The following is a 144,179-nucleotide window of genomic DNA, read 5'->3' on the forward strand; positions in this document are numbered from 1 at the left end:
TATTCCCTCAGGTTTAGGCCTGGGCCTGATCAACCCATGTCTCGGATCCGAGAGGTATCATAGTTGGTATCAGAGCACTCCAGGTTCAAGTGTTTCTAGGATGTTTCGTATTAAGACTTCCGGTAGCGTTTTTTCTTGATTAGAGCTTAAGTTTAGGATTCATTGTATTCTTTTACGGTTCATTTAAACTCGTACTGATATCTGTCTTTCTTTGTTAACAGCATGGTTAACGCTAGAAGGGGACAGATGAATAGTCGATAGAGGAGAATGGCACGTAGGCAACAGGAACACTTACGGCGTCAGGAGGAGCAGCATTTGCCAGAGTTTTAGGACGATGGTTAGTTCCATGCAGAGCACGAGGAAGTTCAGTAGGCTTAGGATCAGGTCAGAGATCCAGAGTATCCTCCTCACATCAATGACCTCATTGCTCGGGCTATAGAAGTAAGGGTAACAACTGCACTTCTGAATCAGCCTCAGGTACAGCCGGCACCATTACCAGCATTAATTGTTCAGACTAATACTTGGGAGAAGGCCGGGAGTTCTTTCACAAAGGGGAGCCCACTTGAGTTCACCGACTCCACCGATGCGAAAGCAGCTCACCAGTGGAAACAGGACATTGAGCGACATCTTCGCTTGGTTCATTGCACGAAGGTTCAAAAGTAGATGCTTGCTACCTTCAAGCTGGTTGGAGATGCATTACAGTGGTGGGAGTCAGTTACCACCATAGAGGAGATGATGGCATTGACTTATGATGACTTCAGTGCACGCTTTGATGAAAAGTATTTCCCTTATGCAGTCAGGGCAGCCATGAAGACTGAGTTTCTTAATTTGCAGTAGGGAAATATGACAGTGGCGGAGTATGAGCAGCAGTTCACGCGCTTATCTCTTTTTTGCACCGGAGGAGGTGGATACAGAGGAGAAGAAGCGCAACAGTTTTGTTAAGGGACTAATGTGGGTTATCAGGAGAGCTATTACAGGTAGTCCAGCCTATACTACATATGCTCAGGTGGTAGACGCCGCTCTACAACAGTATCAGTTGACCGTGGACTTCAGACAGGCCAAGGGTGAGAAGCGGGGTGACAGAGACTCTGCTAATCAGTCAGTTTAGAAAGGGAATGGGAATGGACACCGACATAATGACAAGGATAAATTCCAGGGACAGCAGCCTTGGAAGAAGCACAAGGGTGGTTCAGATGCTCACAGGGATGTGGCACCTATTCAGCCACAGCAGAATGGGGGACCACAGGTAAGACACGGTTAGCCACAGGTTCACCGACAGAGGAGGCCATTTGGTACTTTCCAGGGTAGTTACTACACTTGTGGAGAGTATGGACATGCTTTCAGGCAGTGTCCTAGAGCAAGACAGGGATAGGGACAGGAATAACATGTGCAGCAGGGACAGAGGGCACCAGTGCCTCTATCGGCTCCACAGGTTCCACTGATTCAGGGACAAACATATCTGGCTTTACCGGCGCCGGCGCAGTATCAGGGACAGGCACCGCAACAGTTACATTATGGCAGGGTATACAACCCTATGCCACAGGATATGCAGACACCTCAGGCTGTTGAGGGTAAGTTTCCTATTCATGATTTACTTGGACATGTTTTATTTGATACGGGTACTACACACTCATTTGTAGTTAGATCATTTGTTGCTTTGTCTAGGATGATGACTCGGGTATGCAGTAGACCACAAGGTATTTCTACACCGTTAGGCGATACAGCCATTCTTCATGAGAGTGATAGGCCTGTGACACTAGATATTGGCAGACTCAGATTTTTAGCTAATCTATTGGTCCTGGACATGCACACTTATGATGTGATACTTGGGATGGATTGGTTATCTCACTACCATGCCCAAGTTAATTATTTTGATAGGTCTATTGTGTTTACTATACCTGGTCAGGACATGTATGTCGTCGTTATGCCACGTTCTAGCGGGGTCATTAGCACCTATTTGTTCCATGTGGAGGAGAAAACAGAGGAGGGGACTACTGTATCATTGGATAACATACTGATTATACAGGATTTCCCGGATGTATTTTAGGAGATTCCAGGGTTGCCACCTAGTCGCGAGATTGACTTTGTGATTGATTTAGCTCCAAGCACTACGCCTATTGCTAGGGCACCGTATAGGATGGCACCAGTGGAGATGTGAGAGCTGATGGATCAGATTCAGCAGCTACTCAGCCAGTGTTTTATTCGCAGGAGTACTTCATCCTGGGGAGCACCGGTTTTCATGTGAAAAAGAAGGACGGTTCACTTTGGTTGTGTATAGATTATAGGGAGTTGAACAAGGTTACTATTCATAACAAGTATCCTTTACCCAGGATTGATGATCTTTTTGATCAGTTGAAGGGAGCTACGTACTTCTCTAAAATTGATCTATGGTCTGGATATCATTAACTTCGAGTTCGGGAGCAGGATGTTCCGAGGACAGCGTTTCTCACAAGATACGGATCTTATGAGTTTCGAGTGATGCCGTTTGGGTTGACTAATGCACTAGCGGTTTTCATGGATTTAATGAACAGAGTCTTCAGGACTTACTTGGATCAATTTGTCATTGTCTTCATAGATGACATTTTGATTTACTCAAGGTCAGCGGACGATCATGCTAAACATCTTCGGATAGTTTTACAGACACTTCGTGAGCACTAGTTGTATGCCAAGTTCAAGAAATGTGAATTTTGGCAACGGGAGGTGAAATTTCTGGGTCACGTGGTATCAGAAAAGGGAATAGCGGTGGATCCGGCCAAAGTTTCAGCAGTGGTTGAGTGGGGATAGCCTACTTCACCTACCGAGATTCGAAGTTTCCTCGGTTTGGTGGGATACTATCGTTGGTTTATCCAATGGTTCTCCAAGATAGCGGGACCACTCACTTATTTGACTAAGAAGGGTGTACGGTTCGTGTGGGACGAACATTGTCAGAAAGCTTTTGATGAGTTAAAGACTAAGTTGATTTCTGCACCAGTTTTGTCTACCCCACAGAGCGGGATAGAGTATCTTGTGTACACAGATGCTTTGTTGCACGGTCTTGGATGTGTTTTGATGCAGGATGAGCGATCGATTACGTATGGATCTCGGAAGCTTAAGCCTCACGAGCTTAATTATCCAACACATGATTTGGAGTTGGCAGCTGTGGTCTTTGCCTTATGTATTTGGAGGCATTATCTGTTGGGTGAGTCCTTCAGATTATTCAGCGATCACAAGAGTCTGCAATATTTGTTCACTCAGAGGGAGCTGAATATGAGACAGCGCAGATGGTTGGAGTTCGTGAAAGACTATCACTTTTCTACACAGTACCATCTAGGGAAAGCGAATGTGGTGGCGGATGCACTCAGTCGCCGACCTATTGGTAGTCTTTCTGCTCTATTCACTACTGAGTGGAATGCATTGAAGAAGGTTGATAAATTGTCATATGCTTTCATGACTTGCATGGTAGTTACACCTTCTATCATTCACAAGGTTTTAAAGGCACAACTAACGGATCAGCAGTGCATTGACAAGGTTGCAGAGATAGCTTCCGGAGAGGTTCCATTCTACCATGTTAGGGCTGATGGAGGTTTGCGGTACAAGGGACGGTTAGTGGTACCTTCTGCTGATGATTTGAGGAAGGATGTGATGACTGAGACTCATCACTTTGAGTTCTCTGTTCATCCAGGAGGGGACAAGATGTATCAGGTTATTAAACGGCAGTTTTGGTGGGCAGGTATGAAGAGGGACATTGCTCTTTTTGTTTCGCAGTGTAGTACCTGTCAAATGTTAAGATTGATCATCAGAGGCCGCTAAGAGCTCTACAGCCACTGCCGATATCGGAGTGGAAATGGGAGAGCATTTCTATGGATTTTGTGGGGGGATTGCCTAATTCCTTTAAGGATCATAATTCCATTTGGGTCATTGTGGACAGATTGACGAAATCAGCACATTTCTTGCCTATTCGCATTGACTTCACTTCAGAGCAGTTGGTGAGACTTTACATTTCAGAGATTGTGAAGTTGCATGGAATTCCATTGTTTATTATTTCGGATAGGGATTTGAGCTTTGTGTCAGGATTTTGGAAGAGTTTTCAGCAGGCTTTGGGTACAGAATTACACCTTAGTACTGCTTATCATCCTCAGACTGACGGACAGACTGAGAGGGTTAATCAGATTATAGAGGATATGTTTTGGTCGTGTGTGCTTGATTTCAAGGGCCACTGGGAGGATTATTTGCCACTTATGGAGTTTGCTTATAATAATAGTTTCCAGAAGACTATTGGGATGGCACCATTTGAGGCGTTACACGGCCGACCGTGTCAATCGCCTGTTTGTTGGATGGAGGTTGGTGAGAGCAGATTCTTGGGTCTTGAGTTCTTCAAGGATAGTTCTGAGAAGATAGCTCTTATTAGGGATCGCATGCGCACTGCCCAGAGTAGGCAAAAGAGTTATGCGGATCGTCGTACTAGTGCTTTGGAGTTTCAGGTTGGGGATCAGGTTCTCCTCAAAGTGTCTCCTATGAAGGGTGTAATGCGTTTTGGGAAGAAAGGGAAGTTGTCTCCGCGGTTTGTCGGTCCATTTATGATTACGGATCGAGTTAGAGCTGTCGCTTATCGGTTGACACTTTCGGATAATTTGGATCGCGTACACAACGTTTTCCATGTTTCCATTTTGTAGAAATTTCTGCGAGATGAGGATCGTTATCAGCATATCGATGTTGGGGAGATTGAGTTGTAGCTGGATACAACTTATTTGGAGCCACCATGTCGTATTGTTGACCGTCGGGAACAAATCCTTCATAATAAGGTTATTCCTTTGGTGCGTGTTCAGTGGAGTTTCCTGAAATATTGGAAAAAGGTAAAAGCGAATTCCGAGGACGAAATTCCTTTTATTAGGGAGTAAGAATGTAATACCCCTAATTTTAAAAGGATAGTCCTAGTATTTTAATTAATTGTTTTGTTTGCATTTTTTAAGTATTTAATTGTTTTGTTGCTTGGTTAATTAACTTGTTGGATTATTTGATTTAATGTTTGATTTAATTGCAGTATTTGTTTTACTTGTATTACTTAGTTTAATTAAATTGTCTGGATTGTTTTTATTATTTATGTGTCCTTAATTAATTAGTATAAAGGTTTAATTATGTAATTAGGTTAAATGAGTATTTATATTACATTAATAACTTCTTTAGGGTTTCTGTTAAAAGTTCCGTAGGTGGATGCCGACAAAGTTTATAACGAGGGTTGTTCAAGGCTCTGTCTCTAATATTACAAGGATTAGGGTTTTAGAGTTATGCCTATAAATACAACCATTATGTCGTAGCCTAGGGTTTTACGATCATAACTCATAGCACGTGAAGTTAGTTCTGTAAAAACAGAAAGATACAGAGTGAGGTTTTGAGAGAACAGATCACGTTCGGTGTAGGATTTGACTGAGGCTTCAAGGTCGGACCTAGGAGAAGGGAAAAACAGAAGTAAAAGGAGGATAGACAGTAGTTCAGTGTTGCCGGAACAGTGGACACGACGCCGAGATTTAAAAATTGAAATCACAGGCAAGTTCTTTTATTCCTCCTTCCCTCTAGCTTGTGTTCTGTGCACCTAGATAGTCTCTAGGGTGTAATTAATGATTAACTGAGTTTTACATGTATATTACATGCCATATTGATGATTTATATGTGTTGAAATCTGTTAAATTGTGGTTCGTGCATGTCTGATTTCAGTTGTATTCTTAAAGCATGCTTAGTCTGTAGAACTTGTAGTTTTGTATTTGACTTCAACTGCTGTAAACACTCCATGGAGCGACCGGAGACGAAATAGAAGGTCGCAGAAGTTGCAGCAGTTGAAGACGGCTCTCAGAGGAGGTGAAAGCCGGCTCCATAGAAGTGGGAGCCGGCTCTAGGCTGATTGGAGCCTCCTCCCAAAGTTTTGGAGCAGGCTTTCTCTCAAACTTGCTTCCTGGTGTTTGTTTTGACGCATTGTTTTGAATTGTGCGAGAATGGAAACTGTTCTGAAAATTTTGGGACTTCACAGAGGGATTAAATGGTTTATTTTGGGTGTTATTAAGACCTTAGATTGATCAAATTTTGCCTCTGAGTCAGTGGGACAAACTGTATTAAATTAGTAAACTTTTTATACTGTTAACGGATAAAAGACGGATTAATTGCTTAACTAAATTTTAGCAATTTAATGGGATTTAGGATGTTTTTAAAACTTATTTTAAATGTATGATAGGGTCATCTATGTATTTGTTTTGATCTATACATGATTTGGGATGCTAATTGTCGAAATATTAAACTTTTTCTGCAATTACTTGGATTACTGTTGGATTGCAATTGCTAAAATAATGAAACATTTTCTGCAACTACTTGGATAATGGTTTGGACTGTAAATTACTAAATTATGATATATATATTGTAATTTACATGGATATGAAGGATTGTATGCACTGGTATGGGACGGTGGTATACTAGGGACGGTTTAGCTTCAAAACGCTAAAACCTAACTTAACGGATTAACGGAATGGATTGTAAACTATTGAATCCTAAATTGCGTTTATGTCAGATCAACTGACTAAGTTGAGTGACTTCCTGGTTTAGTTGGTTGTAGTTAAGTCATATCAGTTGAATAAGTTGAATGACTAACTAGACTGTGTTACGTATGCCACCTCAATGAACAATTGAATGACATACTCTGGATTTGGACGGATTTTAGATATATGATTGTGGTACCACGAGATAAGCTTGAGTCTCAGGCTCGTTGGTTAGAGTGCGTATATGTAGTAGATGTGTAGCTGGATATAGTAGGTTGAGGTGTACCCTGTTAGGTCTAGGTACTCATGCCCACCTTTGGGTACGTTTTCGCATGTTGCCTTCTATTCAGGTTGAGACCTCTATTATAGTCCAGTGAATGTCCTTTAGTGTGGATATATATATATATGTATGGACTACATAGATATTGTGAGGTATCTAGGGTGTATCTGCATATGGGGTCACTGTATGGATTGCAGTTAGATTAGAACTTGTTCGTGGGCCTGACCTACTCTTTTATTCTTTTCAGGTACGGGACGGTTCCAGCCTTAGAGCTTGATCATGCTGTTCGATGATAGTTTTCCATTCGTCAGATTACGTAGGACTTTTCTCGATGTTTCAGTTTTATTTACTTTCAGTTATTTCAGTTTAGTTGGGATTTTATTTAGGGGTCCACTAGATGGATTCCTGAGTTGTACTCATGGAGGTTTTGAAAGTTGGATTTTATTAAGTTTTATCAGTTGAGGATTTTAAATTAGTATTCTTTTCAGCTTTTAATATTTATTCTTATTTCATTTTGTCATCTGTGTTCGTTTTTAAAATATTAATTGTTTGATATTCCCTCGGGTTTGGGCCTGAGCCTGATCAACCTGTGTCTCGGATCCGAGGGGTATCACATGTTTCCTCCAGGCGTCGACCGGTTCATGCAAACCGGTCGACGTGAATCACCCAGGTGTCGACCGGTTTGCACAAACCGATCGACGTGAAACCTTAGGCGTCGACTTGTTCATACAAACCAGTTGACTGGTTCTCAAACCGGTCAACGTGACCTTACGGCCTTTCATTTTCTATGGCTCCGGCAACTCCATCTTCCTCCGTTAAGGGTCCTAAAGCTACTGTTTTAAGTCCCAACCAGCCCTAAACATAATTTTCATCCCTTATGCATAATTTAAACAAGTTGAAATAAAGAATCATGCAATAAAGTTTCCAAATTAATCAACAAATACACATACAATTAAAACACTGTAATTCATCTTTTAGTATGCATACATGGTTGATTTTAATGATTTAAAGTTCCTGGAATTTTTCTAGGCCTATACAGAACATAGATCAAAGGGAGAAAGATAGAGGTAAAACTTGCCTTAAGATTTCAGTATGAAATCTCAACTTCTTCTTCTAGCTTTGCTGGCGAACCCTTGGCTGCTGTCAACCTTCTACTTTTCTGGTCCTTCAACTAACAGCCTTGTTCCTTCACTCCTAAGGTTCGGCCTTCAGTCTCCTTTGGCCAAGCCTCTCTTCATTCTCTCTTTTTCGTCCCTCTCTATTGTTTACGTAATGGGTTTTGTGAAAAACCCTTGGCAGACACAACCTTATATATATATACTATAAGCTAACCCTAATCCCAATGAAATACTAATTAAGTCAACTATCTTAAGGGAAAAGAAAAGAATTAAAACTATAAAATATATATAAGATATATTCATATTATGCTACTTCTAACGTGATATAGATATGCATATAAAAACATTATAAATATATATATACACACCAAATTACTGACTTTAGTTAAAATAATATTAACTATTAGTAATAATTAATAAATATTATAACTATATATATATATATATATATATATATATATATATATATACACATATATACCCATATATATGTATAACAATCCATGGGTTATATTTGTATCCACTAAGCCTCCTATTCAAGTGGTCCATAAGACTCAAGTGGATGGTCCATTTACTAATATCCATATCTATTAAAATAAAAATAAAAGCAACTATTTAATTCATAATAAATAATTACAAGTAAGCACCTAACATTCAACAATTTAATAAACATCATTTAACACTCAATTTAATTTAAACAAATATTGCAAATAAGCATGTAAATAATTTAAATCAATTAAACAAATAAACAATTAGCCATATAAACAATTAAATCAAATAAAGTGCAATAAAAAGAATTAAATAAATACCGAGACTATCCTTTTAAAATTAGGAGTATTAAATTAGGTCATTTACTCCTCATAACACAATAATGTCATAAAAGAGGATACCAAATAGGCACAAAGAACACCTAACAACAAAAAGGACCAAACCCTTGATATATATATATTGACCTCTGTATACCGTGTTAGGCATTCAAAATTTTAGTGACTTCTCAAATATATATATATTTTCTTTGATAAATAAAAGGTTTGTAAATTCCACTGCCGGATTACCTAACTTGATACCTGATGGATGTATAATTTAAATATCCACAATTAAGGGAAGATTGCTAAATTAACGCACTATTGAGATAGGCTCTGCAGATTACGACAAGGATTACAGATTGAGATAGGCTTTACAGATTACGATAAGGATTAAAGATTGTGATAAGGATTAAAGATTACGATGAGGATTAAGTCTACAGATTACAATAAGGTAATTCTACATGACATCTTAACCTAAGCCCTATAAAAAAGGCAGGGTAATCAACGTTTGGAGGTACGCAATAAACCCTAACTCAATTTCTTGATTTCTTTGAAGAGATTACTCCGTCCACTGACTTGTTCGTCGGAGCCTACTCCACTGGTAACACACCGGTGTTTGTAGGATCACTTTTTCTTCTCTCTGTTCAGGAAGTCGGATTGGATCAGATCAGATCTGGGTTGCGCAGAATCCATCCTCAACAATACCAATGTAAGGAGAGAAAAAAAAAAGTGCAACAGACCTCGATAGAAGTAAAGGAAACAATGTAATTTCAAAGAAGATCCCTTCTGCTTGAGTTGTCGAAATTGTTCATACTTTCAAAGAAGATTGTCGGTGCTTAAGTTGTCAAAATCTTTGTTTGAGTCATTGTTAAGGTTTAGGAAGAAGACATCTTTTATAATGGCATAGGTTGTAAATTTATTTTCTCACTACCTAGATAGAAGGGTACTAACTTGATACCAATGTAAGGAGAATAAAAAAAAAAGTGTAGCAGACCTGAATAAAAGTAAAGGAAACAATGTAATTTCAAAGAAGATCCCCTCTGCTTGAGTTGTCGAAATCGTTCGTCTTTCAAAGAAGATTGCTTGTGCTTGAGTTATCAAAATCATCGTTTGAGTTCTCGTTGGGGTTTAGGAAAAAGACGTATTTTATAATGGCATAGGTTGTAAATTTATTTTCTCACTACCTAAATAGAAGGGTACACTTGGTATATTGAAAACTTCATTAAACTCGTAAACAAGTTCCCATTTCCGTAAAAGAAGATCATTTTAGAGCCCCAACTTCTCTAAAATGTTTTTCTAAGGCCCAAAAGCTCTTTTAAAAAAATAGCCAAACACCACTCAAAACAACTTCTAAGTCCAAAAAGTCAAAAACAACGTTTGAAAACCAATCCAAACAGATCCTAAATTTTGTGTTTAATCAAGGTAAAAAAACATAGAGAGCTTGTCCAAAAAGCCAAAAACAACGTTTGAAAAACCAATCCAAACAGACTCTAAATTTTGTGTTTAATCAAGGTAAAAAAAAAATAGAGAGCTTGTCCCTCCCCTCTTTATTAAACTCATAAACAACTTCCTATTTCTGTAAAAGATCATTTTAGAGCCCCAACTTCTCTAAAATGTTTTTCTAAGGCCCAAAAGCTATTTTAAAAAAATAGCCAAACACCACTCAAAACAACTTCGAAATTCAAAAAGTCAAAAACAACGTTTGAAAAACCAATTTCCAACATACCCTAAATTTTGTGTTTAATCAAGGTAAACCCCCGGATCTAGTTATGAGTGCTAATGGAAGAAGGATATCCAGACCAATTCGGCAGCCCAATCATTTTGGGCCTTGATTGGACTAGGTAGCAGCTCATGAATAAAATCGTTTAATACAATACACATATTTCAAAAGATCAATACCACAAGGCAAATATACAACAATAAAATAATTATATAATACATTTTGTAAACACAAAAAATTAATTTAATTCGCAAATCATGAATCATATAGATATGGTCACTAATTTGAAAAATCAAATGTGAACTTTATAAAATGTATAGCGTGTTAGTATTTGTAAAACCATTGCAGAGATAAATGTTTTTGTTTGGTTGGGTGTAAAGATGGAAGAGAGGAATTATGGATAAAAGAAAAAAAAAAAAAAGAATTTCTATGTTTAGTTAGAAGAAAAGAACAAAAAAAGTTGGGATGAAAGCAAGAATTTTTTTCATAGGGCCTGTTTGGTTTGTAATTCTGAGTAGAAAACTGTACAAAAAATTTTACTTAGAATTAATTTTTCAAAAATTATTTTTAAAAAATTCAATTATAAGTCTCTTTTCAGTGAATTGTCTTTTTCTAAAAATTATTTTTAATTCTCGAATTAGAAACCAAGCATGCCGCCCGGAGTAAGTCTAATTTAAATCTTTGATTTCGTATTTTCGTGATACACCCTCAAGTCCGTCACGTGCGATTATGTCCCACACCAGGAGTGTCCAAGTTTAGGAGGTATCTCGATAGACCCACCGAACCTATGATCATCGTATCATCAACCTTTTTTTTCTATCTCTAACCATGTCGACCGTATCATCGACCGCCGCCGGTGGCTCCTCCTCGTCGGCCTCTTCTACTTCCGCAACTGACGCCGAAGCTCTCCGGCGAAATCGAGTTCTATCGAGCAAGATCTACTTCGACGTGTCTCCGTCTAAGGTAATTGCTCCAGTCCACATTTTCTAGAAATTCGATTCGTCTCATTTGAACTGTGTGATTAATTTTCTTCTATTAGGTTCCTCTAATCTACTCGCCTTCCTACGATATCGCGTTTCTTGGCATTGAGAAACTGTAAGAAATCTAAGCCCCCCCTCTCTCAATATATATACGTTCGTGTATATATATATATATATATGCCATCAATTGGCTTTGAAATTGAATGCAGCTCTTTACTATTATGGATGTGTGTATATATATGTATGTTGGTGATTAAATTCAAAATTGAATATGGCCGTTTACTGCTTTATGTGTATATTAGTGTGTATGCCAGTAATTAACTTTGAAATTAAATGTGACCCTTTACTAATTTTATTTTGTGTGCAGATATTTATTTATGTAAGTAATTACTTTGAAATTGAATTCAGTCCTTTATTAATTGTGGTAGATAATAGATTTTTTGAAGAGATCTGAATAAATGTAAGTTAGTTCTGTATTACTTATATAATTGATTAGATATAAAGGGGAAATGCTTGGGTGTAAGTTTGACGTCAAATTTCAAGTTGATAGGAACATTGAGAAAATTCGTTAAGGCAAAATTCAACATTTTCAGGAATTTCAAATGAGTTGAAAGTTCTAAAGTTGACACATTTGAAAACTTGAAACTCTTTTTGGAATTTAAATTAGTGTGATATCATTCTAACTCGTTACCTCATTTATCCCGCGGGGAGTGAACTAAGCATTTTAAAATTTTTTTTTTTATAAGTATAGCATTTGTTAAAAATATATAGTATATAGTTTACTTTATTATGAAGGATGGCAGATGTAGAATTTGAGAGAAACTAATAGAGATGTATGGTTATGCTCATGGAAGACCAACAAAAGTGATGCTCATGGAAGACCAACAAAAGTGATGTGTACTACATTTTTGGAAATGATAGAAGTGGAATGCCATAATTAACTTGGATAAAGATACTAAAGAAATATATGCTAAAGTGTATTTTAAATTTTAATTGAAGTTGTTGCCCCAAGCATAGAGGAATGGAAAAATATGCTCAATGTAACTGATCCCAAATACACAAAGAAGGCTTTGTTGAGTTGAGTTTTGTTAAGTCATGTTGAAAACTATAAGGACTTGACTATTTCATTCTCTGACATGCATCATTTTGAAAAGTAATTTAACTCTTCAATAAAGATGTGACATTTTTAAGAATGTAACAATCGAAATCATATGGTATGTTGGTTCATGGGTTCACTATTATGACTTGTTTTCACCCATTGTGCAATGTGCATATATTATTTGCTGCAGTGGGACGTCATAAATTTTCTTTCTCTTATGTTAGTAGTCTATCTTTACTTTCTTTGTTGATGTAATTGTGAAATGACAAATTTGGTGAAGACATTTGGTGATCGTGCTATATAAACTGGAGTTGATTTTTGGTCTCAAGTTTGTATAGTTTATATGAGTTGGTTATTAATTCTTTTGTTTACTTGCTATTTGATTTTAATAAATGTAGGCATCCGTTTGATTCTTCTAAATGGGGTCGCATATGCCGGTTCCTCATTGTGGAGGGTGTTTTGGACAAAAAGCAAATAGTTGAGCCTCTAGAAGCTACAAAGGATGATCTCCTAGTGGTACCCATTAAGCTTATAATAACTAATTTTTCGTATTTTTAAATTTCAAGTACTTGAAGAATGCTGTATTTTTTCATTTGATTTTTATGAGCTTAAGCCTTTTCATGTGTTTTCATTTAATACTAACTACCTAATAATCAATCCTTTCTCTGTGTGTGTGTGCGCATCTCTCTCTCTCTCCTTTTTATTTATTTATTTATTTTGCGCATGCATAAGTGCACAACCACATGTGATGATGGTAACAGACAACTATGAGACTCAAAATGTATATAATGCCTGTGTTAGTTGATCTACAATTTTCTTATTACATTATTTAGTAGTACAACTTACAGAGGCACTTCAGTTTTTGATGGCTTCACTTAGTCTTGTTTGTTCCGTCCAATTGCGCCTATATTGTGTTTCATAGAACACCCAACTGGTTGCCTGCATGTTAAGTATTGAAATTCTGTTTTTTTGGTTGTCCCTTATAGATTATGTTCTTTGTTGTCAGTGTGTGTGTGTGTGTATATATATATATATATTTCTTCCCCAGTTGCTGGTGGGGTACTTGAGTAGATAACCCCTTCATGGTTTACTTCTCAATATTGGATGAGCACTGAAGATAAACTTCTAATATTGGATGAGCACTGAAGGTTATATTCAATATGCTAACAATTTCCTTGTGCCTAAGTAATTTTTGTTGTTCGTGTGCAGGTGCATTCAGAGACATACTTGAGTAGTCTAAAAAGCAGTTTAAACGTCTCCATTATTATTGAGGTAGCCGTAAATTATTTTCCTCTGTAAATGAATTATCGAATCATTATTTACTTTGGGATTGTTTTTTTAACCTAATTTATGGAGGTAACCATCATTGTAATTTGTTGAAGATTTCTTTAGTTATGTATGGCAAGAAATTTGATAGTTGTTTGAAGGGTGCATTTGTATGTCCATAATCTTCTGCAAACTCATTTCAATTGTCATGACCTGCCCCGCACCATGTAGATATTGTCCGCTTTGCACACTTGCGGTTTTGTTCAAAACGCGTCCACATGTTTTAGGGGTGCCCGCACATATAAGTCTCAAACAATTTTTTACCCCATGCGATATGGGATGTCACAATCAGCCCCTCTTGGGACCTAGCATCCTTGTTTTGCATGTGCCCATTTTCGGCTGAGGATTGCTTCTGATAACATCTCCCAAAATTTGAACACAAGAAACCTTGTCTAGTGCTAAAATGAGGTGCTTACTCACGCATATCATTCGCCGCAATCATCCACAATTAATTTTAAAAAAATTCAATTGTTTCAAAAGTTCCATCATTCCAAAACAAATTTAGGATATCAACACCAATGAAAAAGAATTTGACCAACTAAGGTGAACCCTTATTACAAAAATTCTCATTAAGGAACAAAATAAACTAACTAAAAAAGTAAAAAACATCTCGGAAATCTTCATCTCTCCATTGAGCCTCCTTCCCATGCTTAATCAACAGGCACTTGAAAGTTGTTACAAATGTGAGCTCACAAGCTCTTTCTTGCTAAGCACAATTATCGTCCAATAAGTCAACCTTACCTTATATTCCCATAGATAAATGCAACCCATGAACGGTACATTAATCACATTCATATAATCAATAATTAGGTACTCTCATTGTCGGATTACATAATTATTAAAATTTATTAATTATTATTGGGTACAACCACAATTGGGGCAAACAACACATTCTTACTATAATCTCATTTCATACAATAATTGTTTTCTCATAATTATTATAGCTCATTCTAACACCAGATAATTAGTATCTTAATTACACACAAGTGGCTTGCTCAGCCAACAAGGTGGTGTGCATTGCATAGCCCCGGCCTACCAAAAACAAACTTGTGGCTAGGTTTGTATGCCTACTTACCCAAATGGTCACCCATATGGTCCTAGACCATGTCCACATAATAAAGGCACGTTTAGTCCAATAGCTGCAACAAAAGGGTAGTGCACTCCTTAGGTAGGTCCCAGACCATGCCTAACAAAGTTATCATGGGGTTAGCCCCGGAGTATCCCTTCGACTAATCAAATAATCTCCACGGATAACTTACACTAATTTATTTAATAGTTATTAAACCATCACTAATGTGCTTTTACACTTGAATTATTATTCAAGTATTCAAATCGACCTAAAATTGGGCTCAATATCTTGGACTAGGCAAGTGGAGTCTAGTGGACTCAATCTGTTGCTCAACAACCAACGCAATAGCCAGCATGCGCTCTTGGCTTGCACGTTCTGGGACCTCATCAGTCACTAACCTTAATTCCTTTTCCCAGGTCTTCAACCGGCTATCAACCCAGGAAGCTTTTCAAATCAAATTTTGACGACAAAACCAAGTCCTCCAAGCCATAAATCATACCAAATCATTAATCATGAGTTATAACTCATGAATCATTAACACATAAATATAGATTCAAATATATTAATGATCAAAGACTAACCCAATGGTTTAAGAAAGCAAATTAGTGATGGTTTAAGAACTATTAAATAGATCAGTGTATTTAGTTATTCATGGAGATTATTTGATTACTCGAGGGATACTTCAGGATTAACCCAATGATGGCCTTGTTAGGTATGGTTCGAGACCTGTTTATGGGAGTGCACTACCCTTCTGTTGTGGCCATTGGGTTGAAAGTGTCCTTATTATATGAACGTGGTCTGGGACCATCTAAGTGAGTAGATGTACAAACACAGCCACGTGTGTTTTTCGGTAGTTCGGGACTATGCGATGCACATCACCTTGTTGGCTAAGGAAGTCATCTGTTTGAGGGGAGCCTGGGGCTCTTGTGAGGATATGACTTTGAAAGTGGGTCACCTGTTTGAGGGGAGCCGGGGGCTCATGTGAGATAAGTGGAAATTTACTAAAATGTTAATCAAGATGGTTAACAAGTTTATGGTGTATAATTGAGGTACTAATTATTTGGTGTTAGAATGTATTGAAGATTTAATGGAGGAATCAGTAGAGGAAAATCTTTCAGTAATTGATGTTGTTTCCTATTATTGAAGATTTGGTGTTTGTTAGCATATATAATACCACGATTTATGGTATGACTTACCATAATAGCAGAGATTTAACTATACATATGTTAGCATATATGATACCACAATTTATGGTATGACTTACCATAATAACAGAGATTTGACTATGCTATAGAATATGCCATAGAATATGCTTTAGAATAATGATTTGATTTTGATTTTATTTAGTTTCCTTTCTTGTAATATGAGCTTGTGTTCATTTTAACTATAAATACTAGAGCTGTGAATGAGTAATTCATATCATTCAAGCCTTTACGCAATTCTCTCCCTTCTCTTCTTTTTATATATTTCTACTTGGTATCAGAGCCAACACCTTTCCACATCTTTCAGCAGCCTTGCTACTTGTGCGACAGCTACCTTAGGCCGTTTGTGACATCGTGTGACGTTGCCTACACATGTTTTTCTGTGCTGCTGTTTTGTGATAGAAAACAGGTATTTTTTAAGTTTTACGATTTCTTTTTCACTCTTCTAGGGTTGGGTAAATTGGGAGAATTGGTTTCCAACACCTAGAAGGGCTTGCGTAAAAAAAAAATTTAGTCTACAAAGAGCTTCCGGATATTAAGGAGGTTGTCTGGCTATATGTAAGCGGGCAACGCTCCTTAAAAAAGGTATGTATTTGGATTTTTCGGGAATGGTCTGAGGAGACATTGTTATTGTTTATGGTCTGAGGAGACCTTTTGATTTATTAATAGAATTTGTGATATTTTTGGAGTTTTTTTTATTGTCGTGTGACAGATTATGGCAGATTTAGGGTCCTTGACTGTTAATTCTCTTGGCTCAAGTTCTGTGGGTGGTGGTGCTATTTTTCCTACTAACTCATCAGAAAATCCAGGACTTCAAATCACGAGAGTGAAGTTGGATGGTTCCAACTGTTTGATTTGGGCACAGTCTGCCAAGATGTTCATTGGTGGCAAAGGCAGGATTCGCTATTGTTGTAAATAAGAGCAAGAAAATAGAAGAGAAGATTTCTTGTATATGACTTAGATGTGAGTACATGTGGGTTTATATAGGAACCCAAGACATACACTCAATACATTAATTTAGCCAATACCATAAATTAAGCTAATCAAAATCCTATAATCAAGTTAGCAGATTTTATGCATCAGAATATTCCTATAATCAAGCTAGCAGATTACGTGTAGCAGAATAGTCAACTTTCCTAATTAATTACAAGCTGTAAACAGCCTATATTCATGACACTCCCCCTCAAGCTGGAGAGTAGATATCAACAACTCACAGCTTGCTGCAAATAGAGTCGAATGCATTCTTTGGAAGAGCTTTAGTGAAGATATCAGCTAGCTGATTGCGAGAGGGCACAAAAGGAGTCACAATCTCATTTGAAGCCACCTTAGAACGAATGAAATGACAATCCACTTCAATGTGTTTTGTCCGTTCATGAAAAACTGGATTGCTAGCAATATGAATGGCGGCTTGGTTATCACAGTAGAGAGGAGTTGGATCTTACATTGAGATTACAAACTCTTGTAGAAGGCTTCTCAACCAAGTTAGCTCACAAGTTGTGTGAGCCATTGCACAATATTCAGCCTCAGCACTAGATCGAGCAACAACTGATTGCTTCTTACTTCTCCAAGTCACAAGATTACCCCCAATAAAAGTACAATAACCCGTAGTTGATCTTCTATCTGAGGGAGAACCTGCCCAGTCTGCATCAGTATACCCTTCAATGCGAAGATGTCCTGAAGATTGGTAAAGAAGACCACGGCTTGGAGCACCTTTGAGGTACTTTAGAATGTTTATAACTGCATTCATGTGAGGGACATGAATTGACTTACCACACTAACTGCATATGAAATATCTGGTCGAGTGATAGTCAGGTAAATTAGCTTACCAACTAGTCTTCTGTACATCTTAGGATCATCAACTAAGTCACCAACATCAGACATCAATTTCTGATTAGCCTCCATGGTTTAGCTCCAAGATGACCCGTATCTCTTAAAATATCAAGAACATATTTCCGTTGAGACAAATAAATGCCTTTCATTGATCTCGCAACCTCAATACCAAGAAAATAACGAAGCTTGCCCAAATCTTTAGTAAGAAAGTTTGAACGAAGATGGCTAATCAAAGTCTGAATGCCCTTACTGTCACTTCCAGTAATTACAATGTCATCCACATAGACGACCAATATCACAATACCATGTTTTGTCTTCTTAAAGAACACCGAGTGATCAACCTGACTTCTAGTCATTCCATGAGTAACCACAACTTTGCTGAATTTGTCAACCCATGCTCGAGGAGACTGTTTGAGTCCATAAATAGATTTATGGAGATGACAAACACACTCCCCCTTGGACTCAGACCCAAGTGGTTGAGCCATGTACGTTGTCTCACTCAAATCTCCGTGCAAGAAGGCATTCTTAACATCAAGTTGATGAAGGGGCCAATCAAGATTTGCAGCAAGAGAGATAATAATACGAACTGAGTTTAGCATGGCCACAGGAGAAAAAGTTTCAGTGTAATCAAGACCATAGGTTTGAGTAAAGCCCTTAGCAACAATACGAGCTTTTAACCTGTCAACAGTACCATCTAGATTTTGCTTCGCTGTGAAAATCCATCGGCAACCAACAATGTGTGCACCTGCGGGCTTAGGAACAAGTGTCCAAGTATTATTCAAGTGCAAAGCATGCATTTCATCCTCCATTGCTTTTTGCCAACTAGGATGGGAAAGAGCCTCCTTATATGTCTTAGGAACAGAGACAGAAGATAAGGATATTGTGGAAGCCTTAAATGAAGGAGATAAATGATCATAAGATACAAAATTAGAGATAGGGTGCTTAGTACAAGACCTTTTACCTTTACGAATGGCAATGGGAATGTCAAGACTAGATGGAGGAGTAGGATTTGCAGTTGCCGAGGAAAGCAATGGAGGATTTGAGGATGGTGCTATTGGTGCTGTAATTGGTTCAGATGGGCAATGAGAAGACCGCGGACGTTTACGAATATAGACCTTAGGATATGAAGGGATGAGCCTAGTAGGATATAAAGGCACAGAAAGAACAGGTAGGGGCTGAACAGACTCTTGGAGTAAAGGCTCTCGCAATTGACAACCCTCCGTAGAGTAATACGGAACATTTTCAAAGAAAGTCACATCAGCACATACAAAATGTTTTCTTAATGTAGGACTATAGCATCGGTACCCTTTTTGAGTACGAGAATAACCAAGAAATATATATCTATGTGCACGAGGGTCAAGTTTATCACGTTTAGGATTTAAATTATGGACAAAGCAAATACATCCAAATACCTTTGGAGGGAGACAGAAAAGATCTTTATCAGGGAAGAACATTTTAAAAGGTGATTTCCCTTTAAGAACCCGAGATGGCATTCTATTTAAAAGGTATACTACTGTGAGAACAGCATCACCCCAAAAGTGTTTAGGCACATTCATTTGAAGCATGAGTGCACGGGCAACAACAAGGATTGGACCACATTCTTTCGTTCAACAACTCTATTTTGTTGAGGTGTATCAACACATGAGGTTTGATGAGTGATAATACCCCTCGACTCAAAGAAGTGCTGAAAGCTATGAACTTTATACTCAAGAGCATTATCAGTACGAAGAATGTGTAACTTGGCATTAAATTGATTAGTGATTTCAGCATAAAATGATTTAAATGCATCACACACTTGAGAGCGATCTTTAAGAACATATAACCAAGTCAAACAAGAATGGTCATCAATAAAAGAAATGAAATAATGTGCACCAGACAAACCAGTTGTTCTCGCTGGACCCTAAACATCGGAGCGAACCAACTCAAAAGGATGTAAACAAGGACCATCAGGTCGACATCTAAAAGTGGCTCGATGATGTTTACTGAGCTCACACGTTTCACAATTAAAAGTAGAAAACGAAGGTAAAGAAGGGACTAAAAGACGCAGATTGGCAGTTGATGGATGTCCAAGTCTATAGTGCCACTTATATGGAGAAGTCGTGGTATGAAAGGCAGAGGAAGTTAATATGGGAGAGGGTTGGAAGTAGTAGAGACCATCCTTTTCATATTCCCCACCAATCGTCCTCTTCGTCTTTAGATCCTGAAAAACACAATGAGAAGGATAAAAGGTGACGGAACAATATAAAGTAGAGGTAATTCTATGAACAGATAATAAATTAAAAGGAAATTGAGGTAGGTATAAAACAGAAGAGAAAGTTAGACAAGGGGTAGTAACTGTGCCAACCCCTTGAATTCTAGCAAAATAAAATAAAAAATAAAAAACTAAATAGAACTCTAGTAGAGTAAAAAAATTAATAATAATAACAAACTAGAATTCTTAGAAGGCACCAGACTTTTGATGTGAGAACAATAGAGAGAAATGGTGGAGCTTAGGTGAAGAAGAGGAAGATGGGAGTTGGGTCTCAGAAGCATTTTTGCTCTGATACCATGTTGTAAATAAGAGCAAGAAAATAGAAGAGAAGATTTCTTGTATATGACTTAGATGTGAGTACATGTGGGTTTATATAGGAACCCAAGACATACACTCAGTACATTAATTTAGCCAATTACCAGAAATTAAGCTAATCAAAATCCTATAATCAAGCTAGCAGATTTTATGCTACAGAATATTCCTATAATCAAGCTAGCAGATTACATGTAGCAAAATAGTCAACTTTCCTAATTAATTACAGGATGTAAACAACCTATATTCATGATAGCTATATTACTGGTTCTGAGAAAGAGCCAGCTGAGTCAGAGAAGGCATATCTACAGTGGTTTGCAGAAAACGCTATGGTTATGTCTTGGCTAGTCAATTCGATACAACCAAACATAGCTGTTGGCTATATGTTTATGAAGACTGCTAAGCAAATTTGGGATTCAGTTCAACACACTTATTCTCAGAGGCAGAATAATGCACGAATTTTCCAGTTGGGGCGAGATATCAACAAGATTTCTCAGGGTGACTTGACAATTTTAGGTTACATCGCCAAACTTCGTGCTATTTGGGAGGAGATGTCATATTATGATTCATTCCACTCTTGGAAGGATCCAGATGATGCAGTTTTATATGCAGGAATTGTGGAGAAGAATCGAGTGTTTCAGTTTCTTGCAGGGTTGAACGACGAGTTTGAGTATGCTCGTGTTCATTTATTAGGCTTATCTTCATTCCCTACTCTTGAGGATGCATAATGTGTTGTCAAATGAGAGCCGCCGGACTCATCCATTAGGTGTTGCTTCTATTGATTGTTCTGCTATGGCAGTTCGGTTTCCCAACCTTTCAGGAACTTCACCATCCCAGTCAATTCAGAGCACTACCACCGGTCCTCCTCTGGGACGACAACGTGGACAGTGTGACTATTGCGAAAAAATTGATCACATCAAATCTCATTGTTATGCTCTACATGGACATCCACCGCAACAGAAACAACAACCTCGATCCTCTGCACATTTTATTACACAACCAGTCTCGTTGTCAACTCCTGACAACCCTGCCTCTACATCTTCTGCCACAGTTACCTTGACTCAAGTTGCTTTGGACAAGTTCAAGAAATTCTTCAACCAAATGGAGGCATCATCTCAGCCAACCTCCACTTATGCCCACTCAAGTACTATTGCATCTGCACATAGCGTATCTACATCTTCAACACCATGGATCATTGATTCTGGTGCTTCAGACAATATGACTGGTATATCCTCACTCTTCCAATCTTATAGTATCTGCTCTGGCCAATGCAAGGTCCGCCTTGCAGATGGCTCTCCATCTTCCATTACTGGGAAGGGTCACATATCAGTTACTCCTTCATTAACTTTGTCAAATACACTTCATGTTCCAAAGTTGACTACAAATCTTATTTCTTTTAGTAGCTTTACCAACAATTAAATTGTAGTGTAACGTTCTTTCCCTCTCATTGAGGATCTGGTGTCGAAACAGACGATTGGCAGTGGGCGTGAAGTGGACGGTTTATAACTGTTGGATGCTCCTTTGTCACCTCAAGCACATTCAGCTTCATTTTCTAATATTGTTTCATCTAATAAAGCCCAGCTTATGCGTTGGCACATGCGTTTAGGACATATTTCTTTTGGTTATTTGAAACATTTATTTCCTTCCTTATTTTGTAACGTGGCAGTGTCAGATTTATCCTGTGAAACATGTCATATGGCTAAACATGTTCGTTCCAATTATCCTGCTAGTAATAAATCTGCTTTAACACCTTTTGATCTTGTTCATTCAGATGTGTGGGGTCCTTGCCCAGTTACTTCTAGTCTTAGATTTCGATATTTCGTGTTGTTCATTGATGATCATAGTCGTGTTACTTGGGTTTATCTTATGAAAACCAAAAATGAGGTATACACCATTTTTAAAAAATTTATGACAATGGTTCAGACTCAATATGGTCGTACCATTAAAAAATTCAGATCTGACGAGGGTACAGAGTACACTTAAAGGGAGGTACAACGGTTATGTATAGAATTTGGGATTGAGCATCAGATGGCTAATGTTAAAACTCCTCGACAGAATGGTCATTCTAAGAGAAAGAATTGCCACATCCTTGACTTAGCCAGAGCAATCTGCATTGGCATGAATGTTCCCCAGTCATTTTGGGGAGATGCAGTTCTTACCGCTGTTTACATCATTAATAGGACTCCTTTTAGGATTCTTAACTTTGCAACCCCACTCTCAATCTTACATCCCAATTCATCTCTTTTTTTGATTCCTCTGCGAGTCTTCGGATGTGTGCGCTTTGTTCAGCAGTCGGGGCAAACTCGTACAAAGCTTGACCCCAAGGCTTTGAAGTGTGTGTTTTTGGGCTATTCACACTCTAAAAAAGGTTATAGGTGTTACCGTCCTCCCAGTCTTCGGCGGTTTATATCCATGGATGTTTCCTTCTTTAAGCATACACCATACTATAGTGGTTCAGGTGGTTCTCAGAGTGAATGGTTCCGATTGAATATAATGGATGATCACCTTCTTCCGTCTTCAAATCCTCTAACATTACTTGTTTATTCTTCTATGATTCCTCCTCGTGATACCCCTCCAGCAGGGGGAATCGTCCTTTTTCACAGGTTTATAGTCGGAGACAATAGGTACAAGCTTCTACTCCCACGATCGATTGCCCTGTTCCTTCGGCACCAGCTCCGCCTTCTCAAGCTATTGTTTCGCTTGATGATCGCCCCATTGCTCTTCGAAAGGGTAAACGTTCTTGTACATACCCTATTTCTAATTATGCTCTCACCCTCCTATCGGAGTCTTCTTGTTTCTGTTGCCTCGGTTTCTGTTCCTTCTACTGTTGCTGATTGTAACGACCCACTCCACCACATGGTATGATATTGTCCGTTTTGGGCCTGAGCCCGCACGGTTTTGCTCTTGGGCTTCACCCCAAAAGGCCTCATACCAATTGGAGGTGACACACTTACATATAAGCACTTCACCTTTCCTCTACCCAGGCGATGTGGGACTGTGCACCCGTAGCTCGCCAGTGTGGTAGCCTGACAGTGTCTCTCGCACCCGCCCACGGCACACCCGCCCACAGGGTCATCACAATCCACCCCCCTTGGAGGCCCGACGTCCCCGTCGGCACACTTCCGGCTGGGTCAGGCTCTGATACCATTTGTAACGACCCACTCCACCACATGGTATGATATTGTCCGCTTTGGGCCTGAGCCCGCACGGTTTTGCTCTTGGGCTTCACCCCAAAAGGCCTCATACCAATTGGAGGTGACACACTTACATATAAGCACTTCACCTTTCCTCTACCCAGGCGATGTGGGACTGTGCACCCGTAGCTCGCCAGTGTGGTAGCCTGACAGTGTCTCTCGCACCCGCCCACGGCACACCCGCCCACGGCACACCCGCCCACAGGGTCATCACAATAATGTAATACCCCGATAATTTTAAAAGATTTATTAATTAGGATTAATTATTTTATTTTATTTTTCAATGCTTTATTTTATTTTATTGAGTGCTAGATTAATTATCTTATTTTAATTAAGTTATATTTCGTGATTATGTATGATGATTGATTGTTTGTGTGGTTGATTATTGATTGAATTATTGGTGTGTTGATTTTATTGGTATTATATGACTTAGTTGTAAATTCTTGTTTGTTTATGTGCTTCATGTAATTAGTTATTTTAATTTCTGTATTTAATTAATTATCTTATTTATTTAAATTAATTGGATTGGGCTTAAGGAAAGTTGGACCAAAAGATGTGGTCTTGGGCTTGTATGAAACCTTATTGGGTTAATTAATGAAGGTCCGTGGTTATTTAATTATTTAAATGATCACTTTTGTATCAATTATATATATATATATATATATATATATAATTATATATAAATATAATTAATTAATAATTGTTATGGAAAGATATATATATAGATATATATTTATTGATATTTATAAGTATATATGATTTAATTAACTAATGAGTTAATTATGGAAGGAATATATATTTATATATAATATATGTTTATAGATATAAATTATTTAAAGGTTATTATTTTAATTCATAATACTAGTTGGAATAGGATTTGGAATTTAAGGTGTATAAAAATACACATAAAGCTTTAGGGTTAAAGGTTTTACACGTTAGAAAAATAAAACAGACAGAGAGAGAGGAAGAAGAAGGGCTGACAAGGAGGAGGTCGGATCTGAAAAGGAGGACGTCGAAATTGGAAGAGATAATTAAAGCTTAAAGCGTCGGTTTCGTTTCGAAACCTTCAGGCGAGTTTTCTCTAACTTTCCTCTTAGAACTCATAAGGATTTCACCTTGAGTATCAAGGCTTTAATTAAATTTATTTGTTTAAAAATTATGGTTAGATCGGAATAATTAAAAAGTATAAACTATTATATTTGATTTTTAGATTATTGGATTTTAATTGATATATATAGGTGTTATGTATATTTTAAAATCAATCTATAGGTGGATTTGTGACCCAAGAGAGTTAATTATGGTTTCTTTATTTTCTAGAATTGTTCTGTAATTTTCTGGAATTTTTCTGATATTTTTAGGAATTTATTAGGATTTATTTTCCTATTATTTGTTAGGATATATATATATATATATATATATATATATATATATATATATATATATACTAGGTAACTGGCGCATGTGGAGCGGCGGCACAATAAAGAAGAATTGATCCAGTGCGGCGCGGTGTAGGATAATAGGGTGTATACGCCAATTAGGGCCATTTGATTTATTAAACTTATGTGAATTGATATGGTGCATCGCGGCGCATAAAACTTTGGTGCGCATGTGTATCTGGACCATAGAAGTGGTCTGGTCAACTATGGGATTATTTGGTGTATTGCAGACCATGAGAAGATGGTGCACTCGCTGATCTGGACCTTAGATCTATTATAGTTAATAGAAAATAATCTAGTGTGAGCGTGTTCATTTGCGCACTCATTTATGACCATTGGATGCGGCATAAAGGAAGTGATGGATTCAGTGTGGTGAGCTCACGGTAGCTGAAAGAGCTTAGCCAATACCAGCACACAAGGAGGCTTGAATCCAGCGCGTGCAAGTGCATAGTAAGCACGTGGGCGCGCGTGGGAAACTATGTTGGCCTAATTCGACACTAGAAATTAAAACGGTCATAACTTAGTCATTTTAAATCGAAATTGGGTCATTCTTGAGCTCAAATTCAAGGATTTTTCGTCTTCTTTCCAATGGTACCAATTTCATTATCAGATTCCCATCCTACTAGGAGATATTTATGTTTTAGTGAGAAAGTGTCGGAAAACTATTTAAACCAATATGGAGTATTTAAAGGAAACTATTTCTGACATATTTAGTTGCACTAATTTGTGTAAATATAATAAATTAATAATTTGTTATTGAAGGAAGTGTATATATATATATATATATATATATAAAATTATTTATATATGTGTATATATAGTTTAATTTGTCTATGAGTTGTATGGAAGGATGAATATATATATATATGTATGTATGTATGTATATTGATTTTAAATAATCAAGGATTATTAAAGAAGGTGTTAAACACATAAATACATTAAATAACATATGTGTAGGTATATATATATATAAATCATTTAAGATGATTAATATTATCATTCTTATTTGGCATATCTTAATAGGCTGGTTGTTAAATTAATGATATGCGTATAATATGCATGTGATGGCTATGTATGATTTAGCGTATTGTTAATTTTAAAGTTAATTCATGGTTAAAGTGTGGGCATGGATGAATTGTCAAATGATTAAATATATTACCTAAATATTTGTATGAATAGAATACATATATGGAAAGCATGGATGAATTGCTAATTAAATGTATGAATAAATATACCTGTGGAGGCATGGTTGAATTGCCAATGTATAAATATACATACACGGAGGCATGGTTGAATTGCCAATGTATAAATAAATATACTTATGGAGGCATGGTTGAATTGCCAATATATAAATAAAAATATTTACAATGGCATGGTTGATTTGCCAAAGCATAATTACGTTGTTATGTGTTAGATGATTAAAATATCATCTATGGTTGTTGTATGTATGGATTGGATTAGAGTTAGATATTCTTAAATGAGAATAGTTTAGTACTTACTGGTTAGTGTATTATTTTCCATTAATAAAATAATATTGGGGAAGACGTGGATGATTTGTCAAAACTTGGATTTTGGATATGTGATTTAAACAATTAAAATCATTATCGGGTTGGGATTAAATAGAGTATTTCTTTTATTATAATTTGTTGTTTAAATGATTAGACAACTGACTAGGATGGGATTAAGGTCAAAGGAGTTTTTATAAAATGAAATGGTAGATTGGTCTAGGTATGAATATTATTTTAATAATTATTTAATAGGTATGGAAATTTAATAAACCTATTAATGGATGTGATTAGTATAGTATATATAATTATATATAGACATGTATATCGTGCTTTATTAAAGTTAAAACTTTATTAGGTTTGGTTTTGATCAGAGATGATCTGCTTATTGGTTTTCAGAGGCCTGGTAGAGTGAACTTGCTCGTAGGGTTTAACCCACGATTTATTTTTCAGGTTCCAGTCTCGAGGTTGAGGATCCGCAGCTGGGAGACTGTCATTCGTCTATTCATCTTGTGTACTTTTAAATAGTATTGGATTATTGGATAATGTTTTAAGGGGTCCTTGAGTTATGGGATTTCCGAATTGTAATTGTTGGAGAATCATTAAGTAATATTTATTTATTAGTTTTCTTCAGCGGTTTATTTATTCTTTATTATTCATCTTTGTATTCTGTGCTTGTTAAATACTTAAATTGTTTTGATATCCCTTGATTTTGTGCGCGGACTTGATCAATCCGTGTTCCAAAATTAGGGGGTATCACACTGATGCACTAGCACAACCTCAATGGCGTGATGCTATGACAGAAGAACTACAAGCACTTGAGAAAAATCAGACTTGGGACATGGTTCCGCTTCCTATTGGACGAAAGGTTGTGGGTTGTCGTTGGGTGTTTACAGTTAAGCATAATCCAGATGGGTCAGTTGCTCGTTACAAGGCCCGATTGGTTGCCAAGGGTTATGCTCAAACTTATGGCATAGATTATCAGGAGACTTTTGCCCCTATTGCCAAGATGAATACCATGCATGTATTATTTTCCGTTGCTGCAATTCGATCTTGGCCTCTATTTTAGTTAGATGTAAAGAATGCATTTCTCAATGGTGATTTGCAGGAGGAGGTGTACATGGTTCCTCCTCCGGGCTTTCGCTCTCCTTCTCATTCTGGTATGGTACGTCATCTTCGTTGTTCTCTGTGTGGCCTCAAGCAGTCTCCTCGAGCTTGGTCTAATCGCTTTGGCACTGCTATGCTCAAGTTTGGTTTCCATCAAAGTGCAGCTGATCATACCTGGTTTTTACGTCATTTAGGCGGTAAGACAGTTGCTCTCATTGTGTATGTCGATGATATTGTTCTTACCGGCGATGATACTACCGGAATTGATGAGGTTAAGAGCTATCTTGGCCGTCAGTTTGAGATTAAGGATCTTGGTCCCCTATGGTACTTCTTGGGCATTGAGGTGGCTCGCTCCAAGACTAGCATATTCATCTCTCAACGCAAGTATGTTCTTGACTTGCTTTCTGCTTCTGGTCAGCTTGGCGCTCGTCCTGTTGATGCTCTGATTGAGCAGAATCATCGGTTAGTTGATTCTGAGAGGAAGTTGTTGTCAGATATTGGTCAGTATCAACGACTTGTGGGGAAGCTCATTTATTTATCTATGACTCGACCTGACATTGCTTATGCCGTGAGTGTCGTGAGTCGATTCATGCACTCTCCTCATGCCCCTTACCTTGATGCAGTTATTCGGATCCTTCGCTACTTAAAAGGGTGTCCAGGCCGTGGTATTTTGTTTGCCAATCACGGTCACTTACGTGTTGAGGCTTGGACAGATGCTGATTATGCGAGATCAATTTCAAATAGGAGGTCTACTTCAGGTTATTGTACCACTATTGGTGGTAACTTGGTTACTTGGCGCAGTAAGAAGCAGGATGTTGTTTCTCGATCTAGTGCAGAGGTAGAGTATAGGGCTATGGCTCTTGGGGTAGGTGAGTTGCTTTGGCTGAAAACCTTGATGACAGACTTGTGCCTTCCAGTGTCGCTTCCATTCTCACTCTACTGCGACAACAAGTCTGCCATTAGCATAGCAGCAAATCCCGTTCTGCATGACAGTATTAAGCATATAGAGGTGGACCGTCACTTCATTCGAGAGAAGATCATCTCTGGTCAAATTTGCACTCCATTTGTCACAAGCTCTCAGCAGCTTGCAGACATTTTTACAAAGGGCGTTAGCAAGATTGTGCTTGAGAATGCATTGTCCAAGTCGGACGTTTCAGATATCCAAGCACCAACTTGAAGGGGAGTGTTAGCATATATAATACCACGATTTAGTATGACTTACTATGCTATAGAATATGCCATAGAATATACTTTAGAATAAGTTTTGATTTGATTTTGATTTTTTTTAGTTTCCTTTCTTGTAATATGAGCATGTGCTCATTTTATCTATAAATATTAAAGCTGTGAATGAATAATTCATATCATTCAAGCCTTTACGCAATTCTCTCCTTTCTCTTCTTTTTATATATTTCTACTGTGTTACTAGAGGAATCAGTGGAGAAAAATCCTCCTTGTTTCCTATTTTCTAATTCTTTCCATTCTCATAATTTCTTCTTCTATATAGAGGAGCCTCCATCATTGTATTGTGTATGAATTAAGAGAGAAATTTTTTATTTTTTTTTCTTAGTTGGTACTCACACAAACATGCCTCCACCGAGGCTCGAGCCCTTAACCTTCCTTTGGAAAGTAAGAGCTTGATACCGCTAGGCCACTGGCCTGTTGGTAATTATTAAGAGATAATTTAATGAAAGTGATGTAACCCTTTGGGCTCTGTCGTTGATGTAGGCCCTAGTGATTGAACCACGTAATATCCGTGTGTTCTACTTGTTTTATTTATCTCTTCTCTCCCGTTTTATGCTTTCCAACATGATATCAGAGCCTAATTTCTTTTCCCAGGTTCGGAACCCTATTTTGGGGTATTCCCTTAGCATCTGAAATGTTGCTAAGGGTTTTTCGATGCTATTTGTGACTTGTTTGGGCTACCGGTTTGTTCAGCACTAATGTTCTTCGCCTTTGTCGTGCCTCCGACAGTTTTTATTAACTTGTTTGGCTGCCGGTGTGTTCGGTAGCATTGTCCTCGCCTTTGCCGTGTTTCTGGCAATTTTTTGTTGACTTGTTTGGGTTATTGGTGTGTTCAGTAGCATTGTTCTTCGTCTTCGCTCTTCTTTCTTCATCATTGACACTTGTTACTCGTCATCTCAATGGCAAGTTGGACATTTATGCTCCAACTTAAGGGGGAGTATTGAAGATTTAATGGAGCAATTAGTGGAGAAAAATCTTTCAGTAATTGATGTTGTTCTCTATTATTGAAGATTTGGTGTTACTAGAGGAATTAGTGGAGAAAAATCCTCCTTATTTCCTATTTTCTAATTTTTCTCCATTCTCATAATTTTTTCTCCTATATAAAGGAGCCTCCATTGTATTGTGTGTGAATTAAGAGAGAATGTAATGAAAGTGATTTAGCCCTTTGGGCTCATTGTGCCGTGGATGTAGGCCCTAGTGGCTAAACAACGTAATATCTGTGTGTTCTACTTGTTTTATTTATCTCTTCTCTTTCGTTTTATGCTTTCCAACAAAATAAGATATAATAATTATGAGAGAACAATTATTGTATTAAATGAGGTTATGGTAAGAATTTGTAGTTTGCCCCAAATGTGCTGGTATCTATAATAATTAATAGATTTTAATAATTATGTAATTTGACAATGATAATACCTAATAATTAATAAGATGACACATTTCATAATTTAGCATAAGTGGTAAATATAGGATGTGATTTGATTGGTCGGATGGTGGGTAGTCTGGGACCGACCCTATGATGACTTGTTAGGATTTGTCTCGACCTGCCTATTTGGGAGTGTTTTACCCATTTGTTGTGGCCATTGGGTTGAGCGTGCCCTTATTATGTGGACATGGTCCGGGACCATCTGGGTGAGTAGACGTACAAACCCAGCCACGTGTTCGGTAGTCCAGGACTGCAACTCAAACCACTTTGTTGGAGGGGAACCCGAGGCTCATGTGAGCTAAAGTGGCTTTTAGTAAATGTTAAGTAATGGTTGACCAATTTGTGTCACTTAATCGAGAACATAGTGATATGTGAATTGACTTGAGATAACTCTATGAGATTAATGTACCTTATTTGAGTTGCCTTTATATATGGAATACAAGGTAAGGTTGACTTGCTGAAAAATGATTGCGTTTGACATTTTTTGCTGAGCTTGTGAGCTCACTCCTTTATCATAATAAACTTAGTCGTTGATTGGACACGTGATGGAGGCATGCAATGGAGATGGACACTAGCTTATTTATTGTTTGTTCAGTATTCATTTATACAGAACGTTTGTAATAAGAATGATGTTAATTGGTGGATTCTATTTAGTTGGTCTTCATGTCATGGACTCATGTTGAACTAATGTAATTGTTAGATGGAGATTGATTTCTTTTCAATGTTATTGTGGATGGTTGTGGTGATTTGGTGTACTGGAGAAGGGTTTCTTTTCTTGTATTAAAATTTGGGAGCGTGACAGCGGGTCGTGACATTTATACTATGCATTTAGAATAACTAACAATCTATAGTAGTTTCTTAAGGTTTATGTATTTCCAGATCATGTTTTTCAGTTTTTGACCATTCAATTTGCTATGATTTTTAGGTTCCTCCTGTTGCATTATTGCCCAATTGTCTTGTGCAGCAGAAAGTTCTTTACCCATTCCGCAAGCAGGTGAAATTATCATACTTGGATAAATATTCTCTTTGCATTTTAAGGTTCAAAACAAACAGACCACACTCTGCCGTAGGTAGGAGGAACAATTTTGGCAGCAAAGCTTGCAAAGGAGCGAGGTTGGGCTATCAATGTTGGTGGTGGGTTTCATCACTGTTGTGGAGACAAGGGAGGTGGTTTTTGTGCTTATGCAGATATCTCTCTTTGCATTCACTATGCCTTCATCCGGTTAAATATTTCAAGGTACTGAGACTTGCAACTCATGTTAAATAGATACAGCTCTGTGCAGTTATTAGTTCAACTAATGATATCTCAGTCAAGTTCATCAACTGTAAGCACCTCCACATGTCCTAATTAAGTGCAAATAATATTCAGGGTGATGATAATTGATCTTGATGCACATCAAGGAAATGGCCATGAAAAAGATTTTTCTAATGACGGTATGATTCTTACCTTTCCTTGTGGTGGCATTATGTGACTTTTAATGCTATTAAGTGATTGTGCCTGGATCTTAACAGGTAGAGTTTATATTCTGGATATGTACAATCCTGAAATCTATCCATTTGTAAGTTGCATCCTTATTTCTCTTCCTCTCTGTCTCTCTCATGCACGGGCTTCTCTTTGTAATCTGAGTGTTAGAATGCTATTGTCATGAAGAAATCATAGGTAATAGTACTCTTTTTACTCCTGCACAGTTTAACGTATGGGATTTCTTTTATTTAGGATTATGAGGCTAGGAGATACATTGATCAGAAGGTTGAAGTAGTGGTGAGCCGTATTACCTCTTGGTAAAGTTAGCTTCAAAGTGTTCTGTTCTTCATCTGCCATACCTTTTTTATTGCATATATTTCAACAGAGTGGCACCACAACAAATGAATACTTGAGGAGACTAGATGAAGCACTCAAGGTAATAATTTATTACCATATTCTAGCTGCTTTACCTTTTATTATTAATTTATTTATTTTTGCTGCATTGATGCAATTGGAAGTTTTGCTTTTGAGATCCATGGAGAACTTATAGGACTGAATTAATTTGATCTTTTAACTTTTTGTCTGGTAGAAATTTAGAACCAGGAAAGGGATTGTTCAGTTTCTACGTGATTACATGCGACACTTCACCCGGTGCGCCGTCTGATACCATGTAGGCATGCATGTTCAAGCTTTCTACCCATAAGCACACCCAATCAGTGGCTATTGGAAATTTGAAGCATTACAAGTAGCGAGAGACATGAAATTATGCATACTGAGCTCAGTTAAAAAATCTTAAATTTTTGGAACTAGTGGCCTGCAAGAAATAATATGTTAAGCTTCCTTTGTCTTGTTGATACATTTTTCGTAGATGCATTGTAATATGAATGGTACTTGAAGACACTCGATGCAAATGAGTGACAAATGTACTATATACATGATACATGCAACTTTTTATTTTCCTGAAAATAGTGTTTATGTTGCAAGTTTTCCTATCAATTTCTACTGATTTGGTAATTTTTTCTAAATCAAATTATTTATTTGTTTTTACTCCTGAAGAACTCCATCATGTTATTTCAAGGCACCACATACCTTAAGCAAAGGTTAATGTCATATTATATATCACATCTACATCTGTCACTTAATTAAATCAGTATGATATACAGTTTGACAATAATGCCATAGTGAGCGTGTGAGGGGGAGGGACTCACTATTTCACCTAACATGTGACCTTGGGGCTGGCAAGGAGCTTAGCGCCAGATCTTGAAGGAGAAACAATTCTGGTTTAATCTATAATCTCCGGCAGATATTTAGAGTAATATTGGATAGATGATATAAATTTGTGTCTATTTGGTTCTGACATGGTTTACTCAGGCTAGTGTGTAAGAAGACAATGGACTATTGCACTGACAATATAATTTTCTTTTCGATTGACTTATTTATTTATTTATTAGAGAGCAGCACCATGTCCTTCACTATGTCCTCACTTCAATAAATGGCTACCTTCAGCTCGTGTCTCCTGCACTATGTACATCTGTGAAGTGGTTCAAGAGTGCTGATGTTCTCATACTAATTCGTTTCTTGTTAAATATGTGCTCTTCATTCTTTCTCTAATAACAAATTCATTTTAGATTTAGGTGTCGTGTTCATTGGTTAATTTTACTTCTTTTTGTATAGACTGCATCACTAGGATGATGTTGTTAGCTTATCGTGGCCAAAAAGGAAATAAAATTACATAATCAGAATTAAGAAAAAAAAAATGTGTGAATATATGATGTGTGCTTGGATTGAGTGTATGATAAGAACTATCATTTACCAATATTGTTACTCAGTCTGGAATGTGAACATCATATACGGTTTTCTATCTGATAGTAAGAATTATTCATATATTGTAGTATTTCCTGTTAAAAGTACTACTCTTTAAGGAAATTGTGATTGTTTGAATTCGAATTGTAGGTCGCTGGGCGTGTGTTTGATCCTGAGTTGGTGATTTACAACGCTGGTACTGATATTTTGGAGGGAGATCCACTGGGCCGGTTAAAGGTAATTTTATTTTTGGATTGTATAATCAATAAACCCCTGCTTTCTTTGTGTTGCACATCTGTGTAAAATATTAAAGATGCAATAGTATATATAAAGATGTAAAAGTCAACTAAATGAATTACTTAAGTTAAATATTCAACATAAAGATTGCAAAACCAAGTAAATCAAGTACTTGAGTTCAACAGTGAATAATCAAACATATTAAAACTAAAACAAACAAACATAAACATCATATATGGAGTGCATAACATGTTCATAACATGTTTTGTCTTTTTCTTCATCTGTATATTTGGCTGATGCAAGAGAAAATGTGATAGTTATGATAATTGTGAAGGTCAAGTTATTTATTTTAATTGCAAGATTTACACGAGGGAGATAATAATCTTAGAATTTGCAATGGCATATGACATTGTTTCTAGACCATAGTTGTTAAAGGCTCAAGGTGCACAAAAGCGCAAATGCCTCTTGGAGCCTGAGGCGCAAGGCGAGGCGCGCGCCCGACTGAAGTAAGGCGCACATTGAAAAAAAAAAAAAAAACAAAACCCACCCAATAAAATATTAAAGATGCAATAGTATATATAAAGATGTAAAAGTCAACTAAATGAATTACTTAAGTTAAATATTCAACATAAAGATTGCAAAACCAAGTAAATCAAGTACTTGAGTTCAACAGTGAATAATCAAACATATTAAAACTAAAACAAACAAACATAAACATCATATATGGACTGCATAACATGTTCATACATTTATATACATTCACTTATTACTTGCATATACTATATGAGATTTATCTACTATATGAGATGTAATATATATGCATATATGGACTGCATGATACCATATACCAACTGATATGTATACTACAATTTATTCCAGCAGCATAGAATTGTATACTACAATTTATTCCAGCAGCACAGATTATAAAAAAATAAAATAAATAAATAAAAGAAGAGGCTGAACTCTGAAGAGCAGAAGCACAGAGAGCCGAGAAGAAGAATAGAAAAAAAAAAAATACCATTGAAAGACACCATTACGTTGGACAAAGATGTTTGGACTGACACTAAGGGGATCCATTACGTCGGACTAACCCAAGGATCCATTACTGATTTTTAATTAATTGTGTCCCAGAATCAAATTTTAATATAAGAAAATATTGTTGAAATTTGCGCGAGCCTTTGAGATTTTATAGAGAAGAAGAAGAAAAGAAGAAAAAAAAAAAAAAAAAAAAAAAAAAAAAGACGAAAAAAACTGGAGAAAGAAAAAATAAAAAGAAGAAGACAAAAAAAAAAAAAAACAAATCTGCCAGGACTCGAGAGAGAGCCGAGACTCGAGAGAAGAAGAAGAAAAGAAGAAAAAAAGAAAAAGAAAAAGAAGAATAAAACTAGAGGAAAAAAAATAAATAAAAAGAAGAAGAAAAATAAAAATAAATGATATAAATTTGGCAAGAAAGAGCCGAGAGTCGAGAGAAGAAAAGAAGAAGAAAAGAAGAAAAAAAAAAAATTTGACAGATCCGACAGATCTGAGAAGAGAAGGAGGAGAGAAGAAGAAGAGAAGAAGGAGAACTTACCTGTTGAGTGTTTGCCGACGGCGCGACGCAGATCCGAGAGTCCGAGTGAGCACTGTATTGCCTTCGCTGCCTGTCTTCTTCTTTCCTTTGCTTCTTTTTTTTATTTTTATTTTTATTTTGCAAGGCTTTCATCTTTGAGCTTTCTACTGTATCAAGTAATAAAATAATAGAATACAATAATATAACAATACACACTTACACAGAGTCACAGACAATAAACAAACAAAAAAAAAATAGCGAAAAAAAGTTAAAAAACCACAGTTTCATGCAGGCGCGCCTTTATAGCGCCTGTAGCCTGGAGCCTTGGTCGGAAAGGCTCACGCCTCTCTTAACACAGACGCCTTAAGTGTACCCAAGGCGCAAACATGGCGCCTGGAGGCGCCTTGCGCCTCAGGTGCGCGCCTCTGGCGCCTTTGACAACTATGTTCTAGACCCATGTTTAAGAAAGGCTAATGATAATGTGGCATTTGAGAGTTGTAACTCGTATTTTGAGAGTGCCTTATCACAGCCTGCAGTGTAGTCCAATTAGATGTGCATCTATTAAGGGATGGAAAAAAGAGACGAGTAACTGTTTACAGATAATTTAATTTAAGAATGAACTGGAAGAAGACAAATATATATTATCTTGGTAGATCCCATGCTTGTATGACAAATCTGGCCAAGCCCAGAAACTTGCACATCTTGGAATACTCATTTGTTTTTGTGTCATAAAGTAGATGGCATACAACTGATTTTAATGGTTTAAGGAATGATAGACATTCATTTTAGTAGTATGAGTTGTACCGATTGACGTGATGTATCTTTTTTAATTTATAAGATCTGTTTTTTGTATAAAGTTTGGCTACTAAATGTTGGATTGGATATTCTGGGAGTTTCTATGTGATGGATGTTTCTGGAGAGCCTACAATACGGGCTTATAGTGCAATGCTGGTATTATGCCTAAGATGTGTTTTTTTTGAAGTAAATTGTTGAATTTCTGTGAGTTCGTGAGTGCTGATGCTGGGGCGTAGTAGTTTTGATCTCCGTGTATATGCAGTACGGCTTTAAACAATGTCAAGAATGGGCTACCCTTGTTTGTCTCAATGATGCCTTGGAACAGAAACTGTTGAGGCTACGCTGCATTTTGTATGATACTACATGGTTGCCTAGAGTGAATGGAAGAAATTAGGATCAATGCATGACTAAAGATGGTTTATTCTTAGTTCATCAAGACAAAACCAGGTGGATCACATGATAATTAAAGAGAGTTCCTAATTTTATATGTATCTGGGGGAGAGAATAGCATGGTTTTTAACCTTGCTGAAACTCCCAGTGGTAATCGAATCAAGAACATTAGGAGAAATAGCAATGACCGAACAAACGATAGATTTCATTTTCCATGTATGTTTTATTTATTCATAGGCCTTTGTAATTAAGAAGTGCATTGCGGAGTTTTTTTCTGTAAAAATTGTCTTACATTCACAGTTAAATAGTGTTTACACTTATTCTCGTCTGTGCAGATCAGTCCTGATGGTATAACTAGCAGAGATGAGAAGGTTTTCAGGTTTGCTCGCGAGAAAAATGTCCCTCTTGTCATGCTCACATCAGGTCCGATAAACTGCAGCCTTTAAGATTCTGGTCATCTTTTCGTACTGTTTTAGCAATAGAATCTCATCTAACCTTTTTAATTCCAGGTGGTTATATGAAGTCCAGTGCTAGAGTAATAGCAGATTCGATCGTAAACCTCTCAAAGAAATGCTTGATAGATATGGAAAGTTCTTCAGGAAAAATGTAACTGCTGTATGAATTTTATTTTACACGGGTCTTGTGAGGTGTATGCGTGTGATATTGTAGTTACTTGTATTCAGCCAACTGAAGAAATAAATGTATAGTTAGAAGATCAATGTAATAGAGGATGTATATTTGTGTTGTACGTTCAAAATTTATTTACTGGAAGTGAAATGTAATGTTAAATAAGCAGTTGCCAAATTTAAGTTTTTGTGATTCAACCAAACAATGATTCAATTTATATACTAATAGGCCAGTGGCCTAGCGGTACCAGATTTTTACTTTTTAAAAGGAAGTTAGGTGTTCGAGTCTCGGTGGAGGCAAGTGTGTGTGAATACCGATTAAAAAAAATATATATTGATTCAGTTTATATCTTGAATGAAAAACGTTAAAAATAAACATCAATAACAACATTGTTTACTTGACCTAGTCTAAAGAGGAAGAAAAACAAGGTCAGCTGTTGATTAAACATTATTAAATCATTATATTTTGCCCAATTGACACTTTGGGTCAAAATTTAAATGTTGAAATTGACTTCTCCCCAGGAATATTTTGGAAATCTGAGTTATAATAAGCTTAGGTTTGATTCCAGTGGTGATTATTATTTGTAAATATGTGGTATGAGTCTTCGTCTCTCTAATGGGTATAGTTTCACATTGAGCATATATGTAATATTATCGTCAAGTCAATTGTTTGGAGAAAAAGACATGTTTATACCTACAAAAACTCAAAGAGAGATATTGATGTACTAGACATACTTTGATCTGGTTTCATTTAGTGTGGCTTTTGATCATCTGATCAGCAGACAAGCACTTGTTTGACTTGGAAAAGATGGGCCATAATTTTGGGGTATTTTAAAATTTAGTACTAGTGTAATGGAAGGAAACATGTTGGTAGAAAAATGATTAGTACACTACTGTTCATGTTTAGAGTGGTTAAAGAGTTTAAAGAGCGATTCGTAATCTTGGACGTCCTGAGTTCAACTCTTACTACGCACAAAATACTCGAGTTTAAATGATATCTATGATTTGCATGTGATTATACATGTACAAGGTTTAGCTTACATACCTAACATAAATTCAAAGAGTCGGTTTCAATTTTATTTTTTTTAAAAAAAGGACAAAAAAAAATTATGTTTAGATTTATTGTTTAAGACTAGGTAGATGACTGCATGGAATAAAGTATTATCTGTTTGGTTGTTGATATGTCACAATTTCTTGTCAGTGATTATTGAAAATGACAAGTCTCTCTCACAATCTACTGCGGGGAGGGATTGATTTTAGCAATGAATTATTTAGGCATATGTTCACTGTACTAGTTGTGAAAACCAGGTCAGCTCTCAACTCACATTCATGGAAGAAATAATCCAACACCCAACTATTCTAATTTCTAAAATATTACATATAGTCATAGTCCATCAATAGGACAGCCATTTATTGGGTCAAACATGCGTATGTATTGTAATTATTAGTTAAGCAATGAGAAACATACCTAGGTACTTTGGTACTACATTAATTGATCCATTGAGTGACTTGACTTATTTCAGTTATTTTTCCAAGATAGCAATGGAATGAATGAAAACAAAATGCCAAGCTTTGTATATGTATAGTTATATTAGTTTTTATATATGTATATCATATATTCAAATATTTCTGTACCTACCTTGGAATTGTGTGACTCTTGTAGTCATACATTTCACATTCTCCTACCAAACTGGAGTGGACTTCTTTTAAGTCTTCCCAGATTGCTTTAGCAATGTTCTAAGTATGGAAGTTGACCCCCTCTTTGTTTTTTTTTTTTTGGAACTTGGATGTCCGGTCACTTAAGGAATTCCATAATTTACTATCGAAATCATGTTTTATCCCACATGCACTGAACAATTACTTAGAAATTTTTCTGAGGGTGGCCCTAATGGGATTCGCACTCCCAATCCAAGTTGTGAGGTGAGCCTCCAATTTGAAAGCTTTAATTCTGTGCTCAATCACCCTTTTTTTTTTTTCTTTTTTCTTCCTTTGTATACATGTTCGCACATCTTTCAGCTCTTGAGTCATCTTCTTGGTTGATTTTAATTGATTGGTCCTTAATCATATTTATTCATTTTGGTTCAATCTTATATTCGAACTTGTTTAAAAATGTATTAAAGTTATGTTTGTGATCACCAAAAATGTGTCATCAAATGCGACATAAGTATTTACCAATTTCAAACCTTGATCAATTGATCAATTTTGGTCATTTTTGTTTCCTTCCTTCATCTGCAAGTTAATTGCTCAAGTATTTAAGATGAAATTTTCAAATCAGTCTCACTAAATATTCATATGGTATACTTTCATTGGTCATAACAGACCTAATTTGTTATAGTGGTCTAATCGTGACAGATTTAATATATTGTTTGTCATGAGAATCCATTTCAATGATGCTCAATTGCCTTACTGGTATTCCATGTACACAAACGAATTTGACTGAGAATTTCATCCGCACCAACAACTTGTCAATTATGCCATATTCTACCAAACTAAGTCATACAAAGATCCCATCTCTAAATTTATAAATCATATAAAATGTTAAATATAAAAAATTATGTAATATTTAAATATTAATTTAATCTAAATATCACTTTTTAAATTTTCATAATTTGATAAAATTAAAAATAAAAGACTTAATTACATAATTTGCTCAATACAAGTAGTTTTAACCGTTTTCATGGGGAATCATGTTAGCATTTACATTCGGGAATTCGTGGATTGCATTGAGTAGATCGTGTTGGTCCTGGAGAAAGAGGTATATGATTTCTTTGACTTCTTCATTACAATTGAGGTCCCTATTTGAACCTAATATATTAATGGTAAGAATTAATGCAATCTGATCAGCAAGAAAATTTACACAACCATAGTCAAAATGTAGACTCCTCAATTTATTCATGAACCTCAAATACCACGGAAAAGAAGGTGTGAGGTACCCTTTACAACTCTTGGTTGCTTGTTGAGAGCAAATGAACTCCCAACTTATATATATACACGGAGTGGCTTTACAATGAATGACTATAATTTATACACATGTAGTCTGATTGGGGAAAATTCTAGAAGTTGGTTCTAAGATATTCCAAAACAATATCAAGAATATATATTACAATGCTACTTGGTACTTGCGACTCTAGAGTGTTAAAATAGATAAGCCTTTACGCTCAATTTATCAATTTTATTATTTACTGTCAAATATTATTTGTGTTCGAGCTAATTAACACATACCCACAATATTACTCCTATCAAAATAAATGAATGATACTAAAAATATCAATCAAGTATAGTAAAAATAATTTAAAATTCTTCTTGACAATAAGGTGAACATAATCTCGATTGATAGAATATGAAGAAATGCATTGAAAATATGATTGTATACACGGGCGGAGCTAGGAATTTGGTTTCAGGAGGTATGTTAACACTGACAAAATAATTTTTTTTCCAAACACGCAGAAAATATAATAGCGTAACAACATTACATTAGAATAAGTGAATAAAAAATGAATAAGAAGAGAGAGAAAAAAAAAAGAAAGAATTTATTGCACATAAATTATGCATGAGTGCATGAAAAAAGAAATTTTTAAGAACAAAAATGAAATTTTAAAGAAGAAAATGAAATAAAAAGAAAAAATATGAGAGAATTTTGAAGGAAAAAAATAGGTTTTAATTGTAAAAAAAAGAATACAAAAGTTTTTGAAGATAACAAAAAGAAATTTGAAGAATAACAAAGAAAATGAATAAAGAATTAAAGGCGTTTTTAGAAATATATAATTTTATAGAGGATAATTTATAAAGTTTATCGGAGTATTTTATAAATAATTACAAATTATATACATAAAATATAGTGGATTCAGGAGTAGATGGGCCAGCTGCCCCTGAGCACATGCTGGCTCCGCCCGTGTGTATACATACATATAGCCGTATCTTCATTGTTTTCAATGATATTATTTTCTGATTACTTTATCTGGTTCACGTCGTCTTGTTCATAATATTATTTTCAAATCATGCTATCTGGTCCTACCAGAAGGCGACCTCTTGAAGACATATTTGGCCCTTTGGGCTGCCAGGGTAAGCTCCGGATCAAGTTCTCCACTTTGAAATGCTAGACTGTGATTCAAATGATCCATATTGCCAACCAGACATTAATAGTTGGTTTGATTTTGAATGCTGCTTTAAGGAATGACAACTTAACGTAGAAGAAAAACAAGATATTAAAGCATTATATTTGCCCAATTGACAATTTGGTTCGAAATTCGAAATTTAAATTCTAAAATTGACTTTGATGTTGTCTACTTTACCTAGTCTATTGAGGACGAAAAAATATATATGTTTCTATATATACCCAAAACAGCAAAAAAATTATTTGACGTGGTTTCAGAGACTCTGGCTTTTTTGGACTTTTGATCAACTAATAGCAGACAAGCACCTCTTTAACTTGGAAAACATGGGCCATAATTTTGTGATATTTTAAAATTTTGTTTTATTTATATTTTTTAACTTGAGACGAGAGATATTTTAGTATGATTTTTAAATTAAATATATTTTATTTCAAATTCAAATTATCAATTCAATATCTTTAAATTTGACGTTAATGTAATTGACGACAACATGTATAAAAATCCTATATGTTGGTGATGATTGTATGAAATAAAGTATAAATATCTGTTTGGTTGTTGATATGTTATTATTTCTTGTAAATGATTATAAAATGACGAATCTTTCAAAATCAAAATTGAGGGGAGGGATTGTTTTGATAAATATAAGGATGGTTTAATTAATTAGAAGCTAGCAATGAATTATTTAGCCATACATATGTCGACACTAGTTGTGAAGCCAGGTCAGCTCTCAACTCATGTTGGTAACATCAATTTATTTTATAAGATTAAACCATCATTGTTAATCAACATATAAGACATCCCATTTAGTGGGTCAAACATGTGTATGTCTTATAATTATTAGTTTCCATCGAATGACTTGACTTATTTCATTTCTTTGTCCAAGATAAAGATTAAATGGTATAAATGAATTTAAAATGCCAAGAATAGGAGTTCTGTATCTATATATATATCTATTTATATATGTATGTGTATTCTAATTTTTATTTATTTATTTATTTTTTATTACAAGAACTCATGGATAGGAATTCTGTGACTAATTTTACTCATCCATGTCACGTTCTCCTACCAAACTGAAGTGGACTTTATTGGGTCTTCCAGATGGTTTTAGCATTTGAAAAGCTTCAATTTTGTGCTTAATTACCCTCCACTTGTTCTTTTCTTTTTCCTCCTCTCTTCCCTTTGTATACGTGTTCATACATGTTTCGGCTATTGGGTATGTGACTGGTAAATCTAATCACTTGAGTTGACTATGATTTAGAGACAAATTATTTTATGATTTCGAAATTATATTGACATGCAAATAAATGTATTAACTTATTTTTTGTGTCGACTTTGGTTTAGGATCATGTGTAATAATTATTATGACTTAGAACTATGCATAAAAATGGTGTTGCAGGTGATAAGCCGATGTGTATGGACTTGCTTTTGACTAGTGTCCGTCCAAATTTGTGAATTATAGAATTTCTATTTATTTATTTTTGGATCAATACTTTTAAAAGTAGCATAGTTGCCATTTAGAAGGCACCTAGGTGCCATGGTAGTGTCTGATATTCGAACACACAAACGCATCTCAAATACTTGTCGGTCACAGTTGAAAGTGTTCTGAAATATTTATATATATATATATATACACATATATTTTGTACACACATAAATTTTCAAAAAGGCTCGGTGTAGAAGTGAATGATTGCAGTGAGCCTGTAAATTGCCTATGTAAATTTACTTGGTCATAATAGTAATCAAAATAATCATCTTTCCAAACAAAAGTTTACTAAAGTAGAAGGTAGACTCCTAAAATTAACCATAAATTTTAAATTTGATTGTGTTGGTGTTTTTCAAGTAATGAACAACCTATAATATTGTACTATAGAATGTTTTACAACTTTTTCTTCTTTGGTGTGTGGGGCAAATGATCTGCCAACCTATTTATAGGCCAGCTCGGTTTTGTACAATGACAATAATTTGTACACATGGTCTATCCAACGACGAAGAATACTACAAAAGAATATCTAAGATATTTACAAGGTTACTATACAATTCTATATTATTTTAGAGAATATTATCTATAGAAGTGGAGAATTCTAAATATCCCAGCATGCAAATTATTCATATCAATCATCTGTAATGCCACTTGCGTGGTAGTATAACCTTGTCAGACAACATGATAAATGAATCTCATTTCAAGTTCCGCAAACCAAGCTTGAACAAACAAATAGATAAGCCCTCGAAGCTCAACCCAATCTATTACTTTTATTACTTCATTGTCAAAAATTGTGTCCCATAACGAAAGCAATATATATATATATATATCTTATAGTAGTTCGAACGCACAACCTTTGGAGGCTTTGGAGAGGAGAGCAAAAGCCTCTCTATCAAATGTATAATACAATTATCATAAGTCTACAATTAATACCATTATCATAAGTCTACATATTGTAGTGAAAATAAGTATAAATTCCTGAAGACAATAAGGTGAACATTCTGGTTCTATTGATAGAACATGAATTAATGCATGGACAATTTGCAGGTGTACATAAACATAGTTGTATCTTCATTGATCTGCATGAAACACTTTGTGATGTTGTTTTCATATCACACTAATTGGTCCTACTAAAACGCGTCGTCTTGAGGATGATTCACTTTGACTTTTGGGCTTCGGGGCTGCCAGGGTAAGCTCCAAATCAGGCGCTCCACTTTGAACAGAGGCGTTAGCTAAATTTGAAGTGGTAGACTGTGATTCAAGTGGTCCATATAGCCAACTAGCCATTGATAGATGGTTTGATTTCGAATCCTGTTCTAAGGAATGATAACTTAACATTGAAGCATTTGTCTTTGGTGACAACCCATGTGGAATTGACATAGAAATTTTAGTATTGAGTGATTGGATGGCGAATTTGTCCCTTTCCACCTGCAAGAAGAAGGCCATTGGAAAAATGAGAATTTAATTAGAAAATAAAAAACTATTCTTAGAGTTACAAATCAAACAGGTCGTAATTTACTGGTAAATATATACCACGTCGAAGAGGCTAGGGCGGCGTTTCTTCTTGTTGAGACAGTTATGTCGAAGAAAGTACTTCTGTGCATGACTGGCCACTTGGGTTGGAGTTCTTGTGGTCACAAAGTTCTTGGAGATGCCTCTCCAATCACCCTTGCCCAGCTTTTCAAGGCCGACTAGAAATATCCGGTGCTCCTCTTCGGTCCATGGCACACCTGCGCAGTAGTCCGGAACATTAGCCACGCCATGGAAATAATTGAACTAGCATCCATTCTTTTTTATTTTTTTATTAAAAAAAATTATCAATATATTGAAAGAATCAGAATTTTGCAACAAATCCATAGTTCTCAGACAAATTACTAAATAAATGTGACTACAAGATTATGCCTTTTTTTTCATTTTTTATTTTTAATTTATATATATATATATAATTTTGGGAGCTGGCAGAGGGGTGAGGATAAAGAATGGATATCTTGAAGTTTTGAAAAGCTATAGTACCAAAAAGGATAGAAGATGGATATCTTGAAAATATTTAAAAAACTAAAAGAAGTACCTGAAGATTGATATAGGAAAAAAACCACAGAGACACAAACATATATAAATATATCTTCCTTAGAGATGAGAAACAATAAGAAATTAATAATGAAAATTGCCATGTTTTTTAGTTGCATGGGAATTAACTGTAAGTTGAAGTAAAGACCATAAACAAGGTCATTAAACTTCTTACCATAGATCTTTTGGCAAGTACTTGTAGAAACAACAAACTAAACTAATTTACCGAAAAAAATAAATAAATAAACTAGACTAACAATCAAACAACTCATGAATTAAATCAAATCTTTTAACAGAATATATATAAAGAAAGACAACTTGTAGATAGAGTGGACTTGGATCACCATGACATAGATCCAACAATAATTAGAAGAAGAAGAAAAAAAAAAAAAAAAAAAAAAAATGAAGAAGAGAACTACTAACTAAAGCAATAAACAGAGAGATTAATATGAAATTCAATATTGAAACTGACCTTTCTTCCTCTCTTGAGCTCGTTTAATTAGGCCATCAGAGACATAACCATTATTGGACATTTTGTCAAAATTTTCATCTATGGAGAGAGCAAGAGAGGATGTTGAAGAAGAGGGTGTTGATGAAGAGACAAACGACGATGAAGCTGGCATTAAGCAATCCATGCTGAAGCTCTTTTTCAAGGCATCAGGAAATGATGAAGACGAAGAAATATTAGATATGTCAAGTTGCACCCCAAAGAGCTTTAGACCACCATTAATAAGACCTCCTCTGTGATTCATGCATGTCCTTGAATTGTGACCCATGTTGCCACAATGTGAACATTTCCTGCCCATTTTCAACCTGACAAATCTCCAAACCAGCACCCAGCTACCAGCACTCACACAATACACACACAGTGTGTGTGTGTGTGTGAGAGAGAGAGAGAGAGAGAGAGAGAGAGAGGGAGGGAGGGGAGAGAGAGAGAGATAGAGGACACTATGATAACTAATACTAATATGAGTGGTGGTATATATATAATGATTTGCTAGGTGGGGTACGTAAGATTAATATAATGCAGGCTTAGAAGGAAAGAGAATTGGATGAACCCTCTTTTTAATTGGATATTTTCCACCAAAGGTTTACTTTGAAAATAAACACACTCTCTCTCTGTCTCTGTGTGAATGGTTGAGAAAAAGCTTATCTTATAATGATATCCTTGTAGGTAAGACGTAGGGACCTCTTGTGGTTTATCATTTGTTTTTGGGAAACTACCTCGTGTATATTCCTCTTTTATATATATACAGCTTATTAGATATACAGGCATGAGTAGTAGATTAGATACCTTTGTATAGCATCAATTTGGAGTATCTATGTACCAATAAAGATCTTTTTCAGTGTCGTTTTTACTTGTGTCTGTTACGTTAATTTACTAACCCAATAATTTTAAATTTTAAATAGTTAACGCAATAATTTTAAATTGAAAATATAATAATTACATTTTCGATATAAATATGTTACATAAGTGTTACAACACGATGTAATATGTCACATGGGAGTTGCATTTTTGATGTAAATGTGTTGCATAAGTTTTAGTTATATTATTGTTGCATGAATATTATATCTCGTGATGCAATATGTTGTATTGTGACGTAATATATTGCAAAACTAGTTTACTACAATACAGAATAGAGTAAAGGAGGTCAATCTAGGTATTGTTAAGTCTTACGTAGCCCTTATGATTAACAAGGTGAGATGGGCTCGCAACAAATTTTTGTGAAAATTATCATGAAAATGATGTCTAGGGGGGGTTACTCTAGTTCCCAATTTAAATACTCCTATTAGCTAGTGTGTGTGTTGTTTCCATGGCGTAAATATAAAGAAAATTGAGAGGTGAAAGGTGGTTTGGGAGAGGGGAAGTTCCACCAATATTTTGGAAAGTGGGTGGTTGATTAAGCTATGGATCTGAGGAAGGGAATCACATTTAAAATGTGCTCACTGCTGTGTGTGTGTGTGTGAGAGAGAGAGAGAGAGAGAGAGAGAGAGAGAGTTGATATTGATCAACCAACACCATTTTAGTTGGAAATTTGGCTAAAGTGTAACATTACTTGCAAGAATAAAGGCTTAAGAAATCAACTTTCAAACTAAACTTGTACAATTTCTGAAGGAATTGAAGAGACAACTTGCCGTCCTCCAATTAAAGGAAAACATCATATACATATTACTATTACACACCTAACTGCTTTTAATTGATAGAAAATTGGACTTCTATATGGCAAGGACGAATGGTCTACAAGTCAATTAATTGGCTAGGCTGTCCACAAGAATGACTATCATTAACTTCCACAAGCTATCCTCTTTAATAAAGGCCAATTAACCTAGAAACTTTATGTGATAATGTAGTAAACCTAACCATCATTAGATCAATCAATTTCTTCTTTGATAAATTGTTCTATTTACATCATTACTTGCAATGCCCATCTAATAAATGTCATTAATCACAAAAGATTAATGATTGAAATTGTACACAAGATTAGCAAGGATAGGATTGAATTGGTTAGACTTTAAAGAAAATGTGAACCACATATACCTACAGGCATGTTTGGTTCAAGGGAAAATGATTCTAGTAGGACTATTGTCCACCGTTGATGCATTCACGTAAATCTCATAAATGCATCGATCAGTCCATAATCGTTCTATCTACTATTTTCATTAACGTAAATTTCATAAATGCATCCATAGTCATTCAGTCTAGTACTGTTTTCACGTTAAATTGGTTCACTTTATCTAGCACTTTTTTTTTTTAAGATTTCCATTAGCAAAAATTTGTAAATTTGGGTGGTTAATAGCCACCAATGCTGTGTACTCAATGACAGTAGCTTCATCTGATCATCCCCTTTTTGTAACCCTACAAGAAAAAAAATATATATCTATTTTGAAATATCAGTTCCTGTTTGTGTCTCATGTGATTCAATGACTTTGGTTTACCTGTCATGGTCCCATGGTGTGTAAAACATGGGATGAGATGGAGGTTAAAAAAAGAAAAACATATCTTTTAAAAATTATTATTTTCGCAACCGAACTGTACATGTACACGACGAATCATTAATTCTGATAACATGATCTCTTTTTTTAAGAAAAAGTTAGCGATTTAAGCTTCACTTGGTGCAGTGTGTGAAAATCAGAAAAATGCATTCATGTAGAGTTGGCTTTTCGATATATGTGCGACTTATGTATAAAGTCATCCGGGAGAGAATTGAATATATAACGTATTTGACAGTTAAAATAGTTTGTTATTATTTTCTTGAATAAAAAGTAAGTTTTCATATTAATAATTAATCATATCTAGATGGAGATTTTAGTATGAAAGATAGACCCTAGTTTTGCTATTCCCTGTTTGGATGTGTTTGTCTTATTAAGTAGCATGACTAAATGGACCAGCTTGTTATATGCCTTTAATTTACTTAAATCGTTTTCTTGATCCAAACTCCAATGTCTCAGAATCCCAACTTGAGTTCATATTCTAAGTGCTTTTTCCACTATTTGACATAGAAAATGACTTTCATTGCCATCTTATATTTGTACTTATTTGGCATTATCATAATGGGGAATCTAGAAACAAATTTTAAATTAATTAGAACAGCTTTCCATCTATTGGATGAACTCATTTTAAACAAGTTTTTTGTATTATTATATAGGTGTTTAATTTGATTAGTTCTTAATTAATTAAATAATTCCTCTAATCTTAGTCATACCATCCTTTAGAATATAATTAGTGTGAAACATCTTCTTGTTTTGAGTTATTATAAAACTGTGTTAAAATCAACTAACAACCATTCTACTGAATAAATCAAGAAAGCAGTTTGGCATTAGGTTTAATATAAACCAATGATCTGATTGATTCCAAAATAATTGAAAGTCTTACATGCACATTGGGTGTAAAAGACATATTAGTTGAGGATTATATATATAATGCTCATTAGGGTGAAGAGAGCAATAGGATTTTTTTTTTTTTTTTTTTTTGGTAGGTGATACTGTCAAAGTAGAAAAAATCACACCAATCATGTGGTTGCTTTGTGCCTAGCACAAATCTTGAAAAAAACTAATATAGCAAATAATAATGATGGTTAGGTAAACTACTCTAGCTTAGTATGAGTGTTTATGTTTTAATCTTTTGCCTTATGATTGAATTAGGGATGATGAGATCATTAGGCCATTAACTTAAGCTGTATTTGATTCGGAGTAAAATATTTTTTTCAGGTTTTATTTTTTATTTTTTGACAAATATCTATATTGAGGTTAAGGTCGAGCCCATCAGGCCGGACTTATAAAATAACTTATAGAGAATTGACGAGTAAGTTATTTTTATTAGGTTTTAATATTTTTTTTTCTTTGTAAATATTTTACGACAACCAAATATTAAAAAAATTTAAAATATTTTATATCCAAACGAATGGAGCCTTAATAAAAAACGAATGTTGTGCAGGTAAATGTCTCTCTTAATTACTAGTCTATCTTTATATTAGTAGGATTTGGATCTTAATTATAAAATTTTAGGTCAAGGTTTCGAGATGCATGGGTAGATAGAAGATAAAGAAAATAAAATGTCTCCTATAATTGGTTTGCTTCGCATATTTGCCTTTTACTCAAATCATCATAGGTTAATGCCAAACCAAAAATTATGATCCAATGCATCTTTATAATTTTTTTTAAAGTAAAAAATTGAAAGTTCAAATCTTATAAGTAAAAATGGGTGAAAAGAAGAAAGTAATAGTAACCTAGTGGAAAATGCTACCAAAGTCTTAAATGGCACAAAATTATAATGAATTTAGCCCTGAAAGGACAAAAACCATGTTTCTACGTGTTTGTTATTGCCACAAAATTAGGGCTAAAAAGTTTATTATCAAATTAGTAGTGCTGAAATTTTGAGAAGTTGACTTTTTTTTTTTTTTTTTTTGCATTTGAAAAATTAATTGTAAATTTGTTGATAAATTAAAGAGCTGAAATAACCCTTTTAAAGTGAATTTCGTTATTATTTGAGAGCTATCTATACCAAACGCACTTAAAAGAGAAATCATTTGAACCTTTTTTTTAGTTCTCACCACTTACGAAATGGTCTTGTTGGGTTATTAACCTACAAATGTGTGTGTGTGTGTGTATAACAGAGAAACAGGGCATTCATTTCTATGAACTCAGAAGGATTAGTTAAACATCTTATAAAGAGTTGGATTGATTAAAGAACACAACATCATTAGCATTTAAAGTAAGTGAGACTAAACAATGTTCAATCCAATATCAATCTCACTTTATGTCAACACCCTTTTAAAACTACAAAATAATTATTTTCAAAAAACAAAGAAATTAAATATGATCTACTCCTTAGACTATCCAATGGAGACAATTTCCATGTCAATGCAGTTGGTTTAAGCAATCTAACAAACCCTTCTTCTTTTTTTCTTTTTCTTTTTTTAACTCCCAACTTTTTCATCCTTTTGTCAAGGAGAGCACTAATTGAGGAATTCGCGCAATCTAGACCACCTGTTAGGCAGAATCACAATTTAATTTTATGATTTGACTTATACTTTGTCTTTATAGGGACTTGAACCCAGCGACCAAAAAATGGTGTGAAGGGGTAAAAGTGATATATATATATATATATATATATATATATATATAATTTCGGAGGGCAACGCTGAAATTTCAAAGGTATAAAACTAAAAATGAGACAAATTACTAGTATTTAATGCTAAAAAAATCATGCTTGCTTGAACGTTCAACTTTTTACGTTAGAAGGTAAGGAAGTATCATTAAATTACAACCTTTGATTAATCTGACTTATTTGATAGTGCTTTCCATCGTTCATCTGAATTTTTTTGACATTTCATCTACCAATTTTGAAAATATATAATTGGCAGTTAAATTTACATGAAAGTTCTTGTATTGATTTGTTTATGGGATATGAGTAGTCCTGCAAAATGCGATGTGTGAAACACCATCATTCTTGATGGGGTCCAATTCAATCTAGATTATGTTAGTTCTTTACTTTATGACTTTTGATTACTTCCATTAGGTACAAAACCATATCTTTATATATTCTTTTTCCATATAATATACAACTGTAGTTCATAGAGTACATATCTATCTTCTTTCAGAAAGAAGCAACAGGAAAATAATTGAAATGATTGAAAACTAAGGCAGCAATATCATTGTCAACTTTGAAAGGAATTGTGGTTATAGCCAAAAGGAACAACATGGGTCACATATATTAAATTCAAAGTGAGGATAGAACACAACTAACATAGGATGCATGCATATGTCTCTTTCATTTGAATTTGAAATTATATATATATAATTATTATACCATGTTATATATATCTGATAAAAACCTTATCTTATTATAATGATAATGCAGTATGATATCATATAACATAGCTTCTGATCCCCACAAACATGAGATTACATCACAAACCATTTCCTCAATATTTTACGACTAGGTTGTTGTAGTGTGTCTATTATATGAGCACATCTCATCCACTTTTATTTAATTTATTTTGAAATATCCTTTTTTGGAACAGAAGCAAGATCTTCTATCCTGAATATAAAAGTCATATTTCACTACACCAAGTGGATTTCTAAAAGAATTTTTTTAAAAATGATTTATGCTAGTAGTTGAAAGGGTGAAATAAACACAAACTTGTCACTTTACATGATAAAGTATACAATATCTGAGGGATATTTACACATAATACCCTTCCCCAATGCACAGGTATAGAACCTCTCAGTTTGCCTTTGCCTTTGCCTTGATACACGAGAGATTAGGAGTTTTTTTTTTAAAATATGATTGTGCATAGGACGAGGTACCACATGTAAAATATCCTGAAGTATTGTAAACTTTTTCGCCTTACACAATTTTAAGATTGATATTTTTTAAAGCGTAGCTACATATTGTAAGTAGGAAGCATCCCCTAAAAGTGTTAACAACTTCTCTCCGAGACAAACGTCACATTTATGGTTTTCAAACAACCCCCAAACGGTGAAGTGAATGCTAACACTACAAGAAACAAAACTGGAAGCAACCTTAAAAGTTTCACATAAATCAACAAAGGAAGTGACCATGTATCAATATTATTTTCCACATGTTTGTTGAATGGTCATGTGTGGGTTCAATTTTCCATTCAATCTAAGAATCCAGCGGTATATAGATTCATATTTAAGTTCCTATGATTAAGAAACCTAATCAAACAGTAGCAATTTTCTCATCAATCAATCACCCTAGTAGAGAAATTAGGAAACATATATACAGTGATATGGTATATAGACATATAGTGGAAAAAAATTCCCTACATAAAGAATTGAGTCCAGAACCATTTGACCCAAAGAGCTGAATTATGACTATACTTCCACTTCTTTACCAGGTTCAATAATTTGAAAAATCTAGTTCAAATTTAGATAAATTAATTTACATTTAATTTAACTTGTAACAACATGCAAGAATTGATTTGAGAGGATTATATCTATGGATTCCAAATTAAAAAAAGTTGTTGTACAAGGAGGAATTTGAAATCTATATTGAAAAGAATTATAATTACATAAGAGTTGTAATAAAATATGTCATTCAAATCATCATCTTGAATTTCTGAATACAAACTTTTAAGGGACAATCTTTTATTTAATATATGAAACATTCATTTATTCAAATGAACCATAAAGCTCATGAGACAGAGCATATAGGTTGATGTCATGAAGGTCTTGCTACATTAGCACCAACACCTTTGGCAGTAGCCCAATAATTGGCCCAATAGGCTCTGGAATCTGCATAGGTTTGAAAATTAAGGATCACAAAGCCCAAAATTACAGCTCTGTATAGAATTTGTTCAGTCTACAAAATGACATATATACCATTGAAGCTTTTGAAGACACCCATCCATGTAAGCATTGTAGTCTACTCAATAATTGGGCAATGAGGTCATAGCATCATAGATCATCATGGGCTACACGCCTAGATGGCATATAGGGGATGGCCCACTCCATCTAATAGTGAAGATTGTAAAAATCTGATCATAAAGAATTTTCACCCCTATCTAGGTTAACCTATGGGGCTAGCTATTCAGATCCTCTATACTGCACAGTGTCTCCAGTTTCATATAAACCACAGTTACCTAAACTTTTAGATTACAAATTTAACCATTTACTTAATTATCTAGTGCATACAACACAATATCACGTGTAATTTATATGTAATCATCAACGTATCTAGTGTAATAACATCATATTGTGTTGGGCAATGAGGTCCTGGAGGTCATAGCATCATAGATCATCACGTGTAATTGGGCAATGAGGTCATACCATCATAGATAATCATCATGGTTTAATTATTATATGTTATTGAATTATATGTAAACAGTACATTAGGGTCTTTTTTTACATTTTTTATTTTATAATTACGATTTATGTGTGCATTTGTTTAATTAAACCATATCAACGTAGGTTAAGATTATCTATTTACCTAAGTAAGTAGATATTGCCCAGAAAGATAATTATATATATATATTGTATGCTGAACCCTTTATCATGTTATCAACTACCACCCATGATCAAGGGCATTAAAGGACATAGATTAGATCTGGAAATTCCTCTATTCAATTCTTTTCTGATTGTTGCTAGGTATCTCTGGTTAGTGCACATGTATTAAGAAAATGGTGCAATGGTGATCATACACATAGAAGGAGTTCAAATGAATTGATTTTATTAATTTAAAAAATATAGTTCTAATTTAAATTTAGGATTAAATACTCCAACTACTCTCTTAGACTTGTTTTTATTACTCACAAATTAAATTAGTGATAAAGAAAACTCAAACCTCCCCATTAGGTTTGGATGACTTTTCTCATACCCCTTTATGTTAGTTGATAAGTAGAGTCATGTCAAAAGGTTTTAAAAAATAAAATGTCAAAACCATCCTTCCTTATTGCAAAATGTCCAAATAAACCTTATTCATTTTTTTAAAATACCATTTTAGCCTTAGACTTTTATACCTCACATGTATTGCTCCAATTATTGAGTTTACGGACTCTCTCTCACCTGAAGTCCTTATACAGTTATACCCATTTGATTATATGATGATTTCCTTAATATACCAAAAAGATTCAAATTCAGAGAAAAAACATATAAAGAGAGGAAGAATGAAGAAGAAGATGAGAAAATTTTGATTTGGGATCCTGCTAGATTGGCAATTCTCAATCTCAAAACTGATTTGGGATCCTGCTAGATCTAACTTTGATGAAGATGGAAGCATATATTGTGTATATACACAATATAATATATATATATATATATATATATATAATGATTTGAAGAATATGGATAGAGAAAGAGAGAATACATTGGATTGGGTGAGATCGTATCGGAGTAATCAAATGAAGGGTAAAATTGATATTTCGCAGTTTAAGTGCATACGTTTCAATGACACATGCATCCACTTAAATAAAGAAAAGGGTACAACGGTAAAATCACTTTTTCTGTTAATAAATAAACTGCCGTTATTTTGGTAAGGGGTGTGAGAGTAACTTTCTCACAAATTTAATTTGGGCAATAAAGAAAAACCTAGGGAGTGAGAACATTTAACCCTTATATTTATTAATTGACAATTTTTTTTGGTAGGTATTAATTTACATTTAAAGTCTAACAACATGCATGAACTGATTTGAGCAGGTCATCTGTGAAGATTTTTAATGGCCAATCTTTTATTTAATCTCAAATACATTCATTTAGTTAGTTGACCCCATAAAGCTCATTAATTTACCAAAGGAAAAAATAAAAACTCATTAGCTATAGAACAGATAGGTTGATATCATGGTCTTCCTACATAAGCCCAAATGATCCATTAGACTAGAAATAACCCTAGCCCAATAATTGGCCCAATAGGCTCTTGAATCTGCAGATGTCTGGAAATTAAGAATCAGCGAGCCCAAAATTAAAACTCTGTATAGAATTCGTTGAGTCTAAAATCATTTTTATATGAATGGTAGTTTTCAAAAGCTTTGAAATATTAAACTTTTATTTTTTATTTCATTTTCTTGTGATTAGATATATGTCAGAACTACTCAATAATTGGCCAATCAGCTCATAGCCTCATCATGGTCTACACCACCTAGGTGTGCAATTGCAACACAAAAGATGAGGCCCCTCCCTCTATTTATCCATTTTGGTGAGGTGAAGATTATAAATGGTTGATAAGGATTTTAGTTGCAATATAACAAGAGGAGGACCCCCTCTTTATCCATCTTCTATTGAATTGACTTTCACCCCATTTCTTTTAGGTTTGGCCAACCTAGTATAGTATACATTATTTTAAGTTATTCAATTATATTGATGATTGACCTAAATCACATAAAATAAGAATGAGAGCGAATTTGAAAACGAGAGCATGAGAGCGGCATATTTAAGTTATAAGTAGTAAGAATTTGATTAAGAGCACGAACAGAATACGAGAGTGAGAACGTGTTCGAAGTGTGAGAATGATATATATTAAGATAAATTATGTGACTTAGTGATTGACATAACGTTTTTATAACACATTTAGTTTGAGAGTAAAACACTCTCAAAAGTGACATTTTTTCTTTGAAATTATGTTCTCCATACGAGAACGTTCCATTCTCAATGTAGCGGTATTGGGTCCTCAATCTAATAATATTTTACATACATCAAAAAAAGGTGGGGTACAAACATTTGTATTATTTGGTAACATAATAAATTTGAATCCGTGCAAATATGAGCGAATAGTACCGAAAAAGCTTGACACATCGAGTGATTGGGATGGAGGCAGAGGGGGGCAGGGGCCATAAGCCCCCAGCCCCCCAAAAAAAAAAATCTGTTTACCTTAAAATTGTTTTTCTTTTTTTTTTTTTTTTTTTTTTTTTTTTTTTTTTTTTAATTCAAACTCCAATTGTGGTCTCAAAATTAATAGAATAATTTAGTTGGCCCCCTCAAATCCTTTTCACAAAACTTATTTATTAGCCTCAGTTATAGTTATTCCGGAAAAAGAAATCGGGAGGGAGGGAGGGATGTGTCCCCCTCAACTTTTAAAAAATTATATTGTTGTATGTATAATTTATTAAAATTATAAATTTACCCCCTGAACTTTAAATAAAAAAAAAATCAATTTTGTATGTGTTGATTCTTTAAAATTACCCTGCCTCAAATTTTTTTATTATATTATAGCCCCGGAACATAATTTTTGGCTCTATCCCTACATTTATGTATACATACATATGTATAATATTAATTATATGATGTTTAATAAAGAATACATAAACTTATTTTGTCTGACATTTTTGCTAGATGATGTTTTGAAAAACCGGGAAGAAGAAAAAACTAAGATGTTGTGATATCAAGATAGCAAAAAATGGCAATAACAAAAATGATATTATATATGCTGATATTTTTTAGTTATCATTTGTTAAATGAATTTTTCTTATAATTATTCTTTGTATAAGTTACTAAAGTACTTTTCTATTTTGTTCATAATGATTTCAAAACTTTCAAGATTTTGTTTTGTTTAAATAGTTCATTTTTGTTATCAATCTTTCATCAAAATAATAGTGATATATATTTTTTTCCAATGTAGTCTGTAGAATCAAAGTACACAAAAAATAAATAAATAAATAATTGAAACATTTTTAAAATTTTGTAATTTTTAATTATATAATATTAGTTTGGCCCTCCAAATCAAGATTTTTGACTCCACCAATGGGTGGTGAGGTACTAACCTCTAGTTAAACATTTACACAAAAAGTGCTGATAAGTGTCCAATCTCATTCCATCTAATACCTGTTTAAAATTAATTTTTAATAAAAAAAAAAGATATTAAAATAAGTTTAGGTAAAATGCTAAGATGACAAGTTTTAAAGATAAAATTAGTGAAAGCCTGGATAAATTAGTATAGTTTATATCTTAATTATTATTATCTGTATATCGATAATATTCCCTACAGCTTCTTTTTCATTTATATATATATATATATATATACACACACACACACAGATACACACACATTGCCTTCAGCCTTGAAAATGCAAAACTTTGTGGGCGCCATTAGTTTCTAATTGCTTAGGAGGAAAGGGAAGGGAAGGGAAGGGAAGGGAAGGGAAACATACAAAGGGATGAGGCACAAAGTGTCGAAAAGAAAGGGGTTGTTCTCTTTTGATGGGGTGAGAGAAGACAAAGGAAATGAGTCCAAGAAAGCTTTTCCTTTGTTTGGAGTGTCAGAGTCAAACGACCAAGCATTCTGGTCATCCTCTTGGGTTTTTTTACTGTTCCCATGCACTGCCCATCAGACAACAGCTCTTCCCTTGGCTGGCAAGAGGACATAACTGTGTCAGTCTCTGTGATTCCTTCCAAAATTCTGTGTTATATAGCATGTAAATTAAATTTTAAATTATTTATTATGCTTTTTTCATGTATTCACATATGAGTAAATCACGTGGACATCTCTTATAATTTTTATTTTTTTTTATAATTATAGGACTTTCCGTATAGTTTGTCATAATTACAAACTACAAAGACCTCTCATATGCTTTGAAAAATTACTCGAACTTTCTCTAAAAATAAAATCAACTTACACAGACCTCCTTTCCTAGTGACGGCCGTGCGGATTGTCAAATGCACTAACAGATTTGTCCAATTTATTAAAATGCACTCAAGTTGTTATAGTAAATGAGTATAGTACTATCTGAATGTGTGAGAGAGAGGAGATGGGCGAAGGGTAATATGGAAATTTCAATTTATTCAGTACATGACATCAGCAAAATCCATTATTAACTTGCGTTGACAGCAACTTAAGGGAGATCCGTGTAAGTTAATTTCATTTTTAGGAGAGGTCCGAATAATTTATCAAACTGGAGAAATCGTTGTAATTCGCCCTTCATATATTAACAACAATTATTAAAAGATAATAATTTGAAATATGAAAGTCTTTTAATTTTGACTAATTTATATGAGGTAATGACGAAATTATCATAATGTCATTAATATTCTTAACTTCAAGATAATATCAATTATTGTCATTTCTTTTACCCTAGTTAAAAACACAATCAAAATAAATAATATTAATATATAAGAAAAAAATTTGACTACATAATCATAATTTGGGTCTCATTTGTTTAACAAAGTTTTTTCTCACTCCTGAAAATATGACCAATCTTTTGCTAGTTTAAAAGGTTAGTTAGAAGTCAAGTAGTTATCATCTTTATCATGTCTTTAAATTTGCACCAACAACATATATAATATATAATGGCTCATCACAACTTATGGCTATGAGCCTGAAAATTCATATCCACCATTCAATTTTGTATACTTTACAAAGATTTTTATTTAATTCATTTTTTTATATATACGAAAAATAAAATAATAATAACAATAATAATAGGTCTGACTTATCATCGACTGTGATTGGGAGTTGGGCATGGGAACCACTATATTGCTCAAAGTCGTGATCAGGATGCGTAGGATTACTTTGTTATAATGCTTTACGTGATTATTTAATAATATGTTCCATAAGATTTACCAAACAAAAATATTATATTATATAGTTTATATAGTTGTATATGTAAATTATACTAGTTGGCTAAATATATATATATAAAGTTCATAATATATGTGCAGTTAGAGATGGTGGGGGCAGGTGTGGTGGGGAATCCTGCAAAGTGAGTTTAGATCACGCGGTCAGTTTGTTAGACTTCTCACATGATCCACGAATCTACAGGTTGCCTTTTCAACGATTGCGACTCTACCCTTCATTTGGCTCACTTCTCCTCTTTCTTCTTTTACCCTTTTATCCTCTTCATCTATCCTATGTACACTTATATCCCCTTTTCTTTTATATATTTAATCATTCCTGTAATCTTGGCAATGGAATACAGCAGGAGGGTTAAAAGTGATTCATGGTGGAAGCTTATAACAAGACTTGTTTTTTAGTGATGAAATAATAGGTTGAAGATGGTTAGTTTTATGATTTTAATATATATATATATATATATATATATATATATATATATATATATATATATAGATTTTAAAGTAGAGTAAAAGTATTAAGAAAGTTCTTTCATTACAAAAATTATGAGTTATTATTGTTGAGAGATTTATTAAAAGATTTATTTTTGTCTTTTTATAAATTTCAAAAACTGACTTAATCCATGATTAATATTTAAGAAAAATTTTATGGCAGTTGTCATTACTTATTAAAGGTCTTGATCTTGATCATGGTTCATTGTATCATCCGATACGCGACGTATTGGCCGATACGCGATCATTTTTCAAGTTCGATACGTGACTCGTGTCGGTCAGTTTATACTGATTTTGTCCGAATCCATTACAACGCACCTGCAACTAATACCGCGATCATGACCGATACTGCAAACCATGATCTTGATAGCTCACTCTCTTTTTTTTTTTTCTTTTTTTCTTGTTTTCTTTCCTTTATGATAAAATTTTCATTTTCACAGTTGATCTACCCTAAATTCATAGCCAAATTGAAGCAGGTTGAGTTTGACCTAATATTCGAGTTTCAAATTATGCAAATCTTAATTCAGTAAGTTCTACTAATTAAATAAATTAATCATATAATTTGAATAGTAAAGCAAAGACACACACTATATTTTATTTTCATTGAGCTCGGACACTAATTTCTCCTTTCCAGTGGGAAAACTTAATTATTCCATTGGACGAGAGCCGACGGAAAATTAACCATGTTTTTTTTTTTTTAGGTATCAAAGTAATCATGATACTCACACGAGCAAAATGAGTTTATCAAGTGACAAGTAGTATGAAATGCTTGATTAATTTGAATTCCACATGCATGCCATCATTCTCAAGCCCCACCTAGCATCCCTCAATTTACATTTATAAGATAATCTTGGGGACATAAAAATCAACTAAACACAATGATTATATAATTTATAATGCAGACACACCCTTTCTAAATTTAGCTACAAGAATCAAGATGGTCCATCCCTTCCACTAATCTCCTCTCTTAATCTTGTAATAATCACTCTTTTGAGAAAAAGACAAGTCTAGATCGTACCGACAAGTTGGTTATAAAAAATGAAAGCCAGGGGCAAATCTGTCCAAAAGATGGCTAAATTTCCAAAGCTAAAATAAAACCCTCCCATAGTGTTCATATGATCGTCCACCACCCCCTTCTCTTCAACAAGAAAGCGCCAACATATCTTCCATAGCCTCCTCTTCCTCTTCCTCTTTTTCATGCTCGGTATCGTTCTCACAAGTGCGAATTGATACCGTGCTAACCATATTAATCATATTTGTCTCTAGCAATGAACAGTACCCAAGTCCCTCAAGGTCTCACTTCCGAAGAATTCATGGAGCTCGAGGCCATCATTCAGACGTACCACACCTTCGAGTCGAGGCCAAACACGTGCACTTCCCTCATAACGCAACGAATCGATGCTCCGGCCAATGTGGTGTGGCCACTCGTCCGTTCCTTCGACAATCCGAAGCGATACAAGCACTTCATCAAGAGCTGCAACATGGTGGGTGATGGAGGAGTTGGAAGTGTGAGGGAGGTCACCGTTGTTTCCGGCCTCCCTGCCTCCACCAGCACCGAGAGGCTGGAGATTTTGGATGATGAGAGGCACATATTGAGCTTTAGGGTTGTGGGTGGTGAGCACCGGCTGAATAATTATCGGTCCGTCACGTCGGTGAACGAGTTTAACAAGGATGATGGGAGGGTGTACACCATTGTTTTGGAGTCTTATATTGTTGACATACCTGAGGGGAACACTGTGGAGGACACTAAGATGTTTACAGACACTGTTGTGAAGTTGAACCTTCAGAAGCTTGCAGTGGTGGCAGTGAGTGATGACAAACATGGATGAGAGTGGTGGTGCATAATTTATGCCGCCGTGGTGGTGGTGGTGGTGGTGGTGGGTCATATTTTATTTGAGTTCTTAGTGGTTAGTATGGTTTCTTCAAGTTGGGATTGGTTTGTATATTTTTAATTAGTTTTTGTTGGGTGAATAGTAAGTTATATTTTTATGGGCGCTATAAGACTATATTATCATTGAGACTACGCATTTTCTTTTTCAATAAATGGACGCATAGAAAATGATCAAACAAGTTAACAAATCCTTTTGTTTTCATAGTGTCTGTGTATATATATTTTTAATTCTGCAATTGTTGAAAGTTATGAAATTCTATATATTTTATCTTTTGCACTATATCTTTGTATTTAATATTGATGAAGTTTGTGGAGAAATCATGGTTTGTAGTCGTGGTATTGTTTGTAATTGTAATGTAACGGATTCGGAATAATATCGGTAGAAATGAACTGATTTAATTATAGAGATGTGTAACAATATCGAACTCTTAAAATAAAATTACAAACAGAATGATACATCGCTTATCGACTAATAAGGCGAATCATGGGAGAAACACAATAGAAAACTAGCTAAAGTTAATTAATCCATATATGTGTGCATGTTAAGAATATCAGCATTTATCTGTTTTGATCAGTCCTGCACATGAGCATTGTGTGAGATATATATTTTGAACTCTCAACACATAGTAACATAGCAAGTAAAATATGTAATTCATGTATGAAAAATGATAATAATAACGAAACAATCACATCCAATAGATGCAACTAGTGGGCCAATTGGGTCCCATTTGTTTTATTTGATGAATGGGTTAAATGGTTAATATAGTTGAGAGTTAAAATGAGTTTTATCCTTGTGAAATGTAATAAATATGTATCTTACTTGAAACATATAAGGTAAATAAATTCCGTTTAGTGTTTAAATTTAATTTATCAGTTTAAATATTATTTTTTATTCATCATTATTATTATTATTGTTCTTAGCATATAAAAATGACTAGTCTATTCAGAGGACTGAAGTGTTCATGACTCTCTAATGTAATTACGTCCTATTTAGCAGCATCAAAGGGCTGTGAACATTTCTATAGTCTAAATCAACTATACAATTAAGTTCAATTATCACTTTTCATCATAAAATATCGCAAGAATATCTCAAACTTCCAATGATAATACTCTGTGTCTTTACCAATAAAAACAATGAATTTCCATATCAGTTTTCGTGTACTCCAACACAAATTGTTTTGAACCTATTACAAGGAAAAGAAAGTTTGTTAATTTTAAGGCTTCAATCACTGGAAGAGCGTCTATATATATATGTGTATGTGTGTGAATATATATATATATATATATATATATACACACACACATATATAGATAGAGAGATAATAGATATGAATGGATGAATTTTTTTATAGGGTTTAGTTGGTGAGCAATGTACATATGGTGCAACACCTTTTTCGTGTGGCTTAAATGTCAACCCCATATTCAACGGCAAGGACAAAGTTAAATCAACTTGTGAGCAAACCATATGGAACTTGTGAGTAGTGACCATCAAGTTCCGTAAATTTCTATTTGATACTTCCAACTCACGGTTGACACTTTTTGCCACTTGATTTCCAATTTTATTTTCTAATGTCTTTAATTATCAACCATCTTAGGCCACATACCCTAAAAAAAAAAAAAAAAAAAAAAAAAATGGGCCACACACACGCACACGCACACGCACCTACATTTATTTTGGTGATTGATCACATGTATGTTCTTGTCATGAATTGGTTATTTGGAGGTAGAAATAAATAATGATTGTCATTTTTTTGGTCTGTAATTTAAAGTGATGTTGGTTTTTTGGTAAGTAATTTAAAGTGATGTTGGTTTGGGGGCCTAGAGATGTTAATGGAGTTGCCGATTAAGTAAATGGGGGTGTTCATCAGAAAGTCTCTGACCTTGAGTCGTTGAGGGGCATATGTGGCAAATTTCAAGGATAAAATTTAAATAAATAAATAAATAAAATCTAATATCATCAACAGTGCCTAAAGGTATCTTCCCTACTCTTTATAATGAAAGGTTGAGAATTCAAGTTTTGTTAGAGACAAAAGTGTGGGGGTTTAGCTAAATATGTCCCAAAAAAAGTTTTATCAATGTGCCTAATGGTATCTCCGTCCTAGAGTAGGGATAGAGTTGATATGAAGGATTTTTTATGACGAATTTTTTAACCGAACGGAGTTGGGTTTAACTAAATCCGCCCAAACGTTACACCGTTGTCATTTCTAGATTGCATACTTTCGATGGTGAATTATGGGATGTTCTAAATGCTTCGGCACCACCATCATTGACAAATTAAAAAAAAAAAAAAAATTGAAAAAAAAAGAGTTATTTGCCATGATTAAACTTTATTAAAAAAAAAATTAAAAATAAAAACACCTTAAATTATCTAGCATAAGCTTAAATATGTTTATATATATTTCAAAATTATATCCAACTGTTTCATTTCAACTTCTTTTTCCTTAACCTCTCCGGGAATTTTTTTTTTACTTAAAATTTGAATTTATTGTATATTAATCATTTGGAGAATTAATATTCTATATTTTTTTCAGAAATTTATATTCAGTTTTAATTTTTGTATGCATAGAAATAACAACCCAACGGAAACTAGAAGCTAGGCTTCGGGGGTGGGTTTGATTGATGGACTAAGAATCTAGAAGCTTTTATAACTTGGGTTGGGCTTGAGTTAATCCCTTAATTTGTCCAACCCGCTCGATTATACAATAAAACTGAATATAAATTTCTGAAAAAAATATAGAATATTAATTCTCCAAATGATTAATATACAATAAATTCAAATTTTAAGTTAAAATAATAATAATAATAATAAATAAATAAATAAACCCGGAAAGGTTAAGGAAAAAGAAGGTGAAATGAAAAAGTTGAATATATTCCGTTCTATAAATAGATAAAAGGATGTGATATTCGTATTCCACTTTTATACATTTACACTGTATCTTTTTTATAAAAAAAAAAACAATAAATGACAAAAAAACCTCTGAACTAATTAATACATTATCTCTTATTTCGTTATACCTTAACTACCCTTTGTTCTATAAAATTTTCTTTTTTACCTTCTTTACTTACTTTAATGCATTTTTTTTAATAAGAAAATTATACTTAATTGACTACGTTTTTTTATTTTTTATTTTTAAGGAGCATATTACCAACAAAAATCCAAGCCCCTCTCTCTCTCTCTCTCTCTCTCTCTCTCTCTACCCAATTTGCAGGTAACACAAGTTCTTTTTTCCTCCCTTATTCTTTTTAATTAAATTTTTAAAAGAGATGATATGATTTCCTTGGATATGGTCTAAAGCATTTCTTCTTCTTCTTCTATTTCCTCACTTCCATTTTTATTTTTATTTTTTTCAATTTCCACAGCATATTACTTACGCTTTCAGTAAATCGCCCTATGTGGAAAGAGGAGAATATGAAGTGGTAATTGAAAAAATATATGTATCTCCAAAGGACATTCTTGAACTTTAGTGGCCTAGTTTTTAGCAACCAAAGGTAAGAACAGAGTCTCCAAGATTTCTTTGAAGATGGACATTTGAAGTTTTTCAACCTCGTCCTCCATCTAAGTTGCTTCATCTTGATTTCGGTGAGGGTCGGGTGAAGTAAGACTTTGTTGAGATTCTCTAGGCTTGATGAGAACTTAATTAAAGTACTCCAAGCAACCTTCTTAATTTCTCAAGAAGAGAATTTACACAAATAAAATTATTAGAATGATGGATTAGTGTTAAATTCAGTGACAAAATGATGAAAATTATTAACCAAAAAAGATAGTAAGACATTGTGCATGTGTGGAGGAGACTAATAAGAGAGGAAAATGAAAATAGAAGAGATATTGATACACCACTTCAATTCAATAGTAATGAGTTTAACATCTATTTTTTCCACATATCATATGTATTTTATTAACTACAACTTATTTTTTCTGTCATTTAGGTTGCTATTATAAGTCTTTTTTATTTTTTATTTTTTTTTATTTGTGAAATTGATATTTAGTCCGTATCTATGTGGCTTCATAATTTTACAATGCCTAAATTGAATGAAAAAAATAGAAATGTTAATTGTGGGGAGAGAGGGGGAGACGAAAATATCTTTTTATATGATCATATCCGAAAGGATAATTGTGGTATTCTAAAAAAAATTATTTATTTATAAATTTAGGGAAAGAAATGTCCTTTCCTTTAATAATGTAGTGTAATTGTAGATAAGTGGAGTGCGAATATCCCCTTCATATAAATAAAAATATATTTGTTTCAATGAGTCTTGTTACACAAGGGCATATTTGAAATCGTCTCCTCTTTTTTCTTTTTCTTTTTTCTTTTTCTTTTTTCTTTTTTTGAAACAAACATCATATATATTTTTTATTTTTTGGTCGTGAAGTATGTTTCTGGGTTAGTTGATAGATGGAAGGGGGAGGATGCGAGGCTCGAATACGGGCTCCCGTTACAATTCAAATTGTTACAAAAGTTATTAAAATAGCTTCGGCATTTTGCTTTGCTTAGTACATTACTAGCAACAGGAAATACAGAACAAAAGCGATTTGCAAACATGCCCTAGGTGTTAATATTTAGGGCCTATTTGGTCATCAAAAACGTTTTGTATATTTGTTGTTACTGCTAAAGTGCGAAAATATATAAAAATATCAAATTGATGTTTTGATTTTATAAAAGAAATTTCCAAACGTACCTAAGTATTAATATTTAGGACATATTATCAAATTGATTTTAGGCCATTATTTATCAAAATGTTTCGATATTCTACAAAACAAATCATTATTTGACCAAAACAATACTACAGCACCCAACTCAAAACACAAAAGCATTCCTCAATGGATTATAACATGTCATTGAAATTCTAAAGCTTTAAAATATTTTTCCCACAAAACTCCAACAATCATTGGTGGACTTGTTTCCATTTGATTCTCTTTAGGATTATTTTGATTTTCAGAACTTACCTAACACACATCTTAAGAGTGAATACTTGGTCCTATGGAATAATCGCACAAATTATCTAATTATTTATGATGAAGTAAAAAAAAAAAACACACCTGTATTTTACCCTTGTACATAATTGTTCCAAGTTTTATGAAACATTAATGCATGCATCAAATATAAATGAGACTGGTGCAGAAAATACTTTTAAAATATATTTTGCTTAATATTTTTATTCATTAATTGAAAAAATGTGTAAAAAATACCTTTAATTTTTTGACATTATGCAAAAATATCTCATTTGACATAAATTAGTGCTGCAATATTAATTTTACCTTTTTATTCTTCCAAAAATGTCAAAGTGGATATATATGCTACTAATCTCATAGTATAAGAGTAGGGATGGCAACAGGGCGGGTTTGGAGCGGGTTTCCCTAAATCCCGCCCCGCCCCTTTTAATTTTTGTCAAGTCCATGCCCGCCCCGAGACCCGCGACGGGTTGAATTTTCATATCCAACCCCGCCCCGTTAGGAAATACTGTGCCCCCGTGCCCGCCCCACTAACAAATTTTTTTCTCCCACTTTTTGGAACTTAAACTCCTGCTATTTAAATGTGCAAAGCCTAGGAATGACACAACATAAATAAAATTATGTATTCTAACAAAAATAAAAAAAATAACATGCACATAACATAATTCAAAGAATATAATAAACAAAAATAAAAATTTAATACAACCAAATCACAAGAAGTTCTAAGCTCCAACTTTCACCATAACCAAAACAAAAGCAAATTTAATACCAAGTTTACATCCCAAATTAGGATTGTAAGAGATGGGTTGGGTAAGCCGCTAAAATAACTTATTAATATATATATATATTAAATATGGTTATATGCGGGGCGGGGCGGGGCGAGGCCCCTAAGATATGTATATTGAACCCTTACCCGCCCCGTGACCCTCGACGGGTATAAAATTTGTATCCATGTCTGCCCCAACGGTATAATAAGTGTTCCCATATCCGTTATTAACGGGGCGAAACGGGGCGGGGCCCCGGCGGGGCGATAAAAATTGACATCCCTATATAAGAGTTCAATGTGTACATTACTTTTTTTTTTTTTTTGGAAACTTTTTCCCTTATATATATCGCTAAACATATATTTTTTTTTAACTTTAAGAATTTGTAGAATTGATTTGAACTTTTTGATATTCCAATTTACTCCTTTTCTACTAATTTTTTTTTTTTCCTTTATTTTATCTTTTTTTCATACCAACAATGTTAAAAAAAAAAAAAAAAAAAATCCCAATAGTAGTGTGCACTGATTTTCGGAGTTTAGAAAAATTTTATTTTCTTTAGTTTGCACTTTATTTTTGTTTATTATTTTCTATTTTTATTTTTACTCTTCTTTTATACTTTTATTTTTATTTTATATTTTTATCTTTATTTGTTCATTACCGGCGTCTTCTAATAATGTCATTTTTTATTTTTATATATTTTATAAAATAGTTCAGTAAGGGTAATTTAGTAAATTTAATATTTAAATTTGTCAGAAGGACTTATTTATATTTAGATTGAAACTTTAAGATTGTTTTTTTGCATGAGAGGGACATCCTCCAAGAGCGTCTTTTATGATTATTTTATAAAATTATTTATTTTTATATATTTTATAAAATAGTTGAATAATTTAATTAATTTAGAATTTAAATTTGTGAAATTTATTGCATTAAATTGAAATTTTAAGAATATTATTTTATTTATTATTATTATTATTATTATTTTTTTGCATAAAAGAGGAATGCAATATGCGTGACTATTATTTACGGAAAGGCTTGACCCAATACAAATATATATATATAGATACATATATATTTTTTACAGTGCTTTTGAAAAAAATTGAAACATTTAGCTCATAGGGAGTACCACACGAGGACCACACATTTTGAGAAAGGAACACTTTTAAATCACGAGAGATCTTTTATCTGGCAAGTGAATTGACTGTTAGTCAAATAACCGCACAATCCACCGAGTAAATGAGAGAACTCATGGTAAACCCACCAGCGATGAGAGAGGCATGATCTGTTGCAGAAGTCTTGTTAAATTCTGAAACTAGACTTCATAAAGATTTGACCCCTACGAGAGAGATACCTTTCTTAGAGTCCCTTAATGATTACCTGAACAGGGTCTCAACCCTAAATTGATCCACAAATTTGAGGATCTCAGAGCAAATCATGACTATCTATCTACTTGACATCACCATTTCATCATTCATGGAGCTCCCTAATAGCCATTAGCCAATTCTAAGTGGTCTATGAACGGGGATCTCCTCAGTTACTGCACGGGTTCTCTGTAACGGGACAATTATGACCTCTCACACGTGTAAATGTAAATAATTATATGATTACAACATTTCACAATTGGAAAAAATAATCATACGGATGAAGAATCACAATCACCTCATATTGTAATACACTGCCATTATAATGCTCCTGGCAAATATTTGAGGAGACCGATCACAGCACCTCACAGTTGGGAAAAGTAATCATACGTCCGTTACAATGCTCCTATAATGGCAAATATTCAAGGAGAGGGGATTCTTTGACGTAATAAAAATGACTATTATTGTTCACACGTGTGTAACACTAACAGTTGCAACGGAGGATTCGAGCTCCCTGATTGGTCTATTCCTTTCCCTTTCAAGATCTAAAACAACACTTTACAAAAGCCAATTCAAGTGGTCTGTGAATGAGGATCTCCTCAGCTACAGCCCCCTCTTTTTCATAAGAGGGACGACGCTGATCTCTCGCACATATAAAATGATCACATATATGAACTATTACATGTGTGATCGGTCACAATACATAGCCATTGCAATGCTCTTATAATGGCATATATTCGAGGAGAATGTATCATTTGTCGCAACATCATTGTATTATGTTACGAAAAAATGATACGATTATGATTGTTCACACGTTGGAGCAGAGAATCAGAGCTCCTTGATTTCCCTTTCAAGATCTAAAACAACACTCTTCACCGTACAAAAGCCAAAACGGGTAGTAGTAGATAGATAGATGGATAGCCTTTGTAATTGCAACAATAAATTCGTCAAAGATCTCTCCACCAGATTCTCTCCAACTCCTTCAGGCTGCTTGCATCATCATTTGCCCCTCTCTCTCTCTCTCTCTAAAAATTACACTCTCTCTCTCTCTCTCTCTCTCTCTTGTCTAAAACGAAAAAGTACACTGCTGGTGTAACAGTTCCGCTCTCTTCTCTCACATCACATTTGCCTTAACCCCTTAGTTGTAAGATTTCAGGAACAAAAGTATATGACTCTGTTACTCTCTTTACTCACCTTTCTCATCACATTAGCTTTGGTGCCTTGAAATAGATTGAAAATAAAGGCCTTTTCCTCTCTGAAAGATGGAGCTTTTTTCACCTGCCATGAACAGCAGTTTGAACAGAGAGAATCCAGATATTTTGATTGTGATGATTGCAGAGAAGCAGAGAGTGAAAGGTAGTGAAGAGGAGGACAAAGGAGATCAGGAGTCCCTCAGAGATGAGAGAGAGAGAGCGGGAGAGGAGGGATGGGCCCTCTAAAGCCTGCAACAGAAATGAGTGGCACTGCACCACCAAAGGGGTAATGTTTCTCTCTCTATCTCTATATATCTACATATATCTATATCTATCCAACTATCCTTGTTTTTACTCTCGTGTGGCTCTTCTTCTCTGTCTCTATCTTTAATTTAATGGGTCCATTCCATTCATCCCTCTACACTCCTCTGCAAAGGTCCTTTTCTTGCCCTCCTGACACTCTCTTCCTTGCTTTTAATGGGGTTCTCTGTGATGGGTGTCCTTTACTTTCAGGACCCATTTGTGTTTTGAGGGTTAAAATCTTGTGAATGAGAAATTGAATCAGTTAGAGAGAGAGAGAGACTCTTTGATGATGATATAGGGAAGAGAGGTCATGATTCTTGATGGGGTCGGACCCCCTCTGAATTTCAGTTTCTTGGGTTTTGTTTTCTTGAAGAAAATCCCACTTTTATCTTCATGCAAAGAAAATAGCCCACTTTTGTGTTGGCTTTTTATTTCAATTTTTATGGTTTTGAGATAGGTGGGGTTAGTGCATGACTCCATATAGGCTTGTAGCTTCTTTATTTTATTTTTACCTTAGGTTCTTTTTGTGAAAGAAGAATCAACTTCCTTTTATCACTGTTTTCTGGCTTTTGATTTATATACTATTTGGCAGAAAGGGAAACCAATGATATATTGTAAACTTTGCCCATCATTTGCTTGTTGTAGGTTCTCTGAGGGAACCTGCATATAGTGTCAATCAGTATAGAAACAGAGCACTGTCTTTTGAATATTGGGAGATTTCTGAGTGCTGAGTAGGAAATTCAATCAATCTGCTTCAAAATTGTTGTCCCTGTTATGCTCTTTTGACATGGTTTAATTGGTGGATGAGGTTGCATTTTCTGGGGTTGTTTTGTTGGTGGCTGGTGATGTCTTCTCTGCATAAGGTTGCAAGGTTGGTTACTTAGGCATGTTCTCCTTTTGCTCTTCTCTAATTTCACCATTTCTCTTTATATTTTCTATTATTACATCTGAATTCACTATTTCAATTTGAGCTGTTATGCTGAATTTATCTATTGAGTTTCTGAATTGATGGTGTTAATGTCTTTGATTTCTTTCAAACTATGCTCATCCCATATTCCAAGACTTTGTGGACTTCTATCTGTGTACTTAGTATGAGGTTTTGGTCTTTCTAAGCTTTTCTTGGTGCCAATTTGCACTTCTTGATTAGCATCACTTCTTTGTAGCTCAAGCCATGCTTAAGTACCAATTTGGATTCCATTTGCTCACATCCTTTAGTTTGAAAGAGATGATTGAAGGCAATGGAAGTCCAAATTCAATTAGTGGTTTCCATGACCATGAACCTTGAAATTGACTTGGGATCCTCTTGAGCTTTTTCTCTCTAAGCGTTAGTCGGACAACACGTATAGGGCCATGTCATCTACTCAAATTTAAAAGAATAAGAGAGGATCCTTGTCCTCCATGTTGTTGTTGACGCATCATTTTTGCTTTTCTGAACCAGACACCCATTCATCCCAGCCCTTGTAGCTTTAGGTATATATACCTCTAACTTGGAAAATTTAAAGGTTGACGGTGGCAATCATGGTTGCAAAACATGTAACAGAACCTGTGAGAAAATCAGACAATAACATAGATATGGACATTGATGGAGGTGTCCCATGACACAAATGTGGTGTCAAGTGACAAGATAAATAGGAGTTTCCTTGTTACAAATGTTGTAATAGTTAATGGGTGAACCTTGGGATGTCGCTTCACTCTTGTGCTTGGTCATGGGAGATTCTGTTTTGATGCCTAACCTCGTGTATTTAGGCATTCTACAGCATTATAGCACTGCCCATTTCTGCATCTAGTTCGCCGTGCTTGCCAATTGTGAACTTACGCTCTTTAGTTTTATGCAATTTACACGTGTCCTTTGGTTGTTGCTCAATCTATTGATACAGGAGAAAGTGAGAAATTGGCAATTTATCTGTTCTTACATAGTTGTAACTGGATTATTTTGTCAAGCATAGTTTTCACCCTTAGGGTTTTAGGAGTAATTCTATCATGATGAGGGGCCATGCTCACGGTGAGGGATGAAATCTTTTACCTTTTTTTTGTTTGGCTAGCTTCATTTTTGTTAGTGAGGTTTAGATAAATTGAATGAATCTATTATCCTGATACAGACTCCTCAACCTGGTTGTTGTGGCTTATTACTAATAACTTTTATTTCGAAGATAAGTTTTTTCATTAATTTTAAAAGTACTCTTAACATATCATGCATGAAGGGAGTATAATTCAGTCGGGACTGATTTCATTTTTCTTATGATTGCTCCGATAAAAGACAATTTTCATCTCATTATGGTTGGACAAATATTGTACTACTTCCCTGACCACTAACAGAGACTTCTATTTTCAAATTTTTTATATATTATGTATACCAATTGATTGTAGATTTCCTCTCTTTGATTTTTTCTTAGGTAATTCACTTGCTGCAGCTTTTCAAAGTGTGGATATGAATCGATAAGAATGCAACATAATATGTTCTCTGGCATGTAAGTGAGCTAATTTTACTCCCCTTCTGATCATTTGAGAGAAGACCTCTCAGAAAGCTACTTTTGGAACAAAACTGGCCGGACATTCAGATTGATACATAAAACTGTCTGAATGATTTAGAGAAGCTATTTATATGTAATGAATTTCATTTCTTTGGTGCCCCATAATATGACAGAGAATAACGCATTCAATATGGGAATAGATATGGTTGGCCAGAGCCCTATGATTATGGATGGATTTTCATCACATATGACCTCAATTTCTGCCGCTCACTCCAGTTCACTTGATCTAAACCACCAAAACCAGATGATGGCTTGTTTTCCCATACCTTCAGTGCTGCAAGGTGAACCCATTAATGAACTGCAGGCTGAACCTCACATGGCAAATCGTTTTGGTATTGTCGATTGTGATGCACTGATTCCTAGGAATGTACCATTCGGAAGAAATGTCACTAGGGACCCTTCAGTTGGGAGTTATCGTCCAATTGGTAACTCTGAGGTCCAGGAGCCATTTGTGGATGGAACGCCCATTTCTGCTGTGTCACTTGCTACTCTTTTGGCTGCAAGGTGCAGTTCTCATGATAATATGAATTATCTACCAACTTCTGCACCTTTAGCATGTCCTGTGGAAGCTTTAAAAGCTTTTGTTTCAAATGACTACTCTGATGCATTAAATTCTTCTTTTGTGGCCTCCTTGAACAGTGGGTATGACGGAATGCTTGGTGATATGAACAGCAAATGGGGATTTGAAAAGTTTCTTGCTCCTCTGGAGCCTGCTGGGAAGGTCCCTGGAAGACCAGAGTTACAACCGTTCCAGTTTATGGGAAACATGGATCCAAATGGTTGGATGTCGTCAAATGCCAATGTGACCTCTGATAGTCGTAATGAGCTTTCTCTAAGTCTAGCCACATGCCAGCCTTCTGTTATCTGTGGGACAACTATCCCGGACCAAAGTTCGGAAATAAGCTGTTCTGGTGTTACTCGCCCTTCTTTGTGTGAAAGGCAGTTGGGCTCTGAACAAAATTCTTGCAATAGCAAGAACCTTTCTATGAGTTTTGGTTCTTATAGACCAGTTCAACTTTCACAATTGTTATCTGGGTCTAGATATCTTCAAGTAATTCAAGAAATTCTTGCTGAAATTGCTAGCTATTCACTTGAAAATGTAGACCAAATCAACTATCCAGCCAATGGAACGGGGGCTAGGGCTGAATTCTCATTCCCTTCAAGTTGTCATGCTGAGAGAGGCTACTCAGTGATGGGTCCTGACGATTTTCCTGATGGGGATGGTAGATTTGAGCTTCAAATGGACCCCGTGTTACGAGGACGGGAAGTTGAAGCAAAGAAAAAACAGTTGTTGGCTCTACTACAAGTGGTATGTTGGTATAAAGTAGGACACTAAAAAATTTTAGAGTTCTAAATTTTACATTTGATCCCAGTCTTTTTCTTCCTTAAACTAGAAATTTGAAGTGTTTAAATTTTGGTTAAATTTTTGTATGTTCTTATATAAGAATCCTGAAAGTGGCAAAAAGTTGGAAGGCTTACATTGGTTTAATTTTTAAAGCATAGCAATTTTTAGATATTTGATTACAAACTTAAAATTTTAGTTCAAACTTTAAGTTCTTTGCTTTTTTGGCTAAAACCAGGGTGGGTGTTTTTGCTAACCAGGCTCTAGTATACAATTTCGATTGGATTACTTAACTTAGCACCATCATATTTATTTTCTCTCAATCTTGTTCATCCATCTGGGGAAGGGAGTATTTTACCATTGTATTCCATTACTGAACCAAATTTTAAATCATGTTTCTATAATTCAGGTTGATGATCGATACAATCAATGCTTGGATGAGATCCATACTGTAGTATCTGCATTCCATGCTGCGACTGAATTGGATCCTCACACACATGCTCGTTTTGCTCTACGAACAATTTCTTTCTTATATAAAAACCTGAGGGAGAGAATTAGTAACCAAATCCTCTCTATGGGAGCACATTATAGCAAGGGAGGCATGAGAGAAGAGGAGAGGTCATTTGAGACATCTTTCATCCAGAAGCAATGGGCTTTGCAGCAGCTTCGAGTGAAAGATCATCAGCTATGGAGACCACAGAGAGGCTTGCCAGAAAAATCTGTCTCGGTTTTACGGGCATGGATGTTTCAGAACTTTCTTCACCCGTGAGTAACCATTTATGCAATAGAGATTCGATAACTAGTATAACAGTTGAATTAAATTGATTTTGCAATGTAAGTGAGCAATCCAAAACAATTCTAGACTGAAAGAGCATTTCTTTGTTCTTTTTTCTGACATTCACAATGGCTTTTATTTTTGTTTAAATGATCTGTCTTTCCTTTCTTTTCTTTTCTTTTCATTTTTCTTATTCAAATTTGGCTTCCTAGATTATTAAATTCTTTACATATCCTATGATCATTGATATATTTATGGTGAAACCTATGAGCTCTCTGTAATGAACTTGACAGATACTCAAATCTCATATGATAGCTCACTCTTTATGCCAATGTAGTTCTTTCTTCATTATCTCAACAAAGCTTTGTGGTCCACAGATTTCCATGGTCTTCTTTTCGGTTCATGATATGTGAAATTGAAGGCCTGCCTTGGGTTTTCATGGCACATATCACGATATGAGTAGAAGACCATGGAAGTTCATGGGCTGCTTGAATATCTTCTTCATCACCTAGCTATTTATTACTAAAACATAGGATTTTTTGAATCATTTCTTTTCTTCATCACCTAGCTATTTATTACTAAAACATAGGATTTTTGAATCATTTCTTTTCTGGATTGTAGATATCCGAAAGATGCGGAGAAGCATCTACTTGCAGTGAAGAGTGGATTGACTAGGAGCCAGGTACTCTATATACAACACTCAATACTCTGGATTGTGTTTGTGGCATTAAAAATAATAAGTAATTGCTTTCCATAATATTGCTTAGAATTTTGTTTTTTATGTTTTCTATTCTTTGAAACAATTTTTTTTGGTTTTTGGTCAAAAGTTTTATTTTATAATGAGGAAAGAACCTTGTACTACAGTGTTACTATCCAAAGAAACGATCCAGCATACACATTTTTTTGATTTACTTTAAAACCCATACAAATACCAGTGAATGATTTTCATTTTTGGTTGACGCTCCCTAAGATTTGAATTTTAGCATCAACAAAGTGGTTTTTAGTGGCTTCTTTAATCAAATCTCATTTACTTGCATGGGTTTGTGATTTTAGGTGTCAAATTGGTTTATAAATGCGCGAGTTCGTCTCTGGAAACCAATGATAGAGGAAATGTACTCAGAGATGAACAAGAGAAAAGGTCGCTGGAACGATGAGGAAACCAACTGCAACCTTAGGAGCCACATAAACATTGACAATCGAAGATTTAAAATGAATACTGGGAAAAAGGTAGATATATTGCAAATGGGCTCAAGCAGTTCTTGATCATTCAATAGAAAAATAGTGCAAGTACAAAACATGTTTAGAACTGTACATATTGCTCTCTCTAAATGGTCAAGAATTAAATCTGTTAATTATTTGTATTGAGCGTGAATGTTCTATTTAAATTCATCAGAAATCTAAGTAAAATTACATACTATGAAATATATATATATATATATACTTTTTTCTTGGGTGATACATTTTGATTGGAGGGTGGGGAAATTGGGTACTTGGAGGAACTTGCTTGTCTTTTCTTCTTGCAATTGGAACTAATTATTGGAGATTTATCATCTAGAACACCAACACCTGATTAGTCATCGGGCCTGGGCTTGTAATTTTCCTTTTGTTTTCTTGGCCCAACTTCTTGGTGGGCTTATCCCTCCTCTCTCTCGTTTTTGGGCTTCTTTTGAGCAAGCCTAGTTTGTGTTTTCTTATTAATAATTGTAACATAAAAGCCGCACCTCGGTCCTATGAAGTGCTGGTGAAAAATAGTTGAAAAATAATTGTAATGCATTTGTTTAATGTAAAAAATAATTGTTTAAACGGTTTAGAAATTCCTTTAACCGTGTAAAATAATACAAATGATTTTAGTGGTTTAGGATTCGACCATTGGGAGATTGGTTTAGAGGGTGAATTTAGAAATTGAAAATTACATATTATGACCAACTGTAATGAAGTGTTTACTGGGAGAGTATCCGAACAAAAATTAAAACTTAAGAATTGATGAGGTAAGGTGGAGATTAAGAATATAGGTAGATAGAGAAATGGAAGGAGGCGAAAGCATTTTAGGGATTAGATGTTCTACCTTTGCTAAGAACAACTTGTTGCATATTTATAGAGAACTCTCACCTCCTTAGATTTTCTAGATTATGCTAAGATTTTTCTGAAATATTCTCTCTTCTGAAATTCTTTAGAATGATTTATCATTTTTATTAGATATGTTTACAAAAATGAATACTACGATATTTTTTTTTGGGTATAAGAGTAAGAAATATATTTTCTTGGTCTGATTCAAAAGTTTAAGGGCCGAATAAATGTTCAGGGCGAGCAGTGGACTTTTACCTGCCTATTTGCCAAAATTTCCTTCTCAAGGTTATAGATTTGATATCTCAGCATGTGGAAAAATTATTAAATAATTTATATTTGGTGGATCAATTCAATTCAAGATTATTCGATTAAAAAAATAACTCACAAAAATTTATTAATATATTAAGAAAAAATCTCAATAATCTTATAAATTGAACGTGTCATTTAAGTGATTTTTACCTGATATGTGCTAAAATTTAAGTGATTTCATTTGTGATGTTATATCATCCCAAAATGGTTTCTATGGGAGACATGAATATACTATATAATTATTCCACTTCGATCTCGATGTCGAAACTTAAAAAAAAACATTTGGTAAAAAATAAAAAATAAAAGATTGTAGGTGTATTTACAAACGGGCAAACATGATTGGCTGAAGCATATGTAATACAAATGCTAGACTGACCAAATCCAATCATTTTTTTTATCCAGAATTTTTCGTTTATGCTTCAATATGGAGATCATATTTTTTATTTTAAGAATTATAAGAAATCAATTTTGCCTATTTCTCCATATGAAATGTGACATATAACCTAGCAGGAACAGACCAGAAAATTATGTGAGCTGAGGGTAATAATAGTTTTTTTAGTAATTTTGGGGAGGGGGAATAATTAAAAAATAAAAAAATTAGTAAGGGTATATTAATAAATAAATATATATGTAGGTCCATGCCTACTGTTAATCTTTTGTTTCCACACTGTATTTTTAAATATTTAAACCAATATTTATAAGTTTTGTCTGAGTTTAATATTATGTCTCCAAAATTCAACCAATTTTCTAGTTAAATATATACAAAATTACTAAAACTAGTCCTTTTTCTATTGGATTCCCATCAAAGCTCAACTTTGTCCCGAAATTCTGAATTTATGGCTGATAATTTTTTTTTTTTTAACTCAAATATTACATCTTTGTTTAAATCTAAATTTCATTAGATTTATGTGAATAATCTAAAAACGAGACTTGACACAATGGTCAAGTACTCCTCTCTGGTGCAGTGACGCATATTCGAATCCCCATCAACTCTCTCTAGTTCTCTAGAAATAGTGTTTAGAATTGGTCAACATCTTTAGCTGCGAGCCGACGGATATGAATTGGAATATGCACAAGCTCGATATCACACCTAACATGGCTTTTGAAGAATTTTGACACAGGCTATCCCATTACCATGTCGACGAACATAATAATATCAAAATGAGCAAAAACTCTAAACGTGATTGAATATCAAACACAATGGCTTGGATAACAGACGGGGACGGAGGAACCGTGTGCACACTCCCTGAAAAACCAAATATTAGTACTATTATGTGTATATATATATTTTATTATTATTATTATTATTTTTTTTATATGTGGATCTTTAGAAATTTCCAAAACCGTGAATTTATTTCTTGTTTATTAGAGATAAAAAGGGAGAAAAAAGAAAAAAAAAAAAAAAAATCAAAAGAAAGGAAAATTTTGGACCTAGTTCCAATTGCCCTAAATTCATATTTTTCATTTATTGGCTCATAAATAATAAGATATCGAAATGACTATTTGAGAAATAAACAAAAGCGGCATGGTGCATGACTGCAAGACACCATTCAACTGCACTAAGTTACCAACCATTATACAAACTATATTGGGTGACAAAGGAACTAACCCAAATTAAAAAAATAAAAGAACAAAAAAAAAAAAAAAAAAAAACAATTGTAAAGAAGTGTTATTGGAGTCTCCATCCAATATTGTGACCAATTATGCACTAAAATTTGACTTTTGTCCCCCGCTAACATAAGAGAAAAGTGTCCACATTAACAATTTATACTTTCGAGTTATCATAAATGTGCAATGCAAATACCTATTATCATATATATTAAAAACACAAGATTTTGAATATAATTTTTTTTATTTTTTATTTTACTAATAGATAAGCCATTCCCATGGCTGACCTCATCTGACGTAAGATAAGCAATTAATTCATTCGGGATGAAATAAGGAGTATCAAACAACATTGTGCCACTGTAAAATTTAGAAAGTAAACTATAATTTGATAACTCAATATAACAATCAATTCTAATAGATTAAGTAATTATTAAATTAAGAGTTTGATAGTACAATTTGTATATAACAAGTGCCGTTGAAAATATGTAAAAATTGTAAATGATATTGATTTTATTTTATTACTGAATGTTTAGGCACCTAAAATTTCAAAAAAAAAAAAATTATAAATAAAAAGATTAGTTTACAAATACTACGTAACATCTATTCGACTTGTCATGACCTGCCCCACTCTTTGTAGATATTGTGTACAGAATGTCTACACATATAAATGTCATCAAATATGGGACATTAATCACCCTCTCTGGGACCCGCTTGACGAACCCTTATAAGCTTGCGTATATATGCTCTCTCATTTTTGGCTGGAGATTGGCTCAATACTTATGGTGTACTTTATGTAAATATTGTTTACTTTGCACATTGACTCGATATCATTTGTCATGACTCGCCATACCTTGTATAAATATTGTCTGCTTTGTACATTCTACTTTCTTACGATTATTTCTCAAAACAATATCTACACAGTTCTGGGATGTCCTCATATATAAGTGTTATCAAATTGTCCCCAAGTAATGAGACGTGTAGGTCACACGACAACTACTCATAGTTGGATTTGTCAATGCATTGGATTTGGATCTAAATCCAAACTGATAACTTGGATATAAATTGAAGGTCTAATCCGACAACCAGTTAACTAAACAAATCGGAGGATATAGATTATAGTCGATTCGATAATATTTGGATCTAATTAATATATTATATAATATTTAAAACACATATTATCTTAGTATTTATATATTATCAAGATGATGTATAATTATTTTCTTTTTTCCTTTCCCTTTCCCTTTTTTTCTTAAACTTAATAACTTTTTCTTAAACAAAGAGTGGATATCTAATTTTTTCTCTTTTTTTCTTCCATATTCTCGGGTTTCACCCCTCTTTCACCTTTCACTTTTAACATTATTTATTTATTTATTTAAAAAATTACACTCTTAACAAATCAGATTATCAATAGCCATTAATAATAAATCAGATCTATCATATTATTGAATCAAATCAATAAACAGTGTTATCGAATTCGAATGGAACGAAGTCTGATCAGATCCTTTCACTGGTCTACTCAAAGCTAGTGGTGCTTCTTGTTGAAGCATTTTGTTTCCTAATGGAACACTGAGATGAGGTGGCACCCACCACGAACTAGGGTTTTTCTAATTTAAATTGGCTGTAGGTATACTCTCCCAATCATAAATGAATTGAGTGATGTAAGCTTTCAAAACAAAGGGGTGGTGGGCAACAGATCACCCCGTGATATCAGACGGTTGTGATTTCTTTAAAAGTTTTCACGTACAGAGGTCACCCACCTTTGAAAGTGACACGTGTTAGTTCAAAGTTTCATCAGTAACCTAATCTTTAATTTCAGGTTATAAAGTGAGTGGGAAACTGGAAACACAAAGTAACACACGATCACGTAGTGGCAACATATGTTACGTCTCTTCATTTTTGAATTATAAAAGAAACCAATTAATCACACTACGTAAATACCTACACCCATCTAACCCTATTTATAGTGCTAGTCCAGATGTAAGTGACACACTCTGTATATATATATCAAGCGGTGGTGTGTGGTGGCCGGAGAAGTGATCAATGGCGGGAATTGTGGTGGTTTTTGACTTTGACAAGACGATCATTGACTGCGATAGCGATAATTGGATCGTGGACGAATTGGGTCTTAGTCAGTCATTCAAACAACTTCTCCCTACCGTGCCTTTCAACTCTCTCATGGTTAGTTTTCACAAAATCTTTATTTTTTCATTGACATATATATATATATATGTATGGTACGAATTCTAAATATATACATTTGTTACGCATTAAAAAATAAGAGATTACAAGTTATAAGTTCCAACCTTAAATAGAAAAAAAATTCTTTGAAACTCTCCCACCTTTGAGAAAAACTTGTTTGTTCCTGTTGCATCACAACAAACACATCTAAATAGTCCGTTCTTGTTATTATTACACATGCCAAAAATGAACGATTAGATCACTTTCTACATTACACCTTTCAATTTTTTTTTTTTAGAATCTACAATCCGTCTCAAGAAAAGAATAGGTAAAAACAAAATTTGAACCACAACTTCAGTATATTTATATATATGTGTGCATAATTGAGAACATGATAATTTAAAAAACCTATCCCAAATAATTGGGTACAGAATCTGGGGTTGAAAAAATGGGAATAGATTTATTTATATATTACATAAATAGAAAAATTAAAGAAGAGTATTTTATTGTTAGAGTTGAATTGAATTTCGCACTTAATTTAAAAATTTTGATGTCATTATGTATGTGATATTATCAGGACAGGATGATGATGGAGCTTCACTCTAAAGGGAAAACAATTGAGGAGATCGCAGAGTGTTTGAGGAAGGTGCCATTGCCTTCCAACATTGTTTCTGCAATTAAATCAGCCCATTCTTTTGGGTAATTTTCTAAACCATCACATTTATGTGTGTTAATTTACGTATGTGTCCTCCACATGATTTTTTATTTGCATATTTATGGTCACTATAAAACCTTTTTTTTTTTTTTTTTTGGTAAAACAACAAGTATTTTGAAAAAATTGTCCTTAATAGGCCACTGTTGAGCATGTAACTTTTGAATTTGGTAATTATCAATTTTTTTGAAAATTTATGGTCACTATTTTATAATTTTTCCTAAAATTGATGCATCGAACGCAGGTGTGATTTGAGGATACTAAGTGATGCAAATGTGTTCTTTATTGAGACAATTTTGGAACATCATGGGCTGCTGGATTGCTTCTCAGAGATCAACACAAATCCAAGCTTGGTTGATGAAGGCGGCCGCCTCAGGATCTTTCCATATTACGACTTCAAGGCATCTTGTCACGGTTGCAAAATCTGCCCTCCAAACATGTGCAAGGTTACTCCTTTAATTGCTAAACCAATTTTAATTACTCAATAGATAAAAACACCTGTTCTTAAATTACTTTAAGATAGTGATTTGAAGTCCAAAAGTCAAATAACTCCAACTAGATTTATATAAGTATATATGATGTCATTAATATTCCTGACGTCATGATGACATCAGCTTTTACTAAACAAAACAAGTTAAAGATTGATAATGATTTAGAATCAAAAAGTCGAACAAACTCCGACTGATTTATGTGAGTAGGTGTGATGTCATTAATATTCGTAACATGATGATGACCTTGACGTCATAATTGTCCGACCATCATACTTCCAATCATTAATCTTTCAGTAATTCAATCAATTCTAGATCATTAATTATTCAAAGAGAATGCAGGAAATGGTATAGAATAGTTTTACCCAAGGCAATATTTACTAACATAGGTGTCTATGTTTTCATGTCAAATGCAAACGACTCAATAAGCCATTGCAGCAACTAAATTGGCTCTGTTGGTGAAGGGACTGAGTTGATTGGGGTGTATCTTAGGTTTTGAATTCACAATGTTTGAATCTTGAATATTGGAAGAAAAATAATTATATTGTCAAATTTGAAGAAGTGAATGGTTGCTTAATCTGGTAAAAAAGTGAACTAATAAGGATTATGGAGATATACGCATGTGTGCAGTAAGAGTCGCTATTGTGTTCTTATTTTTATTTTCGATTTTTCGGTAAATGAGAGTTGCTATAGTTGCTTGGCTGAAAAATGGTACTTCTGTCACAGGGTCTGGTGATGGAGAAGATTCGATCTTCGCTACCTGCTAGAGGGACGAAACGTTTCATCTATCTCGGAGATGGAGGTGCTGATTTTTGCGCGGGTTTGAAGCTTGAAGAAAAAGATTATCTGATGCCAAGGAAGAACTTCCCACTGTGGGAGATCATTAGAAGCAAACCAGAGCTTGTGAAGGCAGAGGTTCAGGAATGGTGCGACGGAGCGGAGTTCCAGAGGACCTTACTCCATCTTATCAACAAAATCTCCATCGAAGAGAATTGCAGAGTGGAGTCTGATCAATTGGTTGCGACGGATTGTAAGTCGCATACAAGTTCTGTACCTACACTTGAGCACTTCCAGAGTGCTCTTCCAGTTCCTTACTAGTTGAACAAAACTTGATGAACATTGTAGGATACTATTGTGTTATTTGCTACTACTCATTTTGTGATCAATAGGTCATGTAATTCTCTATCTTGTGATTAGATTGAAGAATGGACAGTTCCGTGGTCCTGGCTTGGCTTGATTAAATGCACATTTACATTGTAAGGCCCCGTTTGGCATGCGTTTTGTTTCTGCTGTTTTTGTTTTGGGCTGCTCCATCGTTGATTTTGGCAACGAAAGCATGTTTGGTGCTGCCTTATTTTGTTTTACACAGTGCTAAAACAGTGGCTCAAAACCAAAACACCAAAAAATTGTTTTTTCTTGTTTTGATAATTGTTCATGGGCCAAAACCATAAAAGTTGTTTTTTCTTATTTTTGTTTTCGACATTTTCACAGCAAAACATCGTTTCCAAACGTGCTTCCGATTTTTTTCCAAAATACTCTTACAGAATAGTCTTACAGCAAAAACACTGATTTGAGAAAGACTTCTTTTAATTTCAGTTCTCTCATAGAAAGGGAGGGTTATTTGGTTGGAGCACTTGTTCTGCAAGTGATAGAACTTACTAGATGTTTTTAACTTTGTGGCTTGAGTGGTGATTAGATACATGACTCTTTCAACCATAAACAATGGCCGAATCATTGTCATTTTTCTCCTTTTTTACCCTCTAATTGATATGAAATAGTGCGAAGAAAAAATGAGAAATTCAAAATATAAAAATTGATTAGAACTGTACCCATGTTAATTCAGACAAGTGAGAGTAGAGAAAAAAATGGCTACTCATACTATATATTCAGCAGACACTATTGTCCATTCTAATGAGAGACAATTTAATGTCATTCCAGCCATTCCAGAGAGACGTAAATGGATCCTTGAAAGAGTTAATTACACGCAACCATCTGAAATTAGACTTAATTACACACGAGGGTTAAAAATGTCTCTAATATCAACAACCTTAAAGTTTGGAATGTGTAATCAACAAGCACCTCGCATTAACTTACGGAATATTCATGTATTGACTGGACTGCCTTTATTCTAGTGTAAAAATGCCACATTAGCCTTGAATTAGCTTGAATGTATGAAAGATCACCCCTTTGTATCTATGCCCCTTGCCTTCTGTTTCTTTATGGCGTGCCCTAAAATAAAGACAATTTAGACTAACAAAGCAAAGCAAATATACCCATTTTGTGTGTGTGTGTGTGTGAGAGAGAGAGCCAATTGTAAATTCATGCTAAGGAAAGGAAAATCGTCAAATTAAAAAAAAATAACGCAGTCTCAAATTGTAGAAAAAGGGCAATGAGACTGTTAAGGGTTGAATTCAAGGAGAGACTTAATATTTCTATCTATTACCCAAATCATTCACCAAAACCGAACATTAGAATGTTGAAACATAAATCATCATAATAATACCGTTTCTTAGAGTTAAACCAATAGATAGTAAATGCACACCACTCCCAGCCTTAATTAAAAAAAACACAGTTTCTTAGTGCTGAACTACTAGTAAGTAAATGCATAACTCCTATCATCCTTTCATATAAACATTCATCCAAGAGCAATATACTGTCTTCAGTGAAGTGCAGATTCCAAGGCAGGCCTATCATCCTGTTTCATCCTTTCACTGAAGGGCAGATTTCTTCCTGTTTCATCAAACAACATGGAACAGACCTTCTGACAACAAATGTATAGCAAGTTGTCAGGAGGCTGGGGCATAATTAGTTTTAATACGATTGCTGTTTTACTAAAATATTTAAATTGATAAAAACGATTGTGAATCAGAATAAGTGAAGTCAGAAATGGGTGGAGTTACTACATCTACAAAAAAGAGTGGTGTGATTAGAGCTCACAATCTGTCATTTTTGGAATTATTCTTCCTTTTGAATATGGTAGGAATTTAGATGGAATCATGATGCTTATTTCAGAGAGTGAGCTCAAAAGTAGAAAATTGAGAAACTGAATACTATTTATAGTCACTTCCACTTCTCTAGATTCTTGTATTCTTTCCATATAATTTGTGATTCATCTTTTTCAAGATTTGAAGATTTTTAGTACAAATCGAGAAATATGTTGGATATTTTTGCAAAATCTTCAACTTTTCTCAATTCTTCACTCTTTTGAAGTTCTCTAAATAAATACTAAATAGTCTCGAAAGCCAGGGTTAAAATCTATTTTGAAATACTATTCATACCACCATGGCTAGTGGCCCACCATAAATTAAAAAGAAATAAAGCTAAAGTTTGACCTTCTGTTAAAAAATAATTTAAGAACAACGTTTAATTTTTAGAGTTCATTTAACTTTCTAGTTTCTACTTAATTAAAATGTTGGTATCATTATATATATGTGACATTATTAAGACAGGATGATGATGGAGTTCAACTCTAAAGGGAAAACGAATTGAAGATATTGCAGTGTGTTTGAGGAACCATTTCAAAAATCATTTGAATGAATGATACTGTATTGATGAACACATACAAGTTTCCAGGTACTAGACTGTCTGGACCAATCACCTTTGCAGTGATTGTTGGAGGCCAAACACCATTTGAATTGCTCCTCCTTCAAGATTCAACTCCACACCCAAAGATTTTTCCATCCTATAAGCCCTTCAAGGTTATACGTATAACTACTTTATATTTTTAAGAAATACGTTATTTATAAAATAAAAATAAAATAAAATAAAATAAGTTTCAGTATCATCAATTACATCAATTATGAATTCAAACTATTCACCTAACATTGACACTTGCTATTTTAAAATTTTAAAATAATGTGATACTTCCTCCTCGGTGCTAAAAAACGTATCCATTTTTTTATTTTGAGATATTAAAAAAAAAAAGAAAAAAAAAGGTCTCATTTCAAAATTGGTTATATTATTTTTTATAACATTTTCAAACTATCATTTTAACTAAACAATTACACTAATTATGGAATACTATTTTGTCTTTTAATAATAACGTATTTGAAATTTCACTCATATCAATACAATAAAAAACCTATTAAAACACCACTCGCATAAAAATTGGGGCTTGGTTTGTAATTCTGGGAATAATTTTTTATTTTCAAAAAACAAAAAATTGTTCAAAAAATTCTATTTGTTTCAGTTTTCTGAAAACTCAGTTATAAAAAGGTCTGTTTTTAGATAAACAGAGTTACAAATCAAACAGACCATTGAATTCCTATTTTGGGAGAGTAAAATTTTGGTTAAAAAAATAAAATGACAAAGGCATATGACTTTTCGAGTTATTCAAAAATGTTTCCAACAAATGCTAAACATGATTAAATTGTTAAACAAAAATAATAATTTTATAATAAAAATTTAATTTTAATTATAAAATAGTATAAATGGAACAGAGATTTAAAACTTATGTGAAAAACTTCAAGAAGTGCCTTTTATAGGACAATTCTTGTTTAAACTCTTAAATTTTAATTTTGAAATGTAAAAATGTACTACCTCCATTAGTTGTCCTCTTTAAAAATTTTGACAAGTAACCAATGTAAACATCTAATATAAGATACAGCTATTATATAAATATATAAAAGGAATATGACTAAAAATGATCTGACTCAAAATAAAAAGTGGTAGTGAATCAAAATTTTTGAATTGAACTACTAATATGGTACGGAGGGAGTATTACTAAATTATAATTTTCTTTTCAGATTTTAACACTGAATTTGGACTTTTCAAAAAATAAATAAATAAAACATTAGAATAGTTCACGTTAATGCAACCCCCATTTGTGAAACTAAAAATTGATGTCACTCAAATTCTAATTACGTGAATAAAATTCTAGGCTTGACATGGAAACCACTTCTCTTCCCCACTTCTATTCTCCTCTCCACTTCTGTTCATATCCTTCCTTCCAAACACAGCCCAATGCTCCTTCATCAATCATCCCTCTTTAAAACCCTCCCTTGCCAGAACCCCACACAATTTGTATTTATCTGAACCTCAAAAATGGCCGTCTCATTCTAATTTTACCCTCCACATACCTCAAAACCCCACTCTCCACCGTCCTCTCCACATCTCAAACGTCCTCTGCAACCCCAAACCCACCACCACCACCACCACCACCACCACCACCACCGTCGTAAACCCCAAAACCTCTATTTCTCGATTCTCGAAGACAAACTCAGATTGGGTTCTAATGTACTCGTCAAAGTCCTCCAAATCGTGACAATGCATTGCTCGACTGAGTCCTCATTGTTCCGTTGTCGGGCAAGTCCAGAGAGGAGTGATCGGCAGACGAAACGCCAATTGTAGGTAATTTATTTTTAGTTGATAAAAAGTTTTTACTCGAGAAACTGATTTGAACCAAATCCCACATTGGTTTAACATAATATGATTTTTTAATTAATATTATGCAGTATTACCTTCCAGTATTGCCGAGCCCAGTAGCGTGGGCTTGTAACCAATGCGGGGCATTAAAGTGGTTTTCTATTTGATCATTTCATATCCACTTAACTTTGTAAGTTTTCGTGTTGTCTCTGTTTCTTTTGATAGTATTGATTACTTTTTTAAATCTCTCCTTAAATTAACTAAAAAAAATTTATATTCTGTTAAAATAAGAGCTTTAAGGAACACAATTTTGGTAAAACAGTGATGTTTTTTAGACGAACATTATTATCCCGTTCGTAGTTCATATTAGATGCTCGGGAGAAAGAAACAGAAAAAAATTGGAGTATCAGATTGTGTGAGATTTTATTATGCACAGTAGGATTGTAGTTATTATGAGCAACTATTTTACTTGTCCATATTATTGTCTATTTTATTTTGTTACTATTCATTAGGTTGTATTACATCCTTATAAATAAATCCAAGAGTGGGAGCTATAAAAATATGAACCTAGAGCCTGGTGTGACATTAGAAGCATGATATCCCATTCTTACCACATATCTCTTATATCTCATGTTTGTTAAGGCGACCGTTTAAAGAAACTTACACAAATATTTCTTTTAAAGAAGTGATTTCTCCTCCCTTCTTCTGTCTTTGTTTCTCTGTCAAAGGTATAGACACTGAAACTGAAAGTGATTTTCAACAGCCTCCTTTCTCTCCATATTAATTGCTGTCTTGTTATATATTGGCAACAACCTCCATCTTCATTCCAATTTCACTTTTTATAGTATCATAACTGATTCAATTGGCGGGTCATATCTAGGTCTATGCAATAGACCCCTTACTAGTGCATAAGGTTTGATGCAATCCATCCTTCAATTATTGTACCTCCTCATCTGGTTAAATAAAAACCTTTTGGATGTCCAATCCATACTGATATTGCTGAAAATAGGTATTGAAGTATTGTTACTCCTCGTAAGTGTGATCATACGTGGATTTCTTCAACAGAGTTTGAGGAGTCGGGCAATGTAGTTCCTTTGGTTGATTATAGTGTCTTGAAAAAATGAAAAATGGGAAATCAGAAGAGCTAATACAAACATAAGAATCTAATGTTAAAATTAGGTATCTGAAAAAATGAAGTTAGGCAAGTCACTGGTGATTAGTCTTCTGAGTTGACAAAGTTCTTTTCTTCCTTGTTTGTGACTCTGTGTGTTCCCGTGTTTATGCTGCAAACTTATGGAATGCTCTGTTTGTGCATGCGCGTGTGCTGCAAATTTATGGTATGTTGTGTTATCTGCAAATATGTAGGATGGAGTGTGTTTTACAAATTTATGGGATGGCATTGTTTATCCTATCCAAAGTCTCAACCAAAAATTACTCCATTTTAGAGTACATCACGGATTTTCGGAAACCATATTTTTTGGGCATTTTGATTATCATATCTGATATTTACATTTCAATTCTTCCATCGGACTGGTATATACCAATGACAACATATTGTGGACATGTTGATTCATTTATCTGGTTTTCTGATTTTTAATTTTCCAAAAGTTCTCTTGAATTATTCCGTGTTGCTTTATTTCTTAAACTCTGGCTGAGCTTTTTTATTTTTCCATCCAATTTTAATCTTCTTGGAATGTCTGTGAACCATGTATGTCTGAATATGATTATAACATTGTTGTATACATTACTAAAATATGCAGTAATCTGCATGTTAATGAATTAGCACATGAAACATTTTGCTTCTGAACCTTGATATAGTACTTTTCAATAATACCTAATTCAGGGTAACTGACTACATGTTGGCTAGTTAAGTTTTGACTGATCACTAGTTCAAATATTGACAGTGATGAGATTTTGTTATTATGTTCTCAATGCAATTTATTAATAAATCTACAACAAAGTATCATCTAATAATACAGCTACTTGAAGTTTGAATGAACAGAACAAGAAGTGTCTTTATCTCTACTGTTAATGGTATACTTGGTGTGTATTTTATGTGCAACTATTTTAACTGACATAACTGAACGCTTCCATTGAACACTAAACTATTGCTCCTCATAGTGGCAAAGAATGATAAAACAAGTCTAGTCTAAACTTCACATGTTATGTGATTAAGGGTCTTGTATCTCCATCGCTCTTTCTCCACAATGTCTGCATCCAGAAAGCAAGAAACAAATGCCCAGATCCTGTAGGTGTCCTCAAAGTTTGTCAAGAACCCCAGTGAAGCTTTAACTACTGATATCCCTAAATGATAATTCTCTTTCTTCTTATTTCCCACTGAGCCTTCTTCTTCAGTACTGCTTTTTCTCTCTAATATCCTCTCCCTCTTGTCTTCGTACTTGTCTGAGAACCAAATATGGTGCAAATATCCATAGCTGAGAGAGATGTTATTCTATCAGCCAACTTCAGTAATATATATATATATATATATATCAATGTATTGCTTTTTAAAAATTATTTACTAGTTTTAATCAAATTGATATGCTTTTTGGAACAATTTTTTAATCACATCTTGTAGTTTGCTGCATGTGTAATTAAAGGTCTTTCATCTACTTCATAACAAGAATAGGGTTGTTTGAATTATCTTCCAATAGATCACCACGGATTTCCTTTGATTTTGATTGAGATCTTAGAACTAATAGTATCAAAACACTTCCTATTCTTCCTGATAATGTCTAATCTAGATATTCTGTGGACTTCTATTTTTTTTTCCTAGTTGGTACTCACACACACATGCCTCCACCGAGGCTCGAACCCCTAACCTCTCTTTGAGAAGTAGGGGCTTAGTACCGCTAAGCCACTGACCTGTTGGTGACTTCTATTTGATCACTTCATATCAGCTTTCATTGATGAGGTTGTAATTGTATATTCAAATGTTATCTAATAGTCATGAAACATGTTATTCAAATTAAGATTGTAACTTTTGGTGTGTTCTCTGTTTCTTTTGGTAGTATTGATTACTTTATTAATTCTCTTCTTAAATCAAATAAAATGTTAAATTCTATTAAAATAAGGGCTTGAAGGAACACAATTTAGATAAAACAGTTCTGTTTTAGAAGAATATTATATCATGCTCATCACTGACGGATCCAGAAATTGTTTGAGGGGGGCGACCTTGAACAACCATAAGATAAAAAAATTTCAACTACCATAATAAACAAGAAGATCACTTCTGAATAATCTTTCATAAATAAATGCTTTAGAGGAAAAAAAAAAATGATTTTATTGTTTTATATGATTTATAAATTGCAGAATTCATATTACAATTATATAATATTTGGTTCTTGAAATGAAAAATTGTTGTTGCATGCATAATATTTATATATAAAAAATATTGATCTTATTGTCATGTCCTCATCATGAAAATCAAGATTTTATGTCGGCATATTTGCGTTATATTGTCTCCGTCCATGCTACTATTAGGCACTTTAATAAGGAGCATATTAAATTGATGTAGATTATTAACCATGTGATAGTTTTTGACAAATGTTACAAGATATCGCTGGTTTGTTCAATTGGTATATTGAATTGTTAAAAATTAATCCTACATCAATTATAGTTGCCTCTGTATTCTCTGATTAATTTTGGTATAACTATAGTTTTGTCACAGACTCAAAAATCAAATATTTAATATGAGGTTTTAGGATGCCGTAGAAGTTTTTTCTTTATTGAATTTAGGTTCCCTTTACTGTCAAACAATCATAGTGAAGAACACTGGGAATTCACTGAACATAAAACGAGCAGAAACTATATTTTGCAGGGGAAAGGAGCTGAGCATAAGCTAGACTTTTTTCATCTTGGAGGCAGGAACTAGATGAGCATAAAAGGAATTGCTCATTGAGTTACTAGACTTTTGGAGATGCTATTCCTCCTCAAAGGTGCTGGACAAGTTGACCAGGAGTAATGCGATAATAAGTACTGGTATTGGGCAGCATAGAATGTGGATGGCACAGTTTAACAAGTATAATAGGTCAATTGGGATTAATGGGTTTTGGGTTGCCTGCTGGAGCTGCTGTTACAAGGTCGGTTGTGGACATTGATGGCGATGGAATTTTTATCATGAATGTCCAGGAGGAGTTGACAGTTTGGCTGGAGAATCTTCCCAATTAGATCACATTACGGGATGATTCGCATTTGGGGTAATGGTTGTCCGATGGGAGTATCAGTTCTATAAGGCTAATAGGCCCACACATATCTAGGTAAACCATCAAATGAGAAAAATTCCCAGATGTATTAAAGTTTGCAGAAGCTTACGAGACACCTGCTACCCTTGTGATGAAGAAAGGAGATCTCAGGACTGCAAGTTTGGAAATGTTGGATACACCTGGGCCATACTTATGTGATGTTGTCATACCTCGTCAAGAGCATGTCCTCACTATGATCCCCAGTGATGGATCCTTCAAAGTCAAAGATGTGATTACTAAGGAGATCAATATATTGACGAGCAAATCTTGGCTCAAACTCAACGATTCTAAACTTGCCAAAAAAAGGTTTTCCTGTGCTTTCTAAGTTATTATTTGCAATGTCATTGTTTATGGATTAGATGAATAATATTGTTATTGTATGGTAAAATAGTTGTGTCTATACCATCTAACAGCTGATTCATGTATTAATTTTTATCTTACTATGCAATTTTTTATGGTGTGTTTTGTTTTGCATGTAATTTATTTCAGTTATGATTATTGTTCCTATTTGTGTCAGTAATGTAGCTTCCAAGTAATAGAAATGAAAATGAAAATTTTGATCAGGATGGATTACTGGTGGTAGTCCTCCTAAGATGCTTGTGTTACTTTAATAAATTGTAGTATTTATAACCCTTTTGCCATGGCTTGGACTAATGAGGTTTTAATATGATATAAAAAGGTGCCTGATCCCCAAATAAAATGTAGGAAATGGTCTAGAATAGCTTTTAATAATGTGTGCAATTTATAGAGAAATAAAAGAAAATTTGACTAAGGCAATATTTTCTAACATGTCTGTCTATGGTTGAAATTGGTAGAAATGTGAAGTAATTAGGATTATAGAGATATAACAACTTCTGGAGTCATACCAAGTGCTGTGCAGTAAGAGTTGCTCAAAGTTGTTTGGCTGAAAAATGGTATTTCTCTTGCAGGTTGTCGTGTTGGAAAAGATTTGATCTTCGCTACCTACTAGAGGAACGAAACGTTTCATCTATCTCGGAGATGGAAGTGCTGATTTTTGCGTGGGTTTGACGCTTGAAGAATTATCTGATGCGAAGGAAGAACTTTCCGTTGTGGGAGATCATTAGCAGCAACCCAGAGCTTGTCAAGGCAGAGATTCGTGAATGGTGTGACGGAGAGGAGTTCCGGAGTACCTTACTCCATCTTATTGACAAAATCTCCATTGAAGAGAATTGGAGAGGTGAATTTGTAAGTTGCATACAAATTCTGTACCTACACATGAACCCTTCCAAAATGCTATACCAGTTTGTGGAGGGAAAAAGCCCCACCAGTCATAACACATCACGTGGCGGTGAAAAGCAGCCCACAACCAAATTAAGATAACTAGAAGCTCACAATCAGTGGAAGGCCCAACAGAGGAGGCCTTATGCATGTACCAGTTCAGCTCAATTAAAATGAAAGAAGTTTTACTTTACACAAGGGCTGAATGGGCGGCCCAGTCTTAACAAGGCCCAAATTCCATAACGCTTGCCATAATGATGTATGCATGATCAGTAGGCATAATTACTCACGTTTGGGAATAAAAGCCAAGAAACGGCTCCATGTAAATCTCTGAGAAAAAACTTATAAATAGAGCCTGAATGAGAATGAAGAGGCATCGAATTCCCAATACTACTACATTCTTAAAGAGCTATTCGTCCCCTTCTTGATTGTTCTGTGTGTTTTTTATAATTTATCTCTTCAGGTGTTCGGGTGTGAGAAATTGCACCTACACTTTGGCGCCGTCTGTGGGATTTCGATACAAGAAGTCCGTTCTCTATCTCTTGCTTGCGACATCACTCCGGAATGGCAACCGGACAGGACGCCATTCAACCGCAGCAACAGGAGACCATGCAGAAAATACGTGAAGAAATGCAAGTGCAACTTAACGTCCTTCGACAAGCCAATGAAGCCAGTGCTGAGCAAATCAATATGCTAAGGCAAGCTCAGGAAGCCAGTGCGGTGCAAATCAACACTCTACATAGGGAAAAGGAAAGACTTCGAGGCAACGCTAGGCGGAACGATTTGCCGATCGACCCTCGGCCCAAGTGTCAGAACGAAGATCCCCCCATGGAGCCGGGCACTGATAATCCACCTCACCAGCAGAAGGCTCCACTCCAACAGTTCAATGGAACGCTGGAGGACGCCAACGATGCCATAAATCAATCCCGCACCCTAGGGAACTCCAATGTTGGGGGACCTCGAGCCACCAAAGTCTATCCATCAGATGACATAGACTCAGGTAGAAAAGAAGTGTGGACCCCAGCAACCGATCCACCGTCTTCGGGGAATGACTTTATCACCAGGGTCTGGAAAGAAATAGACGAGCGAATCAAAGGGCTGAAAGCCCAAACGCCCGAAGACATGGCAAGAGAATTCACTGCGTCAATAGTGAAGACCCCTTTCACAGATGAGATAGAACGGGTCGCAAGACCCAAGAAATTCACAATGCCAAAATTCATTAAATTCAATGGGACTGGAGACCCACTCCAACACCTGAACCACTACACTCTGGAAATGACACTGGAGGCGCACAACGATCTATTCATGTGCAAAATATTTCCATCCAGTCTGACGAGGGTGGCCCTTGAGTGGTTCAAGAATTGCCCATGCAAGTCAATTCCAAACTTCGAATCACTGTGCGTTGCGTTCCAGTATTGTGGAAACAAGAAGCAGAAAAAAAGCATTGCCAGTCTCTTCACGATTCGACAGATGAAGGGAGATGGCCTACAGACCTTCCTCACCCGATTCAACATGGAATCTTCGGGCATTTCAGATTGTAATCAAGACACAGCCATAGAAGCATTCAAGATAGCTATGGTGCAAGGATCACGTTTCCACTCTTCTCTGGTGAAGAAAACCCCAACTAACATGTTAGAGTTGAACTTGTGGGCACAAAACTACATCAAACTCGAAGAAAACAAAGTAACTAGACAGCAGAGAGCGACTATGGTTACAGTGGAAAACTGACCGAAGGAACAGCTGAGCACCTCGAGGGTCCATCGGGAATCCCGGGCCATCGAGGGACGAGCCCCTGAGAAGAAGTCCCGAACGGCCAAAAGAGTCACACCTCTCAAAGTAACGCTGGCCAGACTGTATTAAGAAACTAAGGCAAGAAACATCTTCCAGATCTCACCACCAATCAGACAGCCAATGGAGCAGAGAGACCAAAGTAAGCACTGTGCATTCCACAGTGATTTTGGCCACCTAACCAATGATTGCAGGAGCTTGAGAAGACAAGTGGAGGTGTTAATAGCCAAGGGCGAATTGACTGATTACTTGATTACCCCGGGATAACAAAGGCAGCAAGATCGAACCCGGGCAATTCCAAAGGCCACGGTAGAAAACCATCATGTCTGAGTAATCAACACAATTCACGGCCGTCCAGAGGAGGATGAGCAATCGGGAAATTCCTACAGGATCCAGCTTAAATAAGCCCATAAGCTGCAGAGGATTGGTGAAATTAACGCTGTTGACTGCAAACCCAATCTTGCACAAGTTTCTTTTCATAAAGGAGATCTCAGAAGGGTTCAACACTCGCACGAAGACCCATTAATAGTTAGCCTACTAGTGGCTAATTGCCTGGTCAGACGAGTACTGATTGATCCCGGCAGTAGTGCCAATATCATAACAAAGTGGACGTTCGATCAGTTAAAATTGGCCACAGATCAGATTCACCCCACTAGAAGCCCTTTGGTAGGATTCGATGGAAGAAGAGTGGAACCCACAGGTGTAATTGCACTATCAGTCAGTGCAGCCAAAAGATCTTTGAAAGAGAACTTCGTGATTGTGGATATTCATCCTACCTACAATTTGCTAATGGACCGAGGATGGATCCACCGCATAGAAGGAGTCCCATCAACCCTGCACCAAGTCATGAGATGCGTGAGCCTGAACGGTCAGGAGGTCATCGATATCTGGGGGGACCAAGTAACAACAAAGGAGTGTTACCACACAACGATTTATCCCTCTGATAAGGGTAAGAAATTGCTGAAATTGTAATTACTGAGCTTTTCCTCTCCCGAAGAGAGGAAGGAACTGGAAGAAGAGCATCTTACCGAGGAACCCCTAGAAGCCGTGCAGTTAGTCGCAGGGGACGAGCACAAATTGACCTATATAGGAACTTTCCAGTCAGTTCAGGAAAAGGAGGAGCTGACATAAATCCTGAGGCGGAACGCCGACATCTTCGCTTGGAATCACTGGGACATGCCGGGAATTGATCCACGAATAACCTGTCATAGCCTAAAAGTGGACCCTAGCCACCATCCGGTGAAACAAAAGCAGAGAAGGTTTGCCCCCAAAAGAAATAAAATCATTGCTGAGGAAGTCAATCGACTTTTAGAAGCAGGATTCATCAGAGAAGTCCAGTACCCCCAATGGTTGTCAAACGTGGTGGTTGTCCAGAAAAAGAATGGCAAATGGAGAGTATGCATTGATTTCACCAACCTAAACAAAGCATGCCCAAAATATAGCTTCCCACTCCCCAAGATCGATCAGATGGTAGACGTTACGACCGGGTATGAAAAACTGACTTTCCTTGATGCTTATTCAGGTTACAACCAGATCCCGATGAATCATTCGGATGAAGAGAAGACTTCTTTCATCACCGAACGTGGTACCTACTGGTACAAAGTGATGCCCTTCGGATTAAAAAATGCAGGGGCAACCTATTAAAGATTGATCAACAAAATGTTCGAAGAGCAGATCGGCCGAACGGTCGAAGCTTACATAGACGATATGGTTGTAAAAAGCAAAGATAAAAAAGATCATCGGCAACACCTGCAGGATGTATTTGATACCCTTAGGAAACATAGAATGATGTTAAACCCAGCAAAGTGTTCTTTCAGAGTGTCCTCGGTCATCTGGTGAACAAGAGGGGAATAGAAGCAAGTCTCACCCAGTTGGCAAAACTGCTACGGAGCCAGGAGCCCCGAACTGTGAAGGAATTCCAAGTCCTTACTGGGAGAATAACAGCTCTTAGCCGCTTTATATCCAGATTATCAAACAAATGTAAACCACTCTTCGACGCAATCAAAGCAAGAAAATGAGATATTTGGGGGGCAGAACAAAGATAAGCTCTCGTGAAACTCAAGGAGTACATGACAAATCCCCCAATTTTATCTGCCCCAGAGCCTGAATAGTCGTTGTACTTCTACCTAGCAGTATTTCAGTCAGCAACCAGCTCAGCCCTAGTAAGAGAAGTGGGAAAAAAGCAACACGTGGTCTTCCACTCCAACAAGGCCATGATTGACGCAGAAAGCCGGTACTCAATGATAGAAAAAATCATCCTTGCTCTAGTTCAGGCCAAAATGAAAATTCGGCACTATTTTGAGGCTTATCGGATAATAGTCCCCACAATACACCCTATCAAAGCAATTCTCAGTAAACTGAATATTTCAGGTCGGATCACCAAGTGGGCAATCAAGTTAAGTTCCTTTGACATTCATTACGAATCACGCACCGCAAAAAAAGGGCAAGTGATTGCAGATTTTCTCTTGGACACTGACCTGGGGGAAGAACAGCAAATCACAGAAGACCCTTGCTGGGAGTTATACGTCGATGGTTCCTCTAGCCAAAACGAAGCTAGAGCAGGGCTGGAGATAAGAACTCCCGAGGGGACCAGAATCCAATAGTCAATCCGACTAGAATTCCTGGCCACAAACAATAAAGCAGAGTATGCGGCGCTGTTGGCAGGGCTCCAATTGGCCAAAGAACTCCAAGTAAAACACCTCAGAGCCTATGGTGATTCGCAGCTCATCACCAGGCAGGTGACAGGATAGTACACCTCCAGAGAGAACAAAATGAATGCATACCGAGAAGAGGTTGAAAAACTGGCAAGTACTTTGATATAGTCAAGTTTCAGCAAATCCCGAGGGAAGAAAATCCGATAGCCGATCACCTGACGAGCACATCATCCATAATAGACGAATCACTAACCAGGGTCGTCCCCATTGATATCCTAGATATGCCAAACATCACAAGGGGAATGCAAGTACTGGTCATCCCATGGGAACCAAGCTGGATAGACCCAATATTAGCTTACCTTGAGAGAGGAGAACTCCCCAACACTAAGGAAGCGGCCTGGCAGCTAAGGATGAAAGTTGCCAAATATTCAGTTGTAGGAGGACAGCTCTTTAGGTGATCGCATTCCGGGCCCTACCTCAAATGTTTGACCCCTATGGAGTCCCGAGAAGTTTTAAAACAAATACACGAAGGGGAATGCGGAAATCATTCTGGGGGCAGGTCACTGGCTCATAAAGCCCTCACTCAAGATTATTTCTGGCCCTACATGGCAAGGGAAGCAGAAGAATACTCTCGCAAATGTGACAAGTGCCAAAGGTATTCCCCCCTTGTCCAACTACCCCCAGAAGAAATACATACCATGAGCAGCCCATGGCCGTTCGCACAATATGGAATGGACGTGGTAGGACCTCTACCAATGGCGGCATCACAAAAAAGATATGCCCTGTTAACCACTGATTATTTTACCAAATGGGCAGAGGCAGAGGCAGAGGCAGAGGTATACGCAAATATGACAAACGTCTAAGTGAAAAAATTCGTTTGGAACAATCTAATATGCAGATTCGGAATCCCAAAGGCCTTCATCATAGATAATGGTCCAAATCTGGATAATTAGTATACTTAGCGTTTCTTCGACAAGTACGAAATCAACCAAAAACTATCAGCTGCATACCATCCCCAAGGCAACGGACAAGCGGAAATAACTAACAAAACAATCTTTGCCTGCTTAAAAAAGAAGCTGGAAGATAGAAAGGAGAAGTGGTTGGACGAATTGCCAAATGTCCTATGAGCATACAGAACCACCCCGAGACGTCCCACTGGCGAAACTCCTTTCTCTTTAGCTTACGATACCGAAGCCGTAATCCCCACCGAAGTGGTAGCGCCCACCATCCAAAGCTTACCTTGGGACCAAAAATCAAATAATCAGCTTCTAGAACACAGTCTAAATCTATTGGAAGAAAAAAGAGAAGCTGCAGCCATCCGGCTAGCAGCCTACCACCAGAAGATAGCAAATAGTTACAACAAAAGAGTCAGAGGGAGAAGCTTCAATCCAGGAGATCTGGTACTCCTAAAATCAGAGAAATATGTCGGTAAATTGGAACCCAACTGGGAAGGACCATACCGAATATCAGACGTGATTGGAAAAGAAGCTTACAGACTTCTACACCTGGATGGCACCGAAATGGCCAAACCAAGAAATATAATGAACCTGAAAAGGTATTTTCAATAAAGGAAGTCGTACAATGTTCTCCAGTACTCTACTTTTTGAATGAATAAAGCTGCTGACAGTTTTTTTCGAAAGTCCCACGTCAGATAAAAATAAAACTTCTGGCTGTTATTTAAGTAAAATAACACGAAAACAAAATAGTGGAGTGAACCTCCTGATGGTAGGCAACCCATAATGGGACCCACCATTAGGGGTCTCCACTTCATATTTTTTAATCTTGTCATAGATGAGACTTCTTCACTTACAAGAAACGATGTCTCACATCGTTTAAAAAATGAGTTTCTAAGCTTTTCTTATAAAATCACTCACCTGCTTATTTGTCAGTGTGTGGGACCCATTGGCAATGGGTTCCCATGTACGACATCGAGATGTCCCATTGTCAGAGGTCTCCACACACTCCCCACGTCTTTTTAACAAAAAGTCATTTTTTGTTCCTAAAACTTGATGTCCCACATTGACAAAAAAGGAAAAGAGTCCTTTATTATTAAAAATATGACTTGTTGGATATACAGTCAGCGGGTGTGGGCCCTGAGTGATGGGATCCATGGGTAGATATGGCCCATTATCGAAGGGCCAGTAATTCAGAGCCTTCCCCGCTCTTCTCTAGGAAAGATCTTTTCAAGATGATACCCCATTCTAAACAAAAAAAATTTATATAGATATATATACATACATATACGCTTTTTGTAAAACAAAATCGCTTGAATTCAGTGTCAGCAGAACAACTCCCTTAGAAAAATAGAAACCTGGTACCCGTTTTAACCACAAAGGCCCAAAGAAAAGGGGTCAACCTACGTCGAGACGATTTAGTCGGGTCGATATATATATATATATATCGAACGGTTCCAAGAGCTGATTGCAAAATAGACAAAGGCCCCAAAAGCCGAACGCCTGATCAGGTTTGATCAGAAAGTTAATCAGGCCCAAAAAGCTGAACTGCCCCAAGAGCCGATCGCAAAACAGGCGAAGGGCCTAAGAGCCGAAGGCCTAATCAGGTCTGATCAGAAAGGTTGATCAGGCCCAAAAAGCCGAACGGCCCCAAGAGCCGATCGCAAAATAAGCGAAGGCCCCAAGAGCCAAACGCCCGATCAGGTTTGATCAGGCCCAAAAAACCGAACGGCCTCCAAGAGCCGATCACGAAATAGGCGAAGACCCCAAGAGCCAAACGCCCGATCAGGTTTGATCAGAAAGTTGATCAGGCCTAAAAAACCGAACAGCCACAAGAACTGATCGTAAAATAGACAAAGGCATCAAAATCAAATCACAAGCAAGAACACAGACAAAAACGATCTTAGAGATTGTTGAAAAGAAACTTCCATGTTTTCTAAAGTGGGGGGTTCCTACAAAAGAGACAGGGCATACCCAACACCTGAAAGCAAGAAAAAAAAAAAAAAAAAAAAAAAAAAAAAAAAAAAAAAAAAAAAAAAAAAGAAGAAGAAGAAGAAGGAGCTACGCAGGAACATTATCAGGCTCTGTTCCACCTTCCGCATTAAATCTCTGTGTAAAAGTATCAACCAACTTTACGCTGGCCAGAGTAGAGAAAGGGGCATCAAACGACAGAGCAGGTAACCCCTGAGAGCATGAAGGATATTTGAGAGGAGGCAGAACCTCACTAGCCACCTCACTCTTCAGCAGAGCAGCAAATTCAGTCTTTCTAGGGCCAGCCGAGGGCTCGGCATACTCACCAGCAATCAAGAGCCCCTGTTCGGTATCATGCTCATCAGCATCACCATAATCTCTCTCCTCAGAAGGAAGCTGCCCCTGAGCAAAACCGAGCCTGAAGCCTTTGGCATAGTGGAGATTCGTAATCTAGGAAAAACGGTTAAACATCTTAAAACCCTCATCCTTGCAGGTTTGAATAAGAGAGTTCGCCTTCCCAAGCTGTAGGTCAAGCTTAGCCGCTTTGTGCTCAAGCTCCTTAGCTCTTTTGTCAAAGTACTTAATTGACTTAAGCTGCTGAGCCTTCTCCTTCTTCTCCTTGGCGAGGGAAGTCTCCAAAACACTTACCCTCTTTTGAAGGGCAACAGATTGGTTCGCCTGAAGGGAGTCAGCTGATAGCTTTTTCATAAAAGTGAACATCAAGAAAGAGCTCTGTACCGAGACAACAGAGAATTGTTAAAAAAAATAATAATAATAAATAAATAAACCTAAGTAAAAGGGAAGCTGAGGAATGCGTAAAGGTTACCTCCATTATAGACTTGGGGGCAAGAGACAACAGATCATCAACACTCATTTGCTGTTATAAAATTTCATCTCTGGGAGGCCACATCTCTCTGGCTAAACCCATCAACGTCTCCGGGTCTTCGGCTCAAGAGTCACCAATGGTGATAGGAGACCCATCAGACTTCATCATTTCGGGGAACCACTTCTCAGTAGACCCCGCAAAATCACCCCCAGCAACATCAGCAGTGCCAGGAATTAGGGCACTTTTACCTCCAAAGGCCCCAGCCATAAGCTTAGGGCGCTTTGAAAGAGAGTCATCGTTTGCTAAGGGGCATTTAGTCCCCGACTGGACCGCTTTCTGCTTTTGAGAGGAATGAATCATGCTCACCTCAACAAGGAGGTTCTTTCTTTCTTGCAACAATTTAGCAACTGCCTCCCTTTCATTCTTCGTCGTACGAGGCTTTGGAGAAGGAAGTTTCATCACTGATTGAGAAAGAGGAAGAGGGGCGGGCGATAGAAAGATAGCCTCGGAATCAGAAGCGTCAAGATCAATGGGCTCCTCAGGATTTTGAGCAAATACCGGAGAATCCTTTGAGATCGCCTCAAGAAGAGAAGAAGAGAGAAGGACCTTAGCAGAAGGAATGTCGCTCCAGACTCTTTCCTGCAAATAAGCAAGATGACTATCTGCAAATTTCAAAGAGAGAAAGTCAGTTTTGTGGCCCAGGAAGTCATATATATAACAAAAATGCTTTACGACACAGACGAAGCAAGAAGACTCGCCCGAATCATCGAATGCAGGAACGAATGGGGCATGAAAGCTCTATCGAACGAATAAATCCCGAGCGGACGAAGATCCCATGCCCCTCCAACCTTAACAATTTTGTCTTTCCACTCTTTGTCAGAAGTGTTAAGGTGAGAGAAAAGAGTTCTACCTGGTCTAGAATGAAGGTAGAATCTACCCTCTTCTCCTTTTAATCTATCAAGTGAGTAGCAGAACAGAATATCGGCAAGGTTTAAGGTCAAACCTCGAACCCTGTTCAAAGCAAGAAGACAGGAGAGAATACGGAAGAAATTAGGGTTAATTTGAAGAGGAGTCAGATTCAACACCGACAAAACCCAAAGGTAAAAAGGATTTAGGGGGAATCGAAAGGCAGGAAAATGCAAAGCTGAGAAGAGCATCTCATCTTCTTCCAAACCCTCACCCGTACTAAAATTCAAATTATAATCGTACTCCTTAAGGGTAACATCAGAAGGAACGCGATTCTTCTTTCTTAACTGAGAAATTAAAAAAGATTTCCTTTCTACAATATCTGCAAGGAGGATTATAGGACCTTCGGCATAATCGCTCAGACTCGTCGCTACGGTTCCCAACTCGGAATCAGACATATGAACACTATGAGTTCGTTCACTACTCTCTTGACTCATAATGTAAGAAAGATGGAATGAGAAGAAGATTAACTTCAGCAGACGAAAGGGGATGTCGAAGCAGCAATCGGATTCTCGCCAAAACTCGGGAACAAAACCACAGGTGCGGATGTCCAAATCACAAAAACCTAATATATAAGCAGAAGGAAGCAGGTAACGGAAGGGCAAACACGAGGCCCCAGAATCAGCAACGCAAATGGTAATGATCAGCAGAAATAGCCGTGAAAACTTCTCCACTTCTCGAAAGCAGTTACAATTCCTTATATGAATCAAATTCATAAAAGAAATCGGGGGCAAAGTGTGGAGGGAAAAAACCCCACCAGTCATAACACACCATGTGGCAGTGAAAAGCAGCCTACAACCAAATTAAGAAAACTAGAAGCCCACAATCAGTGGAAGGCCCAATAGAGGAGGCCTTATGCACGTACCAGTTCAGCCCAATTAAAATGAAGGAAGTTTTACTTTACACAAGGGCTGAATGGGCAGCCCAGTCTTAACAAGACCCAAATTCCATAACGCTTGTCATAATGATGTATGCACGATCAGTAGGCATAATTACCCACGTTTGAGAATAAAAACCAACAAAGGGCTCCATGTAATTTCTGAGGCAAAAATTATAAATAGAGCCTGAATGAGAATGAAGAGGCATCGAATTCCCAATACTACTACATTCTCAAAGAGCTATTCGTCCCATTCTTAATTGTTCTGTGTGTTTTTTATAATTTATCTCTCAGGGTGTTTGGGTGTGAGAAATTGCACCTACATAGTTCCTTACGAGTTGAACAAAACCATGAACATTGTAGGGTACTATTGTGATATATATCATTAATGCTAGTCATAGAATTTTCCATCTTGTGATAAAATCAAAGAATAAATGCCTTAGGAACTGTGGTTGTGGCACTATGTCCAATCCCATATATATAATTATTGGTTCATATGTTGCGATTTCTAAAATTATCTGGGAATTGAAATTTACTGTAGCCTAATAATACTGTTGACCCAACCATTTAAACCCAACTGGACTGCCTAAAATTATGTCCCCTAACCAAAAAAATGTACTGAAGTATATTGACTACCTAAAACTGGACCCTACAAATATTGTTCACCCGCACACATTTTTAACCCGATTAAAATGTCCCAATTACAGGCTGCCTAAACATTTTCTCTGTGTCTTGATAAAAAAATTGATGATTTCTAAGGAATTGAAAAAGTGTCCAAGGGCTAACATAACACCTAAATTGGAAGGCATTTGTATTTTGAATATTGTTGGAATTTAGATACTAAGGTATAGTGTGGTTTGGTGAAGGAAGAAATAGTTAAATATTTACAGAATAATAGGAATTTAGTGGTCTAACACTAGATATGGTAACTTGCTGAGGGTAACAAATTGGATATTTATAGTCTTACTCCTTCGTTAGTATAGTGTGGTTTGGTGAAGGAAGAAATAGTTAAATATTTACAGAATAATAGGAATTTAGTGGTCTAACACTAGATATGGTAACTTGCTGAGGGTAACAAATTGGATATTTATAGTCTTACTCCTTCGTTCTTTTCTAGCAATTTATTTATTTGTCAACCCTTTTCTAAATGTTTCAAGATTTTTAGAATTATTCAAAAATCTTTAGATATTTTTAATTTTTGGAATTCTCTAGTATAGTCTCCAAAAGTCCAGGAAGAAAATTATTCCTCATATTCACCTTACCCTGACCAAGGTAAATTAAGAAGGATGTAAGCTAAAGTTTGATGTTCTACCAATATTTTTGAAAAAATATCTTAAGAATTTTTTTTTTGCCTTTTTAAAATAATAAATTTTTTTTTTTGGTGAGTCATGACGGGTTAACTCAGTCCATTTTCACCTAATTCTTATTTAACCCGTTACAAGCGGGTTGAATATAAGTCACAATTTATATTTGATCATGTCCAAACCCGATCCACCCCGTTCGTTTGTCACCCCTAAAATATGCACAAACTTATTTAAATTTTAATCGGATTTGATGCTTTGGAGCATGCCTAACAGATCGAAGTACAACTGCTCAATAATATTTTTCTTTCACATCTGGACATGTCCAAAGAGAACGAAGGAGGTTTTGAATGTTCAAAACTTTAAATAGAGCTTCATACGGCTATATTAGTAGTTGTAATTTGTAAAATGTGTTGCGCATATTGCTTTTACGCTTTTTTTAGTCATCATCAAGTAAATAATTGAAAGAATTTTTTAATATGTTGGATCAAAATGTTAAAAAACATTTTCAAAAACTTAAAAAACATAAAATTACTTTTAGAGAACTATAAAATACATTATGTAAAAATATGTCATTATTTTAAGTAAGTTTTCGAAAAATTAAAATCAAATAAGTTTATGTAAAATGTTTTGATTATTAGTTATCTGAAAATAAAAAACTGTTCTATCTATTAATTTTATGTAAGAACCGCAATTTTTATAAAAAAATTAATTTCAACAATTTTGGACTCCAAGGCTATTAACTTTTCAAACAATTTTAACAAATTCAATACTCAAAATTCTGACAAGTCACTCTATCTGTGCTTTAGGCCACTTTTCAATTTTTATTTTTTATTTTTAAATCCCTTTAGGCCACTTCAGTAGTACATATTGTCTAACCAGACTTGTTTTAAAAATGATGTTTTTCGGTTCCTATTTTTTCCTCTTTTATTAATATTTTTTAAACTTACTTTTCTCTAATCTTCACTCCTAACATTTTTTCTTTATGTTATATTCCATTGTATGAAATTACTACATTAAAATTAGAATTTTTTTAAAAAAAATTCTAAGTATAAATTAATATTTTTCTAATTTTAATTTCAAGACATCAAATTCCCTGGTGACTTACACAACTTTCCAAGATGAGCCACTAACCATCAATGCAGACTTTTTTTTTTTTTTTTTTGAAAAATAAAGCAACTGAATATATATATATATATATATATATATATGAATAGAATAATTACAAGCAGGCCTTTGGCCAGAGACCAACCCCAATGCAGGGAAAAACAAAGCCCAAATAGGCAAGCCCAATCCAGAGTGTTGATAAGCCTAACCTAACCCAGCCCAAACAGATACAACAAACAAGTATTAATGGATCAGACTATTAATGGCGGTTCTAGTGAAGCAACTTTGGTGAAGCAATGATAATAAGTTACATCCTCCAGAAGTAAGATCAGGTGGACGAGGTGGCGGACGGCAACAAGATGGAGACAGGTTCCACTCACAGAGGTTTTTCCGAGAGCTTGAACAATCATGAAGGAATCCTAACTTCAGAATCGATTTTATGGTGTAGCAAATTTTGTTTGAGACCACTCTAGTGAAAGACTTTTTCCCTTTGAAGATTCTTTCGTTCCTCTTTTTCCATGTGTGGTAGATCAAAGCTGAGAGACATACTTTCCGCAAAAGGTTTTGTGCTAAATTCCTCTTCCGCTGTGAGGAGAGCCATCTAATTAGGTTTTCCCAATTCACATTCGGCGTAATTAGGTTGCATCTGTCACGGATGAATCGCCAGACCCAGATAGGAGAGACAAAAGAACACTTGAAGAAAAGATGATCATGGGATTCTTGGCTGTGATGAAGTGCCATTGCTTAGGAGTCCAGGGTAGGTAATCTTGATTGCACAACTAACCACATATTGAATTTTATGTGAGGAATTGTAGGAGCCTTCCATACCAAGTTGAACCAATGAACTATTGGGGATTGACCTACTATTGAGGAATTGTAGGAGCCTTCTAGACTTGCTACTCGGTTTGTTGCTGAACAGGAAAGAAAAATGGCAAATTCAAAGAAAACAATGCTAGCTAAGGGTGTGTTTAATAACGTTTTCGTTTTCTACTTTTGCAGTCTTAAAAAAATAAAAACATGATTTTGTTATCTTGAGTGAAAATAAAAAATAGAAATGATATTTATTAACACTTATTGTTGCCACAAATTTGAAAACATAAAACAATAATTGTGTTTAGTAATACAACATATTTGTTACAAAATGTACATAATATTCTTTAAATTTTTTATTTTTTTAATTTCTATTTTATTTTTTTCATGGCAAGAATTTTAAAAGTTAGTGATTAGAGGGGGAGGGTGAGTGGGAAGGTAAATGACTTGAACACGAACTCTTGGACATAAGGAGCAATCCAACCACTTAGGCACGACACTTGCTTCCTTTAGTATTAAAAAGCCTTAAATCTAGAAAATCTAATTTAAAATTATAAATCTTAAATATACCCAATACATCATAAGTATAAAATTAGATATACCAAGACAAAAACATTCCCACCAATTATGTATATAAATACATGTCTATGCATGATGTATACATTTATTATGTGATATATAATATATTTAGCATGTGATAATTTATTATGAATAAAAAATATTAAATAATATATCTTATATGTAATAAAATATATATTGTGTTATAATATTATAAATTAATTATAATTTAATATTTACATATAATATAATATAGATATGATATATAATAATATAAAATATCTACTACATAATAATTTAATAACATTATATTCTATATCAAAAATTATTTTGTCACAAAAAACAATTTACATTATTATTTAAGATATTATATATTAAGATATATTTTTATCAAATAAAAAATAATATACAATATTTAATTTATTCTATATTAAAAATATATATTTTTATTAATATTTAATATGCAACTTAGTATATAACACAAATAATATGAATTTTATTTGAAATGAATAGTGTCATGCCTCCAAAAATTTTAACACAAGAACCATTGTCTTATACTAAAATCTGATGCGTGATTCACATCATACATCCACCAAAAACCATGATTGAATCAGTAAGAATACATTTTATTTAAAAATCTATCAATCCAAAAGAGATCTATTACATCCACCAACGTGCTAAGTGAATCATATTACAAAATGTTTGCTAAGAAACAAAAATAAAACCAAAATATGGAAAAATTCGGAAAATCTCCATCTCCCATCAAGCCTCATTTGCAAGCTAAATTCATGTGCACTTGAAAGTGATAAAGGGGTGAGCTCACAAGCTCAGCAAGAAATTGCTAAATACTATCATCATTCACCAAGTCAATCCTTACTTATAGTCCGTATATATATACATATATAAGTGACCACGACATATTTACTAATCATCATCATTCTATAACATTAACTCAAACTGTGAACTTGTAACCCATTTAGAATTTAAATTACTAAAATTTCACTTACCTCACATGAGCCCCTGGCTCCCCTCAACCAGTTGGCGTTCTAATGCCAATACCTCACATGAGCCCCTGGCTCCACTCCGAATAAATGGTGTGAATTGCATAGTCCCTGACTACCAAATACACATATGTAGCTGGGTTGTACGTCTACTCACCCAGATGGCTTCTGACCACTTCCACATACTAGGGGCACCTTTAGCCCAATGGCCACAACAAAAGAGTAATTCACTCTCGTAGACAATCCTTGACTGTACTCAACAAACTCATCATTGTATCAGTCCCAGACTACTGCTCCAACTAGTGTAATCACTTCAATTAAATACTAATACATTTAAATAATTCTTACTCATAATATTATGAGTTTATCAAACACCTTAATTAATAATTAATTAATAAATACCAACATACTAGTATCAAATCATAGTCCTAATTATAATAAGTTGCAAACTTATACTCTAAATTTCAACCTACTCTGCCAAAACTTATTCTCCTCCATTCCGTAAGCCTATTCTATGGTGGTAAAATTTCCATTCATTTAATCAAAATAAACCATTGCCTTGCTCTGATCTTAGACTTAATCCTCTTTATTTTCATCCAATTAATCTGCAAGTCTATACTTAGGATTTCATTGCCACACGTACAAGTACTGAACAAACCAATCTTAAAAGTCAACACCCATTTGTACAGGCCATAAATACATCAATGTAGTCACGCTACTGGCATCCAACAAATATTAAAACAAAATACCATATGTACGGAAACCAACGACCAGTTGTATGATAATTGAACACCCACCTCTACTTATGTAAATAGATACCTGCTATATATATATCCATCATTTATGTATTTATCATAACATGCAAATTATGTAAAGTATCATTTAGAATCCATAATTCATTCAATTAAATACTTCCTCCAAAATCAACTATAATCACATGTGCCTAGATTATCTCATATAATCTCCAACCTACTAATTAAAATAAATTATCATTATATTTAATATATCATGAATAATCATCTAAAATCCAAAACACAAATATACATAGAATTTAAAGCAAGAATTAACTTGCCTAACTTTTCTTCGCTTCACAACAATGACCGCGTAGAATCCTCGGGATAGCAACGTAGGTAAAAACTTAATACAACTAATTCTATATATATATATATATATATATATATATATATATATATATATATATATATAGTGGTTAAGTTAAAAAAAAAAACTCTTTAAAACACAAACTAAACTGAATGATAACGTTATCTTCGTCAAATAACCTATGTCAAATAAACTAGTCAAATAACCTAATCATTCCTTATCGTAGCTTTATCTCCTTTATATATATATATATAGTGTTAAAAATCACGGTTGTTACAAATAGTGCCTATGCAGTAACATTAGTGAAAACGTTTCTCTGCTGTAGTGCCGTAAACATAAGAAACATCATTTTGATGCTTTCTCTTTTCTTCACAAAAATTGAAAACGTTTTCTATTATAGAAAAACAAAAACATTTTATTGAACACGATTTTTGTTTTTGTTTTGCCTTTTTAGAGATTGACAATAAAAAAATAAGAAATGTTTCTCGTTTCTAAACCAGCCGATTATATAGATATGTAGCTTACATATATATATATATATAGCTTATGGTTTAAGAGGGGCACGGAGATAAGCAATCTAAGCACTACTGACACATTTACCGTGTTCGTGTCAGACATCGCATCATACACTAACACTTTATGACCATGTCCGTAATTTAAAATAATTTTTATCATTTTGAATAATTGGTGGATCACCTCTCGGAGAAATTCAATACATTGGAATACTCAATTAATATATCTTACATTATTAGTTTTACAGTAGAAACAATATTATGAACATATATTAAAGTGACTAATCTCTTTTCTTTTCTTTTTATAATAGTCATTAAAAGGCATATCATAATATGTAATGAACTTGAACAAAATTATAATGACAAGAAATAAAAATAATATCATATAATACATATATATATTTATATATATAACTTAATTTTTTAACTTATATATTTAGTATAAAAATTATAAATTAATTAAAATTATATAATTATCTCACTCAATAGATATGTAAATAAAAAATTATATTTGTATTAGTCATGTTGATATCTTACTTTATTAAAATATGTCGTGTCATATCATATTCTTGTCTTGTGTTCATGCTTCTTAGTAAGCAATGAAAAAAACATAAAAAATCATCCCAGTGCGCTCTATTTTAGTTTGCCACCCACCTCTCATTTGGCTAATCATGAAGTGAAAACTCATAAAATGGCAACTCAGTCTATAGATTCAACCATTGAAGAAGCAAAAGCAATACTATATATTCGAGAAGCATTTGTGAAAGTTTTGTTGTGAATACTAAGAGTCTGTTCGGCTAGGTAGAATTTAATGATGAAAAATAAAAGTGGAAAAAAGTAAAGTAAAAGAAACGAAAACTATCTTTTCAACTTTTATTTGGTTAGAAAGAAAATTTTTGGAAAAAATTATGAAAAATTATAATTTTACTTGTTTGGATAGCATGAAAGCAAAAAAAAAAAAAAAAATTATAATTACCAAAACTACTCTTATAATTTTAAATATTAAAAAAATAAATGAATTTATTAGATGAATCTCTTTCATACCCAATTGTTTATAATTTTTAGTAAACAAAAAATAAAATAATAGACTATTAAAAATAACAAAAAAAAATTTATGTATTTTTGTTTTCCAAGTAAGCAAGTGAAAATAATGTTTTAGTGAGGCACAAATCATAAATAACCAAACACCAAACCTTGGCGAACATTAATCCAAAGAAGTCCCATTAAACACAACTACTAAAGAAAGGGGGTTGGCCACCAAACACACACCGTCTCCATGGAGTTCCCAAAGAACGCAGTGCACATATAAATAAAATAGCCACGGACTTCACCAAACATATTTTCGTTTAACTCTCATTTACGAATTCCTCCAATCAAATGCAAAAACCGGAAAGCCTCAACATTAACCCTAATCCCAATTTTCACCCAACCCTCTTCTATTAATGCACTCAACAAATACTTGATATATATATATATATATAAACATATGCATGTATGTATATATTACTCTTAATCATTATATGAAAAAAAAAATACATTAAATAAAAAAAAATTCTCGGTGAGTTGATAAAGAATCAATTTTGTATAAATATTAGTATTTTATAATCATATAAATTAATCAAGCGGGAAAGTAAAATTTTCATGTGTTTTATACAAGATATTTTGACATGGGCTTTTGACTTAGCAATGTTGAGTTTGTGGCTCAAAAGTGCATAAATTGGTTTTCTTTTTCATTTTGAAAGACTAAAATTTGTAAAAGATATTGTGTTTCATTGTGTTTTTATTTTAGAGTTAAAGATTGATTTAGTAACTAGCTCCTTGTAGGCAAGTGGTATAATTCTTGTCCAACAAGGAATTGATTTTTGAAGACTTTATAAATAGAGATGGGTTTGGGTAGGGATGTAGAAAGAGAAGAGAGAACAGATGCAAGGTGTTTAAGGGTTAGTGTTATGAGAAGATGGGAGGGTATAAGTAATTCTCGAGTGTATACATATAGCCTCAAAAGCAATAAAAAATGAGTGAGTGGGCTTTTGACATGTAGTTGTATATTCTTTTCCTTAACTCATAATAGTGAAATCTCTATTCATGTACGTAACCCTAGAGTTGGGTGAACCATGTAAAATATTGTTAGGATCGCATAACAAATAAAATAGATAAAATACAAGCAAAATGAGATTTACGTAGTTCGGCGAATTGCCTATGTCCATGGGCAAAAAATAACTATCTTTACTTCAAAACTTGATTACACACTCTTTCTCTTCTCACAAACTCAACTCAATTTTTTTTTCTCTCTCTACCCAAACTCATCTCTATTATAGAGTCTTCAAAACCCAATTCCTTGTTGTACAAGAATTTCATAACTTGACTATAAGGAGTTACCATATCAGTCACAATTCTAAAATAGAAGCATCCTAACGAAACAATCTCCACATTGGCTCGAAATTCATCTTCACATGTTCCTCTATAGCTCCACCTCGACCGAAGATCTCTCCACTTTGAACCTAACATCTTTTTTTCCCTTATCGTTCTTCACCATTCCGCCACACTCATCTTGTAACACCCCCACATTTCCCACGCATAAGTTGATCAGGCTTATACACGAAAAACGAGGGATATCAAAAACAATTGGCAATATACAAGCATGGAATACAAAATGATGGAAATAAAAGAATTTAGACAGGAAAGAAACATTAAATAATACAACATCCATCCATCCTTTATTTAATACAGTACTTCGTTACAACTTGGAAATCCTACGTCAGGGATCCCTAAATATAACCCTGAGAGTTCAACGTCAAAAGTAAATAAAAACTGAAACTGAAATACTACATAAAACTTCTACCCTGCACTGGATCGTAGGAGTAGATGAGTTCGGATGATGGTCCCACACTGCTAACCTCAGCCTTGAAACGGATACTGACCGTATCCTGAAATAACAACAATGGTGGGTCAACCCCACGAGCAAGTCCTCTCTACTATGACCCAAATCAGAGAATCAAATAAATTAATCATTATGAATCGGATGAGTACTATATCTGTATACATCTTACGGGAACTATCCGATGTATAACATGACCTCAACCAGAATAGACGGTGATCACTTAGACTCACACTAGGTGGTCAAGTGTCGCCTTTCCCTACCCGGGAAATCAGCTATTATACATGGTGCACGGTACTGACAACACAGACTATAACGAACTACACAGTGATAACACCTCGCAAAGTACTGATGAATATACTGAGCATATAAATTAGGCAACACATGCCAACAATATTAATAAATATACCGAGTATGTCAATTAGGCAACACATGCCAATAATATTAAACCACATACCCCGACAGCCACACATCTGTCTATCGCAACGAATGCATAAGGTATAAATGAGTCTAAACTTATTAGCCAGCTCATATGGTTCTATATGGCAACACATCCATATAATATAAATGCGACATAATTAAACAGTCCATTTATTTCCTGAAATGCACACAGCATAATATTCATGGTTTATATATCAATTAACAGTATAAACATCCTATAAGATATCATGGATAATTTATCTGATTAAAACCATGGCCTTATTTAATTTAACAGTAATGTTTGATACCATTAAATACGATAATAACACTATTTATATTTAACAATGTCGTTTAAATAATTCACATTAGTATCCGTACTGCGAACGAGCCAATAAATGCTTAGAAAAGATTAATCGGCCATAAGAATAAGTAACGGGTGTTAAAATAATAATTTCGTGGCCCGTTAAACCCGTAATTACCAACACAGTACCTAAAAATCCAAGTTTAAGGTTCTGGAATTTACAAAACAGGCCCTAGGGGTATTCTGGTAATTTCCAGCAGCTGTAGGGACCCCACACGCTCCCTCACGCGCCTCCCAGAGCCTCCCTACGCGCAGCCCAACCTTCCCCACTCTCCCACGCGCCTCCACGCGCGTCTGGCATCAGCCACGCGCTCCCACGCGCGTCTGGAGAGTCCCACGCGCGTGCACGCGCTGCCACGCGCGCACTAGGGGTGCCTTGCTGACGCGGCGTGTGCTGGTTGGTCGGTTGCATCAGATTTCCTACGTGCGCGCCACGCCGGATCAATCCACCTACATCTCCTCCATCCAACGTCCACGGATCCGGGTGTACCGCGGTATCATGGACCGCGATGCACCGGATCAATCAGACTCCACTAATGGCCAGGATGCGCGCGTACACCCTCCTATGGTGCGCCGCGTTGCACCGGATCACTCCGGTCGTCTCCCCCACTGCCGGCGACCGGAAAACTCGCCGGAAGGTCGCCGGAAATTGCAGAAAATGCTCGAAAAAATCTAGAAAATTCTAGAAAAATCCCTAAAGTCTTATTTAATTATTTTTAGCCATTATTAATTTCATAGGACATTAAATAAATATATACTATCCTATATAATTAAAATTCCATTAATTTAATAAAATAAAATTAATTATTTATTAACCTCCTAACCTTGGCTCGATGCATAAAAATAAGCTAAACAATTAATTTATTAATTCAAAGGGGAAAAGTAGATAATAACTTGCCTTTTTGGATTTAAAATAAATCCGCCGGTCTGCGCGTAGTCGGGTAAAATCGCCTACACCGGTCCAAGCTTCTTTCTCTCTCTCTTTTCCTTTCACTCTTATAAAATAGCTCTCTAGAATTTATACTTTGCTTCTAACTCCCTTTTATTTTCTTCTAAGGCAAGCTAGTTAATTTATATACAAAATATATAATATAAATATTACAAATATCTTATTTTTTCATCAACTAACCATCCTCCCAACCATATGGCTTCAATTCCAACCATAACCATTGATGCAATCCTATCCTAATCTCTAATTTCATCATGACTTTGGTTTAATACTATTATTATTATTATAACTATTATTATTATTATTACTAATATTATTATTAATAAACTTTTATTATTATTATTATTATTATATTCTTATTATTATTATTATTAAACTAATATAATTATTATTATTGTTATTACAAAATAATATATTATATCATCATAATACTTTATAACACAAATATAATACTCTAATTAACTAATATTGCTTAATTAAACATAATCAACAAATAAAAGTAATTAAAATAATACATGCACAATTAAATGAATAAATTTACTATTTTAACATACACAATTAATTTACATGCACAATTAAATGAATTTAATAAAATAATGTAGTATGCACAAATAAATAAAATTAATTAACCTAACACAAAATTAATTTAAATACATTCTTTAAAATTACGGGGTATTACACATCTATTCCTAGTAAATTTCATGTTCAAATAATTGAACCTGGAATCTACTTTTGCATCACCAAATCGAACTCTTCTTGCTTTTGGAATAAAGGTTGGTACTCTTGCAATTGTCCAGACTTCTTCCTTCTCTTGTCGCTCTTCATCCTCCAATCTAGTGGATGTTGAAATAGCTCTCCATTTTGTCTTTACAATTGCTCCATTTAGCATAATATATCCTAACAAAATATATTATTGACTTTCCTTCCCAAAAGCATAACACGTGGTTTCCTTCTAATTTTCACCAATCCATTTTTCACTTTACACCAACAACTCTTGGAATTCAATGCACCTACGAATATCACATTCTTTCTAAGACTTGAAATATAACGTACATTCGTTAAAGTTCTTTCAAAAAACATTTGTTGTCTTGATTTTGATTGTTCCAATTCCCATAACATCACAAGAAGTATTATTCCCTATAAATACCTTACCATACAGGTTTGTAGGTACCAAACCACTCCTTATGAGTACACGTATGGAAGGAACAAACAGAATCAAGTATTCATTCCTTAGTTTATCCATTGTTATCAATGATTGATAACAATTTATCACTATCACTCAATTCTTTTGTATTCTCAAACATAACAGCAGCAGCGGATGCACTCTCCTTTCTTTCCAAACAATACCACTGAATATGCCCCTTTCTCCCACACTTTTAGCATCTTTTCTTGGACAACGGCACAAGGTTTCTTGAAGCTCCAAATCTCTTCTTCTCTAAGCAATAAGAACTTGAGCCAGAGCATTACGATTTTCTTCATCGTTCAACTTTTCATTATAGAACAAAGTATTCTTAACTTGTTTTACCGAGATAGTATTTCTCCGATAAAGCAAAGTATTGAATAAATACTAATAAGTAGAGCGTACCGATATTAACAAATAATTATTCTATCCCCATCACTTAACTTGACATCAACATGAGATAAATCCCAAATAATTTGATTGAACTCACCAAGATGTTCTTTTAGGCTTACCCTTTCTTTTCTCCTAAAGGAATACAACTCTTGTTTCAAGACTAATCGGTTTGTGAGATTCTTTCACATATACAAATTCTCTGACTTCTTTCACATGTCTGCTGTTAAATCTTCTTCTATCACATCATACACGATATCATTTGCCAATGTCAATTGAATCGTATTCATTGCCTTCGAGTTGATCTTTCCCTAATTTGCATCTTCGATCTTTTTTGGTTTCTTACCCAAAGTCTCTCTTGGCCTTTACTGAATTAGTAAATCCCACATATGAACTTACCAAAGACTGGAGTTTCTTTTACCATCAAATTTCTCGATCACGTATTTGCCATCTGTAACAGTTTCGTCATGACTTTAAAACCACTTATTAGGATCACACACACATTTATTGGCAAATAAAATAGATAAAAAAGCACACACAAGCAAAATGAGATTTACGTGGTTTTGCAACTTGACTACATCTACGAGTGAACAACAACATTTACTTCAAAACTTGATTACACATTTTTTCTCCTCTCACAAACTCAAATCATTTTTTTTTTAATTTTTTTTTATTTTTAATTTTGAGCCACAAACCCAACAAATATTGTGTTATGTGTATATGTGTATTATTGTTATCTCTATATATGCTTGTGCTGATGTGATGTAATAATGCTTTCACTGTGTGTGATGAAAGAATGATTTAACTCTGAACAACATCCAACCGTTGCATGGGTTGGAGGGAATTAATAATTTCCAACAACCGGTATCAGAGCCTGTGATTGATCTTGAAGATCAGTAGCATAAGTTTGGTGAGAAGTTTGTCATAGCAGAGGATGATCGTGAGGTGCTATGAAGATTCAATCAGACTTAATGATAACACTAAGGTATAAAAAAGGTGATGGTGTGAATCCCATGAGGAACAAGTATTGGGATAAGTTTAGAGGATACTCATTTTCAAGATAGGGCAAAAGTGATAAAGGTGAAGCCCATCAGGAAATTTTTTTAGGGATAAGCTAGTGAAGGTGTTAGATCTTAAGATGAGGCAAGAGTGTGAAGATTGAAGGGGTTTGCTCTAAGCCAATAAAGAGAAAAGAGAAATATGAAGAATGAATAGCAGAGGTTTGTTGCTTTGAGCCAAGAAATCAATTGATGAAGATAAGTTGAAAATTTATGGATTGCCATGCGTGAGCAATTGAACACCAATGGGGTGTGTTACCCAAGTATAGACTCTAGAGGGAGGGTGAATAGAGTCTTTGGCAAACAATAGCCAATTTTTAGTTTTGCAAATTCTACTAAACCCTTCTAACAATTATGCAATAATCAAGATATAAACATAAGCAATTAATTGCATAAATGTAAAAGAGATAAGGGAAGAAAGATTGAAAATATTCACATGGTGATTTTAGCAAGATTCGGAAACTCCTACTCCTCGACTCAAAACCCCTCTTGAGACTTCCCAATCCACTAGTGCACCTCCTTACGGGTGGAGAGCAAACATTTACATGAAGCAACTCATTTCTTCACTTTGCTAAGAGACAACCTCTCTTAGTCTTTTTTTGGATCACATCAACCCTTACAAATTGAAGCTAGCTTGCTTCTTCTTCCTTGGGCCACACCAGCCCTTACAAATGAAGATTAGATTTGTTGCATACAAGTATATTTCTCTTAGATTGATATGCAAATATTAGCTCACAACTTTCAGCTCACTCTAGAGTATATAAATGAATAGATTGAAACTCAATACTCTATGAATGATATGGGATGAAAGAGTATGATATGAATGAAGAACAAAATCTCTTATAATGCTAGAAGATGTCTCTCAAGTGTAGCAACCTAAAATCCCGAAATCCCCTTACTCTATTTATAGAGTTTCAGCAGCTAATTCAAAAATAGAGCTGTGTACACACTGCCCGAGAGAAAAATAGCCGTTCAAATTTGAATCTACACTGGTTCGGTCGACCGAAACGAAACACCATTGTGTTTCGGTCGACCGAAATGGTTTAAAGTTGGCTATCACTCTTTATTTCGGTAGACCGAAATGATTTATTCTTTTGTTTCGGTCGTTTGAAATACCTTGATCCTTTGATCCAAAACTCTCTGTTAGAATTGGTCGTCCGATTCATTTGCTTTTTTATTTCGGTCGTCTGAAATGATTTGCCTGTGTATTTCGGTATGCCGAAATAAAACTGCAGCTTCAGGAAATTTTGTTTTAAGTTAACAGATGAAATAGTTTGTGTACAGGACATCTGCACATACCTTATTTCCATTGAAAATATTTAAGTAAATGTCTTTACAATAGTTATATGTCCATTTACTTTAAGTTTACAATGTAAATAAGGAAGTACCCCCCATTTGGATTTAATAAAAAATACTAGAAAATTGAAATCCATCTTAAATCAAAAATGTAGAAATTCAGTTTTAGTACAACTTTGGATTTTTGACAGTTTTGGTAAAAATGAATCCTCATGTAGACCAATGTAGAATTGATAAAAAATTATGATAAAGTCAGTTTAGACTATTTGAAGTATAAAGAGTTATTACCTTAAAAAATTATTTTGAAATAATTATTATTTCAAAAATTCATTTTTTATACTTAGCAAAAAACACAGTTTTTCATGAGGCGCATTCTGGGGTCCTAATGTCCGTTACCAACTCACGGTAATAAAGGTTTCTCATGCCTTAATTGTTGACCAATATAAATTATATGATTGATGTGCATGATCTTAGCATTTGTAGCACAAGTGATGAGTTCTTTCAAAGCTTATTCAAACTTGAACTAACTCACTCTTTAACAATGACTTTATGTGCAACTATATATGAATGAAGTGCATAGTTTATTACTAATATATATAGGAACATATGAATGATGATATGATATGCATGGTCCTATAGAGACGAGCTTCAAATGGATTCATAAATACTTTGACGTTGAATCCTAAACACTCACCATCCTATCTATCCCTTTCTTCATGCTTTGTCCATGATCGTGTAGGCTTTCAGGTAGACTTGTTTTCTTTCTTTCTTTGAGTTGCTTTCTTACTCATTGTAGTCCATGCTATCTTTGGATGGACTTTGCATTTGGTTCCTTACAACTTCATGTTCCTTTTGTCTCTTTTGCTTTCCATAGATGTGTTCTTGAGTAATGGAATACTTGAAATGATCTTTATAGCTTCATTGAGGTTATTCTCTGAATATGAATAATCTATATAACACTCAATGTAAACATTAGTCCTTAAATATCATTAATGGTTTGTTATCATCAAAACCTCTAAATTGTCCTTGGATTGAGTCCTTAAGGTCAACAATTTCCTCCTTTTTTATGATAACAAAATATTGATGTGTTCATAAGCAAGTGGAGTAGCATTTGAAAAATGCTCCCCCTATCAAAGTGCATTCAATGAACATAATGTTATAAAATAGCATGCTTGTACATTCTTCATGAATTTTAGAATTTAACATGCATTTAAGATCATTTTAAGCTCTATAAGATTTCTATAAATCTCCTCATGTCAACATGTTTCCACTAAAAAATATAAATCATTCATTTATCATATAAGCACAATGAGATAATGATATATATATATATATATATATATATATATATATATATATATATATAACATTAAGCATTTGAATCACATCACACATATTTCTCCCTCTTTGTCATCTCAAAAAGGTGGGAGGCCTAGATAACTTCATTTAACATTTATCATTAAGCATAGTGAAATGATGGCATCAAGAATTGGTAATATAGTAGTAATGACTATAATGTGCTTTGGAGTGCAACATATAAGCAATTATAACATAAGATACCAATTTCATTGATAGTATGAATTCAATAGATCATAAAGGTTCATGGCATATACAAAAGTATACATAAGACATAAACCAAAGAATGAAGCATAAACTCAAACAGCCAAAAGTATGCATAATAAAACATAACAAAAATAAAAATGAAGCATGTATTAGAATGAGCCAAAAAGCAAAAACTTTGTAAGGCAAATCTAGGAATTTAAGTGTGCTTCAATCCTAATATATTTTTCCTATTTGATATTTTCAAGAAGAAGGGAAAAATAATCAAAATCATGAAAACTCATGAGAATGAATATGATGATCAACAAGTCATTTTGTAGCATGCTTGACAATTTTCAAAATAAGTCAATTAAGTATAACAAGTCATGCAATAAACATTCAAGAGATTATCAACAATCTCCCCCTATGAGTATGCTTCCATTTATATCATATATAAAGTATTGGAGATATGGTAGATAATGTAATAAAATAATGATATATGGAATGAGCCGTTGATGCCAAGGATTTTCTTTTTATAAGCATATGATTGAAAAATCAAAATCACATGTGGCATTACTCCTAATCATATGCAATAAATTTCTAATTATGCAAAAACATATTTTCTTTGACATATATGATTAGAAATAATTAGCTACACGATTTTCATTTGGATGAGTTCAATATTTCTTTTGTTCATATTTCTCAAGATGTGATGTCAAGGTATCTCATGAAGTTCTAGATTGCAAAAAGTAACAATGTATAGATTAAGATCTTAATACCAAAATATCTTCTTTAAGAGATGTGGTGAGAGATTGACTACATGACTCTTCATGTGGATAAACAAACTATCTCTTTTAGACATATTCTTTAAGAAGTGATCAAGAAATATCACATGAAGTTTTAAAGTACTAAAAATGGATACATCAAAGTAGAATAGCACTTGATATCACATTAGCCATCTAAGCTAGAACAAAATGTTCTTTAAGAATTATAATCCCAATATTAAAGTGTCAAATAAATATGTGAATTATGATTTTCATGACACTAATGGAGTTTTAAACCTTTGAAGAATTCAAGTTTACTCATCATGCTAATTTCAATTCATTTTACATGCTAGTGGTAAACTTCTTTGTATAAAACATAGATGTCGATTTAAAAATAATATTATCTATGTAAGTGCAATTAACATAATGTCATCAATAGTTTTGAACATAATGAGATATATATATATATATATAAATTTTGTCAAAAACCATTACTTATGAGAAAATCACTTGTGACTTTCAAGATGAGCTCTAGGAGCTTATTTATAAATGCAAAAGGCAATTGATAATTTCAAACATCTTGTTCAAAATTTATGCATTTCAAGTCCGGGTGATTTTTCTTCAAAAGATTTTTTAGATATGAAGTCAATAAGTCATGCATTTGATAAAAATCATTTCATGCCTAAAAAAACACATATAGCATTCTTATTGCTTTCATCAAGGTCACATGTGGACAAAGACATAAATTCAAGGCATTTTTCTTAGTTGAAATCTTGGGAATATATTATAGCTTAGTTACTAATAATGACCCATAATGCCTATTATGATGCAGATTTTAAAGCCCTATAAGTATTGATGCTGTACACACATCGGTCGACCGAAATGACTCTATCGGTCGACCGGTTTACATCCCTGAAGTAATTTTGATTTGTTTATTTCGGTCGGCCGGATTGGAGTTTCAGTCTGCCGAAGTAAGTTTTTGAACTGCCGAAATAGCTACTTCGGTCGTCCGAATCAGGTATCGGTCAACCGATTTATGCAAGAATGCAAAACTAGTAAATTTAGGACCTGTTACGGTATTTCTTTCCAGATTTGATCCTATTATCTTTAAGTTCAAATAATTTCATTTTATATACTAATGATGCTAAAAGGATGTAAGTGAAACATTTAAAATCACAAAGGCATATAAATGACTTTAAACAAATTCAAATGAAGCAGCTTTTAACATCTTTAAGTGACTTTCTTTAATGGCATGCAATTCCAAAAATCTTTCACAAATTTAGTCTTTATTGACAATAAATGTATGCTAGCATGTTAAAGTCACATAATCTAAGACAAATTACTTTAACATAGACATTTTTACAACAAGTAGCATTCATGTCAAGACCACCAATCACATTAATTATGCTATGAAAATAATCATGTATTCCTTTTATTTAGCACAATCAAGTCACATTCAAGCTTATCAATTGAAGGTACATTTGTGATGAAGAAGGAGATATTTACCGAAGCAATTAATTGCATTGGCTTTGGCATGTTTTCTCAGTGTAGTGCATCCTTCATTCTATTCATGGCTTGATTTATTTTTATGTGCTTTAGCTCTCCACATTTGTGAATCTACTTATTCTTAAAAGAAGAGGTTTTTAACTTACAAAATATACTCAAGTGGTAATCTTTGGTACTCCATTCTTTTAGGGTCCTTGTGAATTAGTACACATAGTTAAGGTTCCTCTTAGAAACTCAATTCAATAAAGCACAAATGATGTTTCCTTTAGTTAGCATGCTTCAAACAAATTTGCAATTTTAGTGGATCTAGCATGCTAGTGCATTTGTTAATTCAAGGAATAGACGCTTGTGATTAAGTTCACCTCAATGACTCAATATGAAATGAATAAGAGTTGAGTGACGTAGTATACTTTCATATATGAATCATGATAAAAGGTACCATGTGCATTATTCATGATAGAATCTAGAATTGACACAATATACGAGATTCATCCTAAATGGGCAAAGTCAAGTAAGGTGCCCAAATTTGAAATCCTTAAAGAATTCAACAATTATAAGGAAGATACATTTCTTTCCTTAATCAAATTTACATTTCAAAGAATGATAACTTATTGGAAAGTAATGCTTCATGAGACCTACACTTTTTAAAGTAATTTTATCAAATTTTTAAGTGTAGCAATTCAAATGCAATTCCAAGTATGTAATGCATGAATAAAATCATTTTCAATCAATAAGCCATACATTAAAAACAGTTTGCATGAATAATGAGTACGTGGAGCATGAAGATAAGAATTTCATAATAAATAACATATTATTATAGTCTTCGTTTTTAGCATAATTCATTCAAGAGCTCCTCATATATGATGAATAAAAGCTTAACTATCTGATTTCATTTAGTAACAATTTATTGATCATAAATGATTCTAACATGCTAAAAGAGTCAAGCAATAAAAAGTTTCTATGAAGTATACCAATGACCATGCTTTTGTAGTTGTTCCAATTGTAATGCTCCTTTGCTTTGAGAGTGAAGAATTTGGAACATTTCTTACATCCCATATTGAACAACCACTATGAAGAAGCTATTTATCCTTGGATGATTAAAATTCCTTTAAGCAACCCTATAAGGTAAACTTAGGAAATCTTCGTTTGGTATCCAAATTTTCTTGAGTCTATAAGTGTTAGGCAATGGCACAAAAGTTCCTTTTGGAATCCAAATCTTCTTGATCCTTTTCTTCTTTCTAAACGGACAATTGTAAATTTTGTGTCCCAACTTTCTATAGTAATTTTCTTTAGAGTAATGAAAAGAGTTTTTGATAAAAGAATCGTTTAATAACTTTCTTTTTTTCAATAAATATGTATCTTTATTGTAAGGATCATGTCTTATCCCATTTTTGAAAAAGACATTTCTTTGATCACCAAGCATAGTATTTAAGTTTAGTTTTCCTTTGGTGAACTTTGCTAAAGTGTCGTTTTGATCATCAATGACTTCTTTTGAAAAATTATTTTCGGAAACACAATTAATTGATGTTGATTCTTTATATAGTACATTATCTTTTTCCTTTTTCAAAGACTCGTTGTTAATTTGAATCTTTTCTAATTCTTGCACAAGATAATGATTTTTATTTTTCAAAGAATCATTTTTCATTTGAACTTTTTCATGTCTTTGAGAGATATCATAATTTTCCTTTTTAAGAGAAGCACATTTTTCAAGCAATTTTTCTAGGACACCATGTAACTCTTTAAATGCATCATGCAAGACATTATGCTCATCAACTAACTCATTATAGGAAGTATTTAAATCAAAAGAATCATGGTTGGAGTTTACCTTATCTTTGTTAGCCATGAGACAAAGAGTAATATCTTTATAATGATCAACCATATCTTTGATGCATTTGTTTCTTTACTAGAAGCTTGGAGAGTTTCACTCTTCTTTTGAATTGCTTCATTTTCTTCACCATAAGAAGATGAGTAAGTTCTAAAAAGATCATTCACATGATTAGTAATGTTAGTAGAACTAAAATTCATCTCATTATTTGAATCATTGTCATTCATGCTAAAAGATTTACTTTCATTGATAATCATGCATAAATTTGATTCCTCAGCATTACAAGTGCTAGCATGGAATATCTCAAGTGAGTCCCAAATTTCTTTTGCCATTTTACAATTTGCAATTCTATTGAACTCACTTTTGTTCAATGCACAATAAAGATTATTTATGACTTTAGCATTGCATTGAATTAATTTACGGTCATTTGCATCCCATTATTTTTCTTCTTTAGGAACCATTGTCGTTTCTACTTCTTTTATGGGAATGAATAGTCCATTAACTATGGCAAGCCAAATTCTATAGTCTATAGATTGAAGAAAATCTATCATTATACTTTTCCAATATCTATAGTTGGTTCCATAAAAAATTGGAGGTCTACAAATACATTGTCCTCCTAGGTGTGTGAATATGTCATTGTTGGCCATGATCGTACTCTAAAACGGTTAAATCTTTTTAATTAGAGTTAGGCTCTGATACCAATTGTTGCCCAAGTATAGACTCTAGAGGGGGGTTAATAGAGTTTTTGGCAAATAATGACCAATTTTCAGTTTTACAAATTCTACTAAACCCTTCTAACAATTATGCAATAATTAAAATATAAACATAAGCAATTAATAGCATAAATGTAAAGGAGATAAGGGAAGAAAGATTGCAAACATACATGGCGATTTTAGCGAGGTTCGGAAACTCCTACTCCTCTGCTCAAGACCCCTCTTGAGACTTCTCAATCCACTAGTGCACTTTCCTTACGGGAGGAGAGCAAACATTTACATGAAGTAACTCCTTGCTTCACTTTGCTAAGAGACAACCTCTCTTAGTCTTCCTTTGAGTCACACCAATCCTTACAAATTGAAGGTAGCTTGTTTCTTCTTCCTTAGGCCACACCAGCCCTTACAAATGAAGATCAGATTTGTTGCATACAAGTATATCTCTCTTAGATTGATATGCAAATATTAGCTCACAACTTTCAGCTCACTCTAGAATATATATATGAATAGATTGAAGCTCAATACTCTATGAATGATATGGGATAAGAGAGTATGATATGAATGAAGAACAAAAGCTCTTATGATGCTAGAAGATGTCACTCAAGTGTAGCAACCTAAAATCCCGAAATCCCCTTACTCTATTTATAGAGTTTCAGCAGCTAATTCAAAAATAGAGTTGTTGTGCACACTGCCCGAGAGGAAAATAGCGGTTCAAATTTGAATCTACGCTGGTTCAGTTGACCGAAATAAAACACCATTGTGTTTCGGTCGTCCGAAATTGTTTAAGGTTGGCTTTCATTCCTTATTTCGGTAGACCGAAATGATTTACCCTTTTGTTTCGGTCGTCCGAAATACCTTAATCCTTTGATCCACAACTCTCTGTTAGAATTGGTCGTCCGATTCATTTGCTCCCTTATTTTGGTCATCCGAAATGATTTGCCTACGCATTTCGGTCTGCCGAAATAAAACTACAGCTTAAGGAAATTTTGTTCTAAGTTAATAGATGAGACAGTTTGTATTTAAGTAAATATCTTTACAATATATTTACTTTAAGTTTACAACGTAAATAAGGAAGTACCCCCCATTTGCATTCAATAAAAATACTAAAAAATTGAAATCCATCTTAAATCAAAATGTAGAAATTCAGTTTTAGTACAAATTTGGATTTTCGACAGTTTTGGTAAAAATGAATCCTCATGTAGACCAATGTAGAATTGATCAAAAATTCTGATAAAATTAGTTTAGTCTATTTGAAGTATAAAGAGTTATTACCTGGAAAAATTATTTTGAAATAATCATTATTTCAAAAATTCATTTTTCATACTTAGCCAAAAATATAGTTTTTCATGACGTGCATTCTGGGGTCCTAATGTCCGTTACCAACTCATGATAATGAATGCTTCTCATGCCTTAATTGTTGACCAATATGAATTATATGATTAATGTGCATGGTCTTAGTATTTCCAACACAAGTGATGAGTTTTTTCAAAGCTTATTCAAGCTTGAACTAACTCACTATTTAGCAATGACTTCATGTGCAACTATTATATGAATGAAGTGCATAGTCTATTGCTAATATATATAGGAACAAATGAATGATAATATGATATGTATGGTCTTATAAAGATGAGTTTCAAATGGATTTATAAATACTTTGACATTGAATCCTAAACACTCACCATCCTATCTACCCCTTTCTTCATGCTTTGTCCATGATCGTGTAGGCTTTCAGGTGGACTTTCTTTCTTCCTTTCTTTGAGTTACTTTCTTGCTCATTGTAGTCCAAGATATCTTTGGATGGACTTTACATTTGGTTCTTTACAACTTCATGTTCCTTTTGTCTCTTTTATTTTTCATAGATGTGATCTTGAGTAATGGAATACTTTGAATGATCTTTATAACTTCATTGAGGTCATTCTCTGAATGTGAATAATCTATATAACACTCAATGTAAATATTAGTCTTTAAACATTATTAATAATTTGTTATCATCAAAACCTCTAGATTGTCTGTGATACTCCTAACTTCGGAACACGGGTTGATCAGGTCCACGCACAAAATCAGGGAATATCAGTCAATCAATAATAAACAAGCACAAAATACAAGGGGAATAAAAATTAAATAAATAAACAACGCCGAAAGGAAAATCTAAACTAATAATTAAATAATAAATCCTCTAATACATTAATCACCAATAAATTCTCATTATAAGAATAAAACCTCCAGAGTACAACTTGGGAATCCATACAATGTGGACCCTTAATAAAAATCCCAACTAAAGACGAAACAAATAAATGTCTAACTCAGAAATAATAAATGATAGCGAAAACATAGTGGAGGTCCTACGTCTATGACACCGGAAGAGTGATGAAGTCTGGCCTCTGCTCTGTACGAACTGACTCTATGTCTGGAACTGTCGAGGACCTGAAAAGATAACAATAAAGGTGAGTCAAAACCCACGAATAAGCCCTTTCTACTACATCCCAAACAAAGACCCGAGAAACGATACATCCTAGTCCGACTCATGCAATAACTACGTAGGTCAATATACATAAGTATACACACTACAGACTTTCACTGGATCATAAGACAGCCTCAACCGGATTGTATGTCTCATACAAGCGCACACAAGGTGGTCACGAGTACCTCTTCTACCAGGGCACACACATCCCTATAACCAGCTACTCATCTCGTCTGGCAATATATGCCAATCCTAACCACCGATCATAAGATCTCAAGCTCATGTCATGGTACTCAATAAAAAAAATATTTTTAAGTAACTGTAGCCATATCCTGACAATGGCACACTTTAAGATCATAACCATATCCTGACAATGGTATGACAAAACGTATAGGTCTAGACTTAATAGCTAGGCTATAAATGTATCAGCAAGCCATATCCTAACAATGGTGCTGCTAAGACCATATCCTGACAATGGTCCTCCATCATACACTTATATACAAATATGTATAAGTTCATATACAGTCGCATGCATGACTATAATCATATTAACTTCAATAAACAAATAATAAATAAAAATAAAAATAATATTTTAAGCTATTAAAAGTATCATTGCTAACAACTTAAAATGCAAGCAAGTACATTTACCGTTACGTGAATAATTAACATAATAATATTCTCTACGATAATTGTAGGACAAGATAAACCCTTTTTAATTATTGAATTAATAACTTGCAAATTCAGATAAGTTCCATTATATTATATAGGTATCCTATATAATCACAGCATGTAAAAAAAAATTTGTATATAATTTAATGTCACATGCTAACACAATAAACAATACCAACATCCCATGTGTTTATGTTGTATAAAATCTCAGCATGTTAAAAATCAATGCCCTATGGTAAATAATACACAATTTCAACATACTGCCTCATGCTTAGGAGTTACAGTCCGGCCTCATTGATGAATGGCGATAGGAATTGCATTTAGTATAGTAAAATCTACTCAATTCGACCCACTTTCTAAGGCGAAATAAAATAAACAAACAAACAAATAAATAAACGAAATAAATTTCAGATTGCAACTTAAAATCTTTAAAAAATCTTAACATCTTAATTTATCCATGGCAAAAGGACAACAACAAAGAAAACCTCTTAAAACGAAAAGGCAACTTAACATCTTAAAGTAAAGATTGCAACTTAACATCTTACAGAAAAGGCATTTAGTATACTAACTTTACAAATTCTTAACATCTTAAAATGAAATAAAAAAAAAATCAGAATTTACAACATACCCATGTATCTATATATATACATATATATACACTAATTTATCCCTGTTATAAATCATTCTTGGCACCAATATAATTAAACCCATCTAATATAAATTCCCTAAAGTCATTCTACAAATGGATCAAACCCAGAATCAAAGAGGATGAGTAGAACGAAGACTTGCCTTTATGAATTTCGAATTAAAACCCTTTTCTTCTCCGATTTCTCCTTGACGCCAGCGGCTTTTGGGTTGCCGTCGTTACTCCGAATAATGCCCACAGTAGTCCCTTGCCTACGCCTCTTTCTTTTCTTTTCTTCTTTTTTTTTTTTTTCTTTTTTTTTTTCTCGCCGCCGCTCTGTGTTCTTATTAATTTTTTTTTTCTTCCCAGTTTCGCTGATATCTCCAACCCATCAAGAGACCTATCTTTTATATATATATATATATATATATATATATATATATATACTAGGAAAAGTGTGATAAAGTTTTATAGAAAATAAAACACCCAATTTGTGGTAGATTTTATAAAAATTATTTTATTTTCTTTAAATATATTCTTGTTTAATTATATTTTCTTTTATTAAAAAAACTCATAATAAATAGGTAATATGTGTTAGAATTTTATAGAAACTCTTTTAAAAATTCTTTTTATATCAATTAATAAATATTTTTTTATATTAATAATTCTTGTCTAATTAGATTTCAATAAATAAATAAATAGGTAATGTGTGTTATAGTTTTATAGAAACTCTTTCAAAACCTCTTTTTATATTAATTAATAAATAATTTTTTATATTAACAATACTTGTCTAATTAGATTTCCTTTTATTAACAAACTCAAAATAAATAAATAAATAGGTAATTTCTATTAGAGTTTTTATAGAAAATCTTAAAATATATCTTTGTCTAATGTATTATAATTTTATTGAAAATAAAATAGGTAATTTGTGGTAGAGGTTTTCTAGTCTAATTAGATTTTCTTTTATTAAAAAAATTATAATAAATAAATAAATAGGTAATTTGTGTTAGAGTTTAATAGAAACTCTTTTAAAAACTCTTTTTATATCAATTAATAAATATTTTTAAATTTTAATAATTCTTGTCAAATTAGATTAGCTTTTATTAAAAAAAAAAAAAAAAAAAAAAAAAAAAAAAAAAAAAAAAAGATAGTTTGTGATAGAGTTTTAGAAAAATTATTTTATTTTTTATATCAATTAAAAAATATTTTTTATATTAATAATTCTTGTCTAATTAGAATTTCTTTTATTAAAAAACTTATAGTAAATAATAAATAGGTAATTTGTATTAGAGTTTAACTTAAACTCTTTTAAAAATTCTTTTTATATCAATTAATAATATTTTTATTTTAATAATTCTTATCTAATTAGATTTACTTTTATTAAAAAAATCATAATAAATAGATAAATTGGTAATTTGTGTTAGAGTTTTTTTTTTTTATAGAAACTCTTTTGAACCTCTTTTTATATCAATTAATAAATAATTTTTATATTATGAATACTTGCCTAATTATATTTCATTTTATTAAAAAACTCACAATAAATAGATAAATAGGTAATTTGTGTAACTATTTAATAATTCTTTTGAACCTCTTTTTATTAAACTATTTATCTTATTTTTTATTCACCAATTTTTAAATCTTTATTTATATATAGATATAGATTTTTTTTTTTATAATGTTCGTTTAAGAAATTTAAAACAGTAAAAAAAAAAAAAAAAAAAAAAAAAAAAATTGGTTTTATTGATACTAAAATGAGAAAAGTGAATTTGCAATACAACCATCAGATTATATAAACCAAAGGTCGTTGTCCTTGGTCAGAAGAGATCCAAAGATACCGTGTGACTACAATGAAAATACTGACACTGCACTTAGCTTTTAAATAAGACAATTTGATGCATGGGAAGTGAAAGATTAAACCTATATTATCATATAATCAGTATACGATTACATTTTGAATATGAAAACAATTGTGAGAGAGATATGACAAATTTAAGTTACACATTTTTTTTAAATAGGTGCTAAACGTCTTTCTACTCTCGCGTTTCGCGCACTTTCTTGTTCCTGATTTTACTATGTGTGACTTAAATTTTAATTCGTATAGACATCTCCTAATTAATCACGGACATGTAATAATATGACTCATTAAAGTATCTACTATGCTTCCTTTGGAATCTGATTCACACACAAATATAACTCAGAATCTCAAAAGGTGAAAACTTAGAATCTCAAAAGGTGAAGAATATTATTAATTAATGAAAACAATAGTAATGTACCATATGTAAGAAAAAACATAAGAAGTAATTTGAGTTCAAAAATTATGGCAGTTTATAGAACATTTGAAAAGAAATAATCCAAATGAAAATAAAGCACAGAGATTATTAGATTAACTTGAACTCATAAAATTTATGGGATTACTATTTAGGACGTTAGAAAAGAAATACAACAGACGAACAGAAATATTAAAATGACAGTCTTTGTTACTTTTTTAGTTCAGGATTGGTAGAATGTTTTGTCACATCTAAATTTTTTAATGTTATATTAAAAAAAGAAAAAAAGCATAAGCATCATGGTCTTTGTGAACGTGGACTTCTCGTTCAAACTGTTGGTTGGATCCAGAAACCTAATAAGACTATTTTATATAGAATGTGATTGATTTTATTAGATAATTTTTAGAGTATTATAGAAACTATTTTTACAAAAACTATTTTTATATCAATTAATAAATATTTTTCTATATAAATAAATAAATACTAAAATACAGAAACACTTTGCATGATTTTATTAGGTAATTTTCAATTAATAAATATTTTTTATTTTAACAATTGTTGTCTAATTAGATTTACTTTTATTAAAAAAAACTCATAATAAATAGATAAATAGGTAATTTGTACTTAAATACTGAAACTCTTTGCACATCTAATAATGGTATAGATAAAAACGCTTTTTATATCAATTAATAAATATTTTTTTATATATAAATAAATATTTTTTATTCTGGAATTCTGAATTTCTAGAATTCTTAATTTCTATACCCCTTCCTCCTTCCTCCATGCATCTATTTATAGGCTTCTTGGATTAATAGAATAATGACATGTGTCTTTTCTGATAATTATATAATCATAACTGAGCCGGACCGGTTATATTGTGATAATTATCGATAAAAAAATAACTATTCTTTTTATATTGAACTAAAAATTAGAGTTTTATATAGAATGTGATTGATTTTATTAAGTAATTTTTAGAGTTTTATAGAAACTATTTTTACAAAAACTATTTTTATATCAATTAATAAATATTTTTTTTTATTGATAAATAAATACTGAAACACTTTGCATGATTTTATTAGGTAATTTTTAATGAGAGTTCTTTATTAGGAACTAAACTCTTTTTATATTTTGTTAATTTGAATTTTGTTAGGTAATTTTGAGTTTTATAGAATTTATATCAATTAATAAATAAAAACTGCAACTCCTTGCACAAAGGCCGAGAAAGTAGTACTACACTTGATCTTAACCAAAAGATCAAGAAAGGTTAGCCAAAAGGCCGACCCAAAAAAATTTAGTACTACACTTGATCTTAGCCAAAAGGCCGAGAAGGTGTGAGTATTATTTCTTTAGCTTTATAGCTTTATAAGAGGCTTTCATGTAATCCTTTTTATTTCTTTAGCTCTATAGCTCTATACCTCAATCCGGCCAACCTCCATCCCAATCATCTTCCCCATCTCCGGCGAGCCAATTCCGCCAAGGATAAGCTCTATTTTCATCGCGGCTTTGCCCCTTCTCTCTCATCTCATCTCTCTCAGTTTAGAGGTAAACCGAATGCAATATTCTTGATTCCAAGCTTAAATTGATGCATGTTATTGATTGTTTATGTTAAATCATGTTCAATATGTATGAATCATTCATTGTTGAAGCTTCAATTTCATGATTACATGCTATATATACACACATGCATTCGGCCGAACCAAAATTGGGGGTTTTTTATTTGATTTGAAGTTGGGGAGTGTTTGGGTGTTGTTGATTGTATGAATGGTGTGTAGATGGGCCCTCAAACACGTTTGTGTGGGCCCCGTACTCTAGATCTCACAGATCTGCGACTTTTCAAATTCGGCATTCGCATAGTTCGATCGATCGAACTTGCGCTTCGATCGATCGAAGTAGTGAATTACATTTCACTACCTTCGATCGATCCAATCTTGTGTCGTCTTCATGCTATCTTTATATGCACAATGCCTGTGATATTCTACATTGGATGCATTTCATACCTACATTACTTAGCATGATTCACATTTCATCACTGTCATAAATTCATGTCATCCATATTTTGTCTATCTTATTTGACATGAATATTTCTATATTATGCTTCAAATTATTTATTCTGGTACTGATTTCCATTGCAAGTTTTTCTGTTTGCAGACCATGGATACAAATGCCACTTCTTCTGCTTCTGCCATTTCTGAGCTTCATGATCCGATGCCTCGCTTTGAAGAGCGATTTTAGATTCTTGAGGATATGCTAGTTGCCCTTAGAGCTAACTTTGATACCCTTCGTCTGACTCTAGTGGCTGCCCTCAGGAATGAAATTGCTTGCCTGTGCGGAGAGATATTAACTGCTATTGAGGGCCTCACCAGCGAAATCCGCACAGTCCACCCTACGCATCCCGCTCCCTCTATCTGATATCTTTCTATGCTCTATATCTTTGATATGCCTCTGCCACATTTGTGATACTTTTATTTTTGTAGCCAGACCTGTCGGCTTTGACTCTGGATGTATTGCACTTTATTATCATTTCTTATCTATGATGGATGTTTTATGATTTTATCTTGATCTATCACTGTTTGATCCATCAGGTGCATCCCAATCGCTTCAGTGAGAGAGTACCACCCGATTTTTTAGGACCACCTTACACCTCTCTCTATTCTCTATCTTTCATCCAATGTACACTTGCATGTCCACTGTGCACTGATTATCCTACTTTGTTATCTAATGAGTTTATCCGAGTGCAAACTTTTCAGGACCACAGTTTATCCCAAGTTTGGGGGGGCCATGCCACCCACTTTGGATACTCCTATCCCAATCATTCATGTCTACAGCACTGGTATACTCTTTCCTTTGTTCTCTTCACACATTGAGGACAATGTGCAGTTTAAGTTTGGGAGTATTGGTGTATGTTTCAGTGTTGCTTTAAAATTCAAATTTTGAGCATGTCTTGTGTATTTGAGGGATATTTCTATACTTGGTCCATTTCTAGCTATGATTTTGATCTTTTGAGGACTATATTGCTTAAAATTGAAAAATTGCTTGACTTGAGAGTCCAATACTCCTTGTATGCCTTTTGAATGCCATTTGAGAGTAAATTTTTCAAAAAAAAAAAAAAAAAAAAAAAAAAAAAAAAAAAAAAAAAAAATTAATATCATACTTGTACTTGTGGTCCACATCATCTTGATTCTGTGATTGTTTTGAGATTCATTCTAGGATTCTACACTAGCACCGGCGCACGCTAGCATTCAATTGTGGGGTACATGCTTTGTTGATTATTGAATTGGTTATATCCCAATTGGGCTAGTAGTGCATTGAAAGTTTTCATTCTTGATAAAGGTGGATAACAACCCCTTTTCATTGAGTAGCCGGGATTCTTGCCTCATTAAGCAGTGAACTTCTCACGCCGAAAGGTGGAGGGCCCAAACTCTAGGTTAATAATTGATTAAAAAAAAAAAAAAAAGTTGCAAAAGTAATAAAAGTGAGGACTTCTCCCAAAAGGTGAGAAGTAGGAAATGATTAGATGGTTGCTGTCTTGATTTGTAGCCTAATTGATTTGAGTTTGTAAGTTCGTAGGGGTGTCTTAACACCTAATGCCCTAAAGCCATCTGGTTTGGGAGTCATTGACCTAAAGCTCGCTACATGAATCTTCTAGAAAGCTTAAGAGATCAACACATTGTACAATATTTTCATCTTTGATCATCAATAAAAAAAAATAAAAAAGAAGAAGAAAAAGAATGAAAAGAATAAGCACACCTAGAACAATAAATCTTTAATAAAAGGTCCACTCTCTTATCTTGATGATCGGTACTAGATTTGTGTGCTAGTTTGAGGGTAAGGATGTGATTACTTCTCTAGTTGGCTAAGATTGCAACACACTTGATGCCGGACCTCTCACATGGATTCTAGACTTGTTTCGATTTTCATGATCATTTTCTTGATATGTGGAGGACCATACTTGCTTGCTTGATATTGAAATTTTGGGAGATTGCTTAGAAACGGTTGAAAAATTGCATACTTGAGGTAGTTTTCTCCCAATGCTTGTTTGCAATATTAATGCCTCTTTTGAAAGAATGAGCTTAATGTTTGTGGGTACCATTTCTGGAAACCCTCACAAGACTTTACTCGTCCACTAGGGGTAACCTAAGGGTTTAAAAGGCTTGTTGCATATGCTAAATGCAATCGTGTTCCCTACGAAAATGGTGTTATCATTTTACTTGTTTTCCAGTTTATACTTGTATAGTTATTTATTTCATTCCTTTACTTCTTAGTTCATTGCTAGGGACTAGCAATATTTAAGTTTGGGGGTGTGATGAGCACTGAAAAGTGCGCATTTAAACCCGTTAAGCTTAAGCATTATAGTACCTTTATCTATCTTACTTTGCCGTTTTAGACTTATTACGTGTTATTTATATTTTCAGGCACTAATCCCAAAATTGAGCTAACTCAGCCAAATAAGAGCTTAATTGAAGCAATCCTGAGATAAACCAAAGGAGGGAGCAAAGTGGAGAAAGAAATGAGCAAAAAGGAATCAAGTTGTGCAGCTGAAAAGTTCGATGGATCGAACATCTATGATCGATCACAGTACTTCTCGATAGATCCAACCTTGGCCTTTGCTGAAATTCCAAGTTCGATCGATCGAACATCACCTTCGATCGATCGAACCCTATTTTGTCCTATTCAAATGATTGATCTTATCCACAGTTGTACGCCTACCAACCACTTTTGTCTTTTTCCCCATAAATATCTTGAAAATATCCCAGCCTTGTCATTATCCGGAGGAGTCAGACCACTTCGATCGATCCAAGATGCAGTTTAATCGATCGAACCCATTTTCGATCGATCCAAGTTAAGGTTCGATCGATCGAACTTCCTCCAGCGAAAAAAAGTTAAAGTCCAGCTCATTTATTCTGTCCTTCATCCAATGACTAGAGAATATGCCTTGCACGACCACAGCTCATCATGGGGTGTATTTGACATACCTATATAAGGAATATGATACACTTTTTAAGAGAGTCTCTTGTCACACATTGAAAATCATCTTGGAGGCTATTCTTGGAGAGGAAGAAGGGAGGAAGCTAGAGCAACCTTTGGAGGAGACCTTCATCATCAAGGAGCAGATTTTCACCATGGATTTAGCCCTTGAGGGTTGGAGCTTCATCATCATGAGTGGCTAGACATCCTTTTGGGGCTAGAGTTAGCCCCAAACATGCTTTCTTTACCTAATCTTGTGTAATTTTGAGGGATTTGTGTTGTAATGCATATTTTGACTCTTGAACTTATGAAGATCTTGATTATTCATTGAGTTCTATGGATTAATGCTTCTAATTGATCATTTTCTCTATCTATATGTCTATGTATGCTAGAGTAGATGCTCACCTCTAGATTTAATGTTATTGATGCATGTCTATGTGTATTAATGCCTTTAATCTTGAGATTGTCAAAATATGAAGTTCTTAATGTAATGCTCTTGTTATGTCTCTAGATGGTTCATACTTATTCCTTGATGGATTGTGTTTCTCTTTTAAGTAGTGTAGTGTTAGTTGGGGAAACAATTCATGCTTGTTCTTTGATGTTCCATGCTTTTGAATGCAAGAAGCATATGCTCTAATATTGTGGTGTAATGGAATTTTGAGCTTAATGAAGGATTAATGACTAGTTATGATATGTTGTATCTTTCACATGTGTTTAGACAATTTATTCCTTTCCCAATAGATATTTTGTACCTCTCACATGATGTTTAGATAATGCATGTTTAACTAAATCATCCTTATGGATTGCTTGGACTATGAGCTTAATGAAAGGTTCAATGACTTGAATTGTTATTTTGTTATCTTCACATGATGTTTAGACAATATATTCCTCTACCAATAGATGTATTGTGGCCTCACACATGTTGATTGAGACAATTTGCACTTGTTGAGTCACCCTTACCAATTGAATGTCTTTTACACACACAACATTGTTGCAACACATTCATTTCCCTCATTAGTCACTTGATTATGGTTTGGAATAGTATTGTTTGGTGGTGATCTCTACACCCCAAGACCTTTCCTTCTTACTTACTCTTTATCTTATTGCATTACTTTATTATAGTTTAGCTCATTTAGTATAATCAACCAACCAATCAATTGTGTGATCACTCGACCTACTAACCCTAATTACCATAGTTTCACAATTCGATACACCATCAAATCCCTTGGGACGATACATACTCGCCCTATCTATATTTTATATAGAGAAAGGTAGTAGTGGCTTTCTATAAATGTAAAACTTGGCCACCTCCTAAATTCACAACTCTTCAAGCTTTGTTGGTTGTGGCGACTCCATCAAGGAAACCAACAACAGATAGAATAAGAATGAATGAGAGAGATAAAAGAAGATTTGAGAACAAAAGCTCTCTTTAATGCAATATGAAGTCTTTCAAATGATGTCTCTTAGTTATTAAGACATTCCCCACTAAATTTATAGAGTTTCCAAGCTTAATATAGCTGTTGGGAGTGGAATGCACGAGGGTCGAGAAGAAAATAGCCGTTGTAGTTTGAAATCTGCAGATCTGCGACCAAACCGGTCGACATGTGGATAAACTGGTTGACATCTTGGCTTGAACCGGTTGATGTGTACTCCAAACCGGTCGACATCTCTTATAAACCGGTCGACATCTCTTATAAACCAGTCGACATCTACTGAGCTCCATTTGGACATTTGCTACTGCCTAGATACCGGTCGACACATGTGTCAAACCGGTCGACATGTGTGAGCTTCAGCTATGTCTTTACTTTAATTTATATGTCCATTTATTTTAAGTTTACAATGTAAATAAGGAAGTATCCCCCATTTAGATTCAATAAAAAATACTAAAAAATTGAAATCCAACTAAATCAAAATGTAGAAATTCAGTTTTAGTACAAATTTGGATTTATGATAGTTTTCGTAAAAATGAATCCTTGTGTAAACCAATGTAGATTTCGTCAAAATTCTGATAAAATCAGTTTAGGCTAGTTTAAGTATAAAGAGTTATTACCGGGAAAAATTATTTTGAAATAATTATTATTTCAAAAATCCATTTTTCACACTTAGCCAAAAACACAGTTTTTCATGACGCGCATTTTGGGGTCCTAATGTCCGTTACTAATTCATGGTAATAAAGGCTTCTCATGCCTTAATTGTTGATCAATATGAATTATATGATTGATGTGCATGGTCTTAGCATTTCTAGCACAAGTGATGAGTTTTTTCAAAGCTTATGCAAGCTTGAACTAATTCACTCTTAAGCAATGACTTCTTGTGTCAATTGTATATGAATGAAGTGCATTGTCTATTGCTAATGGTCATAGGAACTTATGAATGATGTAATGACATGCATGGTCCTATAGAGATGAGCTTCAAAGAGATTCATAAATACTTTGACATTTAATCCTAAACACTCACCATTCTATCTACCCCTTTCTTCAGGCTTTGTCCATGATCTTTAGGCTTTGAGGTATCCTTGCTTTCATCTTTTTCTTGAGTTGCTTTCTTGCTCATTGTAGTCCAAGCTATCTTTCTTTGCAACTTTAACTCTTCTTTGTATCCATTTCTTTCCTTGATGTGATCTTGAATAATGGAATACTTGGAATGGTCCTTATGATCTTCATTAAAGTTCTTCTTTAAATATAAGTCATCTATAACACTCAATGTGAACATTAGTCCTTAAACACCATTAATGGTTTGCTATCATCAAAACAACTAGATTGTCATTGGATGAAATCCTTAAGGTCAACAGTGGCATTAACCAGCTATTAGCATTTTGTGTTATTGAAGGGGAACGATTCAAGGGTGTTAAAACTGAGTCAGCTTATCTTGCGGTGATAGCAAGAATAGTTTCAAGAAGAAACTAGGCGGCAAGAAAGTGTATAAAAAGAATAAAGAAAGGCAGAACAATATGTGAAAAGACATTGATCATGGAATGATAAATGTTGGTTCTATAGTAAAAATAAAACATCAAAAGAAAAATGTTATTGTGGTAAAAAGAAAAACAAAGCAGGAAAGAAAATTCCCATGTTAATATTTGAACCTAACTTGGTAAAAGTATAGGTATAAACATGGTGGATGAATTTGGGTGTGATCTTACTTGTTTCTTATTTTTCTATAGACTCGATACCTTCCAATAAAATAGTGCTTTGTCTAAAGATGATTCATCTATGTTATACATAGGATATTGGAGAATGTCTCTCAAAAGAGACTTGAACGCTTGGTCAAGGATGAGATTATTGGGCCACAAATTTTATGTGTTGGTTGTATCAAAGGATAGATACAGAGAACCGCAATTTTGAGGCTAGTCGGTCATTTGGTCTTTTAGACCGAATTTTGTGGTCCATTTCTTATTGTAGCTCATTTGCGGTAAATGTATTTTATTATCTTCATTGATGAGTTCTTAAGGTATGATTGTGTACTTAATCCACCAGAAGTCTGAAACACTTAATGTGTGTAAAATCTACTAGACTAAAGTTGAAAGTAGTTGTTATAAAGATTATGGTTTTAAGATCGGACTAAGGTGGTGAGTTTTAATGGGAGAATGGAAGGAGGGTGTAAATCGTAGAACTTGCAGTACATACTTAAAAGGTTGGGTATTATGCCATAGTACACCAAACTTAGTTCTCTTGAAAAAATAAAGTTGCAGAAAAGAGAAAGTGTGGGGATGTCTTATAGAGTTAGAGTTATATAATGCAGATATCAAGGAGCTTGATACTCACACTACTAATGATTATTTTGTTGGGCATCTTAAAAGATTAAAGGATTCAAGATTTTATTACACTGTAGACCTATGGAGATTATTGGAATATGTCATGCATATTTAATAAGAGTGGTGAATCTAGTGGGAGTTTAAGATATTGTAGTTTCTTTTGCAAAAAAGCATTTTCAGCAATTATTCTATTTATTTCAGGCTTCATTCCATTTTCTTTAATGGTTTCAGTCAAAGCTCATGTTCCCACTCTTTCAGTTATTCCCACTCAATTAGTTATTTCTCTTTTGCAGTCTCTTCTTTCAGTTTCCAATCTAGTTCCTAAGCCAGTTTAGCTTAGTTTCTAGAGCTTGGAAGTATGCTGTAGTTGGTGATTTTGAGTTGTCTGGTGGATATAAGACAAAAATTGATGGTCAAGTGCTTAAGCAAAAATGAAGTGTTGATTTCTTTGATATTTTTCTCCAGTTTCATTAAAGGACTCTTTAAGAGTCATTCTTTTATTATCACTCATTTATTGCTTAAACAAATTTTACAGCAATAGTATCCAAAATTTTGACACAGTGGTTACTAATTGTAGGTTCAAAGAGAATGTTATGAATAAATGCATATACCTCAAGTTCAGTAGGAGTTATTTTTTTTTGTTTTCCTTGTCCTATATGTTGATGATAATTTGCAAGGTAGCAATGACATTCATGTGATACATGATATTAAGAATTTTATGTAAAGTTTTGACATGAAGGACATGGGTATGCAAAGTATATCCTTGGCATTAGAATCCATAGAGATCATGCTACTAGAATACTTGGACTTTTTCTAAAGGCTTATATTAATGGGTAATTTACACAGACCTCCCCTATGGTTTGCCAAAATTACAGGCGGCACCCTTCCTGTTCCGGAAATTACGCGGACCTCCCCTACTTTTTAAAATATCCTACACGGACCTCCCTTTCGTTACGGTCAATGCCAGTCAACGACGGAAAATGATGACATCAGCTACTATTTTTCATGAAATACCGAAAATACCCTCATTTTCTCCATTACGTATCTGTACCTATGTTTTGATTTCTGTGTGTTGTATTCCTCATTCCTCATTATAAGCTTGTGTGTGTGTGTAAATTATGTATAACACCGCCAGAGGATGCCTGCCATTAGATTGAAACCAATGAAATCCACTGATGTTCTGTGCTTTCGAATTGGGTCTCTAAAATTGTTGCTCGATCCACTAGATTAAAACGTGCCCAAACTGAAACTTTTGAACCCAAACTGAAACGTGCCCAAACTGAAACTTTTGAACCCAAACTGAAACGTGCCCAAACTGAAACTGCAACAATTTTTCACTTGAGCCGGGCACAAATTTAATGATTCAATGCGGAAAATAGACGTGAAGTGGTTGTTTGGGACCATCAATGGTACTTTTTCATGCATTTGGAAAATTTTCCATTTTTAGGATGAATTCCCCTATCCCTTCCTTTCCCTTCCTCCTTATCTTCTTCCCCATCAAAGAAATCCATCAGAGATCGAATAAGAAGGAGAAATTGAGATTAAGGAAGCTAGAGAGAGAAAATGGCTCGCTAGAAGATTCAGATCGAGAACTCAACGAACATGCAGGTGACGTATTCAAAGAGACGAAACGGTCTGTTCAAGAAGCCGAATGAGCTCACCGTTCTTTGTGATGCGAAGGTCTCTATCATCTTGTTCTCCAGCACCGGCAAACTCCATGAGTTCATCAATCCTTCCACCACGTATATATATAAATTCCCCTTTCTCTCTCTATATATATACTCTTGCTTTCTCTCTCTAGAATTAATCTTAGCATTTTTTATCATGTATTTAATCAGAACAAAGCACCTATTCGATCAGTACTAAAAGACTTTGGGGATCGATCTATGGAGCTCACACTATGAGGTTAATTTCTCTCTATTTCTATCCAAGTGTTTACATATATATATATATATATATATATATATATATATATATATTTGTGTGATTCAATTCAGATGAATCAGCGGCCTGATTGAAGACCCAATAACAACCAGTGACACACCATGTTTCAGTTCAGATGAACCATGATTCCGGTGATCTCCCGTCTGTGCAAATATAGAGAAAGCTTCATCTTCGGTGTACTTCTGTAGGTGCAAACTCCGGCGAAGACTGAAGACATACCCATTTCGGTGATGGGGACATATCCGCGAGCTCCAAAACTACAACTACTAGCTCCGGTGACGGTGATTGAACCAGCGCACCTCTAGTTCAGAAGTATCCAGCTTTTCCGGTGATCTTCATTTAGCAGCAACAAGTCCGACGAGATGCAATCAAAGACCGAACAACCCTAGCATGTCTTAGTTAAGGCGAACGACAGTTCCGGTGACAGAAATCTGGCAAGCTGCAATTTCAGCAAAACCCATAACAATGAGACCCATTTTGGTGACCATCCAGTGAGTTGCAAGACATGCATACGACTCCAGTGAACAAACGGCAAGCTTTGTCCAACCTCTTTCGATAAGCTTGGTCTGACCTAGTAGCGAGTACCGGTCCGACGTGTTTCAATTCCCATTCAGACCAAACAGAGAACCAAATCGGAAAACAACACTACCAAACCAACCGGATGTAGACCTGTGATGTTCATGGACCAAAAACAGAAAGCTTCTATCTTGAGCAGAATATTTATTTTTTTAATTTAAAGCTAATGGGTAGTTTAGTAATTTCAGATGCCAATGAGAGGGTATTTTAGTAATTTCGACAGCTTCGTTAGTGTATTTAACGGTCCGTCACAGATAAGGAGGTTCGTGTAGGATATTTTAAAAAGTAGGGGAGGTCCGCATAATTTCCGGAACAGGAAGGGTGCCGCCTGTAATTATGGCAAACCATAGGGGAGGTCGGTGTAAATTATCCTATATTAATTAAGTATATGGAAAAAATTTAAAGGTGACCAAGTGTAGTAAACCCATTGACATAAAGTACATTTTCAAGTATGAGAAGGTTAAGGTTTAAGTGCTATTAAGATTTCCCCATATGGTTACAGAAAGATTGTTGCAAATTCCCTTACTAAAGTCTTCAGCCGAAGATAATAAAGTATTTAAAGAGCATGTGATTCAGATAGGTATTCGAGAGTCATTATGTTATGATGTCTGGTATTTCTTTTATATATGCTACATTACAGTTAGTTTTTTTACGCTTTGTGGTGACAGTTATTTTTCCTCCAGTTTACACCTTATGGTGACAGTTATTTGCATCCAAAATAAAGTTATGATGCATCATTATTATTATCTTGATATATATGGTTTATGCACGTGCTATTATGTTTTTCTGGGAGTGGTATTTCACCCATGAGGTTATTTGGGCTAGATATGAGATTGACACCATATCGGTAAATCCAAATATAAGATTTGTCTAGGAGTAGTATTTCACTCATAAGGTTGTTTGGACTAGATGTGATATTGACACCACATTGGTAAATCCAAACATAAATATTAAAGTTTTCCTGTGGGAGTATTTCACACTCCATGAGGATAGCTTGGGCTAGATATGGGATTGGCTCCATATTGGAAAACCCTTACACTAAACAGAATGTTGGCGGTTTGCTGTAATATATTCAGGTGACATACCGCGATGGTAAAAAGCAGGACGGATAGTGAGATGTGCGTTTAGACCACATGCAGTTTGCACATCTCATGAAATACAATAAAAATCACTATATTTGCTTGAATCCTAGATGGAATCGGTTTTGAGACCATGGAACTGTTTAGACTAATATATTACTTGTCTACGCATTCATGATCCACTATTGAGGAAATTTATGGAGGAGAGTGTTCTAAAGTTTCAATCCATCAATTTTGATAATTGTGTTTTCTAAATAAAAAATGAATGGCCACTCGACTTTTATAAAGTGTGTTGTAATCTATTGTCTTATTTTATAAAACTTAGAGTGCATGGATCAAGTGGGAGATTGATGATGCGGTTCGTGCCGTCCCACCACATCAAGCTTGATGAGTGTGCATTATGGCGAGGGCCAAAAGTTTTACATTTATAGAAGCCACTACTACCTTTCACTAAAAATATAGCTAGGGCGAGTAGGGATCGTCCCAAGGGATTGTGAGGATCGAGCAATGTCGTGGAATTGTTATTAGGGCTAGTAGGTCGAGTGATCAAACAATTGGTTGGTCGGTTGATTAAAGAGCAACTAAATTAAACTAAGTGATAGCAAAAATGCAATTAAGAGTAAGTAAGAGAGAGAGAGAAATCTTGGGGTTTAGAGATTACCACCAAGCAATGCATTTCTATATCATTGATAAGTGATTAATGAGGGCAAATGGTGTGTTGCAATATTGGTGTGTGTGTGTTTGGTTGATTCAACAAGTAAGGATGACTAGTTAAGCATATATTGTCTAAACATCATATGAAAGGCATAATATATCTAAGCAATGAAGCATATATTGTCTATACAATATGTGAAAGGCACAATAGATCAAAACAAGTCATTAATCCTTTCATTAAGTTCACAATCCAAATACAACACAAGGTTAGAAACATATGCTACTTGCATTCAAAAGCTTGAATCATCAAACAACAAGCATAGATTGTCCTCCCATTTAACACTACACTACAACTACACTATATCTACACTACTAGCATGAAAATAAACTAGGGGAGAGGCACAATCCATCAAGAGATAAGCATGAACCATCAAGAGAATCACAAGAGCATTCCTTTAAGCTCTATGTTTTGACAATCTCCAAATCTATAGCATCAATACACATAAACATGCACCAATAACACAAAATCTATAGACAAACACATGAACATCTATTCTAGCATACATAGACATATGGATAGAATGAAATGATCAATTAGAAGCATTAAACCACATAAATCATTGAATAAACAAAATCTATATATATCAAAGTGTCAAAACATCAATTACAACACTAATCCCTCAATAATAGACAAGATTAAGATACAGAAAGCATGCTTGGGGCTAACTCTAGCCCCAAGAGGATGTCTAGCCACTCATGGTGATGATGCTCCAACCCTCAAGGGTTAATTCCATGGTTGAAATCTGCTCCTTATTGATGAAGAGTCTTCTATGGTGTCTCTAGCCTCCTCCTCCTCTAAGCTTCCTCTCCAAGAGATGATATGAAAATAATGTTGGCTCCCCTCCCTCTTGTAAAAAACAATCCTTGTACTTATATTGAAAATAATGTTGGCTCCCCTCCCTCTTGTAAAAAGCAATCCTTGTACTTATATAGGTAGGTCAAAATGACACCCAAAATGAGCTGGGGTCGTGCACACAATATTCCCTAATGATTGGATAAAGGATAACTTTCAATGAGATGGAATTTTAACTTTTTTACACTGGAGGAAGTTCGATCGATCGAACCTTAGACTTGGATCGATTGAACTGGCTGAGATCTATCGAACTTAGGTTGGATCGATCCAACTGGCTGAGCTTTTTGGAAAAAGACAAATTCGAGATATTTATAGGAGATATTTATGGAAAAAGGATAAAAGTGGTTAGTGGGTGGTACAGCTGTGGATAGGATCAATCATTTGAATAAGGACAAAAGTGTTCGATCGATCGAAGGATGGTGTTGGATTAATCGAACTTTTGGACTTTATGCTTTTGGATCTAGGCTTGGATCTATCTTGAAGTGCTAAAATCGATCATTGTTCAATCGATCGAACCTTGAACTTGGATCGATCGAACTTTGATGCTTCCCACCTTTGGCTTCATTTGATTACCTCTTTCTCCACTTTGCTTATTTCTTTGTTTAATCTCAGAATTACTTTAATTAAGCTCTTATTTGGCTGAGTTAGCTTATTTTCGGGATAAGTGCCTGAAAAAGGAAATAATAAGAAATCAATCTAAAATGGTAAAGTAAGATAGAT

At 34.5% G+C, this 144,179-nt stretch overlaps 5 protein-coding genes and 1 long non-coding RNA gene across 14 annotated transcripts; 5 read left to right on the plus strand and 1 right to left on the minus strand.

Moving 5' to 3' along the window:
• The first annotated feature begins 11,140 nt into the window (after positions 1–11,140).
• On the plus strand, positions 11,141–37,448 carry LOC132303707 (histone deacetylase 2). 5 transcript variants are annotated; one of them, XM_059801085.1, is made up of 14 exons: positions 11,146–11,387; positions 11,464–11,519; positions 12,902–13,019; positions 13,713–13,775; positions 16,408–16,509; positions 31,326–31,394; positions 31,471–31,637; positions 31,770–31,834; positions 31,913–31,959; positions 32,118–32,162; positions 32,251–32,301; positions 33,819–33,905; positions 36,975–37,062; positions 37,149–37,448. In XM_059801085.1, the coding sequence occupies exons 1-14, from the start codon at positions 11,253–11,255 to the stop codon at positions 37,247–37,249; spliced, it is 1,194 nt and encodes a 397-aa protein (XP_059657068.1). In that variant the 5' UTR covers positions 11,146–11,252; the 3' UTR covers positions 37,250–37,448. The 5 variants fall into 5 exon arrangements, with proteins under 5 accessions (XP_059657072.1, XP_059657068.1, XP_059657069.1 ...); XM_059801086.1 differs by having other exon boundaries at positions 16,411–16,509; XM_059801088.1 differs by lacking the exon at positions 16,408–16,509 and having other exon boundaries at positions 11,148–11,387.
• A 6,362-nt stretch (positions 37,449–43,810) lies between these two features.
• On the minus strand, positions 43,811–45,872 carry LOC132303708 (transcription factor MYBS3-like). Its single transcript, XM_059801090.1, has 3 exons — positions 45,397–45,872; positions 44,391–44,587; positions 43,811–44,285 (listed from the first exon to the last, which is right to left on the minus strand). Exons 1-3 carry the CDS (start codon positions 45,728–45,730, stop codon positions 43,965–43,967), a joined length of 852 nt encoding a protein of 283 aa, XP_059657073.1. The 5' UTR covers positions 45,731–45,872; the 3' UTR covers positions 43,811–43,964.
• Positions 45,873–60,039: 14,167 nt separating this feature from the next.
• LOC132302288 (abscisic acid receptor PYL2-like) lies at positions 60,040–61,208 on the plus strand. The gene has a single exon (XM_059799131.1). The coding sequence runs from the start codon at positions 60,206–60,208 to the stop codon at positions 60,764–60,766; it is 561 nt and encodes a 186-aa protein (XP_059655114.1). The 5' UTR covers positions 60,040–60,205; the 3' UTR covers positions 60,767–61,208.
• A 7,460-nt stretch (positions 61,209–68,668) lies between these two features.
• Positions 68,669–75,467, plus strand: LOC132303709 (homeobox protein ATH1). Of its 5 annotated transcripts, none has more exons than XM_059801092.1 (6): positions 68,669–69,380; positions 70,043–70,268; positions 71,791–73,237; positions 73,680–74,035; positions 74,667–74,727; positions 75,099–75,467. In XM_059801092.1, the coding sequence occupies exons 3-6, from the start codon at positions 72,005–72,007 to the stop codon at positions 75,306–75,308; spliced, it is 1,860 nt and encodes a 619-aa protein (XP_059657075.1). In that variant the 5' UTR covers positions 68,669–69,380; positions 70,043–70,268; positions 71,791–72,004; the 3' UTR covers positions 75,309–75,467. The 5 variants fall into 5 exon arrangements, with proteins under 5 accessions (XP_059657075.1, XP_059657076.1, XP_059657078.1 ...); XM_059801095.1 differs by lacking the exon at positions 68,669–69,380 and having other exon boundaries at positions 69,537–70,268; positions 71,791–72,432; positions 72,568–73,237; XM_059801094.1 differs by lacking the exon at positions 68,669–69,380 and having other exon boundaries at positions 69,537–70,268; positions 71,791–71,865; positions 72,042–73,237.
• Positions 75,468–79,871: 4,404 nt separating this feature from the next.
• On the plus strand, positions 79,872–82,649 carry LOC132303710 (thiamine phosphate phosphatase-like protein). Its single transcript, XM_059801096.1, has 4 exons — positions 79,872–80,207; positions 80,785–80,906; positions 81,164–81,365; positions 82,134–82,649. Exons 1-4 carry the CDS (start codon positions 80,070–80,072, stop codon positions 82,503–82,505), a joined length of 834 nt encoding a protein of 277 aa, XP_059657079.1. The 5' UTR covers positions 79,872–80,069; the 3' UTR covers positions 82,506–82,649.
• A 3,718-nt stretch (positions 82,650–86,367) lies between these two features.
• LOC132303712 (uncharacterized) lies at positions 86,368–92,644 on the plus strand. The gene is made up of 4 exons (XR_009481313.1): positions 86,368–86,756; positions 86,861–86,961; positions 90,592–91,321; positions 91,945–92,644. It is a non-coding gene; the product is annotated as an uncharacterized LOC132303712 (long non-coding RNA).
• Positions 92,645–144,179: the final 51,535 nt, after the last annotated feature.

Source organism: Cornus florida, unplaced genomic scaffold (genome assembly GCF_030987335.1).
Source record: "Cornus florida cultivar Cherokee Brave unplaced genomic scaffold, ASM3098733v1 CherokeeBrave_3.0.0_Hap2_Chr04, whole genome shotgun sequence".
NCBI lineage: Eukaryota > Viridiplantae > Streptophyta > Magnoliopsida > Cornales > Cornaceae > Cornus > Cornus florida.

Coding starts and splice junctions, on each gene's coding strand:
- LOC132302288 (XM_059799131.1), top strand. CDS start 60,206: ATGAACAGTACCCAAGTCCCTCAAGGTCTCACTTCCGAAGAATTCATG.
- LOC132303710 (XM_059801096.1), top strand. CDS start 80,070: ATGGCGGGAATTGTGGTGGTTTTTGACTTTGACAAGACGATCATTGAC. Junction 80,208..80,784: donor TGCCTTTCAACTCTCTCATG/GTTAGTTTTCAC, acceptor TGATATTATCAG/GACAGGATGATGATGGAGCT. Junction 81,366..82,133: donor GCCCTCCAAACATGTGCAAG/GTTACTCCTTTA, acceptor CTTCTGTCACAG/GGTCTGGTGATGGAGAAGAT.
- LOC132303709 (XM_059801092.1), top strand. CDS start 72,005: ATGAATTTCATTTCTTTGGTGCCCCATAATATGACAGAGAATAACGCA. Junction 73,238..73,679: donor TGTTGGCTCTACTACAAGTG/GTATGTTGGTAT, acceptor TCTATAATTCAG/GTTGATGATCGATACAATCA. Junction 74,728..75,098: donor GTGGATTGACTAGGAGCCAG/GTACTCTATATA, acceptor TTGTGATTTTAG/GTGTCAAATTGGTTTATAAA.
- LOC132303707 (XM_059801085.1), top strand. CDS start 11,253: ATGTCGACCGTATCATCGACCGCCGCCGGTGGCTCCTCCTCGTCGGCC. Junction 31,835..31,912: donor AAAAGATTTTTCTAATGACG/GTATGATTCTTA, acceptor GGATCTTAACAG/GTAGAGTTTATATTCTGGAT. Junction 32,163..32,250: donor ATCAGAAGGTTGAAGTAGTG/GTGAGCCGTATT, acceptor ATATTTCAACAG/AGTGGCACCACAACAAATGA.
- LOC132303708 (XM_059801090.1), bottom strand. CDS start 45,730: ATGGGCAGGAAATGTTCACATTGTGGCAACATGGGTCACAATTCAAGG. Junction 44,588..45,396: donor AGCTCAAGAGAGGAAGAAAG/GTCAGTTTCAAT, acceptor ACTACTGCGCAG/GTGTGCCATGGACCGAAGAG. Junction 44,286..44,390: donor GCCCTAGCCTCTTCGACGTG/GTATATATTTAC, acceptor TTCTTCTTGCAG/GTGGAAAGGGACAAATTCGC.